At 43.4% G+C, this 130,742-nt stretch overlaps 1 protein-coding gene across 20 annotated transcripts; it reads right to left on the bottom strand.

The window, feature by feature from the left end:
• Positions 1-947: 947 nt before the first annotated feature.
• WIZ (WIZ zinc finger) lies at positions 948-92,766 on the bottom strand. Of its 20 annotated transcripts, none has more exons than XM_077327417.1 (13): positions 92,572-92,764; positions 85,410-85,443; positions 32,800-32,860; positions 28,307-30,852; positions 27,695-28,060; positions 13,360-13,527; positions 11,806-12,306; positions 8,747-9,229; positions 6,715-7,245; positions 4,547-5,056; positions 3,438-3,872; positions 2,835-3,027; positions 948-2,410 (listed from the first exon to the last, which is right to left on the bottom strand). In XM_077327417.1, the coding sequence occupies exons 1-13, from the start codon at positions 92,572-92,574 to the stop codon at positions 2,254-2,256; spliced, it is 5,988 nt and encodes a 1,995-aa protein (XP_077183532.1). In that variant the 5' UTR covers positions 92,575-92,764; the 3' UTR covers positions 948-2,253. The 20 variants fall into 20 exon arrangements, with proteins under 20 accessions (XP_077183532.1, XP_077183529.1, XP_077183527.1 ...); XM_077327414.1 differs by having other exon boundaries at positions 28,310-30,852; positions 85,410-85,869; XM_077327412.1 differs by having other exon boundaries at positions 85,410-85,869.
• Between the last annotated feature and the right edge of the window lie 37,976 nt (positions 92,767-130,742).

Genomic DNA, 130,742 nt, shown 5'->3' on the forward strand with positions numbered 1-130,742 from the left:
AAGGACATCTTTTACACAAAATTCTGCTTGATGTTCCAGCACCACAATTTGGTTATAAGGGTGTGGCAGGCTGAGTAATATTCCTGGGATCTGTGCTCTTGCCAAAATAAAGTTCCCTTTGGAAAAAAGAACATAACAAATATGAACTAATGATCAGGCAGTAATGGCCAAGTGAGGTTAACTCAAATTTTTAAGTAAATGTAAATATTGCCTATTTAAAAACAGAGTTAATATCTCTTTAGTAAGGATTTGGGCTTGATATGGTATTGAAGAGTCCTATGAGCTATTTTTAACAATTCTGATTTGTGCAATGGAAAGCTATAGCAGGTTTTAACAGCATGGACATTTATTACATGTCATTCTGTGATGGGAGATTTGCACATACCTTTATAATTAGATATATATGTTGAAACCAAGATTCAAAACCCTGCTGCACTCTGAATCCAGTGCAATATATACTGATGTAGTAGCTCTGTTTTGTGCCTCAGCTTCCTTCTGCACTGTAGCTGCTTGTTGAGAAAAAAAATGTATGTTGGTTTTGATTATATATTTTGTGGCTCAGCCTTTGTGCAATGTTGCAGTATATATAGAAACGAGAACTTGAAACTCAGAAGCTGAAATGGTGCCCACTTATCATGATCCTTCTGTGACTTTGCACTTTCATCCAAGGCCTTCAGTGGTTTAGAATGTATTGCCACTGTAAAAGTTGAAATGTGAGAAAGTCCTCAAAGCTGGAAACCAAAGATAAAATGTCTACAAGTGCAACCTTCGCAATCATAAATGATTAAGATATGCTTAAAAAGGAAGCAACACAAACCTCAGGGTATGCTGGGTGATAGTTTCCACATCACAGGTAGGGCTCTAGTCTTCCTTTCTATGGAAGCCTGAACACAATTTTTATTTCTCCCACATTTATAAGGAATCAAAAAGCAAGCACACACTCAGGATTCTCCATTTTGTTTCCAGAACAAGTTTAATCTAATATACATATTCCTAGGTACAATAATAACCAGAATATGCCAATTGAAAAAAGTTAAAAGATAATTTTCTTCCAGGCTCTGCTCAGCCTGGGTTCCAAATAAAAATGAATGTTATTTCTACACAAAACTAGATTTTAAAAAGTTGAGGTTCTATGAAGAGAGAGAGGACAGCAACAGTGAGCAAGGACAGGGAAGCAGAAATTCCAGCAGGACTTACTGTTGCTGGTTTAGGAGCTGTACCAAGTGCCTACCATGAAGGAGAAAAACAGAGCTTCTCCACTGAGGAGTCCACAAAGACCATGCTGCTTTAAGCCCTTAAGGTACTTTTGGACAGGACTTGCTTATCCAAAGATGGCCAGAAGGACAAGCCATCCCTGATTTCAATCAGAGGTCACATACAGCCTATCATTACTCAATCTGCAGCCCAAAGCTAAACAACAGGAAAGAACAAGACCTTCTGCCAATATTTGATTACCAAGACAGAGCCCAGTTCTTTCCAGAGTCCCACATGAAATGGATAGGGATGACCAAATGACATCAGGAAGTGAGGGAAAGGGAAAGGGGAAATTATATGGGTCAAGGAATTAATGATTTCCCCTTTAATGTAGGTGGGACTGAAACCCCCAATACACAGCTAGGAGAAGTGAACATGCACAACAGGATCCAATGGCTACAGAAACTAAAGACTTGTCACCTAAGGATCCAAACATACATTAACTCTAGGATCACATACAGAATCAACAGCTTTCCCCACAGAGCAATATGGCTCTGTTTCCACCCTCCCAACTTGCTTATGCTTGACCTCAAACAGAGCCGCATGTTCACAACTTTCACTAGAACCTCATATCCACAACTCTCACCATGACATCTCCCACAGCCTGGTCTGCAACAGAGCAAGTACATGCTTCCTCCCTGCAAGAGAGACAGTCTTTGGCGAAATTTGCATTCACTGGAAGGACTAGGATGTTCCATTTTACCTTGTTCCACAACTTCCCTCTGTGCAGACAGAATGCACAAAAGCAAACTCCAGCCTGGATTACCACTGCTGTCAGTAAGGAACATCTCCACAAAAACAGCATGGTTTATTTAGTGCTTGAATTCTGGGATCCTTCCCCCTGCCCCAAGTCCAAGTAGGTCTACAGAAACCTCACCTACAGGAAAGCAAGAGAGCCCAGAAGTTAAATACTGCTTTCACTTCCTTTGTTAACCATTAATTTTGTTCAGAAGAGTAAGGGAGAAACCCTTGGAATGCTGCTCCTTCCAAAGAGCTCTACTACTGAGCCTCAGCTACAGGTGGTGCTGCAGGCACGTCGGTCCCACTTCGCAAGGCATCTACCTTGGAGAAGTTAGTCTCCAAGATGTGGCGCTGAAGATGCCGCACCCATTCTTCTTGGATGGAGAGAGGCCCGTGGAACTCCACTTCACAGAATCTGCACAAAAAGAACACAATGCTTACTAGGGTCCATTTGAAGAATTATTCATCTCAAAGCACACACAGAAATGAAGCTCCCTAAAAGTACTTGGGAGTACAGTTTTGTCTCTTGGCCTACCCTTGAGAGTCTTGGAGTCTAATAGGTCTGACATTATATCAACATACTATCCTCTATACCGGTTTCACGACAGACAAGGGAATAAGCAGGAAGAATAGGTTTTTATACCCCACTTTTCTCTACCTTAAAGAGTCTCAAAGTGGCTTTCAATTGACTTTCCCTTAATCTCCCTTCAACAGTCACCTGGCCCAAGGTCACCCAGCAGGCCCTCATGTGGAAGAACAGATAATCAAACTGAGTTTTCCAGATTAGAGAACATTGCTCTTAACCACTACACCACACAAGACAGCAGAATAGTACATACCTGCACTTCAGTGTGTAGATATTCCCCACAAATTTCACCAAGGAAGTCTGTGGTGGCCTAGGAACCAAAGATGGTACTGGTCTCACCCTAGGGGGTGGCTGGCGGACCTCTTCTGATTTCTGCTGCATGTCGCTAGCTTCCTCTTCTCGAGGTGCAGGAGTCTCAAGAGGTTTGGCCTGCCTCCGTTCAAATTCTAAGGAATAGAAGACAAATCTCTTTCAGAACAGGATGGTGGGATACAGCCAATACACCGCAATGGAAGATTTGCCATGAAAAGCCAATTTTTGGAAATTATTTTTTATTACAACAGCGGCTGGGCAAAGGGGGGGGGGACAAGACACAACTTCAAGGAGATCTTAAAACCATGTACCGTGTTTTGAACAACTTTGTCCAACCCAAAGCTGTGAATTATCACCTTGACTGAGAATGTTCCTCTGTGGCTAAGATCTTACATTAATCTATTGAATAATTTTCCTGAGGCCCACTTCCTGGAATTAGCCAAATTATTTGGACCAGCATGTAGACAGGGTTTCTCTGGCAGCCCAAAATGTTTTGGGCTCCTCTATATGTACTTGTGCTGGCAAACTGGGAGCAGTGACTCACTGTTGATGTTATGTTGGTGATGCTCCTCCATCTTTACCAGCGACAGAGGCGAGGTGACTGCAGGTCTTTCGCTGCTTCCATCTACAGCTTTGCTGGGCTCACTGGTCATCATCTCTCCACCTATGCTCCTGCTCAGCGGTGGAGGGCTGCCTGCCTGCAGGCTCAGGGGAGCTTTCTTCCCAGGGGCATCATGGTCACGCGTGTGAGAGGCATTGCGAAACTTCTTGGTAAAGGGCCGCCCACCTTGGATGTAGCTGCGATACGCTCCAGCTTTCTGGGGTCGATGCTTGATCCACTCACTCAGAGTTTCAATTGGGGAGCCGTTAACACACCACTCAGTCACTCCAAACTGTCTGAGGTGGGCACGAGCATGGCTGGCCAGCGCCTTACGGTTCTCAAAGTACAGGCCACAGAGTTCACAGCAGGCTTCACTGGCTGGGAGCAGAAATGGCAGGGAACTATACTGAGCAAAGCTCTCAGCAAAGGACTTCAACAACAATTGTTCAAGGATAGAGCAGCAGATAGTAATCTCTCCAAGTCACTATATCTATTCCCCCTAAACCAAGGTAAATAGTTTGAAAAATTCACCGAACCTCCCGAAGCATTGCTTTTTAGTACCCTTCAATATACCCTTTAATACTCTTACTATCCAAGTAAACAAAACCCCTTCACACACACACATAGGCAAGATTCAGCTCTTCTATCATTCTGGAGTATACCATATTGGTCTGGCAACCATGATATTCAAATTCATAACAATACTGAAATAAATGGTCAGCCAGAGGCTATAGGGAACTTACCCTCAATAGAACAAGTGGAGGAAAATCAACATGTTAACCCACTGCTGGCTACCCACACCCTCAGATGAGTACTGTTAAAGGACTTGCATTGATCAAGGTCTTCTCTGAATACTGCAAGATGCTACTGACTGTTTGAAGTCTGTTTGCATTCTGATGGATCTCATCCCACTTCACACCCACCTCTAGAACACTAGAAAAGCTCCCCAAGTTCACAGGGCAAGGACTCACAACAGAATACTAAGAAGGCTTTCGAGATCACAGCCTTTTCCCTCCCCATTCGGGGTGAGGGGGTGGGGGAGCGGCACTTACATGTATGAGCAGGCTTTTCATGAACATGCTTGGCTTTGAATGGCAACTCAGTCTGGATGTAGGTTTTCTGCTTCATTTCACCAGGGCCACTCAGCCTCTCATCTGACAATGGCCGCTTAGTGGAAAGTGATGCCAAGAAACCTTCCTGTGACTTGAGTGGAGATAAGGAAAGCTCCCGACCAAGGTTTGGTTTTCCTGTCCTCCCGCCCAGCGGGGACAAAGCCATGGACTGCAGCAGTTTTCCAGGGGACTTTGGGACACCTCCATCCTCCCCCATGGGCTTTGGAAGCTCAATGCTCATTGTGGTCGGCTCCTTCTTTATCAAGCATGGCTTGTTCTTCTTCTTTATGATCTCTCGGAGTGTGTCTATGGGGGAACCATTGACTGACCATTCAGTCACTCCCATCTGGCGCAAATGAGATCTGGCATGGCTAGAAAGTCCCTTTCGGTTCTCAAAAAACTCGCCACAGAACTCACAACGAATATCCCGCACAGGATCAGCACGAGAAGCTGCAAGGGACAGATTAAAGAGCACAGAGACTAACTTAAAATCAAGAATTAAAATCCAGATCCTCTTCAAAATACCCCTATTCACTTCTGCAACATGGGCCCCTCCATACGCTATGGCGGGGGCAGGGGGTTACCCCCACAGGGCCGTGCAGTGTCCCTGTAAAGACATTGTAGGTTGGGGCTGGGCGGGCCAAAAGACCCGACATTGTCCATTATGCACAGCATCAGCCCGCCTCAGCCCCTGCTGCCACCCAGCGTATCCAGGAAGCTGCGGAAGTTCCCATGTTTGCATAACATGGGCCTTCCGTAGCCCTGGGTTGAGATACGCCCACGCTGGTGGCGGAGGTGAACATTATTGGGGATTTTCCCCGAAGCCCTTCTGCCACCAGCGCAAGCGTTCTGCCCCGTGCATAATGGACCCAAGCACCCTCTGGCCCAGGTGGTCCAGAGCTTTGGGCTGGGTTGTCACCAATACGTGCATGATACCCAGCTCTATCTCCTAATGGATGGCTACCTGGCCTCCCCCCCACACACAGATAATTTGCCAGATGCTTGGAAACTATAGCTGGATAGTTAGAGCAAAGTCACCTGAAACTCAACCCCTCCAGGAAATGTGGCTGTCCACTCTAGCCAGGGTGCAGCTTAACATCTTGTTCTCAGCCAGGAATTTGGATGTGATCCTGGATGCCTCCCTGTCAGTGGAGGACCAAGTCACTAGAGTAACCCACTTGGGTGTTTTTCCATTTCTGCCAGGCAAGACAATTCACGCCCTATCTGTCCTTGGATCATCTGGCCACAGTGATCCATGCAACAGTCACCTCCAGGGCTTCAGTAACTCACTCTATGCAGGCCTGCCCTTGTCCTTGACCCAGAAATTGCAGCTAGTGCAGAAAGCAGTTGCTCGGGTCCTCACTGGTACATTTTGGAGGGTTCCTATGCAGCCAGTGCTGAGGCAGCTGCACTGGTTACCATTAGCAGCCCTTACCAAGGTTAAAGTTTTAGTATTCATTTTCAAGGCCATCCACAGTCTGGCCCCACATATCTACAAGACCACTTACTTCCCAATGCCTCCCCACAGGGCTCTTTGCTCTGCGGGTGCAAACCTGTTGATGATTCCTAGCTCACGAAAGGTATGTCTCGCCTTGACCAGGACCAACGTCTTCTTGGTCCTGGCCCCGACCTGGTGGAATGAACTCCTAGGACAGCTAAGGGCCCTTTCGGAACTTTCTCAATTCTGCAGGGTCTGCAAGATGGAGCTCTTATGCAGGGTCTTTGGTTGAGGCCAAGTCAAGTAAGATCTAGGGTCCCTCCCCGAAAATGACAGTCATCTGCCACTCCCTCACCATCTGCCTCTCAGGACACATGTTGTTGTTGGGCGTCCATTGAGCAGGGAGGAATTATTAGTTTGCTGCAAGGGTATATATTTTACTCTCTCTCTCTCTCACTCTCTCTCTCTATGTGTGTGTGTGTATATATGTGTGTATATATATGTGTGTGCCCTTTCCACAAGCAGCCCGTTTAGCAAAGAGACAATCCCACTTAAGTGCAGAATGAGTTGCAGAAATACAAAAATATGTTCGAATGGTACTCAACAGACCTGATCACCAGACGTTCATTCTCTAAACCTTATGCACAGAGATTTCACTACTAACACTTACAGAGATTGAGTGGAGACATCTCCTCTCGCGGTGACCAAGGTCTGTCGGACAGATGTGAATCGTTGTGAAGTCCCCCAGACATCATTTCTCGCTTGATTTCCATTCGCAAATGATCTTGCTTCAGTTTCTTGTGCAAAGAGGGAGAGGGAAGCCCCGAGAAAATTTTTCTAGCAGTTGGGGGAGGGGAAGAGGTAGAAGACTGGCCCATGGGACTCCCTGGCTGCTGTGCCTTTTTAGGTATGGCAGGCACATGACTTTCCCCTGGATTGCATGGTTCCAGACAGCCTCCAAGAACAGATGGGGCAATGGGGTTCTGACCCTGTGCTGGAGAGCCAGAGGTACTGGTCCGAGGTTGAGCTCTTCGTTTCAGGATTTCTCGGAGTGTGTCAATGGGGGAGCCATTCACATACCATTCAGTTACCCCCATTTGGCGCAGATGTGACCTGGCATGACTGGACAGCCCCTTCCGGTTCTCAAAATATTCACCACAGAACTCACACCTGATGTCTCGCACAGGTTCTGCTCCAGAGGCTGAGAAGAAAAAGAAGACATGTGGTTACAGTGGATTACAAAACGATTGGATACAGAACAGAATTCAACCTGGACACCAGCTAGATTACTCCCCTGCAAGGCTGTGTGAAGTAGGCACATAGCATAAGGATTTTGCACAAAACAAAGCTGATCCCTCAACAAGCTTGGCCAAAGGAAATAAATCAAACCACCAACAATTCCTGTAAGGCATGAAAGCTTGGATGGATGTGGTCAAAGCAGGGGACACTGGAGACATGGACAAGACACAGTGAAAGCAAGCATTGCCAAATGGAAGTGCTGATCCCAAATCATGAGATTTTATCTTTGGTAATAAGGCAGAAGAGAAGCTTTGCTATTGCCAATGCTCCCACCCAATCCTGTTTATGAAGAAAGCAGTTCCGGTGTGTGCAAAGTAATCTGGCATGAAACTAATCTCCTACACAAAAAAATCCTCATAGCACTTTTCAAAACACAGCACACATGCTGTTTAGTATACACCTAAACACTCAATTCTACAACAAGGAACGTTGAATGCCTTTCCTGAAGAAGAATTCAATGCATGATTATTCTCCCTGTCAGGGTGGTCACAAGGAACCTCACAATCCAGTGCATGGCTGGGGAAGAACCAAAGATCAAGTGCTCTGTTTTTGCCATCCTAAGTCTGAGCCACACGCCCTTCTTGAGGTAATGCAGAACAGTCAGTGCACAAAGATAAAATACACTTGATACAGGGTGCCAGTTTAAGGAACTTGAGACCACCAATACATAAACAACCCTTCTCTCCTGCATATGCTCCTTTCACTGAGGGAAATGGCTGGAATAGCACCATTGTGCTCAACTGTTTCTTTCATCCCTTGAATGGGATGTAGCCCTGCTGAACCTGTATATGGTGGGACGAAAGGGGATCTTCTTCCTTGCTCAGTAACTTCAGAGACATTTAATTGCCAAGGAGAAAAACACTACTGAGCATTCTGCTAATGCTGAGTGAAGTCACTGAGTGCTCTAAAAAGCACTGCAGTCCAAGTTCAATGAACCCCAAAGGGCTATGTATCAACTTGCATACTTTCAAATAGTAAAGTCACAATAGTAAAGTCACAATCAGCAGGCAAAGCAGTTTGAAGTTTGTGTTGTGACAGTCCTAACTGTAAAGCATGTAAGCATACAGCGTTGCTCTATCTTGGAACAGAAAGATGTTTTCCTTTTGGAGCAAGGCAAAAAAAATGAGGTGGATGCCCAAAATGGGAAGAGGTAATTTCAGCACACACAAGAGGCCTGCTGGGAAAACTGCACTAGCATTTTCAGAAGAAAAAAAAAGCTTCTAGGGAAAGGGCAATGGTGAGCCTGTTGCTCAAAGAGTTTGTTTGCCCACCGCTTCACTGCTTATTGTAGATTGTGGCAGAAAACGGCAAGTGGCCTGGATGTTAGGTGCACAACTTCATGTTACATAAACAAGACTGGGGAGGGGGGGAGGGGGGCAGGAGCCAGCGCTGATAGAACCTACAGAGATTGAGTGGAGCCATCTCAGCATCTGATGCCCAGTACGCGCTGGAAGAAAGACCCTGTTTCCTTTGCAGAGTGGCCACAGCTGACAGTCTGTGGCCATGTGGCTTCAGTTTCTTGGATGGTGGAGGGGAGTGAGGTGAGAGTACAGATGGCTGTTTGCCCAAAGACTTTGGTGAATGTGCTTGTTTCATGCCTGTGGCAGGCGTTGCTGTAGCGGTGCTCTTTGGGCTGGGTCCATCAGAGCTCCCAATCTCCCCTAATGATTCTCTCTCACTAGGGAGGAGAGAGGAAAGACGGCCTTTGAAGTCTTCATTTTTGATGAGATCATTTAAAACATCAATAGGAGATCCTTTAGCATCTGGATCGCTCACTCCCAGGTGTCTCAGGTGGGCTCTAGCGTGACTTGACAGCCCTTTTCTGGTTTCAAACCAGGCACCACATAACTGGCAGTCAATTTCTCTGCCCGAGTCACTATCTACAGCTGCGGAAAGAAAACACATTGATCACAATCATCTCAAACACCTATTACAATCTGAAAAGGACTTTGTCGGATCCATTATTCCAAAAATGGTATGATACAATGGTTTCCCAAGAAAATTTAACAAGGAGGCTCAAGGATTTGTTATTCCATACACATCACTGCTTAACCTTACCAGATGAGCAAAAAATTCCCATGGAAGACCTGAAATTAAATCAGATTTACTATGCACTAGGCCAGGTCAAGTTTTCAAACATTCTCACTCCTGAAAACATGACAATGAAGCCTTTTTATCACTTCAACTTAAGCCACCAGGTATTTTTAAAAACAGCAACATCAAAAGGTAGCTGTCTAGTACTCAATGGAAATTCCAACTACTAACTAATGAGTTCTTGACAGAAAAACAAGACTCCAAACAGAACAGTAATTAAAAAAATACAAACTGCTACTTTGAGGCACAATGCATATGAGGGTTGGTTGGTTTGTTGCCAAGCTTTCCGCACCTTCGGACTGCAAAATCTCAGTTAAACAGTCATCCATAGCAGTGACACAGAACAAAAACAATACATTTTCCCAAAATGTTACAATTGTTCATACCTGCAAGCTCCTAGAAATGTCTTTGATCCAACATTTATAAAATACAGTTTTGAAATAAAGACAGATTACAGAGGGTTCTGCAGTTTTTTTGCCGATATGCAACCTACAATCGACCTATCTATTGTATGATCTACTAACAAGAACTGGGAGATGTTGTTACTGAATATGTATAGAATGGCAACTTAGAGGCCTTAAAGACCACACAGCTATATGCCTGTTTCTGTATCATGCAAGTTCAAGGTGTCCATGTATTTTTAAAGAAGCAATGTAAGATACTTAGAAGGGACTTAAGTATTTTCTATAAATCTCCACTTTGACACAGGACTGGTCAAATGAAGCACAGCTTGGCTTAGACTCAGCCAACTAGCATGCAATAGCAAAAGTAGACAATCTCACAGCTGGTTTCTAGAATGTGACACATAAAAGCAAATATTCATGGCTGAAGCAAAGAGGTACACTTAGGGATAGATTATAGCTCAAAATGGGAGTCAGAATATCTGTACAATTGCTCTTGTTTTTCCTCAGTAACTGTTTTTTTGGTTGCATAATCAAGGAAAAATAACAGATCAGAGGATTCTAGTGTTCCATGCTAATTAGTCTACTGCACTAAAATAAAATAACAGAAGGGTTCTAACAGCAGCAAACAGCAGTATGAGATTCAATGTCAAAGATAGATATCTCAGGATGTAGACCAATACCTTCTATATCAATAGTCCTGTAGACTTTGGTGCTTCAAGGGTAATAAAACTGCAGGCAAGGTGGCCTTGAGACCATCAGATAAGCCTACCCTAACCGGCTTACCAGAAGATTCCCTTCTGCTCCTGCTTGAACTCCAGTAGACATATATGCTCCTGACTAGTCACAGCAAGAGTGAAAACTCAAGTGCTCCCTTACCAGCTCCCTTACAAGTAGCTCTTAATCAGTATTAAAGGCATGGTTTTCCTGCAGTGCAAAAAGAAAAACTCAATAAAACTGACACAGGTGGCATTGCATAACTTATACTGTTTCTCACAGCTTTTCGAATAGAAGATTTCTACTACTAACACTGCTGAAGACATCTGTCTCTGAATCCTAGAATCCACAAGCACTATTGGCTGTGCTAATTTTCAAGCATCATCTTTTCAAGCAACTTAGGAATTGACAGCATTAGCATCAAGTCTTACATAAAGAGGGTGCATGAACAACACACAGGTCTGCTGTGTGAAAAGTTTAAAGAAATTGCTTAAAAGCAGTAGAAATTGCTTCCTGGTGGAAAATCTGAGGTACTTGCGGCACTGGACTCCTCACTCTTTGTTCTGCAATGGACATTTGTTTTAACTGAATATCTGTCCTCAGGATCATCAGAGAGTACCTTGGCCTTTTCTTGAGGTGAATAGCTTTGCTCAGGGTTTTGGCAGAAAGTAGATGTTTACAGATAATGTAAACATTCCTATTTTCCAACAATTAATAATAAAGACTCTAAACACAAACTGAAAGGACATGTGGGAAAGCTTTGTGGCATGTATATGGAGTAATACAAATAGGACTGACCCTCCCAGAGGTAGATTGAGAAAGGAACTTATTAAATTAGAGGGAAATTGTTTGGAAAGAAAACTCTAATAGGCAGATATACAGCAGTATAAACTAAAGAAAAGAAGCTCTCATATAAATTTGAGAAAGGAGAAGTGCTCTCTGCCTAACAGCAAATAACCAATCTTCATCTAAACCCAGCAACTTTCCTCGAAATAAGAATGGAACATTTTGCATGAGATTAACATATCCAATTTACTCCCCATGCCCTTCCTTTATTGTGGTGTACACAAGAGACAATATGTGTGATTGCAGCAGCCTTTGCAGCCAATGGGTGGCAAATGTATTTGGTAGGGGGAAGGGAGGAGAACCCTTAACTGGTTCACACCACAGGGCAATGCCACACACAAAAGCTCTCTGCCAACTCTCCAGTGTTACGCACAGCAAGAAGCATCAGCATCAAACAGACTCACTTAGATTTAAGGGGCCTTCTTCCTCCAGTTGTGGCCACTGTGCTTTAGGAGAGCTCTGCAGGGGGCTCAGCGGTAGCTTAGGGCTCTTGTCTTCAGGGTTCTTTGGTGAAGGAGAACCAGGCAGAGCAGGTGTCACTTTCTTGAGTGTGGGAGATCCTGGCTGGGCAACATTCTTGGAGCTGAAACCTGGAGGGGATTTGATTGCTTTGTTTACAGGTGGCTCTTGAGGCCGTTCTGTAGTGGGGGGCAACAGTGTTGGCCGTGAGGACCCTGCAGTCCCTTCTCTGGGAGAAGCAGATTTTTTGCTAAGACTTGGAGAGATGGGGCCGCTGTCCTGCTTGCCCTTCTGTTTCATCAGTTCATACAGTAAGTCGATGGGGGCTCCGCTGCTCTCGGACTCAGCCACACCGAGCTGACGCAAGTGAGAACGAGCATGGCTGGACAGGCCCTTGCGGGTTTCAAAGCAGGCGCCACAGACCTCGCACGTCGTGAGGTTTGGTGCTGGAAAGAGGAGAGTGACTTATTGAGACAAGGTTAAATTTAACCTCACACTCTGCTACTTGTCAGCAGACCACCTGTGCACACTGCAGTCTTGAGTCTGAGTCTCTCTTTAAAAGTCAGTCTCTCAGATATCACCTAGCCTTGGTTTGGCATAACAGATTGGCACCAGCAATCCGTTACGCAAAGAATGAATTTAGTAAGTTCTAACCAAATGACATTTGTTTGGGGACCAAGCTGAAAAACTTAACCACTGTCCGCATGCAATCACTGCTTTTGCGGACTTAGCTGATACATGAAATTGGTCCCAGATGCCTCATGTGCCATATCAAGTACCCTTTAGTCCCCCCCACTGACACAACACTGTAATTCTTATTTTGAACAATCATCACAGATTATCTAAAATTGTTACCCAAGTACAGTCAAGAATTGTGATGTCTACTGGTAATGACTAGCTATTGGTGATTATCCTAAAGCTGAACTTAAGTGTGCAAATGTTTCTTCACGTCAAGAACAAATACAATCAGCTCAGAAAGTTAGAAATTTCTTTGGCATAAAGATTAACTGCATCAATCATGCTTCACTGTGCATTTTACAAGATGGAAAACTCCTCCATCAATGGACCATTAATTAGACAGGCTGTGATTCAGTTCATAGATGTACTTTGCATAAAGTTACTGAAAGATTTTTTAAATGAAAAATCCTATGGAAAAAAATGTACAATTGCACTGCTATTTCTTCAACAACACACACAAGATATTAAGAAGGCAATGTATTTTTATTTGACCACCCTTCATTTTCATAGCAAAAATGCAAGTTCTTGGTATGCACAGAGCTTCTTCCAGTCTTTTAAATATCAGGTTAATTATGAAAACTTGCACATTTTTACACCAACAGAAAGAAGCAAACTAAAAGTCATTACAGTATCTTTCCTTTCTAGGTGAGTTTATAAGAAAAGGGTTCCGATCTGAGCTATAAGCCAGATGAGGAGACTCACACTACAGCAGGTATCATACACAATGTTCCACAGATGCCTCAACAACAAAAGAGACTCACTTTTAGAATCTTGGGAGTCTGCCTTATTGCTGGAAGGTTCTGGAGACAGTGAGTTCCCTATTCTGCTTGGAATTTGATCTAATGATCCAGCCACAGAATTCTTCTTCTGGAGTGGTAGTGATTCCATTTCTGTTGCAACCATATCATCTTCCTCCTCAGTAGCCATGACTATCAAATAAAGAAGGGAATATGGGGCTTGAGCTTGCAACTGGAAAACTAACAATGTTAGAGAGTTAAACCACACTATACATAATTCAAATACCTTACAAATTATTCAGCTCTTCCATAATTTCTACTTAACATAACAAAAATTACTGTCCCATTTACTACAAAAAATATGAAGTAAATATGTTGTTGTTGTTAGTTGCGAAGTTGTGTCCGACCCATTGCAACCCCATGGACAATGATCCTCCAGGCCTTCCTGTCCTCATTCCCCGAAGTCCATTTAAGCTCGCAAATATGTTACTGAAGATATATTTGCAGCAACTGAGCCCTATCTATTACTTAAGCATAAAAATACATGGGACCATTGAGCAATAAATAAAATTTGTACTGCAAGTTTTAAAAAAATCTGAAACTGAACGTTGAATTATGAAATGAAAATAATAAAGTCTATGATATATCTTACAGATGGGAATGCACAACTATAATGAGTAGTAAATGTAAAAGTGAAAGAAGGTACACAATGCTGACAATTAAGATAAAATTACCATATTTTTTGTTTCTTGTATTATTTATACATTTTATGTAAACCGCCCTGAGCCTCCGGGGAGGGCGGTATATAAATTTAATCAGTCAATCAATCATTGGTTATGAGACCACTTTTTAGTGCCAAAAGACATAATAAGGTATCTGTGTTCTTGGATAAGGGGACATAAAAATTGCTATAGGTCTATTAAATGAACTAAAGACATTCCTTAAAGGACAGGGAGGTCAACGAGGTAATGATAAGCACTTCCACCAACTAATTTATTTAAAATGTATTCAACTAGTGTTCATCAGGTTCTCTCTTTTAACTCTGAACTTTTACTCACAGCCAAAAAAAATGTCATGCTCAGTGGCATTTGTAGTATGTATGTTCAGAAAAGCAAAACAAAGATACTGCTCAGGATAATAGCAAAAAAAAAAAATCATGTGTGTGTTTTTACTTTTAGAGCAACAAGAACAACCTGACCACTGCAAAAAGTGATAAAACATTGTGAGAACTGTGTCTTCTAAGAAACTATGCACTGGGTTGTCAGCTACAATCAACTCTTACCTGCAAGTAATTCCCACTGAACATAGTGGAATTTACTTTATCAGAAATATATGCAAAATCAATCTGTGAATATGACAAAGATGAGAGTAACAGCCTAGAAAGAGATCTTCATTTAAATATGAAGAAAGGCAATTATTTTTTAATTTTAAAAATCACCAATATACATGCTGAAGGAAAATGTGTACTACTCTTGAGAATACCACCACTATATTTAACTATTGTGTGCATGAAAAGTGCCATCAAGTCACAGCCAACTTATGTTGACCTCTGAGAAGAACTTTAAGGACAAATGAGATGCAGTGGTAGTTTGCCATTGCCATCCTCGGCAGAGCCTTCCTTGGTGGTCTCCAATCCAAATATTAACCCTGCATAGATTCTGGGATGAGACTGAACTCTACAATGCTACCTTCTCACCCATGTCATGATTATAAAGGCCATAAAATGTAGAAGAAGGCTAGGCAATACGACCTACACAAAATGACAAACTAGCAGTCCACACACTGCCTACTATACTGGAGAATTTCAAAGCCATAATTCAACCATCTCCTCTGGGTTAACCAAGCAAACACTGCAATAATGCAAACTTTTTGTAGTCCACGTCAACATTCTAGCACTGACAAAGGTTATTATATTTTTCTCACAGTGTAATCAGTTTCAGGCTCAAAGTAGGTCAGAACCAACAACTACGAAGTTCTAACCCATACCAGAAAATGACTTTTACGACTGGTTCTGGTGTTTAGAACAGTGATTAATGAAATGGCAGAGCCCAGAACCGTTTCGTTATCAATAAGGATTATCCCGCTTTCGCAACTAACAAATCAACTGCTTGCGCGACTACAGACGGCGGACGAGGCGCTGGCCAGGCGCCCGGTGCTGCACGAGCACGGCATCAAAGGGGGCTTAAATGATGCTGACCAGCACAGGGGCTACTGGGGAAAACTAAGCGGCTACGGTGGTGAGCTCGATCGGGCCTTGACAGGAAAGGTGCTCCGAACTCTGCGCAAGGGAGCAAACAGAAAGACGCCGCCGCTTCCTGTCCCTCAGCCCAGTCCCAACCCCACATCCAGAAAATCAAAGGCGCCGCGCGCTCTTAAAAAAGCAGCCCGGCTTGCCCCAGGGGGCAGGGGTGAAGCGGCACTCCACCATGCTCGATGGGGCTGGTCTTTCCTTGCTCCCCTGCCAGGCGCTTACCAGCCTCAGGCGGCGCCCCTGCACCCGCCTCGTCGTCTCGAGGCCGCGGCACCGCCACCGCTTTTGTCGCTTTGGGCTGCGAGGGGGTGGAGGCCGCCATCTTGGGTCCGGCACATGCGGGGCAGCAGTCAGGAGGGACGGCGGAGTGTCGAAACTCCAGCTGAGTTTGATCAGGCGAAGCAGTCGAGCGCCGAGCGAACCCAGAGACGGCAGCCCGACCGACCAAGTGGAAACCCTCAGGCCCAGAGCGAGCAGGGAGAGCCCGAAACCAGCGAGGCATATATCCAGACAGAACAACTCCAACCCCGAACTACCGCTCACCCGCGCGCCTGCTTCGTAGAGCTACTGAGCTCAATACTCCAGCAGACCAGAGCAGATGAGCGCCTAACTTTCTAAAAGATAACCTGAGGCCTGCAGTACGGAGGAATCAGGGCGAACGAAAGGAAGAGACCATGAAACCTGCTACTTCGACTAAAAGGAAAATGGAAACAAACAGCCCAAGATTTTTAGGTATCCGAAGTACGCGAAGATTCAGTTGTCGGAAATCAGTCTTATGACAGGAGGAACTGTCCAAAACTAATAGTCTCACACCATTCGTGATAGTAACCTACCTTATATAAAATTCTAGATTTTTTTTTTTTGCTTAAGAATGTAGCATTTATTTTCTATTTAAGGATCTATGCATTTTAAATATTTATTTTTGCATCTATGAAATCAGAGTTTTCTAGCTCCAAATTGCAAAGTCACTTAAGTGCATTGGAATGGGTGACATGTATTACAAAATTGCCATGACACAAATCTTAATTTCCCTTCTCTGCAGATGTTAGTCAAACTAGTAGATTAGCTAAACTGGCAATATATTTTAGGGCAGTGATAGATACGCTCAAGTTCCATCTTACTAAAAAGTCATTTTCCATTATAGGATATAGAAAATAAACCAGTCACAGGGATACTTCTGTATAAAGCCCCACTCAATTGACTTTTAGCATACAATAAGCCCCCCTTCAAGGATCGCTGCCTTGTTGTGGCAAGGGGGCTTGCGTAGTTCAGTGAAGCTATGAGCTATGCCGTGCAGGGCCACCCAAGACGGACAGGTCATAGCTGAGAGCTCTGACAAAAGGTGATCCACTGGAGAAGGCAATGGCAAACCACTCCAGTATCTTTGCCATGAAAACTCTATGGACAGTTCCAATAGGCATAACGATATGACGCTGGAAGATGAGCCCCTCAGGTCGGAAGGTGTCCAATATGCTACTGGGGATGAGCAGACGGCTAGTACGAGTAGCGCCAGAATGAATGAAGCGGCTGGGCCAAAGCCGAAAGGACGCTCAGTTGTGGAAGTAACTGGTGGCGAAAAGACAGTCCGATGCTGTAAAGATTTTTATTCTATAGGAACCTGGAACGTCAGATCCATGAATCAAGGCAAGCTGGACGTGGTTAAACAAGAAATGAGAAGACTGAACATCGACATTTTAGGAATCAGTGAACTAAAATGGACAGGAATGGGTGAATTTAATTCAGATGACCATCAGGTATACTACTGTGGACAAGAATCTCGCAGAAGAAATGGAGTAGCATTCATAATCAATAAGAGAGTAGGAAAAGCAGTCTTGGGATACAATCCCCAAAATGACAGAATGATCTCAGTTCGAATCCAAGACAAACCATTCAACATCACAGTGATCCAGGTCTACGCCCCAACCACTGCTGCTGAAGAGGATGAAGTTGATCAGTTCTATGAAGCCCTACAACACCTTCTAGAAGCAACGCCCAAAAATGATGTGCTTATCATCATGGGGGATTGGAATGCTAAAGTAGGAAGCCAAAAGATAACCGGGATAACAGGCAAGTTTGGCCTTGGAGTACAAAATGAAGCAGGGCACAGGCTGGTAGAATTTTGTCAAGAGAATACAATGGTCATAGCAAACACTCTTTTCCAGCAACCCAAGAGACGACTCTACACATGGACATCACCAGACGGTCAACACAGAAATCAGATTGACTATGTGCTCTGCAGCCAAAGATGGAAAAGTTCTATCCAGTCAATAAAAACAAGACCAGGAGCTGATTGTGGTTCAGATCATGAGCTTCTTGTTGCAAAATTTAGGCTTAAATTGAAGAAAGTAGGGAAAAGCACTAGGCCACTCAGGTATGAACTAAATCATATCCCTGACGAATACACAGTGGAGGTGACAAATAGATTTAAGGAATTAGATCTGATAGACAGAGTGCCTGAAGAACTATGGACGGAGGTTCGCAACATTGTACAAGAGGTAGCAACTAAAACCATCCCAAAGAAAAAGAAATGCAAGAAATCAAAATGGCTGTCTGAGGAAGCTTTACAAATAGCTAAGGAGAGAAGGGAAGTGAAAGGCAAGGGAGAAAGAGAAAGATACACCCAATTGAATGCAGAATTCCAGAGAAAAGCTAGAAGAGATAAGAATGCCTTCTTAAATGAACACTGCAAACAAATAGAAGAAAACAATAGAATGGGGAGGACCAGAGATCTTTTCAAGAAAATTGGAGATATGAAGAGAACGTTTCATGCAAAGATGGGTATGATAAGGGACCAAAATGGTAGGGACCTCACAGAAGCAGAAGAGATCAAACAAAGGTGGCAAAATTATACAGAAGAACTATACAAGAGCGAGCTTAACATCCCTGATGACCACAATGGGGTAGTTACTGACCTGGAGCCAGACATCCTGGAATGTGAAGTCAAATGGGCCTTAGGAAGTCTGAGCAACAATAAAGCTAGTGGTAGTGACAGCATTCCAGTTGAACTATTCAAAATCTTAAAGGACGATGCAGTAAAAGTGCTACACTCAATATGCCAGCAAATTTGGAAAACTCAACAATGGCCACAGGATTGGAAAAGGTCAGTTTACATTCCAATCCCAAAGAAGGGCAATGCCAAAGAATGTTCAAACTACCGCACCATCGCACTAATTTCTCATGCTAGCAAAGTTATGCTCAAAATCCTACAAGCTAGGCTCCAGCAATATGTGGACCGAGAACTTCCAGAAGTACAGGCAGGATTTCGAAGAGGCAGAGGAACTAGAGATCAAATTGCCAACATACGCTGGATCATGGAGAAAGCTAGGGAGTACCAGAAGAACGTCTACTTCTGCTTCATTGACTATGCTAAAGCCTTTGATTGTGTGGAGCACAACAAATTGTGGCAAGTTCTTAAAGAGATGGGAATACCAGAGCATCTTATTTGTCTCTTGAGAAATTTATATGCAGGTCAAGAAGCAACAGTGAGAACTGAACATGGAATCACTGACTGGTTCAAAATTGAGAAAGGAGTTCGGCAAGGCTGTATACTGTCGCCTTGCCTATTTAACTTGTATGCAGAGCACATCATGAGAAATGCGGGATTAGAGGAGTCACAAATTGGGATCAAGATTGCAGGGAGAAATATCAACAACCTCAGATATGCAGATGATACCACTCTAATGGCAGAAAGTGAAGAGGAACTAAAGAGCCTGTTGATGCGGGTGAAGGAGGAGAGTGCTAAAGTTGGCTTGAAACTCAACATCAAGAAAACAAAGATCATGGCATCCGGCCCTCTCAATTCCTGGCAAATAGAAGGGGAAGAAATGGAGATAGTGACAGATTTTATTTTCCTGGGCTCCAAGATCACTGCAGATGGGGACTGCAGCAAAGAAATTAAAAGACGCTTGCTCCTGGGGAGGAAAGCTATGGCAAATCTAGACAGCATCCTAAAAAGCAGAGACATCACCCTGCCAACAAAAGTGCGTTTAGTCAAGGCTATGGTCTTCCCAGTTGCAATGTATGGCTGCGAAAGTTGGACCATAAGGAAGGCCGAGCGTCAAAGAATTGAGGCTTTTGAACTCTGGTGCTGGAGAAGACTCTTGCGAGTCCCTTGGACTGCAAGGCGAACAAACCAGTCAGTCCTAGAGGAGATCAGCCCTGACTGCTCCTTAGAAGGCCAGATCCTGAAGATGAAACTCAAATATTTTGGCCACCTCATGAGAAGGAAGGACTCCCTGGAGAAGAGCCTAATGCTGGGAGAGATCGAGGGCAAAAGAAGAAGGGGACGACAGAGAATGAGGTGGATGGATTGAGTCACTGAAGCAGTAGGTGCAAACCTAAATGGACTCCAGGGAATGGTAGAGGACAGGAAGGCCTGGAGGATCATTGTCCATGGGGTCGCGATGGGTCGGACACGACTTCGCACATAACAACAACAAATACAATAAGCAGGTTAAAACGCCTAAGAAGAGTCGCAACTCAACCCTGATTTGGGATTTCCAGTATCAGTCATACCTAATGAATGCAGAAGTTTTGTCTTTTGAGATTAAAGTTAAGAAAGATTTTAATGTCCAGAAATGCCTAAAATATATTTACCTCTCCATGACCTTGAAGTCATAAAAGTGATTCTGTGCTATTCTACACTTTCATGTTTACTATGCCTCCTACCTCAATTCCCTATTCCCATGTTTGCCTTTCCTTTACCTGTAAAACTACATATTCTTAGTTTATTACATTATCTGGTAAGCAGACGCTTTTGAAATGCACTTATATATGATAAATAAAAGAGAGTAGTTGAACCTGAGAGCAGTACCTTTCTCTCACACTAGTATTGGTTGCATAAATGAGCAACTGAGCTGAGAAACTCTGAGAAGAGAACTGTTCTAACTTTCAACATCCAGATTCTGGCATTGTTATTGCCTTCTTACCAAGAAAATTAGCCATTTTTACTTGAAGTGATTCACTGCAGAGGTTGCCAGAAGCAAGAGGTTAATAACATTTACTTTTTTCAACTTATTTTCCTTTTATTGCATGATTGTTCTAAAAAGTAAAGACAATAATACTAAATATACTTCTTTGTCAATAAGCAAAAGTTTTCCTCTTTTAAATTCTTGATTCAATCCTTCCTTAAAGATCTAAAATTGCACTATTGTTAACATTTAATAATAAATTCAATAATCACAAATTTTCATAGTTGATTAGGCAGGTCGCAGGCAAATCATGCTTATTTAAGAACGATATTCTTTAATTAAGTAGTTCTGGTTTTTCCAGATATTTTATTCAAGTTATTCAGTGATTAAAGATCAGTTAGCTAAATCTACTTTGTTTGTTTAGTGTAGTTCACTAACTATTGAAACAGAAATCACCATTTGCTTGTGTTGTTGTTTAAACACTGAAAAGTCTATATTTAAACCACAGGTAAATGAATGATAGAACAAACAACAATGAAATTTTGAAGATTTTCCATATTGCTTTTGCTACTTTTACCCAGCCACTGGTTTCAGAGAAATTAGATCTGAATTTCTAGTTGTTCATTTGCTAACAAAACATACAATTTTCTTGTATTTTGAATGTGACTGAGAAATACCTCAAAAGAAAAGCCAAATAAGTTATAAACATTATATATCTCTCAACAGGCAAAAATTAAAACATACTTTTCCCCCTTAGAAGCAGTAGGTTCCCATTTTATTTGTTTATTATGTAGAATTTACTTTTTTGAAATTCTATCACTATAATTTTGATCTGATCTATGCTATGAGGAAGATTGTGGGCTGTTTGCATATAGGGCTGCACAGCCAAAGTGCCTGATTCATATTGCCTCATTTATGCTCTTAGAGGGTCAAATTTTATACTGCTTCTAATTAGGAAACTTGAATAAGCAATGCAGGAAGATACTGTAAATGTGAAACCTGAACAATTTTTAATTCTGATTGCACTTACAAATTGGCTCAGAGCAGAACTACATGTTATGAGAGACATGAAGCTGCTGTCTTTTCATCTCTGTTTCTTATATTTATTTATTTATTTGGATTTTTATACCGCCCATTCTTTACAGCTCTGGGCAGTTTATATGGAACATTATGAAATATGGAACATTATAATTTAATCTAGAACATACAGTTTCAATACAACCTCATAACAACCAAGTAACAATTTATATCACAACATAAATAACAATAACACTGGGGAGATCAAATTTTTTCAGTCATGGAAGGGCGTCTGAGGGGCGCCCAGCAGATGTTCTCAGTCGGTCGGCCTCAAGCGAATGCCTGGAAGAGCACCTTTTTGCAGACCCTGCAGAACTGTGGAAGTTCGGGCAAGGCTCTCGTTCCACCAGGTGGGGGCCAAGACCAAAAAGGTCTGGCCCTTGTTGAGGTCCGCCGTGCTTCTTTGAGGCCAGGGATCCACAGCCTGTTGGAGGTGGCGGAGCGCAAGGCTCTTTTGGGGGTATAGGCAGGGAGGCGGTCTCTCAAGTACACCGGGCCCAAACTGTGTATGGCCTTAAAGGTGGTTACCAAAACCTTAAGCTTAATCTGGAATTCAATTGGGAGCCAGCCAAGTTGTTGGAGTATCGGACGGATGTGGGATCTCCATGATGCTTTGGTGAGGATCCTGGCCGCAGCATGCTGCACCAGTTATAGTTTCCGGATCAAGGATAAGGGTAGGCCTGTGTAGAGCGAGTTGCAGAAGTCTAGTGTAGAAATGACCGTTGCATGTATCACTGTGGCTAGGTGCTCTAGGGCGCTAGTAGCTTGGCTTGGCGGAAATGGTAAAATTCCAGCTGTGCTACCTTTGTGACCTGGGCTTCCATTGTAAGAGAAGCATCCAGGATCACACCCAGGTTCCTGGCGGAGTGCGTTGCTGAAAGCTGCACACTGTCCAGAGTGGGCAGACGCTCTTCCTCCCATGGTCCCTTCCTACCCAACCACAGGACCTCCATCTTTGCAGGGTTGAGCTTCAGACAACTCTGCTTGATCCATTTTGTCACTGCTTCCAGACATCTGGCTAAGGGTTCTGGAGGAGAGTCAGGGCGGTCATCCATCAGGAGGAAGAGCTGGGTGTCATCCGCATATTGGTGGCAACCCAGCCCAAACCTCCGCACCATTTGAGCCAGAGGGCGCATAAAGATGTTGAATAAGATAGGAGAGAGGACAGCTTCTTGAGGGACTCCACATGTGAGCTGGTGCCGGTTAGATACTCTCTCCTATTGCTATCCTCTGTCCACGACCCCAGAGGAAGGAAATCAGCCATTTAAGGGCTGTTCCCCGAATTCCGGTGTCGGCTAGGCAGTAAGCTAGGAGCTCATGATCTACTGTGTCAAAAGCTGCTGACAGGTCTAATAGTATGAGCAGCGCTGACCCGCCTTGGTCTAGGTGGCGTCGGAGATCATCCGTCAGGGCAACTAGTGCTGTCTTAGCCCCATGTCCAGGCTGGAAGCCTGACTGAAATGGGTCAAGGGCTGAAGTTTCTTCCAGGAATGTTGATACACTATCCAAAAATCACATAACTGGCTGTTGGGCGCAAAGTTGTGCATAATGCAATCATGTGATGTGTTTAACAAGTTGAGACAGAGAGCGCACAAACATATATGCAATTACAATGTTTACTTTCATCTTGAAGCTAACATACTTCCTCTTGATGAGTTAGTGGTTGTACTTGCTAATTAAATATTAAAGCTGAATGTCACATGTTTGGATACCTAATGGGAAATTTGGAGAACAAAGTTTTTTGCAAAAACTAATTAAAATGGTTATGAGGAATATCAGCTGGACACGCACAACCCTCTTTTCCTACATCCCCAGGGTTCAAGGCTAAATTGGTTGAGTGAATGGAAATTCACATCTGCAGAAGTATATTTCCATAACATCTACCAAGTTCTAAAAATCACCAAGACTGTGAACAGAGTGAGGAGATCAAGTGTGTGTGTGTGTGTGTGTGTGTGTGTGTGTGTGTGTGTGTGTATGCTATCACGCCACAACTGACTTATGGCATAACCAGGATGGGGCTTTCAAGACAAGTGAGAAGCAGACGTGGTATACCCTTGCTTTTCTAGTGTCTTTCCTGGTGGTTCCCTTTCTACCTAATGACCCTGTTTAGCTCCCTAAATGTGATGAAATTAGATTATATACCTTCCCTCTTGCTTAAATGCAGCATCCAGGTCTTTTTTGATGGGCCAACACCTTGAGCCTTGACTTTTAAGATTAATTGTTTCAGAAGATGGATATTGCCAAGCATTCTCAGATGTAAATTTTGATTTATTTCTCAGCTTTCACAGTCTGCAGATCATTACACTAACATCTATATCAACACCCACACATTACTGAAATGGATATCTATATCTATATAGATATAGATATAGATATAGATATAGATATTTAACTAAAATATGAATACACTAGCTGATGGAAAAACAGAGCTGATGGAAAAACTGGTTTTAACATTGAAAAGGTGAAATATTTGGGTATAATGTTGGCAAATATTAATTTTATGTCCTTTCAAAATAATTATGTTAAAATATGAAAAAGTTTTGTCAAAATTGGATAAGCCGAAACTGGCTCTATTGTGGACAAGTGCGTTGATCAAAATGAATGTCTTACCTAGAATTTTATTTCTTTTTGAGACCTGCACTGACTTAATATGTACCTTTTAAGCAATGGCAAATTGATATATCAATGTTTATTTGGCAACGGAGAAAGCCTTGTATTAAATATAAGATTTTGCAAGATGTTAAAGAAAGAGGAGGTTTGAGGAGGTAGCAGACTTGAAAACATTTTGCCACATGTTGTCTTGTATAGTTGAAATAATAGTTATTATTGCAAAATAAAAGATTATTAGAATTGGAAGGTCATGACTTAAGATTTGGTTGGCATGGGTATTCATGGTATAATAAAGCCAAAGTTAATGCTGATTTTAAAAATCATTATATTAGACATGCGATATCGAGATTTTGGAATAAATATAAACCCAGATTGTACTAAAAAACACCACTGTGGATTTCAACACAAGAAACTTTTTACAGACATGAAATGTCAATGAAAGATAAGTGGCTAACTTACTGAGATAGATTTATCTTAAGGGAAGTGTCAAATGAAATTAAAGGAAAACTAATGAGAAGGATTTAACTGTCAATGATTTTTTCTATAAACAATTACCAGAAAGATTTTAACTAGATAAGAAAATACATGTTTTTGAAGACCCTAAAACTATTTGAGATGGAATTATGTACAAATGACAAACGTGTTAGTGTTAAAGGTATAAACTTATATTAAAATATAATACAGAAGATGAACAGGTGAAGGAATGTATACTAAAATGGAGTATACAAATACAGCACTAAGAAAAATGTTGTTGAAGGGAATTAAATACACATTAATTTCTAACATTAAATAACATATTCAGCCAGTGCTACGCCATCTGCACTGGTTGCCAGTCTGTTTCCGGATTAAGTTTAAGGTTTTGGTTTTAACCTTCAAGGCTTTACGCAGCCTGGGTCCTGCCTATCTGTGGGACTACTTATCTGCTTATGCCCCCCGCAGGGCTCTTTACTCTGCAGATATGAATTTACTGGTGTTCCCGGCCCCCCGGGACATAAGCCTGGCCTCGACCACAGCCAGGGCTTTTTGGCCCTGGCCCCAACCTGGTGGAATGAGCTCCTGAAACAGCTGCGGGCCCTGTGGGATTTGTCAGCTTTCCGCAGGACCTGCAAGGTGGAGCTCTTCCGTCAGGCATATGGTTGAGGCCAGAGCGGTTTCCGGTGTTGTCAGCTGTGGATCTCTAGCTGAGCCATATGGAAGGGCGGTATAGAAATCAAATAAATAAATAAATAAATAAATAAATAAATAAATAAATAAATAAATAAATAAATAAATAAATAAATAAAACTAAGTCCCTCGCTCCCAGATAGAGAGTAATAGACTCTCGCTGAATGGGAGGAGAGAAGTGTGTTATATATTATCTGCCATCTTGATATTAACTATGTTTTAATGGGTTTTACAGGTTTTTATTGCATTCATGGATTTTTGTAAACCGCCGCAAGACATTTGAGAGTGGTGGTATATATAAATAAATAAACAAACAAACAAACAAATAGATAAATGATATATAGTGCTAGATAAGTAGAATTTACAAAAGGTATAAAATGTGCTAAAATTATAAAATTTATATAGGTATAAATATGCATCGATGTGTCATGCCCCCGCTGCTACCTCCCATCTTCGAGGAGTTGCCACAGCAATTCGAGCCTGTTCCACATCCATCATCTGGGCAGCCAGCATCAGATGCAGATTCCTTCACAGACACTGCAGAGCAGTGCCCAGCCAGAGTCAGACAACAGTCTGCAGGAGGCGTTGGCGGGGCATTTAAGGAAGAAGGAAAGATCACTTGCCATGGAACAGCATAGGAGTGCAAGGTTGCTGGCTCGATGCCAGTGCAGACCCAACACACCCAACACAGCTGATGCAGCTTCGGAGGAGAGTGAGTGATGGGCCAGCTGGAATCACTCAGCTCATTAGCTGAGCTGCTTTTAGGCAGGGCTGCAGCAGTGTGTTGGCGTGTGTGCCATTTATGCAGCAACCCTCCGGTCCGGTTTGGATTCCTTGATCTGCAAACTTCTGACTCCCACTGGCTCCCCTGACTCCTGGCAAACGGCTTCTGACTATGCATCCAGTAATTGGACTGGCTTTGTTGATGATATGCTTATTTGGACTCTGACCTTGGCTTTCCCTCAACCACTCTTTGCCTCGCCCTTCACTCTGCTTGCTTTGATTCCTGACAACTCGGACTGAACTTTGACTTTGCTCCATCTAGGCTCTGCAGCCCAGGCACCTTCTGCACAGCTGGCACTGGGATCGACCAGCTAGGGCAGCATATAATGCTGAAAATGGAATGGACAGGAACTTTTTACTATATGAGGCGGGCTTTTAGTAAAGCAAAGAAATTTTGGATACAAATACATGCATACATGCAAATGATCTTGAAGATTAACTTACAAAAGAGGCTAGAAGCATTTCTTCTAGGAATGATCAATTAAAAACTTGGAAAATAGCCACGGGACACTATTTTTATATATGATAACAACTGCAAGAATTTAATATGATCAGACTTGGAAAACTACAATCATACCTACAATAGGTGATTTGCTGTTGAAGTTAACAGAATTTGCAGAGATGGCTAAATCTACAAGAGTAATTAGAGAAAAGGCAACAACTTCCTTTATGACTAATTGGAAACCCCTTATAGATGTCTTGCAGGAAATGGAAAAAAATGATCTGATGACTTGGAGTTTCAGAAGCTAAAAGAAAATAATTTTTGAAATATTTTAATCATAATTTAAGATAGTAATCTTGCCCTAAATTGTTAAATTTGAAATATTGGGTAATTTTTTATGGCCTAGTCAACTGGAAATTCAAAAACATACTGTAATGAAGTTGGCATGTCCATTTTTTATTCTTTTTCTTCCCTGCCCAGTTTTCTTTGTTTTTTATATATTCTTTTTAGAATTTTTATCTAACTGTATTAAAAATTTTACTAAAACTTTATTTTAAAAAACACCCACACATTATTGTGATTTGGTACAATTCTTCTGCCCACCATGCTCACGTTTACCTCCCACTACGATGGATTTGCAAGTCAATGCCATTTATTCTCAACTCCAGCTTGGTGTAGTGGTTAAGAGTGGCAGTTTCTAATCTGACAAGCTAGGCATGAGCAACCACATGCAACCAACTGACCTGAGGCTCGTCACAGCCCTGTTAGAGCTGTTCTGATCGAACAGTAATATAAGGATTCTCTCAGCCTCACCTACCTCACAGGGTGTCTATTTTTGTATATCAAAAATTAATCAAAATATAGAAACAAAAGGGTTTGAACAGTTTTCACAATAGAGATAAGTACTAATACATATATCCATGCATACATATATCCATCTCCCTTTACCAGTGGGCTCCTAGAAAATCTGGCTGGATCTTAACTCGGGCAAAAGCACCTCAGTTTGCAATGAACATCATTTTCTGCATACACTTAAGGTTATTACTGGGAAGAATAAATAAGGCTCAGTGCATACTTAAATTAATAAATATTCCAGGATGTAAGAAAAGTTTAACTGCTTACCATCTCTGAAGGACGGTACAGGTTCTTCTCCCCAGGATGAAGGGAATGGGGAGAAAGGTGATCGTGAAATACTGCATTCCGATATGGGAGTTGTGCTTTTGCAAGACCCAAACCCAAGCATTTCTCTCTCTTGGTTTGGGGATGAAGGATCTGCTCCCAGTGCAGTCTGAAGCATAGGATGTTCTGATGAATTTGCTAGCAACTCTTTCAAGATGTTTATTGGTGAGATGGTGAGCTCCCAGTTGGTGATCCCAAAATCCCTCAGATGAGCTCTGGCATGGCTGGACAGCCCTGCACGTGTGTCAAAACCAGCTCCACAAAATTCACATCTCATCAAACTGAAAGTACTCGGATCAAAGTTTGCAACTGTGGAAAAAGAAAGACATCAGTTTTACTGATCAGTATCTGTTTACAACAAGAAAAATTTAAGACAACTCCCCTTAGAACACATTATTTAAAAACAAGAGTACCACCACCACCACAATTAGACATTGTAAGCATGTCATAACATATCTCCTGTGGAGAGAGAAGATATAATAGAACATACATACCCATCTTCGAGGAAATAAAAAATATTAGAAAAATTGGGAAAATTATAAATTGAATACATACTACCTTTTTTCTTCTTCTTTTGGAAGGAAAATTTTTGCTCAATAGCTTTTACTTCTTCTGCAGAGATGAAGTGACGGACATTGTAGCTCACACCCACCCTGTTCAGGTGGCCCCGCACGTGATTGGCTAGGCCAATCCCATTGTGGAACCTGTCAGGACAGTATGGGCATTTCCTCTCCTCATTCTTCAGCACTGATGAATCTGCATCCAGAAGATCATCCAGTTCTAGAGAGCCTTCAAGAGGGGAGTCTAAGAAGAAGACACCTAAGGGAAGAGACTCATCCATTCCAAACTCTTGGGAAGGAGGTAATGCCTTTTTCTTTAAAATCTTCATTGTAGGTTGCTTCATCTTTCTGGGATAAAGGTTAAGCTGCTCAAGAAGAACAACAGGAACCATTAACCGCAACTGATGCTGCTGCCCTGCTGATGCTATGGAATAGTCTGTTGCTTTCAAAATACCCCTAAAAGTCCTTTTGAGTTCCAAGGCAGATTGAGGAATAGCAACAGGCCTGAAGTATCTGTTTTCTGCTAATTCTATTTCTGTAGCTTTAGGGAATTCTTCTTCCATGCTGCTATAATGTACGGGTAACCATTTGTGTTGGAGTTCTTCCAAACCACCTGTATGGCTTTTCACCTTGCCTCGCTCAGTCTCAGTGGACCATGCTGTGCTTTTCTTCCTCATTTGTTTCCGGGCATACGGAGGTTTTGCTGAGGTAAGAGTGGACATTCCCAAGATCTTGTGCGAAGAACTATAGGGAGCTCGTTTCCTAGCCCGAAATCCAGGCATTGGGATGTCTTTTTTATTAGTGCCATTGCTTTTATCAAGTTTCTGGTGGCCCACTATAAAGCCATGGAGTGATTCATAGTGGGTCATGGTTTCAGAGTGGGGTTGGGGAAAGAGCCTTTCTGGTTTGCCCACATAATCAGTTTCTGAAATCTGACCTGACCTGGCAGGGCTGTAGGCATCCCTACTAGTTCCAGGTTGATTCATATCTGCATCAGAAATCTCCGTGTTCCAAGTCACATGGGAATGAGCATATTTCATATGTTCTTTTAAAACATTTTCATTTGGGGCAGGGAAGCTGCAAAGCATGCAGGTACTAAGACCTTTGCTGCTACTGTGTGCATGTACTGTTAGAGGTACTTGCTCATTTGGCCTGAAGGGTCTATATATGTTGTGCACAGAGCTGTCCCGTGGATCACCACCACCACCAGAACTTGCAAACAAGTTTACCTTCTTCAAACCTTGATCTTTCCTTTCCCTGACATGCATCTTTGCATGCTGGACAAAAACTTTAGAGAAGTTGGTTCCAAACACACATTTTGGGCACTGTAGCCTGGCATCACGACCTTCATCTGGGAATTCATTAAGCTTCTGAATTTCCTCAATTATTTTCTCCCTCGACTCCTGATGGAGTCTCCTGTGCTGCTCTAGAGAAGCAGTGTCCCCAAAAGCCCATCCACACTCATTACAGGTGAACTGACACTGACCTCCAATGCCCTCTCTCCCTTGATCCATTCCTAATCCCCTGTTGTGCTGAATCATGTGATCCGTCAAATGCTCCTTCTTTTTAAAATAAATGCTGCACTCAATGCAAGTGTATACAGTAGAATCATCTTCCTGGACTTGGTCATCTTTTCCATGTTCATCCAGCAAAGCATTGCACATGTAGGACTTTGTCTCATCATAGGTGCTATAGGAAGGAGGTTCCACGGTCCTCAGAGGAACATGGTCCATAGAGTCTCTCACATTAACAGTCCAAGCATGTTTGCGGACAGCAAGGTCCATGGGTGTTTGAAGCCCTGATTTCTGTAATGTCCATTCAGCAGCATTAAGAGAAGTTACTTCACCTAAATCAGAGTCTACTGCCTGCCCCTTCATGGGGGAAAGTGCACGTTCAGCAGTCTTTGTTTTGCTCAAGTGAGGATTTAACATTTTTCTAAATACTGGCAAAGCCAACAAAGAAGCTTCTCGTGCAGACTGTCCCCTAACAGAAAAGTCTGAAGCTACATCTACTGGCTTATTTATGTTTCTATAGAGAGGCCTAAACCTCTCATTGTGCTCAGGAAGCCTGTCAAACCTTTGAAAGCCTTTCTTTTCCAATTCTTGCCTTTTGTTTAAGTGTTCTTTGCTGAAGGCTTCCAACTGCTTTGGTTGATTGCTGTGGTATCTTTCTTCCCCAGTAACAGTCTGTGATCCAGCATGTGGCGGAGAAGCTTCCACAGCTGCCTTGCTAGGGTCTAAGTGCTCAAGATCCCCTTCCAGCTTATCAGTATTCATTTGCACAGTTTTTGAAATGTTAGATTCTACTGCTGAATCAGGTTCCTTTGGATAAGAAGAATTTTTCCATCGGGCTTCCTTAGAGCTTGTGGAATCTTTCAAACCAGGGAGTCTTTCTAAAGTGCTTTCTTCTTTGGAGACGCTACCCATTGTCTCCCGAGTAGAGCAGTCCCACAAGACAGTCATGTTTCTTTGATCTGCCGACTTTCCAGAGTCTGCTTTGAAACACCCTTTCTGATATTTTAAACGATCTTCTGTCTTGATACTGAAAAGAACAACCAACACACATTAGCTAAAGGATATACATGGATTTTCTGCTGTAAAAGAAAAAAAATATTTATAATCATGGTCTATGAAGATACCCTATGGCTCACAGATGAGATCATGCATCACATTCAACACTCATTTTGTTGCCTTTTTTATTTTGGGATGTTAGCTGTCACTCTCAGAGAACTGGCTCGCAGCTGTTTACATATAGTAAAAAGTACAACATTCTAAAATAACAAGACCCCAGTTTAAAACCCCCAGCCCATAATAATAATAAAAAGGCAGTGACAATTTACTTAAACAATTTTCTCCCTTGGCAGGTCTCAAAGACCCTGTGCTATGATTAAATAAAGGAGGATTAAATAAGATGGGACATCCTTTAAAAATGAAAGGGGAAGAGACTTATGGGAAATGTATATGACTGCCATTTCAAACAGACCATACTTGTTCATGCCATTCTGTGTACTACCATCAATACAATTGTCAGCTTTCCTAGATAGTCCACTATGCCTAGAGCAACTTTCTAGCTAAGCAAAGTTTTGTCAAGCTGTACTTCCATTGTCCTTTCATAGATTTCAAAACCAACTCATTTCTGCTTTTCTCTACTAGTCCAATAGTCATCTTCCTTTTTACATATGTAGAACTGGCTGTGCACTCTCCCCCCTAGTCTTTGATTACAGTCTCATTCACTAAAGAGTTTCCTGGATAGATAGTCAAATTGGGTCAATACTGATTCCATCTAATTCCTTCTTCTCTTTTATGACATAATGTGTATGAAGCTTTCTCAATACTCAACAGACACTATTTACTTGCTAAATGCTATACTGCTTTTAAAGTCTTTATTGTTACATGTTAGTACAACGCAAAATGCATACCAAATCAAGTTGGTGCTGAAAGTAATGTGCCACTAAAATGCTTAATAATAATAATAATAATAATAATAATAATAGTAATAGTAATAGTAATAATAGTAGTAGTAATAATAGTAGTAGTAATAATAATATAACAACTGTATGCTACCAAGATTCAGACAACTCATGGCAGTTTCAGGACTAAGGGGTTATCAAGGAAAGAGATGAATAGACATGATTTGCTGTTTCCTTCTGCTTAGCAACCTCAGTGTTCACTGTTGGTTTTCCAGCCAAGTACTTAACCATGGCCAGCCATACTTAGCTTCCAAGCTCTGATGACACCGGTCTATCAGGATACACAAAATACTTTAGAGCTAGCCCTAACAGCCAACATGGGCTATGATGTCATTCTACTGAGATTACCAGAAAGAATTACTCACTGGAAGAAATTAGCAAGCAGTAAGTTTTCTTTTACCTCACTTTGTCTTAATACTGACTTTTTGTTCTCTAAAAGGTGCATGTCTGCTGAATTTTATGTGCCACTGTGGTTACTCAACCACTGTTTGCTTTCCAGGATGAGAGAGGAAAAGATCTGCCTAAAGCGAACAATAAACTTTTTTTTTTGAAACAAAAATATATTGTACCTGCTTATTGGCCTATACAAGCGCACACAGATGAATACATGCAGAACAGAGGTCTACAGATCATCTGCCCAGCCCATATAATGACATAGATAGCAGAAATGTAACAACAAATCGTTGAACCACCATATTGCTTACAGACTAAATTTATATTCCTTCCCTGAATATTTTTACACAGGAGTAATGGATGGATCAGATGGATGCATGTTGTCAATTGATCCAATGACCTGAAGAATTAATATTATGATCCACTTCAAAGGCAGTCAACTGAAGTATTCCAGGAAGGATTACGTGAATAAGGGTGAACATGCTAGCCTGAACATTATTATACTAAGCACAATGTTCCAGTACAAATGAAACACCTTGGGAACTGGCCTGGAGAGATTAAATATCAGCAACAGCAACAACAAAAAAGACCTTGTAATTTTTTTTCTCTAGAAATGTCAACTTTACCGGGCCTCCTTCCTGTAAGTAGTGATGTCATCAACACCACAAGGGGAGGGACTGGGTTCATCTAAAAAGAGAGAGAGAGAAAGAGAGAAGTAACAAACATACTTCACTATGTTTCCAGTGTAATTTAAATCATGTGATTTTATTGCTATAAAACCTTCCAAGCAGATAAACCAACCCAGTTTGTGTGCCTCTGGGGGAGTGGTTTTGGATTATCATGGGATTTCTAAACACACGCTCTTTAATCCTGAACAGCAACAATTTGATGTATAATCATTCCTGCAGTTAAGCCATTATAATAAAAAAGTGAAATACTCTTGAAATGCAACAAAAATCCCAAAACTTTACTTTTGAGGGGACTACCAGAGTTAGGATCCTTAGTTTAATATACTGTTCAATCGATTTTTATCAAACTTGAATGGGGGTTGAGGATAGCAAATATTTATGACATTAACATTTTGATTTTAACTCAAATCTTTAAACCGTCCCGTGGCATGGGGCGCCGCAGACTAAATAATTGAGTAAGGGCTATTGGGGAGGAGTTAGGGCAGGACCTGTCCGGGATAAAAACTCCAGGGCCAAGTGTCCAATTGGGAGGTGCGCTTTGCGCGCCTCCCTGTTGGACACTTGGCCCGTCTCCCAGACGCCACACCACAGACTCCAGTCCTCCCGAGCCGCCATCCTACATGGATGGCTGCCAGGGAGGAGGCTCGCCCCAAGCCGCTGGCCTTGGGGAAAATCATTTCCCCTCCACCCAGCGACTGCCCTTTCCCGCCTTCTACGCCTCCCCGACCGCGCAGTGCCACGCCAAGGGGGAGCCCCAGCCATGGCGGCCGCTGGAGAGCACCAAAGGTTAGCCAGCGGCAGAGTGGCAGGGCAGCCCCCAAGGAAGCACCTGGGAAGGAGGACGAGGAGGAGCCGTGGCCAGGTACGATCTACGGACCGGTCCTGGTCCCCGGATGGGGGGTTGGGGACCACTGCTCTAACTAACGCTTTGAGTGATTGTCATTTTCAAAACCTACATGAAACACAGACTTGATGCATTACAATAGTGATCTCCAACCTGTGGGCCGCGGACCACATGTGGTCCTTCGACTAATTGGAGGTGGGCCCCGAAGGATACCTTCTCCCCCCCCCAGCCCTTTACTTCATCCCCCCCCCCAGCCCTTTACAACACACTTCATTGTTGTGGCGTGTCTGTATATTATTTTGAAGGGATGTTTAAACATTACCATAGCGATCAGAGAGCGTTAGGGCAGTGGTTGAGAGTAGAGAAGTAAACTACCCCCCCCCCACACCGGGCCTCAGTAAAAGGCATTGAGTGGTCCCTGATGAGTGGTCCCCGGCGTTGAGTGGTCCCCGGTGATAAAAAGGTTGGGGACCACTGCATTACAGGGTTTTTTTTTCCCTTTTGGCACAAATGGCAGCCACCCATAATTGGTCAATGTTCCCATTAAACTCTTTATTTTATTCATTAGCAGCTCAAAGACCAAATTCTGTGCCAAAGCATTTTGTCATCTGGCTGCCTTGTGAGATCTAGAAACAAATTCTATGCAATACCCTGTATTAAGATGTAAAAAAACAGCATGAAAACTTTTGGGAACTCTAGAACCCTTCATCAGACCAGGTTTTTTTTAGTGAGGGAGGAGACTATTTCAGGCCATGATCTGGAGACCCTTAGTCTATCCCTGTTTGGAGAGTAGAGATGTCAGTCCACAGAGGGGACCAGGGGATCCCTCAGTTTTACAGCTAATCTCCAAGCAACAGGAATCCATTCCCCTGGAGAAAATGGCTGCTTGAGAGGGTGGTCCCTCCCTGTCCCAAATCCTATCTACTCCCAGTTCTACCCCCCAAAGTCTCCAAGTATTTCCCAACCCACAGCTGGCAACCCTATTGGAGAGTTAGGGCTGTTTCCATACCAGGTATTTGCCCCAAGTTTAATGCTAATTGGAGGAGGGCTTTTCTTGCTTCCCTACAGCACTGTAGACCTTGAGCTTGTTTGGAGGTTCTAGTTGGAGAGCATAGTTATCATATACCCTTGACTGAAGAATGGTACACTCCTATCTGGGATATGTGTCCTCTTCCACCAAGTGCATAGCTTCAGGAGGGATGCACATAGAGTTCTGAGGGAAGTAGTGGAAATGTGCCCAGGCAACCAGATCAACTGAATCAAGACTTGTGATCAATGGAGTGGGAGAAGTTGCAGCCAGATCACCATTACATCCTCCGCACAGCATTGTGGTGCATTTGTATTCCTGCCAGGGTTTCCCTGATTTTCTCTGACCAAATTTGCTGCCAAGTTTTGGAAAAGACTGCAGCAAAGCTTACCTAGTGGCTGCCATGCTGACAGTAGGAATGTTCAGACATGCTTCTTGCCTTGGCCATTTCTACCCATGTCTCCACCTCCAGTTGGAAACTGCTTTTTAAATTTTGTTTTAATCAGCAATAGAATATCATTAGTTTGTAGCCACTTCAAGAGTTATAAATGGTTATAACTCCAGAACAAAAGGGTACAGACAATTTTTGTGGTTTTTAAATATAAAATGATACACAGATTGGTATAATGATATACAACTGCATGGAGGCACTGGCTAGAGAGGCTAGCACAAGCATCCTGGCCTTATGTCCACTTTCTTCTCTCCAAAATTTTTCATCAGCTTGGATGTTAAGAGAGTTCTGTGGCACCTGAAAGCTTTTACAATGTTTTATGTCATTTTGGTTAATCAATATAAACAATATGGAGGTATTAATCAACATAAACAATATGGAGGTCTGCAATTTTCTGTGGGCCACCAATACTCCAAGAAATACAGCAAACCATGCTCCTTAAAAAGGGATATTATTTTGCCAGAACCTAAGGAGAGGCATTTCTCATGAAAAAGAAAAGCACATCATGAGAAATGCGGGATTAGAGGAGTCACAAATTGGGATCAAGATTGCAGGGAGAAATATCAACAACCTCAGATATGCAGATGATACCACTCTAATGGCAGAAAGTGAAGAGGAACTAAAGAGCCTGTTGATGCGGGTGAAGGAGGAGAGTGCCAAAGTTGGCTTGAAACTCAACATCAAGAAAACAAAGATCATGGCATCCGGCCCTCTCAATTCCTGGCAAATAGAAGGGGAAGAAATGGAGATAGTGACAGATTTTATTTTCCTGGGCTCCAAGATCACTGCAGATGGGGACTGCAGCAAAGAAATTAAAAGACGCTTGCTCCTGGGGAGGAAAGCTATGGCAAATCTAGACAGCATCCTAAAAAGCAGAGACATCACCCTGCCAACAAAAGTGCGTTTAGTCAAGGCTATGGTCTTCCCAGTTGCAATGTATGGCTGCGAAAGTTGGACCATAAGGAAGGCCGAGCGTCAAAGAATTGAGGCTTTTGAACTCTGGTGCTGGAGAAGACTCTTGCGAGTCCCTTGGACTGCAAGGCGAACAAACCAGTCAGTCCTAGAGGAGATCAGCCCTGACTGCTCCTTAGAAGGCCAGATCCTGAAGATGAAACTGAAATATTTTGGCCACCTCATGAGAAGGAAGGACTCCCTGGAGAAGAGCCTAATGCTGGGAGAGATCGAGGGCAAAAGAAGAAGGGGACGACAGAGAATGAGGTGGATGGATGGAGTCACTGAAGCAGTAGGTGCAAACTTAAATGGACTCCGGGGAATGGTAGAGGACAGGAAGGCCTGGAGGATCATTGTCCATGGGGTCGCGATGGGTCGGACACGACTTCGCACATAACAACAATAACAACAAGGAGAGGCATTATCTTAATAGTCTACCAAGTGTATTAAAGCCACTTTGAAAATGGAAAAGAATAATGTAAATTGATTTGGGTCCCCATCCAGAGTCCTACATGATGTATTTCAATGCTTAAAGAACTGCTGAATCAACATACAACCATGCCCTGATCAGAGTAAACAAACACACAACAATCACATACAGATATTCATAAAAAGCCAATCCTGGCACCCCAATGCTGGTCATATCAATATTCTGAATGTAATCAGTTGTTCCTGATCAGAATTGAACAATGTCTTGGCATTATTCAAATGAAACTGCAAATAATACAAAGTCTGTATTAACTACCCCATGAGTTGCATGGATAACCAAAGAGGAGATAGCATAGAATAAGAGAGTATAAGTAAACTAATTCAGCAGAGGGTTTGCTGAGCATCATCTGTAATTCTGACAAAGCAGGCAAAAAGGTGTGGCGGCAACTTGCTTGACATACTTTGTTACAGATGAAAGCTCTTATAAAATACAGCTATAAAAGGAGCTACAGTGAAGGAGGGGACAAAATATCAGGGTTGACATAGGCTACCTGGTGATACTGGACAGTACAGAAGAGATTCCATGCAGTGCAGTGACTAAAGTGACCCCTAGGTTCAAATCCTCACTATGCCATGAAGGTTGATGGGTAATACTGAGCCTGTCATTCTATATCTGTCTAACCTGTCTCACAGGGTTGTTGTAAGGTTAAAAGTGAGGAGCATAAAGATGTACAGCAACTATAAATCTTTGAAGGATGAGTGGGATAAAAAGGACTGAATAAGTACAATCAGGGCTTTTAAGGATCTTTAACTTTGAAGAGTACGAATGTGCACAGTTTGTAGCTGTCTTCTGTATGTGCCTATGCCCGAATGCGGGAATGTGAATGCTCTATATCCCTGATATTGCCAGGGTCAGCCACTGAAGGTGAAGTGTAGGAGATTCAGGACAGACAAAAGTAAGTATTCCACACAGTGTACAGTTAATTGTCAAACCATAAATAAATAAATAAACAAACAAACAAATAAATAAATAAAACAGTTTTTATAACCCACTCTTCCCATGAGGCTCAGCCTCAGTCAGTAAATATTAAGTAAAATAACACAAAAAAAGTTGAAACAGTTAATTTGTGAAACACGCTGCCACAGGATACTGTCTTGGCTGCTAACTTGGAAGCTTTTAAAAGGGGAGTGGCTGGATTATTATTGGCTACTAATCATGACAGATTCTTACTCCCTCCAGTACCAGAGATAATATGCCTTTTTTAATCAGTTGCTGGGGAGCACAAGGCAGGATAATGCTGTTGCTGTGTTAATGCTTGTTGGCCTCTTAGAGATACTGGCTGGCCACCTTGAACAGAATGCTGGACTTCACAGGCCTTTAGTCTGATGTAGCATGGCTCTTCTTAGGTTCTTAGGTTTCGGTAGACTAGTCTAGACTGGATTGTTTCATGCACTCAAGATTCCCCCCACACTAGCCTGTCCTTTCCCAAAAGTCAGACTAAATGGTACAAGGGCTGCTCATAATCAAAGACAGGCCTAACAACTGGGGACTCTATTCTCTCCCAGAATAGAATTAAACCACCCTGCCATGCTACCAGGCAGAGTTACCCTTCCAACTCTCTGCTCTTTTACTGAAGCAGATATAAAACAATCACTGTACTCTCTCTGAGGCAGACCCAAACTAATTCCTACTGTGCTTCCCTCCAACATTACCTCCCCTCTCTGAAAGGTGATTGGATGATGCAGCGGCACTCCAATAGGCTCAGCTGAGTGACTGATTTCCCCTCTGGGGTAAGACATCCTCTTGTCTATCACAACATCCCAGATGCAAGTTTCCCTTTTCCAAAAAGTCTGTGCCTTAGTGTGACAGTGAATAGCGATTCTCTATTTGTGTCAAACAGAATGAAAAAAAAATCCTTATTATGGAACAATTTGGTATCAAGACATTGAAATATTCAAAATTTCTGTTGCAAGGATGATGAAAATCCAGGTCAATGAGTTAATGATTCTGGCGTTTTAAAGAACAACACATCTCAAGTATTGTTTGCCATTTTAAAAAGTGTTTTGCAAGGTAGCAACAACAAAAAATGAAATGAATCTCATGGTGACAGAGAAGCAGATATTGAGGATACCAGTCTCAAGTGCAAGGAGGGAAGAAATGAATTATAACCTTTATGAAGAATAGACCAGAACAGTAAATCTTAGGGCATTTAAATTACAGAGCTACTGAGGGAAGACATGTGTAATCAAGGAGTAAAGAAGCAAAAATACAGATATGGAGAAAAAGACAATGGCAGAGGTGGATCTTAGGAATTCTTTTGTTCACAAGAGCTTCAGTGTGCTCTATTTTTAGAAACCATCTCCTTTAGAGGAAAAACAGAGCAATTTATCTTCCTTCTGATGAGCATGAAACTATACTCTGTGCAGCAAGACCTCATTTCTTAAAAAATAGAAAAAATGAGGGAATTTAATATCTCGATGTTAGCAAGCCAAATTTTACTCGCCACAGTAATCCAACTTAAAGAGAGGGAGAAGCAGATTTTTTGAAAAGACAGTGACTCCAGGTTCTCCTTTCACCCAAAGCTGTGGATTCAAAATACTACTATAATTGGCAGCACAACTTCACAATTTAAATAGAATTTGAGGCCTTGTCCAAAGAAGCAAAGGTTAAAACAATCTGTCTCAAGAATAATGCCAAAGCACAATGTATACATCAGCTACAGTGTAAATTTCATTAAGAATCATTAAGAGACTAAGCAAGTCATCTTCTACAGCAGTGGTCCCCAACCTGCGGGCCGCGGCCTGGTGCTGGGCCGTGGCTCCCTCTCCCCGCCCCCCCCGCAGTAAAAAACTTCCCCGGCCGCAAGCTTGCGGCCCGGGAAGCTTCTTACTGCGGCAGGGCGGGGAGAGGGAATCGGGGCCGGGCCGCACCCGTGCGGGCGCGGCCGATGTGCGGGCGCGGCTCGCGGGCGCAGCCCGATGCGTGGGCGTGGCCCGCGCGGGCCGCGGGCCGCGCCCCAATGCCCTGCCGGTCCCCAACCTCAGAAAGGTTGGGGACCACTGTTCTACAGCACTCCTACATGATGTGTTCCAGTGCTTTAAAAACTGCTGACTTAACATACAACCAAGCCCTTATCAAGCTCACAGTCTCAAGCTGCTCATGATAATGATCCGATATACAGCTATGAGTATTAAGGGAAAAAAACTATTATAACCAAAAGACTTTCAGTAACCAAAAGACTTTCAGGAACAACAAGGTATCTCAATGCTGAGTATGCCACCTTCTTCTAACCAAGAAGAAACTTTACTAGACATCCATCTCATACTATATCAGCACCAAACTAAAGTGACGGTGACCTCATGGACACCACTGGGCCGCTAGAATTTTTAAGTGCAGCAGGCTGAGGTACTCTTGATCTCCTCTCCTGTGCCTTATGAAATGCCAAAATGGCCACCCTCCATGGCTATCGCACTTGATAAGGTGTGTAGCTGAAAAACAAGAGCATCACTCTGTGGGCCTGATCAGCACTGGGCCTTCACAACATTTTAAAAACACATCCTTGTGTCAGCCTGGGGAAGGTGGCATTAGGAGAGCAAAGGGAGCTCAGCAAGGTTTTGATGCCATAGTCCACCATCTAAAGCTGCCATTTTCTCCAGGGGAACTAGAAAATTTGCCTAGGAGCATGTACTGCATGTTGTGAGAGGTGGGAAAAAGTGGAGCAGTAGGGATTGGGACTGATATCTGAGAGACTGAGGATTCTCAGTTGTATGAAGCACTTGGCATGTGGCTTTTAGGAAATATGGCTGTTTTTACCTCACAGCTAAGCTAAACATTACCCTGTGTTGCCTTATAAGCATTAACACTTTTTAGGAAGAGAGGTACACCTGAATTTTTTTTTCTTGCATCTATTCAAATATCTTTGAATTTGAAGTCTTAGCAGAACAGAAACCTAATTTCTTTGCAGAGAGTGAGAAGAGTTCACAGCAACGTGAAATGCTCCATTTCTCTCCTTTCAGAAGTTACAGCTTAGTCTATACAGCTACATATGATCTATAAATAAAAGATGCAATTTGGTCCCACTTTTTAAAAGTGAGGGTAGCTTTTGATTGGATTGACTACTATGAGTGAGAGATGTACCATATTTTAACCTCTTATGAATCACTGCTAGTCCCATAAATGTTTTCCCAAGTTGGCTTTTTCTATAATAGGTTCATATAATCAATTATCACGGATAATTTTCACATGGGATAACAAGTGTTTGAGAATTAAAGGCATTACAAAAACAAGTTATATCAGGTGTTAATAAGAGGGAACAACTAACATAAGCATGGATAATTAATTGCAATATACTTCTCTTTATTATTCACATGTAACACATACTATGATTTCATAAGGTCCTAAGTACAATCTGTCTGATGAGATAAATTGGAACGCAACTATCAATAGAGGGAACGCAACTATCAATAGAGGGTAGAGGGAACAATGGTCTAACTCAGTCTGCTATAGTAAAGAGTCTTTTTCAACATTAGTATTGTATCTGTTGTGGCATGTGCAAGCCATGATAATCCTCTATAGACAATAACCTTAGAGGTGAACACACCCACAGAATAAGAATCTGTCTCCACTGTGGAGCCATTCCTATAGCAGCATAAAGAATATCGTTAGAATGCTTCTCCAAAATCTCATATACATAAGGGATTTAATGGGGGGAGTATTTTTGAACACCCAATATTGCCAACCTCCAGGTGGTAATTGGAGATCTCCTGTTTTTACAACTGATCTCTAAGCAATTGAGATCAAGCCATCTGGAGAAAATGGCTAATTTGGAAAGTCGACTCTATGTCATTATATCCCATTAAAGACTCTCCTCTCCCCAAACTCTGCCTCCCTCTGGTATTTTAACTGACAATAAGAGGAAAACCTAAAAAAAATGCCAGACATTTAAATGTTGCCATTTTGTCAGAGTTTTCCCCAAATTGCCTCAGTCACCTGGCAACCTTACCAAGTCCAAGACTGAAACACACTTTTTGGGTCTAGAGGAGGCAGCACTGAGGCAGACCGTGCTTCACACAGAGTGTTCCTGCCAGGGCAAGCAGCATGCTTTGCACCTGTTCGCTGGGGGAAGGGGGTCTTGTGCCACTGCTGCTGCTTCATGATGCAGTAGGATACTTCTGTTTGCTTTGGGAGGATGGGAAGAAGTTTGGTTTGGTTTTATTTTTAAAATATATCAGGCAACCCTAGATAGAAGATACCATTTATGCCAAATCAGCATATTTCAAAGAGCCAAAAAGCACCTACTTCTAGAAGAAAGCACTGCACTGCAGAGGATTACCTCCGCAATGGATTAAGAGAAGATCAACAGTCATGTCAGTGACACACTATAGCACACTATAGCACAGTTGGACTATGAATGAAGAAGAAGAGTTGGTTCTTATATGCCGCTTTTCTCTACCTGAAGGAGTCTCAAAGCGGCTTACGTTCACCTTCCCTTTCCTGATATTACTGCCCAGTCAGAACAGCTATATCAGTGCTGTGGCGAGCCCCAAATCACCCAGCATGTGGAGGAGCATGGAATCGAACCTGGCTCACCAGATTAGAAGTCCGCACTCCTAACCGCTACACTAAACTGGCTCTCAGACACTTGAATATAGAATTTCAGTCTCCAGAAGGGCATTGGAATAGGACCAGAGAAACTGAAGAGCCTTTCCATACGATCAAACAGAATAGCAGTTTCGTATTAGATTTAAGGGTACGCAAAGAACCTCCCTTCAGTGACATAACAAGAGGAAGACATAACAAGAGGAAAAATATTACACACAATGACTAATAGTGGCCCACAATGTTCACACAATGACACTGCAACCACACTCATAACAAAGGGTTTATCTGGGAAATGGAACCATAAAGTATTATGTTTTTGCATGGGGGGGGGACAGGGGAGAAGGTATCTGACAACATAAATTCAACCTTGAATGAAAATATGTGGACTGTGTACAGTGAATGAGGGAAAACATACGTATGCTTCATGAGAACTAAGTGAATCCTGAGGAGCCTCAACATTTGTATTAGGCCAAGACCATAAAGATTTAATTCTTATTGACACTGAACGTGGTATAGCAGTTAAGAGTCTGACTCCCAGATCCTAATCTGAGAGACCCAGGTTCAAATTTCTACTTTGCCACAGAAGCTTGCTGGGCAACCTTGGACTAGTCACACAATCTCAGGCTAACCTACCTCACAGGGTATGTTTTGAGTATAAAATAAAGGAAAGGAAAACAATGTAAACCACTTTAAGCCCCCCTTGAGCAAAAAGGTGTTGTATGATAGATAGATAAATAGATAGATAGACAGACAGACAGACAGACAGACAGACAGACGAAATGTACTTGATGCTGTGCCATACTGCTGTGGCCCTATTAGAAGGGAATAAGATGATGGAACTGAAGAAAATAATTCCACAAACCAGATTAATTTAGGGACTATATATTATTTTAAAAAACTGGATCAAGTTCAAGGTTCTGGTTTTGACCTTTAAGGTCCTTGATCTGGGTCCTATATATCTGAGGGACCACCTATTGCCTGATGCTCCCCACAGGGCCTTGTTGACTGTGGGTACAAACCTATAGGTGATTCCTGGTCCTTGAGAAGTTCACCTGGCCTTGACCAGGGCCTTCAGTCCTGGTCCCGATCTGGTGGAATGAGCTCCCGGAAGAGCTAAGAGCCCTGCAGGAGCTTTCACGGTTCCGCAGGGCCTGTAAAACGGAGTTCTTCCACCAGGTCTTTGGTTGAAGCCAGGGTGTGGGAGATCGCAGGGCCCCTCCATAACTATTGGCATCCCTGAGAATTGGGGCCCTGAGGGGCTGGTGGAGGGGGAGATATGGGAAGTTAAGAAGAGGGCTTATTTTTTTTGCCGTCAGAGCAAGTTATTGTTTGGCTCTTACGGGTTTGTATGTTTTTATGTATTGGGGTTTTATTCTATTGTAACCCGCCACTAATCATTTCTGAAAACAGCGCATAAGAAATCTTAATAATAATAGTAATAGTAATAGTAATAGTAATAGTAATAGTAATAGTAATAGTAATAGTAATAGTAATAGTAATAGTAATAGTAATAGTAATAGTAATAGTAATAGTAATAAATGAATGCAAAGTTCAAGCAACACTAAGATTGTATTTCTATGGGCTCTTAGGGGGAGGAACAGTGCTTTTTATGAAATATTATATCCCTTGGAAGGTATTTTCCAAGATTACAAGAACCTCTGAGAATGATTTGGTTCTTAGCATCCTTACCCTGGAGAAACCTACTCTGTGGGCTGTTGTCACGCATCTAGAGATGGCCATAGCCAAAGGTCAGTGTCTGGGTGGCAGGTTAACATGGATAGAGAGGTTGTCGAGAGGCATTTAGCTGCACTGGATGAGTTCAAATCCCCTGGTCCGGATGAAATGTACCCGAGAGTACTCAAAGAACTTTCCAGAGAACTTGCACAGCCCTTGTCCATCATCTTCGGAACCTCTTTAAGGACTGGAGATGTCCCGGAGGACTGGAAGAGAGCAAATGTTATTCCGATCTTCAAAAAAGGGAGAAAGGATGACCCGGGAAACTACAGACCAGTGAGTCTGACCTCTGTTGTGGGGAAGATAATGGAGCAGATATTAAAGGGAGCGATCTGCAAACATCTGGAGGACAATTTGGTGATCCAAGGAAGTCAGCATGGATTTGTCTCCAACAGGTCCTGCCAGACCAACCTGGTTTCCTTTTTTGACCAAGTAACAGGTTTGCTGGATCGGGGAAATTCGGTTGATGTCATTTACTTGGATTTTAGTAAAGCTTTTGACAAGGTTCCCCATGATGTTCTGATGGATAAATTGAAGGACTGCAATCTGGATTTTCAGATAGTCAGGTGGATAGGGAATTGGTTAGAGAACTGCACTCAAAGAGTTGTTGTCAATGGTGTTTCATCAGACTGGAGAGAGGTGAGTAGCGGGGTACCTCAGGGCTCGGTGCTTGGCCCGGTACTTTTTAACATATTTATTAATGATCTAGATGAGGGGGTGGAGGGACTACTCATCAAGTTTGCAGATGACACCAAATTGGGAGGACTGGCAAATACTCCGGAAGATAGAGACAGAGTTCAACGAGATCTGAACACAATGGAAAAATGGGCAAATGAGAACAAGATGCAATTTAATAAAGATAAGTGTAAAGTTCTGCATCTGGGTCAGAAAAATGAAAAGCATGCCTACTGGATGGGGGATACGCTTCTAGGTAACACTGTGTGTGAACGAGACCTTGGGGTACTTGTGGATTGTAAACTAAACATGAGCAGGCAGTGTGATGCAGTGGTAAAAAAGGCAAATGCCATTTTGGGCTGTATCAACAGAGGCATCACATCAAAATCACAAGATGTCATAGTCCCATTGTATACGGCACTGGTCAGACCACACTTGGAGTACTGTGTGCAGTTCTGGAGGCCTCACTTCAAGAAGGACGTAGATAAAATTGAAAGGGTACAGAGGAGAGCGACGAAGATGATCTGGGGCCAAGGGACCAAGCCCTATGAAGATAGGTTGAGGGACTTGGGAATGTTCAGCTTGGAGAAAAGGAGGTTGAGAGGGGACATGATAGCCCTCTTTAAGTATTTGAAAGGTTGTCACTTGGAGGAGGGCAGGATGCTGTTTCTGTTGGCTGCAGAGGAGAGGACACGCAGTAATGGGTTTAAACTTCAAGTACAACGATATAGGCCAGATATCAGGAAAAAGTTTTTCACAGTCAGAGTAGTTCAGCAGTGGAATAGGCTGCCTAAGGAGGTGGTGAGCTCCCCCTCACTGGAAGTCTTCAAGCAAAGGTTGGATACACACTTTTCTTGGATGCTTTAGGATGCTTAGGGCTAATCCTGCGTTGAGCAGGGGGTTGGACTAGATGGCCTGTATGGCCCCTTCCAACTCTATGATTCTATGATTCTATAACCACCTGAAAAGAGACATTAAAACAAGCAAAACAGCCCTCAGGGTTACTGTTGTTTTCAGAAGCTCGTGGGATATTGAGAAAGGTAATATGTATACTACTGGCTCCCATAATGACTAGTTATAAAGAATGGTCCTAGTGATGATAGTATTGCAGAAGGCTGACTTCTGTCTCAGAAGAACAGAGGAGTTCTCTACACTCATGTAGGAAGAAGTCATAGCATGTGCCTTTTTCATATTCCTCGTCCCAGGGTTGTGTTGGCATTTGCAGTCTCTTACATCAGCTTCCACAGCACGGTGGGTAAGGACAAATTAGCATAAAGTCTGACATAGTGCAGAGCAGAGGCAAAATACGAAGGAAAGTTCTTGCTCACAAAACCTGTTGCGGCCATTATGGAAAGCAGGAACAATTAAGCGGTGGGAACTGTATCGATGAACCATAAGCTCACAGCAGTCGGAGCAGGAACCTATAATGCAAATTCACACACACAAAAAAGCTGCCAGCTGGCCAGGAAAAACTGACCTCTCCTTTCCAGTTTGTGCTTAATGTGCAAGTGAACCTTTTTATGCATAGAGATAAGTAACACCACCTAGTAAATAACATTTCAGACATTATTAAAAGGAACAGTAGTGAAAGTACTTATTATTATTCCAGGCTGTTAGCAACCCTACACGCCATATGGGGATTAGCTTTTGTCCAAAGGAAAAGGTAAATTTGCTGCTAAGTATTCTGACAGCAATTTATGTAAATCCTGGCTATCTGCACATCTTCCCTGATTGAGAGTGTACAAAAAGAACAGAGCACACAACCACCATGTTGACACAACCTGGAAGCATGTTGTCTTGGGAGCTCCTAGGAGACTGCAGATCCCTGTGAAAATCCAATCCTGTTGGTTTTCATCTGGTGGCATCAGTATCTATAGAGAAGTTCTCATTTTCAGCCCCAGAAGAATTACTAATTTGCACTTTTACTTAGTATTTGTATGATGCATTTCTTCAGAACACAGATAAACACATCCAGAATCCATTTGACAAAGGAAATGAAGCTGCTTACTGAAGTGATCAGTCAAAATATGCTCTATCTAGTCTTTCATAAAACCACCTGCTAAGATAACAGTGGCAAGAAAGTTTTACATTTGTTGCCTGAGGTATTGATTCTTTTAATGGATTCAGGTGGTCAAGGAAGCTCAATGAAGGAAGGTACCTTGTCCACAAATATACTTTTATCACAAAAAATAAAAATAAAATAAGTCACAATACACATAAAGACAATTTTTTTTGGTCACTGGGAGGCTTTCTACAGCAACAAATGTTCCCAGCAGCTTATGGATCTCCTTGCTACTGCTTCCTCTTTTCAGCCTGCTTATGCTCATCCTCCCAGTACCAGTACCACCTAGCATTCAGGCTGAGGGATGCCATCTTTGTTCTTGTACTTGCACCTGGTATTCCCTTATTAGGAAAGCTGTAGGGCTGATTCTGCACTTACTTTGTTTATTCCATTGCAGATTGATTTGAACTCATGTCTTCTTCTATTCACCCCTTACCCTTTGAAACAGAAAAGTATTCTGCAGTAATTAGGGAAGCTCAGAAGAGGGATGAGCCAAGCGCAGCAAGAGCCTCTTTCTTTCTTTTCTTGGGGGGGGGGGGGAGAGGATTGGAGACAGCAGAGGTGGGGAAATATATCCAAGAGGAAAATATCTGCCAAGAGAAATTAAGGTTTCTGGAGCCTCTGCTGAGAGAAGTTAAGGCTTCCCCTTTAAGGGAAGCCTTGCAACCTGGGAATGAGGAAGATTTGAACTGATACCCTGGCCAGTCAGGGCTTTTCTATAGCGTTGGAGGCTCGAGGCAACAAGTTAGTTCAGGAAAAGCAGACAGCTGCATGCTTACTCATGCAGATTTTTGAAATATTGAGGGTTATATCCACTCCAGGATATTGCGGGGGAAAGGTAGGGTCACTCCAGATCAGTCCTGCTTGTTGCAGAGGGAAAATTTTCCAAAAATCAAAATGGAAATCACATTCAGTGTAGACGGCAGGGACTGAATCAACCTGGGATTGGAATAAAAGCTCCGTGCAGATTCAGCCCAGGAGACAGTAATCCTGTGGCCACTTTGGTGATGGAACCTTGTTGCCAATATGCTCAAAGCCAGAATAAGACCACTTGACAATACCATCCCCTAATCTTTGGTGTGATTGTTTGGTGTTGGTTCTACAGTGTGCAGTGAACATAGCAGCAATTTCAGGTCACTGAACCTGTGCTTTGAGTTGGTTGAGAGGCAAAAGGAAACTCCCAAGTCCCAACATTTTACAAAGTTCAGGACTTTATGTAGCATGTAGTACAGAGTGAAAAAAGAACTTAAAACCCAATGTTTCCTGCACTAGCATACCTGCTGACCCTCCTCCTTCCTTGACAGCTTAACCCTATGAGTATAATAAGAAATACATCTCTTTAACTTTAAAGGGGTTGAGTAAGATTGCAGGTTTGGCTGCAATCATTCTGTGTGCACTTACTTGGATGTAAGACCCACTGAACTTAGTGTGTCTTGTGTTGTGCTCTCAAAGTGCCATCAAATGACAACTGATTTGTGGCGATCCTTGCAGGGATCAATGTACTGCCCCCCCTTGCTGGCTCTCCCCCTTCATCAGCAAACTGCTCCTCGTCACACATGCTCTCACCAACCCCCTCACCATTTGGAATGGCCATGGCAGTGCTGATGGCAGTACTAGCTACCCCGCTCTGCCCCTCCATGTAGTGGCTTCACCAATCCTTACTAAGCTGCAGTTAGAGGAAGGGGGGGAACCATCTCTCCTGTCTCTATGCCTTTGCTGCCATTCCCTGAACCCACTATTTTATCTCAGCCTCATAGCCCTGCCCCATAGCCTGGGCTTACATTAAGGCAGTGGTTCTCAACCTTCCTAATGCCATGCCCCCCCCCCTCTTTCAGGAAGCCTCCTACCCACAACAGGGCACTAACCCCACCCCCACCCATGAATATGCCCACCAGTCCATCTTTGCAGGAACTTAGAGGCTGGTGTAGGGAGGAAGCACTCAACTTTTGCGCACCCAAAGGCGAGGAGGGTGGGGGTTGCTAGGGCGCACTGACGACGGCCCTGACGGCTGCGACCACTCTCTCCACCCTCCTCGCCCAGGAGTCCCCAAGCCTCCTTCTTTTCCGCTCTCCCCCGGCGGGACAGGCACAGGGTGGCCTCCTGCGAGGCTTACCTTGATATGAGGCTGGCCAGGATCCTCCAACATCTCTTTGCAGGGAAGGCAGCAGTGCCAGCCGGTGAGCAGGAAGTCCTGGGCCGCCACCTTCTCCTCCCCGGCACTCCCTTCTTTCCTCCATTCCTCATTGAAGTCCTTTCCCCTTCCCCCCCGGGCAGCTTCAGGGCCGTGTCGCCACGAGTGCAAGGCTGGTCAGGTGTACCGCCCACAGAGGGACACTTGGCATGGCTGGGCACAGGGCAGGAAGAGAGAGGAGACAGAGGACAACCCCTGTGAAAGCTTCGTTTGACCCCCAAACGGGTCACAACCCATAGGTTGAGAACTGCTGAATTAGGTTAAACATGCATAGGAATATACAGCAAACCTTTAAGTACAAACGTTTTGTAGCAAGGGATAATTTGTCTCTTGGGGTAAGGGTCATGTTTGTTTATATTGAACACTAGTAGTGCTATAGCCAATTGTTGTTGTTGTTGTTGTTGTTAGGTGCGAAGTCGTGTCCGACCCATCGCGACCCCATGGACAATGATCCTTCAGGCCTTCCTGTCCTCTACCATTCCCCGGAGTCTATTTAACTTCATACCGACTGCTTCAGTGACTCCATCCAGCCACCTCATTTTCTGTCGTCCCCTTCTTCTTTTGCCCTCAATCGCTCCCAGCATTAGGCTCTTCTCCAGGGAGTCCTTCCTTCTCATGAGGTGGCCAAAGTATTTGAGTTTCATGTTATAGCCAATAGGTGTCTCAAAACCAGTTCTACTCAATACCTGATGGACCTGATGACAAAACTAATTTTATTGTGTGACTTATCTCCTATGGTCTCCAAATTATCACAGTGCTTCATCTTCAAGCATAAACAGTACAAAATCTTGTTACTCCTTATGTTATCAGATGAGTTCTTTTTAAAACTGTATAGTTACTGATTCCCTATTAAAAATATTTCAAACCATATGGATGGGGAATTTCAGGGATATTGATTCTAGGCAGCCATTTTGGTCCAAATAAAATTCCTAAACCAAAATCCATGTGAACCTGATTTAAGCCCTTTCACACATGCTGAACATTTCACTTTCAATCCACTTTGCAATTGGATTTTACTGCATGAAACAGCAAAATCCACTAAAAAACCTTTCCTAAAGTTGACTGAAGGTAGTCAACACTGTCAAGCATGTTTTACTTCATAGGAAAACACATCATAGAAAAACACTAATGGTTTGTGTACATGATACAACATGTCATTGTTGACTGCTAAGACTGGAAAGCCGCATATAATTGATGAAGAATTAATCTTACCAGCAGTTAGTGAGATTTTGACTACTATTCACATAAGCTACCACACTGTATAATTAAGATGATCCTTCTCAGCAACAATTCAGTACAAAGAAGCATAGATTAAATTAATGAAAATGTACACTGTGCGGTACATTGTGCAGCATCCTAAGGGCAACATAATTTGCATTACAGCTGGATTAGTCAACCTTGCCAGGCAATTAATCTTTGCTTCTCGTTTATATGTGATTTATAAAAGACAAAGGTTAGTTCAAGAGTTACTTGCAAGGCAACTAAAAACAGAATACTAAAGGGGAGTCAAGGTTTTACACTGCTGAGCAGTTCTTCAAAGACATACAAATTCTGTTTTGTAATATATTTGTTTCTACAACTGAAGAAGCATCATTGAAAAAAGCAGGTCCAAATGTTTTTACCAACCTCTGATTGCAAAATAATTGAGTGATAGGCTGTGCAAGTTATTGCATAAAATTCACTGTGGTGCATTGTCCTGCTAAGTGTCTTTAAATCAGACACCAGAAAACTGGTATAACTTCATCACACCCATCAATGGCATTAAGAATTAAGAACAGTGAAGGGATAAAAAGTGACTATTAGTCTTTGAAAAGTTGGCATCATGGGGCAAATTAAGCAATTTTGTTAAATAAACTAAAAGGTTTTAATTGGATTCTGAATAAATGTACACTTAATTGTTACTATTTTGAATTTTATTGTTATTATCCTTCTTAGTGGATCATAAGAACTGCTCTTCTGATAATGCCTTCTATAGGGTAGGGTGCATTGGAGATGAGTTTATGGAACCAAGGGTGGTGGTCCCAAAAAATTGCTGGGGATTGAATCTGGTCATTCTGCATTCAAAGCAAATGTTCTACAACCAGGTATGCCCAGGTGTTGCGCAGCCTTTCCCAGAAGTCTGGTTGGTTGGTCACTGGAGCCCATTTTCCCTGTTGCTCAATAGGCGTAGTCTCTTTCTACACAATGGAAACAGTAATTGACTAGCAAGAAAGCCCATTGCAACCAGGAATGCAATGGGCGCTAGGACCCAGGGGACACCAGGAGGTGCTTTTTTTTCCTGCTGCGTGGAGCTGTGAAAGGCTCCTACAGGGTTTTTTTTTTTCTGCTGCTTGGAGCTGGGAAAGGCTCCTACAGGGTTTTGTTTTCTGCTGCTTGGATCTGCGAAAGGCTCCTACAGGGTTTTTTTTTCTGCTGCTTGGAGCTGTGAAAGGCTCCTGCAGGGTTTTTTTTTTCTGCTAGCTCTCGTGGGCGTGCCGGCTTGGAGCTCCTACAGGGGTTTTTTTTCCTGCTGCTTGGAGCTGGGAAAGGCTCCTTCAGGGTTTTGTTTTCTGCTGCTTGGATCTGCGAAAGGCTCCTACAGGGTTTTTTTTTCTGCTGCTTGGAGCTGTGAAAGGCTCCTGCAGGGTTTTTTTTTTCTGCTAGCTCTCGTGGGCGTGCCGGCTTGGAGCTCCTACAGGGGTTTTTTTTCCTGCTGCTTGGAGCTGGGAAAGGCTCCTTCAGGGTTTTGTTTTCTGCTGCTTGGATCTGCGAAAGGCTCCTACAGGGTTTTTTTTTTCTGCTGCTTGGATCTGCGAAAGGCTCCTACAGGGTTTTTTTTTCTGCTGCTTGGAGCTGTGAAAGGCTCCTGCAGGGTTTTTTTTTTCTGCTAGCTCTCGTGGGCGTGCCGGCTTGGAGCTCCTACAGGGGTTTTTTTTTTCTGCTGCTTGGAGCTGGGAAAGGCTCCTTCAGGGTTTTGTTTTCTGCTGCTTGGAGCTGCGAAAGGCTCCTACAGGGTTTTTTTTTTCTGCTGCTTGGAGCTGCGAAAGGCTCCTACAGGGTTAATTTTTTTCTGCTGCCTCTCGTCGGCGCGGCGGCTTGGAGCTCCTACAGGGGTTTTTTTTTCTGCTGCCTCTCGTCGCGCTAGCGGCGAAAGGCTCCTCCGGGGGTGTTTCTTTTTTTTCTGCAGCTTCTCGGCGGCTGGAGTCTTGTGTTGTGTTTGCGGCGGGGGCTTCCTTGGGGCCGGCCTGACGCGGTGAGAGACGCTTCGCGCCTCTCACCACGTCAGGCCGGGAGCAACTGCGAGCCGCGCTGAGCGCGGCTCGCAGTTGCTGGGGCTGGGAATCGGAGGGACCAATCGGCAGGCGCTTCGCGCCTGCCGTTTGGTCCCTCCGGTTGTCTGTCATGAGGAAGGGTCCAATCCGGACCCTTCCTCATCCCGGACACATCCCACCCCAGAACCCCTTACTGTTTTATTTAGTCCGTGGCGCCCGCGGCGCCACGGGCGGTGTACAGATCAGTTGATTGAATAGATGGCTCCAGCATCTTACTTCTGCAACCACTTCTCAGAAGTGGCATGTCACCACTTCTGGGTTTCCTTGAAGCCTGGAAAATATTTCAGGAGTTCCTCCATAGACAAAAGGTTGAAAAAGTGTGCTTTACAATAATTCAATATTTATGAACAAAATCCATGTAATACCTTTTGTTGACACATACAAATAACAAAACAATGTATGAGCTTTTGAGTTAATCAGAACCCTTGACTGGGTAAAACTAAAAAAAGAAAGAAAAAAGAATGGTGTACTAATCGGATGAGTTACACGCTCTCACTGTACCCTAGCCTACATCGCAGAATGGTACTGAAGGTATATTAGAAAAGAGAACAGTGACATAAACGGTTAAATCCATGGGTTTGAAGGAAGCCGAACACACTGGGAGTTCAATAAGTTCTTTATTGTGATCTCAACATGGTGATAAAAGTCAGAATTGAACCGACAAACCCCTCAAAAACCCCAACTTATATACAATTGCAAACAATAGATCTTCCTGCTGATGGACTTCTGCATGAGCTGCTGCCACCAAATTCCTTGGGTTAGCCAGGAGAGGGAGTCCTCTGTAGCATGGACCATCTGCTCCATTTGTCCTTTGGTGGAATGGCGCCAAAGTGATATGCCAGATCAGGTGCTCATCCAGAAAGTCCTTGAATTCTTTCTAGGTGAATTGAGCCCCATTGTCGGAGACTATGCTGTCCGGCAACCTGTGTGTTGTGAAGAGACATTGGAATGCTCAGGTGACCATGGCAGAGGTCATGGCAGCGATGGAACCACCTTCAGCCACTTCAAGAAAGAGTTCACTACAACCAGGAACATGAGTCCCTGGAAATAAGGAATTCTTAGCTTACTCCCAGGTCTGCAAAGGAGCATGTGGCATCTCTTGACAGGTTGAACACCAGTGCACCCCCGCTTCGACCTCCTTGTTGATGCTAGGCCATGACACATAGCTACAGGTAAGTGCCTTTATGTCCATGATGCTGGGATGGCCATTGTCCAGCTCCTCCAGGATCTTTTGGTGCAGGTTAAGAGGGACCATGACCCAGTGGCCCCATAACAGACAGACTTTATGTGCCAACAGTTCAGTTTGTCAGGCCACAAAGGGTGCAAAGTCTGGGTCCTGCTAGCCACTAGGCCATCCCCTACACACTCAGTTGAGGACATGGGAAAGGAGCTTGTCATGAGACGAGTGCATGGCAATGTCTGTGGAGTGCAGCGGCAGGTGAGGCAAAAAGTCCAGAAGCAAGATACTGGAAGCCAGAGCAGGATCACCACTGACTTGAGGCAGCGGCAGACAGCTGAAGGCATCTGCGTGGCTGATGGACTTGTGTGGGCGATGTTCAAAGTGAAAATCATAGCTGTGCAGAAATATGGACCAGCGCAGCATGTAGGGGGAAGGGTCAGGATCTGTGGAGTCTGCCAATCTTTCATGAAGAGTCCCAGCAGAGGTTTGTGGTCCAGGACAATAGTGAAGTGATGACCATAGTTGTGGAACTTCTTTATTCCTGCAACTATAGCGAGCTCTTCCTTGTCACCAGGGCTTCCTTACAGTCAAGGAGGTGGTGGCTCAGGACAGCTCCAATGCTGTGCTAAAAGGTGTCGTTTAACTCCTATTTCTCCTCAGTCTTCTCTTGTGAGGGGAATAGTGCTCAATGTGGAAAAAACATAACACAACAGGGGAGATGCGAATGGTGCCCTAGGATCAGTGTTGGGGCAGTTCACAAAGACCTAGTTTCTTTAAATGTAACAAAGTCTTCTGGGCCAGATGAATTGCATCCAAGAGTACTAAAAGAACTTGCAGATGTAATCTCTGAACCTCTGTCAATTATAATTGACACTTCATAGAGAACAGGTGCCAGATGATTGGAGGCGGGCAAATGTTGTCCCCATCTTCAAGAAAGGGAGAAAAGAGGATCCGGATAATTATCAACCTGTCAGCTTGACATCTGTAGCTGGCAAAGTTTTTGAACAAATCATTAAAAAATCAGTCCTTGAGGAGCTGGAACAGAGAGCTGTGATTTCTAAGACTCAGTATGGGTTTCGCAAGAACAAATCATGTCAGACCAAACATCTCTTTTTTTGAGAAAGTGACTACTTTGCTGGATCAGGGGAATGCTGTGGACATTGTTTTTCTGGATTTCAGTAAAGCGTTTGATAAGGTTCCACATGATATTCTTGTTGACAACTTGGTAAAATGCAGTATGGATCCTAATTCTGTCAGGTGGATCGATAACTGGTTGACAGATTGTACCCAAAGGGTACTTGTTAATTGTTCAGCATCCTCTTGGAGAAGAGTGATAAGTGGAGTTCCCCAGGGATCTGTCCTGGGGCCTGGGTTGTTCAACATATTTATAAATGATTTGGATAGCGGTTTAGAGGGAATACTTATTAAATTTGCAGACTGGAAGGGGTAGCAAACACAACCAAAGAGAGAATCAGAACACAGGATGATCTTGATAGGCTTGAGAAGTGGCTAAACTGAATAAAATGAAGTTCAATAGGGACAAATGTAAAGTTCTGTATTTAGGTCCAGAGAGTCCAGCCAGTCGAGACCAAGGAAACTGACGATGCCCCCCTTGGTCACAACCAAAAGCAGAGTCCTGGAAAAGTCCTAGTAGCAGACCTGGAAGTCTCCCATGCCCCTGGTGAGGACATGGGCACCTTGGAGCCTGTCATGATTAGGCATAGAGGCCAAAGAGGGGGACCCCCCATTGAGGCAAAGCCTCTGAAGGGTCGTACTCAAGATAATGGAGAGTGAGAGTGTCCAATTCCATTTTGCATGGGGCCTCTTGGATGCTGTCAGCTGAATGTTTGGACTTGGCTTGATTTGGGTGGTGTTGACCTTGAGAGCGTTGGCACTGGTCAAGCGGTGGATCTAGATGAGCAGCAGATAGAAGCAATGTGTCCCTGCTTTCCACAGGCCTGGCACAGACCACTGCAGAACTGGCACATACTCCATATGTGATGGGCCCTGCAGCAGGCACAAACTGACGACAACAGTTCTTGCAGACAGTGCTATTGAGCAGCAGCAAAGCCAGAGTGGCCAATTTAGAAATCCTCTTAATCACTGGATGATGAGACAACTATGTCCTCATGGTGGACGGTCTGTCAGTGTGGACAGCTACAGGGGGAGGCGTGCTGGCCCTGTACCTCCTTTGTGTTTCAGGCAGCAGTCTCTGCAGACAGAGCTTTGGCCAACATCATCAAGAACTCTGGGTTCTCCATAGAGAATACACGGCACTAGTTGTGCTCATCTCTGAGATTGTAGATGAGGCAGTTCCTCATCATTTCTTTTCAGTCTGAGACACTAACACTTTCCTTCTGGGTATGCTGATAGACAGTGTAACGGCTGGCGATGATCCCAGGCTTAGGACTCAGGTAATCACCAAGCTTGGTCAGTATGTCCTCGAATGTGGTGGTTTCCACACTGGTTGGTGTGATAAGATCACAGGCCATCTTGAACATGGACATGCCGCAGACATTGAGGAAGGTATATTGTTGGAATGCTGGATCCATGATACAGTTGGCACAGAAGAGGCAACACAGCTGTTGCATGTATGCTTCCCGTTTGGCAAATCTGCTGAGATCAAACAGATTGAGGTTGTGGCTTGTGGGCGCCATGGCTTCCGCTCTCCAATCAGCACATTAGTCACTTCGGTTAGTCCCTTCCCAGGGGTTGGGCAGCAACAGAAGGGTAATTCAGCTGGAGGATAGTCCTTTCAGGAACCAGGCAGAAGTCACTAGTAAGTCCCATGGTAAAATGACTCCTAAGATCACAGGCAGAATGTAGATCCAAAAGAAAGTCTTTATTACACAAAGCAATACCGAAGTTTCTACTTACAAAGTTCATAGAGCAAACATTTTGGCAGAGACAAAGGATCGATAATGCTCAGGGATACTTATACAGGGGTTCACTAAATGAGGGGGGAATGAGGGATTGCTAAGGTGGGAAAATAAGGTTTCATTTTCACAGGGGAGCCATCTGGACCATCCTTTCATCAGAGTTGTTGCGAATGTTGAGTCTTCACACAGACCCGCAAGGTTGAGGGAAAGCAGGCAGAGATAAGGAGTCCCTGCAGCGACCAGCCTTGGTATGCAAAGGAGGACAGGAACAGGAGGGCGATTCATGACAATGATAACCGGGTGGGAGAGACCGGGAGACTGAGGTCAAAGAATCGGGATTCATGACAAGACCCTCCTTGGTGGCAGGGCTCCGCACTGACTGTCTCTTTGTGGCAATCACTTACCATGGTTCTGTACCTAGCATTGCTATCCCTCATTGCCAGTGTTAAATTCATGGGTTAGAAGGAAGCCAGGCACATTGGGAGTTCAATAAGCTCTGTATATTGTGATCTCAGCATGGTGGTAAAAGAGTCGGAACTGAACCAACAAACCCCTCAAAAAACCCAACTTATATACAATTGCAAACAAGAGATCTTCCCGCCAGTGTGTGCCATTAGCTAACCCTTAATAGAGTGATTTCTAACCCATGAATTTTTTGCAAACTTAAATGGACTCCGGGGAATGGTAGAGGACAGGAAGGCCTGGAGGATCATCGTCCATGGGGTCGCGATGGGTCGGACACGACTTCGCACATAACAACAAGAACAACAATAGAGTGATTTACCAACTGATCCATGGACCGGTACCAGTCCTTGACCTGGGGGTTGGGGACCGCTGTTGTAGAAGGTTAATTAAGAATGGAAAGGCTCCCCAGTGGGTTATGAACCCGCTGATACCCCAGAGCACAACTTGCATTTATTCCAGCAGCAAAAGAGTCCCCTGTATCACTTCTTGCAGCAAAAAAGGAACTATGTTTGAAGTGTTCATTATTGACACTGGTATGCAACTGATATTGCTTAATCTTCCCTGTATCAATCCAATTTAGTATACATGCTGAGGCCAGCTCCAAAGCACATTGAGATGCTCCATCATGTAGATGACAGAGACATGAACAATATCTCATATTGTATAGAAGCGGTGCACTGTAACATAACCTCAAGTAACCTGTTTCCACCATGGACAATCATATAGATTTATGCCATGGAGAGAGCTGACAAATTGGTGAGTTGCGTGTCAACACAGATGGTGTCTCTTGGCATTTAGCATCACATGCAGTTATGACTTACGTGATAAAAGATTCTCAGTCCTGGGCAGCCCTTGGGCATCGACTGAGAGAATCAGCCAACAGCAGCAGATCTCAACATCAAGAAGATGGTGCTTGCTGGCATCAAGGAGACAAATCGCCTCTAAATGCCTCCAAATGCAAATGATAAACAAGCCGATGACCAACTTCTTCTGTCTCCTTCACCAATTAGGCACCACTGGGACTAGCACTGAGCACACCTGAGGTAGCTGCTGGCCATAAATCAGCCACTCGGGCTCTCTCTCCTTCACCAGTAGGGTAGCTGCAGCCCTAGATAGGGCAGACCCCGCCTTTGATTAGGCACCACTAGGACTGGCACTGAGAACACCTGAGGTGGCTGTTGGCCATAAATCAGCTGCTTGGGTTCTCTCTCCTCGTCTGAAGCCATTTCCCAGAAAGCTTCCAGACAAACTGCTCTTCTTCCCCTCAATTTCTGGGGTGGATTGGCAACAAGGCTGGCATCGTCTTCTGTCAGAACAGAGGTGATGGAATCAGCTTTCCATCTGGGACTATTTTTGCCCCCCTTTATTTTTTCTCTCTTAAAAAAAATATTTTATTTACTTATTTAAAAATAAAATTGGCCTAAAACAGTGGCCAATAATATCAGAATTCTGAGTCATTTGCCTCTCCTGAATCTGAGGTAAAATTTCTCTTCAGTTTGCTGAACAAGCCTCTCTCCCCAGCTGCAGAAAATAACTGAGGAGAGAGTGTTAACCCCTCCCATATTATGTGACTTTGGGTGGGAAAGTCAACCTCTCTAGGAGAGGGGTGAGCACTCTTGGGAGCTTCTAAAATTGTATGTATGTATGTATATGTAACTTCTCCTGCGGAGCAGTATAAATAAAAGGCTAAGGGGTAAAGGGGAGGAGAAAGGGGCAGGCTGAGTCCATGATAAAAACTCAGAGCATTGCTGGCTGCACCAATTAGCCCTGCCCATATGGCTCCCGCCCTCCCACCCTGGATGCTAGCCACATTTTTCTCAGACATGCCAGAGACAGAAAGAGACACACAGAGCCCTGCCTGACCAAACATGAGTCCTCATTCCCTCCTATCGCTCCTGCTGTGAGGGAGGCAGAGAGAGCTGCCCCAAGCTGCAGACAAAGACACAGAGAGAGCTGACCCTGCTGCGACAAAGGGAGAAAGAAAGACAGACAGAGAGAACTGCCGCAAACTGTACACCAGCCCTCCTACCCTCCGAAAAACCAGCCCTGTTTACCTGTTATGCCTCCAGCTGTGAGGCACACCGAGAGACATGCAGCGAGAGGGAAAGGGAGAGAAAGAGACAAACAGAGAGATCTGCACCTCCCTGGGTCCTAGCGCCCATTGCATTCCTGCTTGCAATGGGCTTTCTTGCTAGTATATATATATATACTAGAAAGTAAGCCCACTGTATAAAAAATACAGCTGGTGCTAGTGGGCAGTGGGTGGGTGCGGGAGGCCCCTCCCCCCAAGGCCCCACGCTGAAGGCTGCCCCACCCTTCCCTCATATTCTCCTAGCTTCAGTGCAGGGCTCGGAGCAGGGCTGTGGGCAGGCACAGCGCCTCCCGACTAGTCAGTCTGGGGCCAATCAGGAAGCGCGCGCACCCCAGACTGACAAGTGGAGGAGCCAATTGGAAGGCGCTTCACACTTTCCGACTGGCCCCTCCACTTGTCAGTCCATGGCGGGGGGGCCAATCGTTGCCCCCCCATCCCGGACTGCGCCCATCCCCACACCACTTAGCCTTTTATTTATACCACGGAACCCAGTTTACAAATATATATCGTGAGTTCTTCTCTGTGGCAGAGAGTTCTGCAGAACCCATGTGGGACTGCACAGAAGCCACGAAGATGAACGGTTCTTTGTCGACAAGTGAAACTGTGAAGCCGGTGCCGGTGCTGGAGAATCAGGGACAACAAGCTGTGAGGCCAGTTCATGAGGCACACTTAGGTCAATCATTCAGACTGATGATGATGATTATTATTATTATTATTATTTCGATTTATTTCCCGCCACTCCCAAATGGCTTGTGGCAGGTTACAGTGTCTTAAAACCCCATTAAAACTCCCATTAAAAGACTTTAAAATGTCACAACATGGCGGCACAATAATAAGATCCCCTTCCTACCCCCCTTCCTAAAAAGGAATGATGAATAATTGTGGAGACCTCAAAAAGTAGCACACTGTTTTTTGTCATTTTCATTAGTCTCAGTAAAAGGTACCATGGGCATTTTTTTGTTCAGAAATATTGAACTTTTTTTTTACCCCCCCCCCCCTTCTGCTTTGTATGTCAAGTGAATTTATCTTATTTGTTCCAGAAAGGGCATGGATGTTCCTAAATTGAAATGTTATACTTTTACTGCAGTAGAAATTCCCATTATTATTTTAAAAGGTTATATTGCCTTTCCTCTAAGGAAGGGGTCCCCAAGCTTTTTATCACTGGGGACCAGTCAACGCTTGACAATTTTACTGAGGCCCAGGGCGGGGTAGTCTTTTGCCAAGGGACGTCGCCGCCTGAGCCCCTGCTTCACTTGCCTGAGCCCCTGCTCAACCTGCTTTCCTGCCTGTGCCCTTGACTTCCCGCCACCCGTTGGGTGGCACTGTTAGCAGCAGCTGTGCAGTGCCCGGAGCCCTAGCCATGGCAGCCACCGGAGAACACCAAAGTGGCAGGGCAGAGTGGCAGGGCAGCCCCCAAGGCAGCAGCCGGGGAGGAGGACGAGGAGGAGCCACGGCCTGGTACCGATTGATCCACGAACCGGTCCCGGTCCCGGGGCCGGGGGTTGGAGACCACTGCTCTCAGGAACTCAGAACAATGCATATCATCCTTCCTTTGTTTCATTCCCACATCAGCTTTAGCTAGTAGGTGAGACTGACAAGGGATACTTGTAAGTGTACATATTAATGATCCCAAGCTCCTGATAGGTCTCAAAAAAGAAAAGCTGAGTGTACAAAATAGTTTTCCTTTTTTAATACATCCAGTATAAGGCCTGATGAGTTTAGGAGTATTATTGTTACAGATCATGTTGTAGTGGGACTAGATTTTACAGCTAGCTAGTATAAATAATAGCTGGTGATTAAGCCCAGCCGCAGTGTGATCCACTGGCTCCAAATATAGTTTGGTTTGTGTGAGATGGTTCCATGAGAAGTAATGCCAGGTTTAACTGTGGTGGCTTTTTAATTTTTATTTTTAAATTATTTTTTAAAACACAAGCAATTACATTTTAACAGGAATACTTTATTGCCTTTTTGCCTTAACAGCAATACTTTATTCCCTTTACTGCCTTTATTGCCTGGGGTACTGCCCCAGTTCCCCTCTTAAAATGTTCTTGAAATGAGAGCATATAGATCCTACACAATAACTAGGACAGCACTTTGTATTAATCTCGCCAATAACAGGAGAAGGGTAGAGAGTTTAAGATCAAATGTGTCATGACATCTGAGGAAACTGCTTGCCTGGTCTCATATAGTTCTTTATAAAAGTGAACATAATGTGATGCTTTTGGGGCTTTTGGTGTTATTACACAGTGTTCCTCCTTCATTGCTATTTATTACAGAAATCTACATGCCAGATATCCCAAAGAGTCAGAAACATCCTAAGCACACCTGTCTAAATCCATTGAAGTCAATAGACTAGCACAGGCGTAACTTTGGTTAGATGTCACTGTGTGGGGTAATGGGGCTGACTACAGACCACCCTCTTTCCTTAGTGCCTCACAGCACCAAACCCAAAGTCTACCTAGATCAGAGTGACAACAGATATAATCTTTAAAAGACATAACCACACCTCAGCTAGCAAATCTGTGACAGCTGGCTCTTTAACAGCCATCCATCTGATAATCAGTTGTTAGGAAGTTTCGCCCTCAGGGGAAAGGAGAGCAGCAGGTAAACAAGGTTGCCATTGGCCCCCTCATAGGCTTAGCCACATCCCATAAGGCTTTTGGGAAGAAGGAAGTAATTGAACATGTCCAAACTTGGCTACATTCTTTAAAAGGCCTAAGGGAGGAGATCAAGGAAGATGTACCTACTCTAGCTTCCAGTTCAGAAAGGGGCAGAGCTAGGAGAGAAGAGGTGGCATGAGGCACCAAGGAAACCAGCTTCATCTGGGTAAGACCATAGCATATGATGGATGTGGTCACCTGACAGCAGGATTAGCCTCTTTTTAGAACCTGGGCCTTCAAAAAGAACCACTATGAACAAACTGTCATTTCTAGAATTATATCTGATTCATAATTTCTTTTAGTATGGCACCATGGATTAAGGCAAAATTCTACTTATGGCATTTTGTTCTGACTTTCACAGAGGACAAACAAACAAACACACAAACACAGAGAAGAATACTATGCATCCAGCAGTACAGTTTTCACTACACTATATGCTGTTAAAAGCTTGCTGTTAAAACATTACTAAATACAATTACACGTTAGTACATGCATAATTATCACAACATACCACATTATTTCTAGTTCAATAGCTCCCCTGTTCCATGGCTGTTCACTATTAAATCTCATTTCCTGATACAGACAGAAATCCCATTATATCCTTGACTACTGCACTACTGAATGGCTTGCTTATTGTCAGAGTGCTATCTTTTGGCTGGGCTTCAGTTTAGCATCCCAGCAATTCATTTTATTTATTTATTTATTTATTTATTATATTCATGATCTAGGTTTAGTAAAACCACATATCCATTTCCAAGAACTTGTGCAATGCAGTTATAGGTCACTGCTACAACCCCAGGGAAAACAGTAATACCATTTGTAATTGTGTGAACAAAACAAAAAACTATATATTAACTTCTGTTTAAATATAGTATCACATTTTCTTACTGTCCCTGCATACAGATTTGTTGATTGAATAAAGCTTGTCGGTTTTCAGAAATGGATATCAAAGGAAACAGGCTACATAGACAATTCTAATGTGAATTCATAAGAATTCTTCCTACAATGTTCGCTGCTCATTGACACTGGGTTAAAAATTGGCAATTTTAGCCAGATGAAAAATGGGAACATCTTACTCCTACCGCTTCCTGGTCAAATACCACATCAGACTGAAAAGTTGAATAACATGAACTCAGAATATAATTCCAAGTCCCTCACAGAAGGAAGCTACAGAGGCAGCTGCTAAGAAGAAAGAGTGTAAGTTCATGAAAGAGATCCTTATACGCTGACAGTTGGAACCTTTAAGATGCTGGCTGATCAGAAGCAGGCTCAGTGTGACATCAGGATAAAAGCAAGCAAATTCTTTCAGTCAGTGGAACACATGTTAGGAAACCCTTCTTCAGAAAACTAACCTGAACACCTCCCCCTCCATCAGACTGCAAGAAGAACTCTTCTCTACTTACCCATGATCTCTTAAACATGGTTTAGAAAAGAAGATTTATCACTTGACTTACAGAATATGGCAGTTTCCTTCATTTAAGAATGGATTACAATCCAGCCAAGTTAGGTACTGCAAGACAGGACTCCCACAGCTCTTATAAAAATAGGTTGAGTTCCATCTCAATTCACCTTATATTGCTGAAGAATCCTAGGCATGACAGCCTCCAGATGGGGCCTGGGGATCTCCTGGAATTACAGCTCATCTCCAGACCACAGAGCCGAGTTTCCCGGCAGAAAATGGATAGTTTGGCTTCTTTGAACGGTGGATTCTTTTTGTTTTATTCATTTATTTATAACTAGAACTAAAGCCCATTTTATGTCGAAATAAAATGGGCGCTAGCGATCAGTGGCCAGGGAAGGCTTCGGAGGGCGGGGGCAGGGGTGCGGGACGTGGGGCATGGACCGAGGGGCGGGGAGAGCTGAGGTGCGTGGCAGACGCACCGAGGCTGTCTTGGGGACGCGGAGATGGGCGCTGGGTAGGTGGGAAGCCTCGCGGGAAGGGTGTTCTTGGGGCGGGAGAAGGGTGCGCGGTCCCCCAGCGATGTTACCTGAGGCTCGGGGCTGGACTGGACGCGGAGGGCGGGCGGTTCGGGCAGCGGCAGGCATCGGGATGCTGGTGGGCGGTTGGGGGGAGTAAGAGGAGAACCATGCATGCTCCGGTGGCGGCGCATGCGTGGTGTGTGGTGGTTCTGTCAGCGGGGGGAGGGAGGGGGAAGTTGGGGGGAGGGAGCCACGCATGTGCTGGACTCAGCGCATGTGTGGTTTAGTGTGTTGGAGGTGGGCCAGCCGCGCGGGTTGCGCGGTCTGGCGGAGGCGGAGGCGGCAGCGTGGACCGGAGTTCAGCGGGGGAGAACGGCGCGGTCTTCGAGGGGGTGAGTGAGGTTTCGTGTCTGTGTGTGTGGGTGTATGGGGGGCGAAGGGTGGTGTAGGGGGGTAGGGTTTCGCGGGGAAGCGCGGCGGAGTGGGAGGGTGCTTGTAGGGGGGTTGTTGGGGTGGGTCGCGAGCGCGGAGAACTGGATGTTGGGGAGTATCGGTCGTGGCGACATGTTTACGGGTGCGGGAAATGAGTTCTGAAGGGGGAGATGTTGGAGGAGTAGTTCGGGGAGGGGGGGTAGAACCGGCGGGCAGCGGTTAGCGGCGGGTGGTGGCTGACCTGTTTCTGGCGGCGGCGGCAGCAGGGTCCTGAAGGCCGGTGGGAAGTGTGTAGGGTGTGCGGCTGGAAAGGAGCAGGGCCGCCGCGTCGAAGGGCCGCTCCTTTCCCCGCATAGACGCGTACTGTATGGCAACCAAGGAGGCAATGGGGAGGCGCGCTTCGCGCGCCTCCCCATTGCCTCCTTGGTCCAGGATTGACACTCGGAGGGGCGAATCAGGAGCCGCTTTGCGGCTTGCCCCTCCGAGTTTTTATCCCGGACAGAGCCCACCCTAACTCCTCCCAACTTGCCCTTACTCTTTTATTTAATAACCGCGGAGCGGTTTACAGATTACATTTGTTTTCTGCCCTATCTCGGGAGTCTCAGGGTAGATTACATCAAACTAAATTTACATATAAAAAGAGAACATACAAGTAAAAAATAATAAATTTAAAATTATTCAAAAAAAATTGTATCAGCTGATTGCCCAGTTCTTCTATTGACTGGAAAAAAGGAGAAAAGGGGAAGGTCATGCATACTCTAGATGTCATATAGATTGGGGGGTTCTGACAGGGAGGCCAACATTGTTCAGATGTTTTTTGGGGCCTCAACCGTAGGCCTGGCATTATACTGGGGAGGCAAGGAAGCTTGTAGCCAGACGTGGATGTTGGATTTTCGTAGGGCAAACTTTAATAAACTCAGAGACATGATGAGTGTCATACCATGGACGAGAATGCTGGAAGGGAAGGGAGCATGTGAAGGGTGGGCACTACTCAAACAAGAGCTATTGCATGCTCAATCAATGACTATCCCAGAAAGACAAAACACTGCAGGAGCTCTAAGAAGCCTATTTGGATGAACAGAGAACTTCAAGAGGAACTAAGAAAGAAAAGGGAAATGTTCAGGAAATGGAGGGAAGGACAGAACTCTAAAGAGTACCTACAGGTTACTAAGCACTGTAGATCAATCATCAGAAAGGCCAAAGCTGAGAGTGAGCTAAAATTGGCCAGGGAAGCCCACTGTAACAAGAAAAGATTTCTCAGTTATGTGAGGAGCAAACGTGAAGTAAAGGAGGCAATAGGCCCACTGTTGGGTGCGGAGGGACAAACTCTAACGGAGGATGCAGAGAAAGCAGAAAGGCTCAGCGCCTATTTTACATCTGTTTTTTCCCACAGGTCAAAGGGTTTAGGCACATCTAGAGATGGCAGTAGCCAAGAGATAGTGTCTGGGTGGCAGGTTGACATGGACAGAGAGGTTGTTGAGAGGCATTTAGCTGCACTGGATGAGTTCAAATCCCCTAGGCAGGATGAAATGCACCCGAGAGTGCTCAAAGAACTTTCCAGAGAACTTGCACAACCCTTGTTGATCATCTTTGGGACCTCTTTAAGGACTGGAGATGTCCCGGAGGACTGGAAAAGAGCAAACGTTATTCTGATCTTCCAAAAAGTGAGGAAGGAGGACCCGGGAAACTACAGACCAGTGAGTCTGACCTCTGTTGTGGGTAAGATAATGGAGCAGATATTAAAGGGAACAATCTGCAAACATCTGGAGGACAATTTGGTTATCCAAGGAAGTGAGCATGGATTTGTCTCCAACAGGTCCTGTCAGACCAACCTGGTTTCCTTTTTTGACCAAGTGACAGGTTTGCTGGATTGTGGAAATTCGGTTGATGTCGTTTATTTGGATTTTAGTGAAGCTTTTGATAAGGTTCCCCATGATGTTCTGATCAATAAATTGAAGGACTGCAATCTGGATTTTCAGATAGTTAGGTGGATAGGTTAGAGAACCGCACTCAAAGAGTTGTTGTCAATGGTGTTTCATCAGACTGGAGGGAGGTTCATCAGACTGGAAGGAGGGTACCTCAGGGCTCGGGGCTCGGTCCGGTACTTTTTAACATATTTATTAATGATCTAGATGAGGGGGTGGAAGGACTACTCATCAAGTTTGCAGATGACACCAAATTGGGAGGACTGGCAAATACTCCAGAAGATAGAGACAGAGTTCAACGAGATCTGAACACAATGGAAAAAAGGGCAAATGAGAACAAGATGCAATTTAATAAAGATAAGTGTAAAGTTCTGCATCTGGGTCAGAAAAATGAAAAGCATGCCTACTGGATGGGGGATACGCTTCTATGTAACACTGTGTGTGAATGAGACCTTGGGGTACTTGTGGATTGTAAACTAAACATGAGCAGGCAGTGTGATGCAGCGGTAAAAAAGGCAAATGCCATTTTGGGCTGTATCAACAGGGGCATCACATCAAAATCACAAGATGTCATAGTCCCATTGTATACGGCACTGGTCAGACCACACCTGGAGTACTGTGTGCAGTTCTGGAGGCCTCACTTCAAGAAGGACGTAGATAAAATTGAAAGGGTACAGAGGAGAGCGATGAAGATGATCTGGGGCCAAGGGACCAAGCCCTATGAAGATAGGTTGAGGGACTTGGGAATGTTCAGCCTGTAGAAAAGGAGGTTGAGAGGGGCCATGAGAGCCCTCTTTAAGTATTTGGAGGAGGGCAGGATGCTGTTCCCATTGGCTGCAGAGGAAAGGACACGCAGTAATAGGTTTAAACTACAAGTACAACGATATAGGCTAGATATCAGGAAAAAAAATTTCACAGTCAAGAGTAGTTCAGCAGTGAAATAGGCTGCCTAAGGAGGTGATGAGCTCCCCCTCACTGGCAGTCTTCAAGCAAAGGCTGTATACACACTTTTCTTGGATGCTTTAGGATGCTTTGGGCTGATCCTGTGTTGAGCAGGGGGTTGGACTAGATGGCCTGTATGGCCCCTTCCAACTCTATGATTCTATACTCTGATAAGGTCCCTGCCCCAGACTCCAGGTTTTGTTCTGTTTAAAACATGACAGTTCTGAAGAAACCAACTATGCCCACCAATTCTGAACCTGAACATATCCTTGCCTTGAATCATGAAACAGAAATTTCCAGCCTACCTGAACTCACATTTTGAAACATTCTACAGAAAATGTCCAGTAGCATAGAATGATGAAACTGATCACCTTATTTTAGTTCTGGCACTAACTTCTATTGGTGAATTCTCTTTGTCCACATCCATTAAAGGGCATGCAAAAATGAAGTGTTCATTAATACAAAAACAGCAATATCATGACTGGAAAAAGCATTATGCAATTTTCAATATTAATATTAGAATTCAGGGACAAGCAATTAATTTGATAGACAAAAAGAAATGGGACAGACAAAAGGAAACACTTCTCTACTTGGTGAGTAAATTGTGGAATTCATTGCCAGTGGTGATGATAACCATGCATTGAGATGGATTTAAAAGGGGGGTAAAGAAATTTATGGAGGGTAGGTTCATCAAAGGCTAATAGCCATAATAAATAAAAGCAAGTAATATCTAAAACCCAATGCTCAAGGCAACATCAGAGGAAGGCCATGACCTCTGTGCCCTGTTCACTGGCCTTCTAGTGTTGTGTGAAACAGGATGCTGGCCTACATAGATTACTGATCTGATCCATCAGGGCTCTTCCAAAACTGCATTCTTCACTAAAAGCTCTTTGATGGATTGTGAATCTAGATAGATCATTTTATTTGAAGACTACTGTAGGCTGAAATATATTGGCAGGCATCTCATTCATGGCCAAGTGAATGGTAATAATGCTAAAGAAAACCTCAAATGACTCAGACCTCACCTGGAAAGAGAGAATCATTGATACACTTGAAGCTGCGTTCTGAAGTTTGCAACAGTGTCTGAAAAACAAACATTATCTTTATCCTCTAGAACAGTGGTCCCCAACCTTTTTATCACCAGGGACCACTCACTGGGGACCACTCAACGCCTTTTACTGAAGCCCGGTGGGGGGGGGGGTAATTTACTCCTCTACTCTCAACCACTGCCCTAGCACTCTCTGATCGCTATGGTAATGTTTAAACATCCCTTCAAAATAAGATACAGATGCACCACAACAATGAAGTGTGTTGTAAAGGGCTGGGGGGGGGGATGAAGTAAAGGGCTGGGGGGGGAGAAGGCGTCCTTCGGGGCCCACCTCCAATTAGTCGAAAGACCACATGTGGTCCGCGGCCCACAAGTTGGGGATCGCTACTCTAGAATACCTTTGGAACTGTTCTACATGGCACAACCAAATCATGGTACCAAAATTGGGAAGGTCTCTCTCCAGGGATTTTCATTTGTTCCCTTCAGTCTGCCATGAACAGGTGAGTATTTGTTTTTGTTTTATTTCTGGTGCTTCCCACGCAATCTCACCTTCCTGCCCTTCCCTGCAGTCCCTCTTTCCCTGGCAACACCTGTAGCCCAATCTCTTTTCCTACTTCATTATACTGTAAGTGAGTGGGCAGAAGGAATTGTGTCGGTGATTGTGTTAGTGCTTGGCTCTCTTGTCCCTTTCTTGCATGCCCAGGGAAATGCCGATTGACACATTGGGGTGGGGAGGCTAATTATCCCCAGGCCAGACTGGACAAGAATTCGTGTGTGTGTGTGTGTGTGTTTAGGGGGAGCATCATCTGGGCTTGGAATTGGGGTCACTGTGGGTGGGCAGGTAATTGTGAATTTCCTACATTCTACAGGGGGTTTGACTTGATGACCCTGGAGGTTCCCCTCCAGTTCTATGATTCTCACCTACTAGCCAACCTACCTTTCTGTTCTCCCCTTGGGTTCAGTTTTCCACCTGGTCCCTTCCATCCCTCCAGCAGCTTCTCCCTAGGTAAAGTCTGGCCAGTATATGCCGGTGGCTGCCCATCTAGGCCTAACTAGTTGTATGGGAGTGAATCTCTGGTTTTTGACACTGACCCTGTCCCCTGATGGAGGAACTGCATGACAGGAGAAGGGAATGGGAACTCTTACAGTATTGCTTTGGCCTCCAACAGCTCTCCCCTCCACAGCTGTGCATTACTGACCTTCACAGCTTTGCTTTACAGAAGCTATGGTTTAGAAGGCTCAGTAACATTGTTGTGGTTGCCTAGCAGCCTCCAAGATGGCCAGTCAGTGGACATTCTTTTCTTAAAATTACAGGCATTTTTCTATTGCTTTGGAAGGTAATGAACTTTATGAGGACCTTGAGGCACAATCCTCCATGGGTGCATTGTGTGCATTCCCTGCCCATTCTCCCAGACACTCAGTGTTCTGGTTCGCTATGGCGAACCTCTGCCTGCCTGACTCCTGGTTCCTAACTTCAGTGAGATCTCTGACTTGGTTCCTGGATCCTGACTTCAGCTTTCACTTCTGACTTGGTTTCTGACTTCAGCTTGGGCTTCTGACTTCATCCCTGGCTCCTGACCTCCCCTTGTCTTGACTTGATTTCCTGACCTCAACTTGTTCCTGGAATATGTTTCTGGCTCTTGACTCCAGCCCGGCTTTTGAACCTGCTCCCGGCTACATGACATAGTTTGGCTTTGGCACTCCCTCTGGCAAATGACCCCAGCCCGACTCTGACTATGCTCCCTGCCCTACCCTCTTTGGTGAACTGTCTCCTTCGGCTTCAACCTTTTGGACGGGACTCTGACTTGGAACCTGCCTTCTGATTTGGTCTCAGCTTCTCAGCCAAAGGTGTTATTAACTGGTACTCAATGTGCTACCCAGCAGGAGAGCACATTAGCTTTAACATGTTTTAAATAAATTCAGATTTAAAAAATAGGCACGTGACAGGCAGAAATGTAGCTTCCATCATGATATTAGTGCACAACTGAAGAACGCTGTCAGTCTATGGGTGATTTCTTGTTATATACTGGAACAAGAGCTAGGATTTCAACAGCAATATCACAGCAAAACTGTATCATGTCAAGGTACTGGACAGTCTGACATGAACTGACAGTTCTACAGTATTAATATCAGCCCAGTGTTCTTACTGCCAGGTTTACACACCAGGGAATTCTGTGTTCAATCAGAATGAAAAGACATAGGAGAGTTGACATATGGTTACATAATGGCTGAACTCCTTGTAATATTTGCCCCCAACATAGTTTCAATTTCTCAGCAGTGTCCCCTCAAATACGAAGAGATTTACTGAAGCCCAGATCAGAGGATCCCATGAGATCTTCTTAGAGTAGACAGATGCTTTAGCAGCATAGGGATAAATGCATTGCCATATGTCCACGGCTAGGCACATATTTAAGAAAAATAATACGAGAGACCTGAAAGAAGCATCCAGAAATTTTTTTTGTTTGTTTGTTTGTTTGTTTTGGGGGGGAGGAAGCAGATCTGTCACACACAGAAAACTATCTTCTAATAACAGTACAATGAAATAAAACACGATTTGCCAGCTTAATCAAAGAATTTTTTCCTCAACAGGTAAAGGTAAAGGTATCCCCTGTGCAAGCACCAAGTCAGTTTGGTGTAGTGGTTAGGAGTGCGGACTTTTAATCTGGCATGCCAGGTTCGATTCTGCGCTCCCCCACATGCAACCAGCTGGGTGACCTTGGGCTCGCCACAGCACTGATAAAGCTGTTCTGACCGGGCAGTGATATCAGGGCTCTCTCAGCCTCACCCACCCCACAGGGTGTCTGTTGTGGGGAGAGGAATGGGAAGGCGACTGTAAGCCACTTTGAGCCTCCTTTGGGTAGGGAAAAGTGGCATATAAGAACCAACTCTTCTTCTTCTTCTTCTTCATGTCTGACCCTTGGGGTGACGTCCTCTAGCATTTTCATGGCAGACTCAATACGGGGTGGTTTGCCAGTGCCTTTCCCAGTGATTACCGTTTACCCCCCAGCAAACTGGGTACTCATTTTACCAACCTCGGAAGGATGGAAGGCTGAGTCAACCTTGAGCCGGCTGCTGGGATCGAACTCCCAGCCTCATGGGCAGAGCTTTCAGACTGCATATCTGCTGCCTTACCACTCTGCGCCACAAGAGGCTCTACAAGAGGTTCATCAACAGAGGCCTTCATAAAAGAAAGTAGAAAGGGGTAGGATGGAGTAGCTTTTATAACACTCAGGACTCAAGGGGCAATGAAACTATCAGCTAAATTAGCAGATAAATTATCATTTTACAAGCACTATACACAACTTGTATCGAATGCAGTCTGCCACTTAATAGCCACACTGACACATGTAATACCACATCCCATACCCGAACAAGAACTCAGTAATATATCCAGAGCTGTACAGCCATTCAGTGTTACTATGGGGGGGGGGGATCATCTCTCGCTAAATTACTCTCAAGACTGGATAGACACATACACAGGAATCAAAATGGACAACAATGCTTTTGCTGCAGTGCAAACCTGACTTATTGCCTGTCTTTGTTCCTGTACCAATACATACCTGGCTCATTAAAAGATGCACAGAAGAGGGATGACAGGCAGTCCATTTTTTCTAGTACCACCACCCACCCACCCACCCACACCTGGCATGAGTCTCCTTAAAAGTTTATTCAGTGTCGTTAAAAGTGTTTTTTCTGTTTGGTTTTGCCTATGGGAAGGGAGATAACTTTCTGGCTGACATAAGGGAGGGCCAGTCAGCATTGTACACTGCCCTGTTTTGAGAAAGGGGGGTTTCTGTATGAGCCACACAACTGATGGCCTATCAACACTACCCATGTAAATCCAATTTCTCCTCAAAGAGGGGAAAAGCTCATTCATACAAAGTAATTTGTTATAGCCCATCTTTGCTTTTTCTCACTTTCATGTTTTATCCCAATATTGATAGTTATTTTCTCACATAGCCCCCTAGCATCCTTAACAACAATAATCTATCCCCAGACAGAACTTTTTGTAGCTTTATAGGTTACTTCCACTATCAGTTTCCATGACTTTGATAAATGCAAACAAAAATAAACTTGGATTTGTATCTTATACTATTAAATAAGCAAGAAACAAAAGATCACTCATAATGCAACCAAAAATACAACCAAGGAACTTAATAAGAATGCCTGTAGGTTCCTAGGAGACTCATTATACTGACACATCTTCCATCAGGGCATCTGGAGTTTGTCAGATACCTCAAAGTCCATCACCTCTTGGCTCCCATGGCCCAGCAGCAGGCCTTACTCAGTTCCCTGCTGCTGCAGTCAGTTATCCTCTGTCCTCCTCTATGAGCTTTTTCAACATTACACTCTATGTACATTAAGTTCTTCAAGAATAGCATGGCTCCTAGTTTACTGCAAAGGATCTGGGGGGTGGGGATAAGGGTATGACCTAGAGCAGCCTTTTTCAACTTTTTTACCCTTGAGAAACCCCTGAAACATTCTTCAGGCTCCAAGAAACCCCAGAAATTGTGTGATCGTGCAGAATATGGTTGAAAAGTATAGCTTTGTACTAACCCATCTGAGGCCCCTCCCATTCCCCCTCCTCCAGGCCCATCATTGGCCATTGGGGGGAGGGGTCAGAGTTCTAGACGTTGGCAAGAAAACTTCTATTTTGGAGAGTTTCTTTAATCCCAAGCAAAGACATCCAGCAGGAACATAGGCAGAACTGAGAGTACAAGCAAGGGTTCACATATATAAAACACAGGATCATTCCCTTCCCTCCCTCCCATGGCAAAGTGATGACTCAACTTTCAAAGGAAAACCAAACATTTTCTGTAATCTAGGTACTAAGCCCAGGGAGGCAAAGGAAGGATGGTATCTCAGCCTAGCTATGTTGTGGGAAGCTCAAGCTATAAAACACAAGTTAGAGAATTTGGCCTTGAGGTGTGAACTGGGACAGGTAATGGAAAACATCACAGGTAAGGCAGATCAGACAGCTTCAGACATCAATCACAAAAATCAATTACAAACCATATGGCAGATTCAAATGGGTAGCTGTGTTGGTCTGAAGTAGCACAATAAAATCAGAGTCCAGTAGCACCTTTAAGACCGTAAATAAATAAAAGGTTCACCCTTCAGTGCTTGGGAAAGAGAACTGTCATTATCCAGTAGAGGTTGTAAGTCACTGATGATACGTTGTACTGTCTTGAGCTTAGAGCTATATGTAACCACTAGTGGTGATGTGTTGTTTTCTCTTTTAGCTCTGTCTTCTAACAGGTTTTCTCTTGGTATTCTTCTGGCTTTGTTAATCTGTCCCTTTGGGTAGTTCCAAAGAGACAGATTCAAATGAGTAGCCGTGTTGGTCTGAAGTAGCACAATAAAATCAGAGTCCAGTAGCACCTTTATAAATCTTTGTTGGTCTTAAAGGTGCTACTGGACTCTGATTTTATAGTTCCAAAAAAGTTTGTTGTAGATCATTTAAGTGGGAATCTCTATCCGTGGGACTGGAGCAGATGCGATTGTAACGTAGGGCCTGGCTGTATACAATTGATTGTTTGGTATGTTTAGGATGGTAGCTAGAGGCATGCAAGTACATTTGTCAGTCAGTAGGCTTTCGGTATAAGGTGGTCTCTAGGCATCCATTGTTTATTTTCACAGTAGTTTCCAGAAAATGTATTTCTTGCGTAGATTGGCTCATTGTCAGGTTGATAGTGGGGTGAAAGTCATTGTATGCCTGGTGGAAAGTATCCAGGCTTCTTTACCATGTGTCCAGATGATTAAAATGTCATCAATGAATTACAGGTATACAAGAGGTGTGAGTGGGTAAGCATTCAGGAAGTATTGCTCCAGGTCTGCCATGAAGGTGTTAGTTTTGGAACTAAAGTACCCAGGTAGTGAGGTCAAGGAGCTCTTGCATTAACTTTCCCTGTAATTGTCTCCTTGCCTTGCCAGTTTACAGAGAAAGTTTTGTCCCAGTACTTTACAAGCCACTGTATGTATGCCAATAAAGGTTTGCTGAGTCTGAACCACTAACCAAACAGACTCATACCGGGTATGCCTCCCTAAAGGTGCCTTTAAAGTAATCACTTCTGAGGGTTTTGCAACTTTCCCACCTCACCCTTCAAGGATGCTACCTTTGTTAAAATCAGACCAAGAGAGGATTCTGGGAACCCAAACCTCATTCTCCTTGTATCTACCCTGTTTGGCTGCTGGCTTTTGAATTCTACCAATCAGCTTTGATTTGCCTTGGTTTTACTCCAATGCAGCCCTTTCCCAAGCCTGATGTCCATATCACTAGAATGGATAGGCTTTCAGGTCCAATCAAAGAACTGAATTCCATGTCAGCCTGAATTGGAGCCTGCACCCCCTTAGGATTTCTAGCTTCAATGGTGCCCCTCCTCCAAAGCATTGGGCAGCATCTTGTGCAACATCCAGCCATGTCTCTTCAGTAGCAGCCACAACCACTTATGGGACTAGTCATTGTCAAGTGCTCTGAAATTCACCCCTCATTTGTGTACACATTTGACCCTGGACAATACTGACTTCCATCCCCACTGAAAGTGCCACTTAACCTCTAACTTCTCACTACTCATTTTCTATTTGCAAGAAAAATGTTCGATTTTTTAAAGAAAACAAACAGCTCATATTCTCATGATCCAGACAGCTGTGTCCAATGCTAATTGTAAAGGTTTTTCCTATATTTGCCCAAGAATCAGTATATATGTACAGCTCCAACCAGCAGATATTCCTTAAGAAAGATGTCTAAGAAAACTAACAGCTAATGGAAGACATGAGAGAGATTGATAAAATTATGCCTGTGCTGGAAAAGGTCCTTCTTCTTCCATAATATTAAAACTCAGTGACACATCTGTAACTGCTCCGCAGGAGCAGTATAAATAAAACGCTAAGGGCCCTTGGGGTGGGCCTTGTCCGGGATGGGGAAGGGCGCCAATTGGCCTCTTGGGGGTGGAATGAAAAGCGGAGGGCCCTCCGCTTGTCATTCCGCCCCCAAGGGGCCAATTGGCCCCTTGGCCCCGAGCTGGCAAGTTGGGAAGCGCACAGCGCCTCCCGACCCACCCACCCCCCAACATCCGCCGCCTTCCCCCCACAACGCTATTCCCATGATCCCCACCGCTATGAAAGCCAGCCGCCCGGCATGGGCAGCCTGGTGGAGGTGGAAGGGGGTGGGGGTGGAGGCGGTGGGGGGGAGAGGTTCTCACCCTTGCCGTGGCGCGCCAGCCACCTGCAGCCTGCCCGGGGCCGGGAGCCTTCGCCCCCGCAAAGGGACAGCCCCGCTGCATCACTGACACGCTGACCCTGTCCCTTTGCCGCTCCCGCAGCCCACAAGCCACCTGGAAGTTGCCCGCCTGAGCTGGCCCAGCCACGAACCAATGGAGCCCCGCCCACCATACTCACTGCACGCCAGGTAAGCAGCCACATGTTCTACCTAGCCACCACTTCCCCACCCCCACATACACAGCCATCCACCCGCCGCACTCTTCCACCGCCCACCCCCCCAAGTCGCCCCCGTGCTCCGCCACCGCTCCGCTGATGATTACCCACCCCAACACGCCCAGCCAGCCACCTAGCCACCCACCGCGCTCTTCCGTCGACCCCCCCCCACAAGTCAGCCCCGCGATTCGCCGCTGCTCCCCAACGGTTCCCTGACCCCACCCACCCACTGTGCTCTTCCATTGCCCACACCCTCACAAGTCGCTCCCGCACTCTGCTCCCCTCCACCGACGATTCCACGACCCCACCCACCCAGCCACCCACCCAGCCACCCAAACAATGCGCTCTCCTGCCGCCCACCCCACCACAAGTCCATATAGCCACATACCCCCATGGTGCTAGTGTTTATGCCTGAGACAACTGGGTGCCCTGGGTTGCCAGGTTTATGGATTTGGGTCAGAAAATAAAAGGGACCTGGATGTGGTTCCTTTGGTGTATCTGAAAGGATTTGTTCCTGAATGAGGAGCTGTTTTCATCATGAATAGATCAGACTACATCCAGGAGGCTCATAGACAGCTCTCCAATACCACCTTTTACAAACAACTGGAGGCAGACCCCACACAGGAAGACAAAAAAAGAACTACACAAGATTATCAAGGAATTACCCCCATGCATTCAGGAAGAATGCACTCTGTTCTAAGGCCCTATGCCATCAAGTTATGTTCAAGATACCACAGACTTCCTGAGGAAAATACAATCTTTGAACAACCTTCCAGATAACACCATTTTAGCCACCATGGATGTGGAGTCCCTATATACCAACATGCCACACAAAGATAGATTGCAAGCCATTAGGAATACAATTTCTAACAACACCATAGCTGATGCAGCCACCAAACTGTGCCAATTTGTTCTCACCCATAACCACTTCAGATTTGGTGATGACTTGTTCCTTCAGATCAATGGTACAGCCATGGGCACCTACATGGTGCCTCAATATGCGAACATCTTCATGGCAGACCTGGAGCAACGCTTCCTAAATGCTCACCCACTCACACCTCTTGTATACCTGCAATTCTTTGATGACATTTTAATCATCTGGACACATGGTAAAGAAGCCCTGGATACTTTCCACCAGGCATACAATGACTTTCACCCCACTATCAACCTGACAATGAACCAATCTATGCAAGAAATACATTTTCTGGACATTACTGTAAGAATAAAAAATGGATGCCTAGAGACTACCTTATACTGGAAGCCTACTGACCCTACAGGCCCCCAATCTCAAACAACTCCTCACCCACAACAATGCAGCATCGAATGGGAACATGGACACTGGTACTAGAGCTTGCAACAAACCCAGATGCCAACTTTGCTGCCATATACACTCCAATGCCACAATTACTGGATCTAACAACATCACCTATACCATCAAAGGCTTATACACCTGCTTATCTTCAAACTTGGTATATGCCATCAAGTGCCAAAAATGTCCCTCTGTTCTCTACATAGGGCAAACAGGTCAAACCCTCCGCCAAAAAATTAATGGATACAAGTCTGACATCAAAAGCCACAAGACTGAAAAACTGTAGGGGAACACTTCAACCTTCCAGGACATTCTATAAGGGACCTAAAAGTAGCTGTTGTATTACAAAGAAACTTCAAGAACAGGCTAGAAAGGGAGATTGCAGAAATGCAAGTTATTACAACACTCAATACTTTGATATACCCTGGACTTAACAAGGACAAAGTTGTTTTCTTTATCTCACTATGCATGCTAACCTTATGTAACTTGTGTATCCACATTCCTCATAATTTATTTTCATTGGGATTATGTTATTACAAAACTCAATACTATGACATACCCAGGACTCAATAGGGACAAAGCCTTTTTATCTCACTATTCATGCTAACCTTATTCAACTTGTGTATCCATATTCCTCACTATGTATTTTATTTGTGATAATATGACTGTAAGATATGGCATTCTAATGGAATTTTGAGTTTGATTCCCTGGCCTTGGGAAGTGACCAGCAATTCCCTGGGAGGAATGTCTCACAGTTGTATGGAGTAAGCAACATATGGAGAGGTGATTAGATATCTCTAATAGCAGCATTTTGTTTTCTCTTTGTAAAGTACACTGAATTCTAGGGGATTGTTAGGCTCTTTTGACGTTGGCTGTATTTGGTTGTGACACAGTCTACTGATGTAACAGAATGGATTTTTGCTATATATTCCCTGTCATGTAAGAAGATCACAGTCTGACGAAGAGTGCTTGCACTCGAAAGCTCACGCCTTGAATAAATCTTTGTTGGTCTTAAAGGTTCTAATGGACTCCGATTTTATATCACTTACAAAAGAAAACAAATGTAGAGGTTAAAATGCCATTAAAAATGCTATGAGGATCCCATTTTGTTTTTTCTGCTTTGAATACACTAGTTAGGCATAGTCTCTCTACCTGTCATGGAGAACATCTCCCAGTGAGTAAACAGAGCTGCAAGGTAAAGAAAGAAATTTGTGCAGCTATTCTTTTCACACTGTGATGCAGGAGAGCAGAAGAAGGCAGCTACAGAAGGCAACCACTTTCTGCTCCTTCTCCCTGTTCCTTTCCCCTTATCTCAAGGAAATTAAAGCCTTTTCAGGGTTTTGCTGCCATTACCTCACACCACATCCTGGGTTGCCTTGCCTCCCATGGCTAATAGTTTCATGCCACAATGGGCTGGGTTCAGCAGGTAACAAATGCCTCACTGAGGAAGGTATATTTCCAACTGCTTTGAAACAGGCTGTTGTATGAGGCCTCCTGAAGAAGGCATCCCTGAACACAAATGATTTTAACAATAACTGCCTAGTGCCTAAAATTCCCTTCTTTGGCAAGATGCTCCAGCAGGTGGTGGCTTTGGGTGATCCTGGAGTAGATGGCTTATCTTGATCCATTTTAATCTAGATTCTAACTTGGTTATGGGATGGAAATGGCTTTGGCAGCGTTGACTGATGACCATCACCAGGAAAGTACAGAGGAGCATGTCCCTGTTGATTCTCCAGTACTTCTCAGTGGTTGTTGATACCATCAATCATGATATCCATGATATCCCTCTGGAAATGCTGGCTGGGTTGGGAATAGTGGGGACCATGCTTCAGTGGCTTCGCTCTTATTTTGCCAGTCGTTTCCAGAAGGCGGTGCTGGGGGATTGCTGCTTGGTCATGTGGCATTCATACTGTTGGTTCCTGCAGAGTTCTATCTTATTCCCCATCCTATTTTATATCTACATTAGACTGCTAGGAGCGTCATCTGGGGATTAGGAGTGAGGTGCCACCAATAGGTGGATGGCACTCAGCTCTATTTGTCTTTAACAGCTAAGCCAGGCGTGCTATAGATAGAAGTCCTGAATAGGTACCTGGAGAAAGTAACAGGATGGATTTGGCCTAAAAAAGGGAAGCCTAATCCAGTTGGTCATTGGAGAAGCTGCTTGTTGGTCATTGGAGTGCAGTTAGTCATTGGAGAAGCTGCTTGGGTACTGCAGTCTACCTGTCCTGGAGAGGTATGTACTCCCCCGAAGGAAATTGTTTTTAGCTTTTCATTTATTTGTTTGTTTGATTCTTAGCCCATCACTCTTTTTTTAAAAAATAATTTTATAATTTATTATTATATGAAGCATTTACAGAAAAATTAAGAAAAAAGCGACCAGCTGATATGGTTTGCCATCCTCTTTTAACATACATATTCAGTTCCCATCACATATTATTCCTAATCTAGAAGTTTTTACCATTTTTCTTAGCAAAGTGATTGTTAATACATATGAGAATATGATCTATTATAAGAATATATTCTGTTATTATCTTAAATGATATAAGGTCAGTCCCCTTCATAAATTGGCTCTGACCTAAGAGTTACTGCTGCCGTCTTGTTAATACCTATGAAGTATAGTTTGTCATCCTCTTTTAGCATACATATTGGCATACATATTCAGTTCCCATCACATATTGATCCTGGTCTAGAAGTTATTACCATCTTTCTTGGCAGAGTAGTTGTTGATACATATGAGAGTATAATCTATTATAAGGATATATTCTATTATTGCCTTAGATGATATAAAGTCAGTTCCCTTCATATATTGGTCCTGTCCTAAAAGTTACTGCTGCTGTCTTCCCCACAGGAAACCAGGAGAATACTCCACTGTTGTACTCATCCTTCAGGTGGTTGCAGAAAATGAAATTGTGTTTTTTTCCATAGTAGAGTGTTTCTGATTGTCCTTCTGTCAGGGCCAAAGAAGTCTCTTACTTGATTCTTGCTTGCAGTTGCCTTTGGGTAGGCTCTGTATACTTTATCTATCCGGATCTCTTCCTCTGGTCGCTCAGAAATATCTCCTGATAGCTTCCTGGGTGCTGTCGCTTTTGAATAGACTCTTTTTATTTTGCTGATCCAAATCACTTCCTGCTCTAAATAGACTTCCAGGTTTTCGGTGCTTTCCTTCCTTAAATCTGTTTTCCCAAGTTCTTCAAAGGTACTTTGAGTTTTTACATCCCTAGCTCTCTCCCCCTCCTGTTGATTAACTTCCAAACATTGAATTTTCGTTTGATTTATTGTTGGCTGAGCTGTGTCATCAGCTGCTCTCTCCAGACCATCGGCTCCGTCCAAAAGCTCCCCCTTAATCCCACGGATTTCCTTTTCCAGCTTATTGACTGCTTTCAGTATCTTTGAGTTTCCTTCGCATAACAAATGGAAAAGCTGTGCCTTAGTTAATTCTTCCATAGTTCTAGGCAGTCACAAACTATAAACAGAAAGTCTCGTGAGGTCTCGCGGGAGCACGAGCGATCCCAAATTATCAGTTTGTCGATCTCCGTATCAAGTCAGCTTCCCCCACTGAACTTTCACCAACAAAACTTCAAAGCTCTCTCTTTGTTTGGTTAGTGGGTATAATTAGCTGGGAGTCTCTCACTCGACGAAAGAGGGAATTCACTTGTAAATTGGTTGAGGAGGGGGGGGGGGGAAGAGCTTGTGGGAAAAGAAAAGGAAAAGCCAGAAAGCTTTCAATCCTTACTGTTGTAAACTTCAGCTCCTGTCAGCCTGGTAAAAGATGGTCTGGGAAGAATGTAGGGTCAGCTGGTCGTTTCAAGCTTAGAAAGTTGTTTGCGACAAGGGCGCCATCGTGACCTTGAGCACACACCGTTGTTGATCCGGAGAGCTCAGTCTCCCTACCTCCCCACGGATCTGTAGGACCCTCAGGATGCCGTTCCCGGTTCCTGGGGCGACCGGCGAGCAGATTTGCGTATCTGCTCAGGTCTGCCAGGTGCAGATGCTCCTGACCCTCGGCATGGCTTAAGAGCTGGATAGAAGTCCAGCAATTACGGCGCCATCTTCAGTCGACTCTTAGCCCACCGCTCTTGAATGACAAGGATTAGGGGTATTTGGTAGTTTGGGAAACCCAGCCTAGAGTTGGAGGTTCAGACCACTGTTGTGACATACAACACCTTTTATCAGCTACAACTGGTTCACCAGTCAAGGTTGCTGTTTAAAAAAAAAAATGATCTGGCCACAGTCATCCATGCTCTGATCACATCCAAATTAGATTACTGTAATGAATCTGCCCTCAACACAAGAAGACTCCTCAGGAGACAAAGAATCTGGCTGTGTGCAGACATACCTCATTAAGTTTGGATCCAAATGTAACCAGCAAGCAGCCTGAAGCATAGTCTCTGGTGAGAGGTTCTGCAGAAGGTTCCTCTCCTGACAATGAACCTCCCACACCTGAACCATCAGTGATAACAGGACAAGTAATCAGCTCACCTGAAGCACTCACACTATTGAAACAAAGGAGACAGTAACAGACAAGAGTTCAAAAAGCAAAGGTGTCCTGCTTGTCTGCAGGCCTACTATCGCAGGGCCCTGGAAAAAGAAGGGAGTTCTTTGTAGGAGGAGGGTTGAATGCAGAAACTCAGCTACTAGAAGTAATTCCAGAATTAATTCTAGACTTGGTGATTGCCATGCTCTATATGAATGGTTCAGAACATCAGGTCAACATGAAAGCACAGGATCTTAGCACAGGATCTGCCCAGCCTATTCTGAGACCTAGATCTCATCTGCTTTGACCTCTGGACTGTTCTTGGACCACACTTTGATCCTCTGCCTGCCTTGACATTTGGCTCAGTCTCTGACTAGGCTCCTAACATCTGCCTGCCCTGACCTTGGATTGTGTTCTGAACACTTTTCTGCCATCTGCCTGGCCTTTCTTTGGACTGCATTTCTGACCTTGGACTGGGACTAACTGGTGCCATGCCTAACCTGCTACTCAGGTTTGAAAACAGTTCAGAAATATCTGCCCGTTCAAAGTGTGGCAGCCAGGCTATTGTTAAAGGTTGGCCACAGGGATCATATCACCCCTGACCAATGGCATGAAGATCCATTGTTCATGATGGTATAAAAATTGTTTTTCCCCCCGGGGTTTCTCACCATGCCGGTCTTGCTCTTTTCTGCTGCTCCAGACAGATGAACGCTGTATCTTGATCTCCCCTGCAAGGCTGTTGTGTGGATGGCGCCCCCCCTGCCAAGCTGTTTGCCCTGCCATGACCCCTGTGAAAGGATCATTCGACCCCCAAAGGGGTCCTGACCCCCAGGTTGAGAACCATTGATCTAGGACCTACTTTACTTTCTTTTAGGCACCAGGCTAAAAGTCATCTTTTCATCCAGGTTTTAATGAGAGGCGTTCTCAATAGCTTTTGAATGGTCTGCTTCTGTTTTATGCTTCTGATTTCCAATGACTTGTGGCTTAATAATGTAGTTTTTACTGGTAAGCCATCATCCCCTTCGAAAATAGACTATGCACCTGTGAATCAAGTTCTCCTGACACCATCCAACATCTCATACTGGATTGTCCCTTGTTCACTCAACAGAGAAGGCATATCATACCTCTTATACCAAAATGGAGAAACCATTCAAGAGACTTGGTTTGCCAATTTTTACTGAGTGATAAGGATGCCGACATCACTTTTATTATGGCTAAATTTCTGTCCTCAGTTTTTAAACTTAAACTGTCCGATGTATCTTGACTATCTTTGTATATCCTCCTAATCTGCTTTATGCCAATAAAGGTATTGTATTGTGTATGTAGTTTTTAATGGTAAGCCATCTCAAGCAGGACTCTGAAGAGTATGCATAGAAATATTTTTAAATAAATAAATGGAAGTCCTGATGTCAGATGGAGCCATGCAGAGAAGGGAAGGGGAGTTCAAATTTTACACACCCGCATACAAACAACTCTGTATATCTCAACTAGGGTCCCTGTTATAAACTTTTAAATACCAGCTTTTCATATAAAGGACTAAAAGAAAACAGAGCGGATTTGATGAAGAAGAAGAGCTGGGTTTTTTGAGCCCTGCATTTTAAAGCGACTTGCAATCCTCTCCATTTCTCTCCCAACAACATACACCCTGTGAGTTTGGTGAAAACTGTGACTGGCTCATGGTCATCAAACTGGTTACATATAAAGGAGTGGGGAATCGAACATTGAAATCTCCTATTCAGTACTAGAAGACTGAAAAGTCATAAAAGGAATACTGACTTTTACAATCCTTGCAACAACCTCATGTGAACATCCAAGGATTTACAAGCCATCTCAGTCAAGAAAGGAAGTATTCAGGTATTTGAGTAAGTCAAAAATAAACAGTTTACTTGGAACCTGTGTATTGTTCACACTCTAGAGGAAAGCAACCCAAGAGCCGTGTTCATTTCAAGCATGCTACAAATGCACAAACCATTGCACTGAATTCTTGAAAGAGACATGGCTACCACAATATCCCATCTACATAGCTTTGGTGTTACTAGCCTCTTTTAAAATTTTATAAAATCTGACTAGATTTGTGCAGGAGCTGCATGGTAGGGAACACACAATAGTAGTAATCACAAGACTGGCTTCCAGGTGCACTATTAAGCAGCCTGGTAATCTAATATATTTCTAGTCCTATTGGCTGTGAGGACTAGTTTTAAAAAGTATGAGTGATTGTGGATCATATCTCTGAAGCTGTAATACAACTCAACAGGCTATCTAGCTGCGGAGAATGTTATCTCAGGGCTCTGCAAATTTCTTTGCCTTTCTTCATGACAAGCAGGGGATAAACTTGGAAACAAATAAGTAAATATAGGCATTTAAAAATATTATATGCAAGTAATAGGGTTTTTCTTTGTTGTGTAATGTGTTATATTTACAGTTTTTACTGTTATTTTAATATCAAGTATATATAGCCAGTATAGAAATTTCAGTTAATTAAACATTTTGCTAAGTGGCAGGCACACCCAGCAGACAGTGAGCTGTGTTGCACATCACTAAAGAAGTTACATTTAACACAACGCAATAAGACACATTCCATACATTCCATATGGTACTTTGTGTGGGAAACTGCACTATCCTTAAGGACAAATTATTTCATAACAATGCTGATAAAACACAATATACCAAGGAAATTACTCAGCAGAGAGAGAATTTGAGCCTCAGTGAGAAAAGTTTTCGTCTAGTGGTATGTTTAAGACAAACCTTATCCTGGGTATAAGGTTTCATGTACATGCAGACTTCATATACATGTATCTGAATTAATGTGCATGTACAAGATAGCTTATATCCAGAATAAAACTGTATTGGTCTTTAAGCTGCTACTTGACTCAAACTTTGCTCTGCTGCTTCAAACCAGCACAGCACCACTTGAATATATAAATAACCAAATATAAATAATAATATGAAACAATGTGCTTTTATTGCACATTATAACAATTATACAGAAAGTAGAGAGAAACAAGCAAGCCCCCCCCCAAACAAGGTAATTCTTTATTAAAATTTTCCAGGAAATAGAAAGCATAATTTAAAAGTTCTGACTACCAGAAATTTACACTTTTGTCCAACTCAGATTGGATACTAAAGTATCCCTTAGACTTGCTATCAATTTGCTCTGCATATAGTGTGCATACATGCAGTGGTCCCCAACCTTTTTATCTCCGGGGGCCGGTCAATGCTTGACAATTTTACTGAGGCCCAGGGGGGATAGTCTTTGCTGAACGATGTTGCCGCTGCCTGAGCCCCTGCTTCATTTGCTTTCCCGCCGGCGCCCCTGACTTCCCGTCGCCCGCTGGGGGGCGCTGCCAGCAGCAGCTGTGCAGTGCCATGCTGAGGGTGAGCCCCAGCCATGGCAGCCGCTGGAGAGCACCAATGGTGAGCCAGCAGCAGAGTGGCAGGGCAGCCCCCGAGGCAGCAGCCGGGGAGGAGGATGAGGAGGGGCCGCGGCCCGGTACCAACTGATCCATGGACCGGTCCCGGTCCCCGAACCAGGGGTTGGGAACTGCTGCAGCATAAATGCACATAAAACTAAATTGTTTTTTTAAAAAAACATTTCCCTATATAAATGTTATTAAACAGAAAATAAGGTAGATGTATTTTGTTTAATGCCATCTCTGAATTCTGCTTCTGCTTTAGATACACGTTGCTCAGTATATGATATCTCACGTTCCATTTCAACCAGAAACAAAGACCCAGAAGAAAGTTGTAAAAGAGGAAAATGAGAAAGCACAAGAGTAGCAGAATTTAGCCACATCAGACAGCATTGATGCTGTTGCAATCTTCTCCCATGATCTAGATTATGTTTCTGTGTGCCTGGTGGTTTAGGAATGTTTCCTATTATGTATATCAAGAACTTCTTTTAAAGCTTTCACAGCTTTCTTCTGTGAAATGCTTCACTGAACTGGTGAACAGTCTATACTTGACACTTAAAAATAATCCGGAACAGCTATGTCAGATGAAACATACCTGTTTGAATACTAAACAGCAACTTTTTCTTACATAGTTGAAATGCTGACAATTCATAAGCTGAAAAGCTTTTAATATTATAGGCACCCCAAATGTGACAACTTTAAATATTGTCTTCTCTGTGCAACACATTCAGCAATAATCCTTTGTCAAACGATATACCATGTACAGCTTGAATTCCAATCCCTGTCTGTGGTGCTGAAACTACGGTGTGACTGAACTTAGAGATATATTTTGATCTTGCTCCTGAATACTAAGCCTTACACCACATGTTACACAGAAGAAAATGCTTGTTTCTCCGATCCAATTAACTTCAGCACCAGAACTGCATTATATGCCTTCAGATCATTCTCTGGAATGGCTTTGAATTTATTAAACCAAATCTTCATTTTCATCTCTCAAGACTGCCTGGGCTCTGCCTTATTTACCTGAAACCAACGCCAAGAAGTTCTGTTTTTCTTTTGTTTGTTTTTAAAACCCTGTCATTACAAGGCATGTGACTTACCTGTTACTTTACAAGCTTCTACAGCATCATCTGGCTGTTGGTGAGAGAATGGAGACAAAAAGATGGGATCCTCGTTATGGCTGCACATCTCATCATTCACTTTCCCCTCTCTATCCATTGCTGCTAACTTCTCTGAAGAACTGGGGTTAGCCTCCTTGAGACCAATCCCCTCTTCCTTCGATGCCCCCAACAGAGCCACACTCTCCAGAGATGTTTTTGCATCTTTTAAAAAAGCAGCTATTCTCTCTTCACCTTGGGGACACTCAAGGGCAGCAAAATCCTCTTTGTTTGGCACCAGGGTCATTAGCACAGTGTTCCTTTCATCATCCTCACACTCTTTCTGCTGTTCAGATAAAGTAGTGGGAATGGCTTTCTCCATTCCTTGTGGATTCTGCTATGTCAATTTCACAACCCAAACATCAAAGCTTTGGTGGATTTGCAACAATTACTGCCAGACAACCTGTAAAAGAAATGGATGTCAAAATATCTAATATTTAGAAGGATTCAGGAGACTCATTCACACAGCCTTCTTCAGACATATTTGTTAAGGTTTAGTATGCTTCTAAAAATCCATTATACAAATTGAGAACTCATGCTAATATCATCTACCTTGGAACAGTGCCCATCTTCTCAGTCCACCCAGCTTCTGTCCAAATAAATTAACACTGTGTGACATAGTATTTTTCCCATCCTGAAGTCCCTCTTCGGTTAAGACTGAATGTGTATTCAGGGAGAATACATATGACAAATCCATAACTTTTGCTATAGAAAAAGAAATCAGATTTCCATACTGTTTTTCTGCATTTCAGGTTGTCTACCAATACTTTCCTGAAAATAACATACCCATGAAAGAGAGAAGTATGACTCACTAAATTAATTAGAAATACAGCACTTAAGTAAATGCAGATAAGATTACCATATAAAAATTACACCTTTTTGTACCAAGTTTCACAATATCTAGGGTGCCTGCAAATTACACCGGTTAAATGTGAGAATTTCAAAGTTGAAACTCAGGCCTGTAAGATAACACTGGAGAGCCTGAACTTAGACTTTAAAAGCTAAAACAAAACAGAAATAACTAAAGACAAAACCAAGTTTATCAGTTGCAGATCTATGATTTGCAGGTCTACATCACAACTTTCAGCACACTTGGTTGACCAAACCTTGCTATAAAAATATATTATGCAAATGCAGTCAGCCAAGCATAACCATAGCAAGTGCTACAGACAGATTTTGCCTAGTCTAAAAGAGCCATGCTGATTTCTTCTTAGCTTGTTATAGTAGATCCAGATTGTTCTCTCAAGAGCCAGGAACAGAGGGCCTATTTGAAACCTCAAGGAATAGCTGGTAGAGCATGAGATCACAGAGCCAGCTGCAAAGCAAGAAATACAGTTACCACTAGGAGGAGGTAAGTCCCCAAAAGTGACACCAAGTGAGGCTGTAGGTGCTGAGTATGGCTGGTGGATGATGGATGCGAGACAAAAATACATAAGACAACAGCTTGACAAACTTTTTCCCCTCAAGACAACACTAGTGGTACCTTTCCTCCATGCAAGCTGTTTCTGGATGACACATCCATCAGACAAACAATAATGATCTCTCCAAAATAATTTATCCCAATCTGTTAACACTCAGACAGGACTGACTTTGTTAATCCAATTTTACAGGTTTGGATTCAAACATTAAAAGAAAAAGATGTTCCTTTTCAAATACTTTCCCTGTAATGAAGAGGAGACATGGTTCAGTTTCTCAGCTACTCAAACCAGTCAGAGTTAGGTTCTGGATCAAAGGACCAAAAGAGCATGTCATGAACAGACTGACAAACATCACTCCACACAGTGGCCACGGTAGACTGATGCATTGCCCGAACAATTTCTGCTGTTTGCCTCTGCCAGAGTAAAGCTCTTCAAAAGTGCTTGGTAAAGAAATTATTTTTGCATCCACTGAATAACTAATTCATCTTGAGCATCAGTTATTAAAGGAATAGTACAGGCACCAAAAACTTCAAGCCCAGAAAGATGAGACAGAAGTCTTATCACCTTGCATAGTTGCTGTAAATAAACACAGAAATTAAGGTAAACAGTGGAGTTTAGGTGTCTGCAGATACCTTAGCCAAAGCATAGTTGGGTCAGAAATGCTATAGTCCAGGGATAGCCAAACCATGGTTCTCCGAATGTCCATGGACTATAATTCTCATGAGCCCCTGCCATGCTGGGCATCTGAAGAGCCACAGTTTGGCCACCCCTGCAATATAGTCCTTCCTTGGACAGTCCTCAGTTGTTCCACCAACCAAGCAGCATGACATTTCCTCAGGTAAAAAAGGTAAAGGTATCCCCTGTGCAAGAACCGAGTCATGTCTGACCCTTGGGGTGACGCCCTCTAGCGTTTTCATGGCAGACTCAATACGGGGTGGTTTGCCAGTGCCTTCCCCAGTCATTACCGTTTACCCCCCAGCAAGCTGGGTACTCATTTTACCGACCTCGGAAGGATGGAAGGCTGAGACAACCTTGAGCCGGCTGCTGGGATTGAACTCCCAGCCTCATGGGCAAAGCTTTCAGATGGCTGCCTTACCACTCTGCGCCACAAGAGGCTCTTAACATTTCCTCACAGCCACCTAAATTAGATTCTAAAAGGAATCCCTCCTTCCAGTACCTAGACCAAAGGGGATACTCATATGTTTCATGAATTAGCAAACTGCAGTGCCAAGTATTTACAAGGGATATGTTGTTACATCAAAGGGCTTGACTTATAAGATGAATCTGATGAATACATAGAAAGAATGAGGAGTTAGCTATAGAGGAATATCAATATACACAGTGCTTTACAGAACAAAATATTAGAAAAGGTCCTGGCCCCAAGGACCTTACAATCTACAATTTCAACAATAAGGTGGAGAGGGAAAGGCAAAGGAACAGAACAGCCAAATAATACTTTCAGTAGATCTTTTCCTTCTTATGACTGCAAGAAATACAGATAGACCATTAGCAAGCCTAAGGTTAGCTTCTAAAGAATTTCTTAAGAATCTGGCTTCTGTCTTCCTGAGAGGCAAAGGCTTCCATAAAGAAACACTTTTCCATAACCATTCCCTTTTCTGTGTTCCTTTTCATGGAAACCACAATGCTTCACAACACATTTGCATGCTATGTTTTCTGAAGATGCTAAATAGCCTAACTACACCATTGTGCAATTAATGCAGTGCTGATATGTGCTTAGCCACCTATCTTTTCCATAAGCTCACTGTTGCCCATCCCATATAGCTGTTAGAAAGATTAATACAGAATATATTAATTCTAATGAAAAAGCATGCACTCATTCTTCTTGCTGCAACCACAAGTCTTCAAATATGCACTGCATGTTTAATCAATGTCTGCCTGAACACACAAGCAGTGTGAAGCAATTGTTCTGAGTTAAAACAGACCCCTTCTTCCAATGAAAGTTATTTCCTGAAGTCTGACATCAAATCTATTCATACTAGTTAGTTCTTTTACAAACCTCTGAACTGCATTCATTTCTTCAGTGACATATGATGGAGTAATCCTGCAGACTATGATGTGACCAAAGGATGTTAGCTGGAATCCAGGAATTCAGCCTTCCATATAGCTATGCAAACTGTACTTCTGCCATCTGCAAAATGTACTTTTGTCTGTTCCTACGGCTGACTCCTCTGAAAACTTCTATTACCCCTGCCTTTCTCTCCATTGTCACACATACCTTTCCCCTTCCCATCCCAGATTAATCTCAGTTTCTAAACAAAATATAGCATTGCAGCAGCTGTGATTTAGCTCTCTCTGTCCTACTCAGACTTTAAAGGTTTACTGGCTTTTTAAACTGGAAAACATAGTGATGTGAAGAGGGGGGAAACACAACAGCTGCTGTTGAATTATGCTTCATTTCTATACTAGAAATAGCAGCTGAAGCAATATAGAGAAACAAGCAGGTACCATATTACTTAGAGGGGAGGAAGGTAGCAACATGAGGTGACAACTGAGGAGAAAGTGTGGTGGTAAATAGGATGGGAAGGTGGGATGAGTGAATGCCACCTAAGTTGTTTTCATAGCTGCGTTTCACAAATGTGGGGCAACACAGAACTGCTATCTAAATGTAACTGTGTAGAAGACACTGATTCTCATTCTAATATTTCTCTTTCCTAGAGATATAACCCCTAAAAAGCTCTTTCCCTTACATGCGAAGTATGCAGAATGTGGCAATATAATAAATCTAATAATATACCAGCAAAGCTTTTGTAAAAGAAGCATAATCCTAGCACAATAAGAGGAGGCTCACATATGCACAGTTTAGATGTAACATACCTTAGAACATCATCACCCAATTTCCAAATTCAGTACAATTCAATGTTGCTGTTTTTCACACAACACACACACTCACCCCTTGAACACTCTCCATGTCAACATATTTGCCGGAAGTAAAGAAGTTAAAAGAATTCTGGTAGTTTGGTCAACTTTAGAGACTATAGCTAGCTAGAGGTTTGAACTATTAATATATATTCTGAAAGTATACCAAGTTAGAATATTAGTCCATCTAATTTTATATTGCCTTAACACTAGAGCCACTGTTCACCATAAGTCCGCTGGAACTATGTATGCACTATTTCATATAAGTAATGGTCCTAAACAAACAAAATAATAGATTAGAGCAGTGATCCCCAACCTTTTTTATCACCGGGGACCGGTCAACGCTTGACAATTTTACTGAGGCCTGGGGGGGGGGGAGTCTTTCGCCGAGAGATGTCACCACTGCCTGAGACCCTGCTCCACTTGCTTTCCCGCCGGTGCCCCTGACTTCGTTGCCTGCTGGGTGGCGCTGCCAGCAGCAGCTGCGCAGTGCCACGCTGAGGGGGAGCCCCAGCCATGGCGGCTGCTGGAGAGCACCAAAGGTGAGCCGGCGGCAGAGTGGCAAGGCAGCTCCCAAGGCAGCAGCCGGGGAGGAGGACGAGTAGGTGCTGCGGCCCGGTACCGACTGATCCATGGACCGGTACCGGTCCCCGGACCGGGAGTTGGGGACCACTGGATTAGAGCATCCTATATGTGGTATGTTTTAATTGACTACTTGAACAAATGGGTGAATTAGCTAGGGGCTAGATGGCTGGTAGCTGTATAATTCCACAGAAGTCTCACAGAACTGCTATCTAAAATTAATCTCATTGAGCACTTCAAATAGATATTAGTCTAAAACTAGACTGACAAATGTAATTTATTCTAGAGTGCAATCCTAAACAGGTCTATTGAATGAGGCCTACTGCCAGGAAAGTGTTCTTAGAGTTGGACGACTAATCTAGTGAACTATATATTTCTAGTTGCCTATGATTTATCTCTTTCATCTGCTTGTTTTAACCATCCCTGAATCATCATCATCATCACTATCACTATCTAATAGCCCACCTTTCACTAATTGGCATAGGTTGGATAACATAAATTTTTTAAAAAAACATTCAGTTCTAATAAATTAATAAACAAACTTTAAGCAAATCTGATTTAGGTTTTAAATATCATCTCTTAATCATAATTGCAATGAATTCACAGAGACAAATAGCTAATTTCAGCCCATATTTAGTAAAAATAATTTTCTAATTTATTTATTTAAAATATTTTGTATCATTTTTCCAGAGCTCCAAGTAGTTAATCCTATGCTGCATGAACTAAAAAAGTCTCATTTTACTCTACTGGCTCTGTAGCTAGATGAAGAGACCAAAGGAGGAGCTAGGAGAGCACAAATTCTTTCTCCATATCACAACAGTTTGTCATGCTCGCAGTGTTCATCTTGCATTTTCATTATTCCCATCAACTAGAATATCTTTAACCTTCAGTACACACAGCAAGCCCTTCAGCATGTTTGGCACCTTCAACAGCCTACTAGATAATTTCCAATGGAAAGTATCATTAGCTCAGCTTCGGTCAACTTGCCATTGTCTAGATATGCACAGCTGTGATGTATGTTCAATGTCTCACTTAATATTCATTTGCTTACTGTTAAAATTAGTTCAATACAAGGAACTTGAATAGAAAACACTTTCCACATTTTATGGTTAACTCTGACATATCAAAGGATAAACTTTTGGTAAACTTGCACCAGTTCCAAAGTTGCTCTAAGGTTACTACAGTAATGGCAGCTAGTTTTCAGGAATCCAAACCTTGTTTAAACACGCTTAATCAGAAAAGTCCGATTACTTGCTGTTGGCTTTTCTTTCAAGAAGGTAAGTTTAGGATTAAGCGCTATCCTAGCATAGCCTGATTAGTTATGCCAGCAAACCACTGGTAAATTGCTTGAGGGAAACTACTCATCAATTGAATTGTCACTATAAATTATATTTGCCTAGAGAGGAAGATGTACAAAGGAGACCTGAAGACATCATATCCATAGCCATTAGCCTCACTATTGCAGCAGTTCCTGTGGCTAAGGTCAGTTCAGGTTCACGTGTTTGCTTGTTTCTTTTACTACAATAACTATATGTACTGAGACAAATTTTAGCTGTACTGAGGATAATGTCTGGTTGGCACAATCCAGTTAAACTCCCAGATTCTCAAAGTGTTGATCAAGCATGTGTGTCTATCGTACACACTTTTTCTCTGTCCAGCAGGATTCACCTACTCATTCCCTGTCGCTGAGCATCTGTACCCCAAGCTTAGGCTCTTCCAGCTTCCTCAAATGCAACCTCCCTCCCTCTGGTTATTACCATACATGTCATGTTCATGCACCCCACACTTTCAGTCGCACCTTTGACCTGCCTGTCACTGGCAAGTTCTTTTCTGGCCATGTCCCGTCTACCCCAACCCCTGTCCTGTTTCACGGGCGCTCCTCACCTCCTTGACACCTGCAACACCTTTATGCGCCCCGGTCCAAGACTCCCTAAGACCTGCCTCCGTCCCGGCCACTTGCTCCGTCCGCCCCAGATAAACCGCCAAGCCGTCCCCCCGTCTCTTCCTCTACCCCGTCTCACGAGGCACGGGGCAGGACCCTCCACCGGGACTGTGGCCTACCTGTCACTTACCTCCCTGTCAGCCGTGCTCATTTCACAGGCGCCCTCCCTTCTCCCGCCTCCCTGTCACTTGTCCCCCTTCTAGGCACCGCCTCCTCGTCCCCTCCTGGCTCCATCCCCTCCGGTCAGGTCCCGCTTTCCCGCTCTGCCTCTTTGGGGCGCACTCACCATCGTGGGATCACTGTCGCCGCCGACGCCACCCGCCTTGGGTGGCCAGGGCTGGGTCGGCTGGCTTGCTCCCCGGGCTCCGGGTCGGCAAGCCCTGCTGCGCCTTCCGCTTCTCTCCCCCGCCCGGCTCTGGCCTCTTCAGCAGCAGCAGCCGAGGCCGCCGTGCCGGGTACATGGCTCCTTTAAATCCCCCCTCCCGCCCCACAAACCTCCCACCTCCTTCTCCTTGCCCAGCTGCCTGCGCCGAACCGAAAGCTCCCCCCGCCTCACACACACCCCTATATAGCGTCGCAATCGCAGAGCGTCTCTAGCAACGCGACAGCCAGCGCCATGTTGGGAGAGGCAAAGCGGGACCCCTTTCTCGCTCGCCTGCGGCTGACGTCATAGGCCACCGTAAAGGCCTCAGGCTCCATGTTGAGGGAGGCCTGCGGCTGGGGCTCGACTCGCGTTCCAGCGCAGAAACAGCGAAGCTGCTGGCTGCGCAAGTCTTGCTCTGCAAGAGCGGGCAGTTTGCCCTCTCCCCACAGCCAGCTAAGAAAGGAAGCCGCGGGCAGGACAATGTTAGGCGTAAAAGCAGATAGCTATCAGGAGGGAGGGAGCTGGACAGGTGTGTGGGCGCTGCTTCCTAGAAGTTAAGCCTAAAGATACTGGATGATACGTCTAAAGATACCAGAGCAACGGGAAATTGCAGCCGGCGGGGACTTAATTCCTGGCTTTCACCAAGCACTCGTTCTTATTAGGGTTGTTAGCTCTGGGTTGGGAAATACCTGGACACTTTTGGGGGTGGAGCCGGGAGTGGGCGGGATTTGAGGCAGGGAGGTACCTCAGAGGGATATAATGCTATGGAGTCTACCCTCCCAGGCAGCTATTTTCTCCAGGGGAACTGATCTCCATCTCCTGAAAATAAGCTATAATTCCAGGGCATCCCCAGGTCCCACCTGGGGACTGGCACCCCCATTATAGAAAAGGTGTCCTTAAGATGTCCTTCATGCTCCAGTGTGGATCCACCATCTGTGCCGGGTCGTCATTGTTCTGGCGGTCCCACATGGAACTGCATGGGCCAGCCAGCAAAAGAAATATTTTGGCTAACCTAGTAACAAAGCAGGAGGGACCCATCCCCTTCAGAATCATTCAAGCTGTTTCCCTGCCTAATGGTCATGGTCTCCTGGGAAGCACCCTTCTACCTCCCTCAGTTCTCTCTTTGCTGCTGCTTTGAAAACAATGTTCATAGTTGTCTTGGATTTTTTTCAGAACATCTGTTCAAAAATGTACTACTTACTTAGCAAAGATGAATCATATGAATGAGCACTCCATCTGTATTCTCTGACTTTGGGAAAACCACAGCATGTAAGATCTGCCAGCAATTTAACCCAAAGGCCCTGTGGACTGTGCTTCCTGACTCAAGGCACCCTAATTAGAAAAGCCTCTGTTAACCTGGCAGTCAAAACATCTGCTCCAGTTGAACTGTCGGCTTTTTCAGCCCCCACACTAGTTACCGGCTGGTCATTTCAGTTTAATTGGTTCTGAAATTGGATCCCAACCATAGATAGTTTGGGAAGCCAGAGCAACTCTTAGCCAGGTCCTTATCAGAGCCACCACTGAATAAACACAAGTCATAATCAAAACATGTAAACCAGCAATCAGTACTGACAGGCCTCAGTTAATCAAAATCAAAGAGGGCAACTTTGGAGGAACCAAACCATCGGTTCTGAAATCAGCAATCAAGGTTGGTGGACATACTACCCCATGTACTCCTCCAGTTGCCATTCTGCTGCTAACTAAGAGCGACACCATTTGAGAATGCATTATTATGACTTTGGTCTCACCAGTTCCATGGGTGCCTTCAGATCCAGAACATCAATATCCTGACAGCCATGCAACACAAGAGTGGTCAGCCTCTCCGAATTCTTAAACGTTAAAAAGACAAAAATTATGATCACTGTAAAAACCAGAGATGTCACAATAATAATTGATGGTGAAGAGATGGAATGCATTCAAGAATTCATTTTTCTTGGATCACAAATTGATGAGACTGGTGATTGCAGTATGGAAATAAAACGTTGGATTGCTCTGGGTTGCTCAGCAATGATAGCTTAAACTGAACATAGGAAAGCAAGGACATAAGCCTGACTACCAAATGTAGATTAGTTAGATCTGTTATATTTTCAATAGTCACTTATGGCTTCAAAAGCTGAATGATGAAAAAATTCAGACAAGAAAAGAATCTATTCATTTGAACTCATGTTGGAGAAGGCTTCTGTGGGTTCCATAGACAGGAAACGTCACAGACAAGGAAATATTACAGATCATAAAGCCTGATATATCACTGGTAAGAAAAATCATGAAATTCTGGCTCACTTACTTTGGACTTATGCGATTCAACTCATTGGGGAAAGCAATTATGCTACAATTGGTCAGTGGGAAAAGGGAACCAGTCCGACAAAGAACGCAGTGATTAGATAAGATCAAAATGGACACTGGTCAGAACATTGCACAACTAAAAGAAGCGGTGCAAGACTGGAAATCGTGGCAGTAGTTGTGCCATAAAATTGCCAAGTGTCAGACTTGACTGAATGGCTGATATCATCATCATCATGGCTGATAGTGACAGCAAGGAGAACTGAGGGAGGTAAAGATGCATTGTTGTTTAGGAACTTCTGCATTCCACATCCCCTTGTAACATTCACTCATTTGAATAGGACTCACTATTAGCTAAAGCACATGAGTACCAAACATTTAGAATTGGGTATATATCACATACTTGGTGAGAAAGTCAGGCTATAAATGTAGTTAATAAAGAAAACATGTTATATGTATGTGAATATCTCAAGCGCGAACAAATCTTTCCATTGTTCTGTGTCACAAATCTTTCTGTACAATTTTCCCAGAAAAATGGAGTATAAATAAAATTACCTCTTGCCTGGATGTACTGCACAGACCCTGTCAGTAATCATCAGGTGAGTATGGTTCCCTATACCTCATTAAACATCAGTCTGGTGGCCAAGTGAATCAAACAAGCCTCTTGCAGGACAGCTCTTGCTTGAACTAATCACATCCTTTCAACATGCATAGTTCAAGTAGTGTGGCCCATGGTTGTAATGATACTACAATACAGTTCTGCAAGCAAGGATTGAATAAGATTTCCTCTTTCCTGATCACACAAAGTTTAAAGGCTTGTGAAAGCTGGTTGCTGGAAACTCTTTCAGGAGAAACGAATACTGCTGGTAGTAATTCTGGAAATCACTAGTATTACCATGAGAGTACTACTGAGAAGGCATTAACCATTTTTCTTTACGGTTACCAATCTCCAGATGGAGCCTGGAGATCTCCAAGAATTACAGTGGATCTCCAGACAACATATATCAATTCCCTTGGAGAATATGGCTGATTTGAAGGGTAGACTCTGCTAATGTCCTTTTCCAGGCAAATCTCCAGGAATTTCCAAACCCTGTCTATTAAGCCCCATTTTCTACCAACTTAATAATGGACTTTTTGTTTAGAGAACAAGAGGGTTATATGTTTTCTGATCTCTAACTTCTAACATTTATTTTAGATTCTATTGAGACAGTACACTTTAATTAGCACTAAAGATAAATCAAACTGAGCCACAGGGGAGAGCAGTATACAAATGTGATTAAATAAATACATTAATTAAATAATAAATAAACTGGCAGTTGGCTTTATTTTTTTAAGTCCATCCCCATTTCCCTGGCAATGGATAGTTCCAGGTACTGGGTCTGTTTCTGTTCAGTTGATACTTTTGTAATACTTTCTTGATTTACAGAAAAATCCCACAAAAATACAGTGGACTACAGGTAAAGGCAAACTTCTACAGGAGATGCACTGAAGTTTCATTACAACCATAGGCCTGTTTCAGGGGGAGCAGCACCAATTTAGCAAAGGTTGCAAGAACCTTCTAGGGTCTGGCTGGTGATTATCCCTTAGGTAGCAAGGGTAGGTCCTATTAGCTATACAAGACAATCTTTTTTTATGAAGCATATGGCTGGGAAAGAAGATGATTTGGGGTTCCTTGGTGGGGGGAATTAAGGTGAAACAGACCTCAAGGGACAAGGCCAGCAAGATGGCAGAGAAAGGTAAAGATATTAACTGAGCCTGAACAATAAATCTGGACACTATAAGATTATTCTGCCTGCTTCTTAATTTACCATCATAAGGAGTAGATTTCAGACCTGGGATGACTGGATGTATGTATTACTACTTTATTAATCTCTTTGCTCAGATGTTTAGTTACTGACAACTAAACATTAATTAATTAATCAATCAATTCATTCATTCTGCTTACAGACCGCCTTTCCCAGCCTGTCAACTTACAGCAGCTGACAACAATAAAATATGATGCAACAGATAAAAAATAGTAATACAATAAAATACATAAAAGCCTATGATACCCAATCCTGCCTTTCCTAATATTCTACTTTTCTGTCCAATCAGTGCCACAAAGTCAGCCAACAATTAAAACAGAATCTTAATTTTAAAAATACATCACTTTGTTAGGTAGTTATTTTTTTTCTTTTTGTAACCAATGACTATTTATACAAGTACAGTTGAATGTCACTTTTATTAAAACTGATGTTATGGTGGCATTTGAACCCACAAAACAAGTCTAACTGGGCTCATAGTCACCAAGTTACAAAGAGAAGGTAGGGGAGACCTGCCTGAATCTAAACTGCTGTAATATTGGGGTGTATGATATATGGCCCGCAGGCCATATACATTCTATAGTGGGTGTGCCATGTGACCCATGGCCCTCATACTCCACCTCTCTCCAATGAGACAAGAGCCCTGTTCACAAGTTGCAGTGATCAAACATAACATCAATGTACAGTGTAGATTTGCTTGTTCTTGGTTGATGTGTTGAATTATTCTCATGTTACAGTCACTGCATATACAGCTGAACATGTGATACAAAATCCATATTTACCCATGTACTGGTCCCTGGTTTAAATTATAATGTGAATGCGCATTGGCTGTTTCTTACAAACAGATGTATGCATGTACAGGCAGGAGGTTTGTGTGTTCACTGTAATATGAACAGGGCTAGTCTGTGGCATTGGGACAATGCAATTGCTATTGTAGCTGTAGCACCCCAACTAGCTGCAGTGAGAGATCAGATGTAGATGTCTCACAGGGAAAGCTTTTCTCATGAGACTTTTGGACATCCCCACTGTAGTCAGTTGGACTCTAGTTGCTATGGTGACTGCAGCACTTTGGCTCTGTGGAGAGGTACAGATTTCAAGAAGAAATCAGTACATTTCAGTAGATCCAATTGCTGTTCTGAGGTGTTTGGGAGTAGTGGGGATCATACCAGCGCCCTGATGCGAAATGCAAGCCCTTTGGATGTAATAGATGAATTTTGATGGGGAGGTTGGGGATCAGAACCATCTCTCAGCACAGAGAACGATGGCATTCTGACCCCCACCCAAAAACAATTAAGTGAACAGCTGGCACTCTGACCACTTCATCAAAATGGGTCATAACGAAGCCAGAAACAATAACAAGTTGGAATTATGCCCCGTCACAGGGCATTCCACGTAGTTTAGGTCAAGGTGCATTTAGCTGAATGTGTAGCCACACCTGGCAGACACCCCACTGCATTCAAGGTGAAGACAGTCCAGCAAGCCCCCCTGCCTCAGTCAATGCATAACCTGCAATCCTTCCTGGGCCTGCTACATTTCTACCATCAGTTCCTTCTAAACAAAGCAGCTATTGTCAAGCTGCTGCATCATCTCCAACAAGAAAGCCCCATGAGTCTTGGGCCGAGCTCAATAAACAGCATTTGACATAGTCAAGAGCCTGCTGTCCTCAGACAGCGTTCTTATCCACTTTGATGAGTCCCAGCCTGTTGTCCTCACTTGCAATGCCTCTCCAGATGGAATTGGCACGGTCCTTAGCCTGACAGGCGTGAGGGGTCCATGGTCTACTACCACTTTGTTCTTGACTGAGTGGAACTACACTCAGTAGCAATAACATACACACACTGGGAACATGGATAGAACTTGGTGGTGATCAATGTATGAGTACAATGTCAATTTGAATAATTCAATAATATAGTATTGAGCTGAAAACAACGTGGACAAAGTTGTATACACAGTGAACGCATTAAGCACTTAATAATATTTCTTCTTAATTCTAACACAATAACCAGTATCTTTTTTAAAAATTGCGACGGTTGTGGACGCTGTAGACAGGGTAAGAGAACAACCATGGTGACATATGACAAACTGGCAGGCGGCAACAAAAACTGTAAATCTTGATTTCTTCACTGAAAAACTTGGTGTTGAGGTACGCAGCAAATTTAAAACAAAGACGTCATTGGTTCCAGAAGCTGTGGGTTAAGGGCAAATGTAACTTGAGTTTACACTCGTTCAGGGAGATTTTATTGTGGACATCTTAGGCTCATTCAGATATTTAAAGACACAAACACATGGATAAACAGTACTGTAGAAATGGTTACAGCCAGCTAAGTAAATCCAGCATATCAGGTGCTGAAAACACGAGTCAGGAACTGGTGAGCAAACAGGCAAAGGTTCATTAAGCTAGGTCAAGGCAGGAACTGAAGTCAAGGTTTTGGTAGGCTCAACACACAGTTGCGCCCACAAGCAAATACAGTCCCTGCTTTGCTTAAGTGCAATTTCCATTAGCCAGCTAAGTGGCTGCCTCTGGAACCTCATCTGCTGAAATGCCCTCACCTGGCCCCCATCTACTTTGACAGTGGGCTATGAGCCAGGTGCTCTGGTGGTGCTCAGTGAAGTCAACCCACCATCTCCACTTTCTACGCTCTGGTGAGCTTTCTGGGCTGGAGGGAGGTACAGACGATGTTGAGGGTCCAACTGGTAGAAAAGGCAGTGTGGCAGCTTGGCGGGTCCCTTGCTGCACCGCCCGATCGGGGCTCACTGATCTTACCATGGCTCCTCAGCGCCCAGCCCCTCCTCCTCCACTGCATGGATTGACAGCAGTGGTGGGGATGATAGTGCAGGCACCAAGTCCTCCAGTAGCAGAGCTGTCAAACCTACTGATTACAGTTCCCAATGGACCTATGTTGTGTATGTTAGTTTGTGTGTTCAAAAAGACACATCTTCACTAGACATTTGTGTGGCTTTTGTGAATGTGGGCTGTTTCCAGCCTGATGCAAATTCACTCTGGGGAAAGGAAGTCTAAGACCATTTATGCACTGGGGACTTCACTGCCCCAGCTCTCGTGCAGGAGCACAAATGGGGGGCGGATGAGGTGCACCAGGCCAAGTGCTCCCCCGCATGGGTACAGGAAGAGGTGGGGCAACCTGCCACAACTAAAAGTCCAGCCTGCAGCCTGGCATGAAACCTCCAGTGCATAAACGGTCTAAGTGAGAAACCTCTTTTCTGCTGCTTCTCTGTTCTGTCCTAAAGGAATGGCTTGTGTAGAAGAGTAAGGCATGATTAAGAGATCTTTAAAACAAAGGGATAAACCTTGGAAGTAAGTGTGGGAAGGCAAAAAATGCTTGAATTTAGCAGAATAATGAGAGAAAGTTTATTGAAGGAACAAAGAAGAGTAAAGAACTGTGGAATCAGCTGCCAAGGAGGTGGTAAGCTCCCCCTCAGTGCTGGCCTTTAAGCAGAGGCTGGACAGATATTTACCAGGGATTCTTTAGGCAGATCCTGCATTGAGCATGGGGTTGGACTACATGGCCTTTATGATCCCTTCAAACTCTATGATTCTATAGTAGTAGTGCAAAATATTATAGCACAAAATACTAAAATGCTTGTAATACCTGTACACAGTGCCTGTGGCTGGTTTTCAACTTGAACCTTAAGAGGAGGAATGAAGAGAACAGGAGAAAGGAGAGAAATATTATCTATCTTTTCCTGTATGCTGTTGATGTATGGGACAACTTATCAGCATTCAGTATCCAATGATTCAAGCAAAGTTTTGGAGTTCTAGGAGGGATCATTTAGTGTAGGAGCCAAGCAGGAACCTAGGCAGAAATTCAAGTCATTCTAAAAAGGAAAGAATGCAGAACAAGACTATGGGTAGCAGGTAGATGCCAGCCTCCAGGTGAGACCTGGAGATCGTCCAGAATTACAGCGCATCTTCAGACAACAGAGACCAGTTGAAGTATTGAAGTAGACAGGATGCTATCTGTAGTAAGGCCAACCATATGCCCACTAGACCAGTGGTCCCCAACCTGCGGGCCGTGGCCCGCTGCCGGGCTGCAAAGGCCATGGCGCCGGGCCGCGGCTCCCTCTCCCCGCCCCCCCCCGCAGTAAAAAAACTTCCCAGGCCGCAAGTTTGCGGCCCGGGAAGCTTCTTACTGCGGGAGGGCGGGGAGAGGGAAGCAGGGCCGGCCGCGCCCGTGTGGGCGCGGCCCGATGAGCGGGCGTGGCCCGCGGGCGTGGCCCGCGGGTGCGGCCCAATGCACGGGCGCGGCCGGTGCGTGGGCGTGGCCCCCGCGGGCTGCGCCCCGATGCCGTGCCGGTCCCCAACCTCAGAAAGGTTGGGGACCACTGCACTAGACCCATACCCATAATGGCTTCTAAAAACAACTATTCTTATAGCCCCCCCCCCGGAAATAATCAACCTCTCCCTCTCAACGGGAGAGTTCTCAGAAGGGCTAAAAGAGGCAGTGGTATGCCTGTTGCTGAAAAAACCATCTCTAGACCTGTGAGAGCCTGACAACTAATGGCCCGTCTCACATTTTCTGGGGAAGTTGGTTGAAAGGGCTGTCGCAGACTAGATATCAACATTCCTGGAGGAAACTTCAGTCCTTGACCCATCCCAGTCAGGTTTCTGGCCTGGCCATGGGGTAGAAGCAGTGCTAGTTGTCCTAATCTCTGCCGTCACTTGGACTGAGGCTGGTCAGCACTGCTCAACCATGAGCTTTTAGCTCACTGTCTTGCCGATACCGGGATAAGGGGAACATCCCTCAAATGGTTGATCTCGTTCCTCTGGGGTTGCGGACAGAGGGTAGCAACAAGCCACCACCTGCTCACAGGGAGCTGTCCTCTCTCCAATCCTACTTAACATCTTCATGTGCCTTCTTGCTTAACTGGTGTGGAAGTTTGGGCTGGGATGTCATCAATACGCACCCTGATGAATAGCCACCCTGATTCTCTCTGAGGCCTTAGCCAGATGTCTGGAAGTGGTGATGAGGTAGCTCAAGCAAAGTCGTCTGAAGCTCAATCCTTCAAAGATGGAGGTCCTGTGGAAGGGTCCAAATGAGGAAGTATGTATACCCGACCTGGATGGGATGCAGCTATCAGTAACTCACTCTGCCAAAAACCTGGGCGTGATCCTCAATGCCTCCCCCTCCATGGAGGCACAGGTCACGAAAGAAGTGCGGCAGGATTTCTACCATCTAAAGGTATCCCCTGTGCAAGCACCGAGTCATGTCTGACCCTTGGGGTGACACCCTCTAGCGTTTTCATGGCAGACTCAATACGGGGTGGTTTGCCAGTGCCTTCCCCAGTCATGACCGTTTACCCCCCAGCAAGCTGGGTACTCATTTTACCGACCTCGGAAGGATGGAAGGCTGAGTCAACCTTGAGCCGGCTGCTGGGATTGATCTCCCAGCCTCATGGGCAAAGCTTTCAGACGGCTGCCTTACCACTCTGCGCCACAAGAGGCTCTTTCCACCATCTACATCAAGCCAAACGACTAGCGCCCTACTTGGCCACGGAACACCTAACCAGTGATCCATGTGATGGTCACCTCTAGACTTCTGCAACTCGCTCTACACAGGCCTACCCTTAACCTTGATCTGGAAACTGAAACTGATCCAGAATGCTGCAGCCAGGATCCCCACAGGTACACTGTGGAAGTCCCACATCCAATCTGCTATCTAACAACTGCACTGGCTCCCAATTGAATTCCAGATCAGACTTAAGGTTTTGGTAATAATCTTTAAGGTTATATGTGGGCTGATCCCAGTATAATTGAGAGACCCCCTCTCTGCCTATACCCCCCCAAAGAGCTCTATGCTCCAACACATCCAACTGGCTGGTGATCCCTGGCCCCAAAGCAGCACATCAGGCCTCAACCTTCTCTGTCTTGGCCCCACCTGGTGGAAATAGCTCCCTGAAGAGAACTAGGCCCTACCTGAACTCCCACAATTCTGCAGGGCCTGTCAAAGGGAGCTCTTCCACCAGGCATTTGGTTGAGGCTGACCAATCCATCAACATCCTCAGTGTTCCCAGACACCCCTCCCCATGATCTGAACCCAAACTGACCTTCTTATGGGATCATGGTTAGAAAGTTATTGTTGTCACATGAAATATTATAATACTTGTTGTCTTCATTTCTGGAACCCACTATTACTGTTGTTGTTGTAGTTATGAACTGCGCTGTATTATCCCTATGTTTTGTGTAAACCGCCCTGAGCCTCAAGGGAGGGCAGCACAGAAAATAAACAGACAGACAAACAAGTAAATGTGGAGAACAAACTCTTATTACAGGTGACAGACAGTGATCTTTTCCTCACCTCAGTGTTGCCACTGTTTCCTGGCAAGTTTAATCTCCAGCACATTCTCTCATTTTGCAGCATCCCTTTATTTCTGGGATTTTCCCCTTGAATTTGGATTTGACTGTCCCCATGTGTTCTGCACTTCCTTTGAAAGGTGTTGTGCGGCCGTGTTGTTATGTACTTTGTCAGCAATGGAACCTCCTCATTTTTTGTGCCTGTTCAGTGATGTTATAACAGCAGAATATTGTAAGAAAAGGCCAGATGTATTGTGGGGAACAGTAAAGGTTCCCCACTCTTCCTTAGTTGCCAACTAAGAAAATAGCTGGCAAAATGTCCACAAAATCCTAATGAAATCATATTTTATAATTTTAAAAAATTGAGTCATATTTTCAGTGAGGAATTCCTGCTTTCAAATGTTGTTTTATAGTGTCTTTTTGAGTCATCAGTGTCATGTGTTTACCCCAATTCCTGTGTCCCCCTTTCCCCCTTAGATTCTCTCCTGAGCAATTAGCTATTTTTTAAGCATAATGTTCAATGTGTTATGACAAAATTGTTTTCATTATAAAATAGCAACATTATAAGCTTGGGACAAAACAAACAGCGAGGTTTAATGTAGCCTATTCTGCAAATACCTGCCCCTTAAATTCCTTTCCATTCTTTTTTTTGAGGGTGGGTTGTTAGGCTTTGTTGCCTTGCATTTGTATTGGGCTGTATGAGTCTTTCTCAAGTAGCCAACATGCAGGAGAGGCAAGGCAGAAAGAATGGCAAGTAGGAAACTCAACCAGCACAAGGTCTACAGGAAAAAAAGGTTGACCATCACAAGTCTGTTATTTAAAATAAGAGAATAACCTGATCTTCCACCACATGCAGGATTTAAACTATATGATGCTGTTGGATATTGTAACTGCATGCAGAGGATCTGGGAGGGAAAGGGTTAAGAGAATGATCTCACTGAGGTACAACTGGCAGTTAGCCCCAACCTCTCATTGGTTAGATTCTGAGCTGCTTTGGTTGTTGCTTTTGCCTATTTCCCCATCCTATAGGACCTCACTTCTTACCTGGGCCTGGAGCTGTGGCAAGCTAACTTTTTTGAATTTAATCTGTTCACAATAAGTTAAGTCATTGGAGTCAGATCATCTTTGTAAATTGTTTAAATAGCATTTTCCCCTTAGGTGGGAAACATGCAGGATCAGGGATACTGCATAAAGCTTTTATGTTTTGAATGCAAATGGTTTATTTTTTTAATATTTAACCCAATAGATGCAATCTTATACTGACTCTGATCATTGATCTATCTAGCTCAGTACCTTTATCTTATGGAAGAGTGAGGTCTTTCTCAATACCACCAGCTATCTGAGTTCCTTATCTGGTGATGCCAAGGATCAAATGTTTCCTTTTTATACAGTGCTATATTTACTTGAAGAGCCTCTTGTGGCGCAGAGTGGTAAGGCAGCCGTCTGAAAGCTTTGTCCATAAGGCTGGGAGTTCAATCCCAGCAGCCGGCTCAAGGTTGACTCAGCCTTCCATCCTTCTGAGGTCGGTAAAATGAGTACCCAGCTTGCTGGGGGGTAAACGGTCATGACTGGGGAAGGCACTGGCAAACCACCCCGTATTGAGTCTGCCATGAAAACGCTAGAGGGCGTCACCCCAAGGGTCAGACATGACTCGGTGCTTGCACAGGGGATACCTTTACCTTTTTATATTTACTTGAAAGGAAAGTGACTCATTAATAAGACTACCCCATTAAAAACTTGTTATACAGTTAAAATATTTGTTTTTACTAAACATAACTGTAAATTGTATGTGAATGTAAGATGACCCTTCCTATATTTATATTTATATTTATATTTATATTTATATTTATATTTATATTTATATTTATATTTATATTTATATTTATATTTATATTTATATTTATATTTATATTTATATTTATATTTATATTTATATTTATATTTATATTTATATTTATATTTATATTTATATTTATATTTATATTTATATTTATATACCACTGCTCTCAAATGTCTCGATGGTATATCTGGAAAAAATATCTTGCCTTGCATTGGAGTAGGAGTGTGTAGCATGCCTGAGCCACAGCCACTGCCAAGACCAGATAAACAACCCACATAGCCACTTAGAAGTTGGTGATGGGCATATGTTATTTTCAGTGCCCAGGAATAAATTGCAAGTGAGAAAAGTGCAAGTGCCAGTACAGAAGCCGCAGCCCTTTGCAGAAGCCTGCAGGTGATTGGTAAACATAGTAATGCTGCCACCAAATGGCTATTCAAAGGCATCGCTCTATTAACCATGGTGCTAAAATGAACATATATCCGTTTTGTTTTTGTTTTTGTACCCCAGTCCTACATATCCAGGAGCCTCTTGTGGCGCAGAGTGGTAAGGCAGCTGTCTGAAAGCTTTGCCCATGAGGCTGGGAGTTCGATCCCAGCAGCCGGCTCAAGGTTGACTCAGCCTTCCATCCATCCGAGGTCGGTAAAATGAGTACCCAGCTTGCTGGGGGGTAAGTGGTAATGACTGGGGAAGGCACTGGCAAACCACCCCGTATTGAGTCTGCCATGAAAACGCTGGAGGGCGTCACCCCAAGGGTCAGACATGACTTGGTGCTTGCACAGGGGATAACTTTACCTTTTACCTACATATCCGTTTTGATGTCACCTGAGAATGAAGTTTAGGATTTGGCTCTCCTATCATAGCCACATCTTGATTTATAGCTACAACATAGAATCATAGAATCATAGAGTTGGAAGGGGCCATACAGGCCATCTAGTCCAACCCCCTGCTCAACGCAGGATCAGCCCTAAGCATCCCAAAGCATCCAAGAAAAGTGTGTATCCAACCTTTGCTTGAAGACTGCCAGTGAGGGGGAGCTCACCACCTCCTTAGGCAGCCTATTCCACTGCTGAACTACTCTGACTGTGAAAATTTTTTTCCTGATATCTAGCCTATATCGTTGTACTTGAAGTTTAAACCCATTACTGCATGTCCTCTCCTCTGCAGCCAACAGAAACAGCATCCTGCCCTCCTCCAAGTGACAACCTTTCAAACATATTAGTTCAAGGTTGCTTAAGGAGAAAACCCATAGTAAAAAATGAGTGAAGTACCATAGTCAGGAACTCTTTCCTCAACTTCATTATCAATATTGGGTTACTAACTATATTAACATAGTTTATATGTAATGGCAGGATAACAGGAAAGTGGCATGGCCCTCCCTCCCACAAGTCACACATGCTTGCATCAGCTTATACATCACAGTGGCAGAGTGCTTTATAAATATGCTGTAACAACTAGTCTCTGACTCAGCTGTGATCTGAGTGTTCATGGTATGGGGAGCTAGGGTTAGGATGGCTCTGCTGGTATCACTGTGGTGCCCTATAAAATGTTGCATTTGCTGTGATAGTCTTCAATATGATATTAGGATCATCATGATATACTGGATGTTTCATAACAGGCTGCTTCACTATACAGCACACTGTAACAGCTCACATTTGTGATTACAAGGGCTTGTTTGACAGTTTATAGAATTTGACAGACTACCAATAATCTCACTAAATGCCGTATCAAAAGGCATCCCTGACCTTACTGCAAGATGAAGTTATGCATGATGGATTTTTTTTCTTGAATACCTTTTCATAGTAAAGTTATCTTATGTTCCATGGTGTAATGCGGTTAAGCATGGTGGCAGTTTCTAATCTAGCAAGCTGAGTTTGATTCCCTGCTCCTTCACATGCAGCCAGTTGGGTGATCTTGGGCTTGTCACAGCCCTGATAGTGCTGTTTCTCACATAGCAGTCCTCTCAGAAGCTTTCTCAGTCCCACCTACCTCACAGGGTGTTTGTTGTGAGGAGAGGAGGGAAAGGCGATTGTAAGGTGCTTTGAGACTCCTTCAGGCAGTGAAAAGCAGGGTATAAAAACCAACTCTTCTTCTTCTTGTAATTTAGGAGAGATATTTTCAATGGTGTACACAATTCCTTTTCTCTTGTCACTTATAGCCAACTAAGTTTTGCAAGTTTTGAAGCAATACAAAAACATGCATGACCTGTTTAACAAATAACAGAGTCCAGTGGCACCTTCAAGACGAACAAATTTTGATTCAAGGTATAAGCTTTCATCTGAGGAAGTGTGCGTGCGTGAACTTAAAGGTGCCACTGGACTCTAAATTTCTTCTGCTGCTTCAGACCAACACAGCTACCCACTTGAATCTGTTTAGCACAGGTACAAGTGGATGAGCTGTATAACATTTGCCTTCAAATTTGGACAAAACTGATCACGTTGTAAATAATCCCCACTATTTACAGTGAGATGCAGCAGCACATCAAATTAACCTCTGGTAGGAATAAATTATTGGTGGTCATGCAGAGTTTGTAGCAGAAACAAGATTTGAATAGCAGGGTTTTTTAAAGCCATTTTGCTATATCAGCTCCCATATGACAAGATTTGCTCTTAAGGTTTTGATTACAAAACTGTTCTCTGTGGCATCCTCTCAAAGAAGTCTCATCAAAATCTGTAAATATCTCGAACTATGCCACAGCAAGAGGTTTGTATTCTTTATATGAGGGGCACAGCATCTGCTTTGCATACAGAAGGGCCAGCTTCAACTCCAGGATCTAGTGGTAGGTTGCAGGGTCTTTGCTTGAGACCCCGAAACCTATTGCTTGTCAGAATAAACAATACTGTCCTTGATAAACCAATTATCTGATTCCGTATAAGGCAGCTTCATATGTTCAGCCTAATGAATACAATGACAATCTATCAATCTAAGTGTAAATGTGTGTTAAGTGCCATCAAGTCATTTCTAACATGGTGACCTCATACATGATCTCCAAAATGTTCTATCATTAACAGCCATGGCTGATGTTTTGAAAACTGAAGGCCATGGCTTCCTTGTTGGAGTCAGTCCATCTCATGTTGGGTCTTCCTATTTTCCTGCTTCCTTCAACCTTTCCTACCATTATTGTCCTGTCCATGATTCTTCTCATAAGGTGACCTAAGTATGAATAGTCTCAGTTTGGTCATTTTAGCTTCTAGGAGGTATTCAGGCTAGATTTGATCTATAACCTACCTATTTGTCTTTTGGTGATCCACAGAATCTCCTCCAACACCACATTTGAAACCAATCAACATCCTGTCAGCTTTCTATAACTGAACTGATATGAATTATTTTGCTTTGTATTATAGTATGTATTTTAAAAGATTAAGAAATATCTTTGAAAAAATGTTTTTGCACTGAAGTACATTTAGATTGGTTATGTTTGTTATGAATAGAACTTGTTCTGATCATGTATGTTGTGTTCTTTAGTAATATAAATTAATACAGGAGAACATGTTCATGTCAATTTTTCCATTTCCTATTACATGCCAGTCAACTCTGACACAGCAAATGGGGTACCTATTCTTGCTTACCTGGACTAAACTACAGTTTCCATCATCTAGCAAAAACAAACCAATATTAAATCCTATACTGACTCTGAACCTATGTTTACAATATTTAGAAGAAAATCTTGTAATAATAACATATTTATTTCCAGCACTGCCTTCCTCTTTGGACTTAAGGTAGCGTTACATGTAAAAAAAATCCCTATAAAAACCTCATCCTAAAAACAGCACAAATCCAAAATTTAGTAAGATGGCAAAATCCTTCCTACCTCCTGCAGTCATCTAACAGGGGCGCAAGATATTATAATGGGACTTGAGGGGGGGGGTCCACTGATCTTGCTAACCCAGCCTCAACCAAAGACCTGGCAGAAGAGCTCCATTTTACAGGCCCTGCAGAACTTTGTCAGCTCCATCAGGGCCCTCAGTTCTCCTGGGAGTGCATTCCACTAGGTCGGGGCCAGGACTGAAAAGGCCCTGGCCCAGGTCAAGGCTAGGAGTATCTCTCTGGGGCCAGGGATCACTAAATGATTAGTACCTGCAGAGTGAAGTGCCCTGCAGGGGGCATAAGCAGACAAGCGGTCCCTCAGATAGACTGATTAAATCACAGGACATAACAGCATCAGGTTCACCTACTCATTCATTCTCCTGTGTAATATAGGCCATATGTCAACAATGCCTTCTTTTCCATATATTAGACAAACAGGTCAGACACTATGCAAGGGGAGAAACAAAAACAAGTCTGACATTAAAAAATCACAATATTCAAAAACTGGGAGGGGGATGTTTAATCTTTGAGGACAGACTGTTCTTGAGCTAAAAGTCACTGTTCTCCTCCAAAAAAGAAAAAGAGATTGCAGTGTGACAGTCCTGGATTAGAATAATTTAATAAATTCAGTACCCCCCCCCCCCAAGGTCTTACAAGGCCTTTAGTTTTCGCACTCATTATAGGTGCTAATATCTTGCATATCCTACCTCTCACAAATAGTTCAGCTACTTTTGTCAGTTTCTAATTGGAACTACTTATCAGTTTTCATCTTGAACTTTCCTGGATTCGATTTTGTGTTTATCCTGCTTTGCCATCTATCAACAGTTGTCTGTACTCACTCTGTGTGGATCAATTGCTCTCTTGATCAGACCTTGTTTTTTAAATTTTCCTTCCTTTCTGTTGTTGGTTTAAATCCACTGGCCAAATGGGATGTAAATTTCATGAGTCTGGTGAAATAAGCACTGATTCATGATAGCTAATGCTGGAATAAAAGCTGCTGGTTTCCAAGGTGACACTGGACTCCTGTTTTTGTTTGCCAGCTTGGTGTACTGGTTAAGAGCAGTGGCTACTAACCTGATGAGCTGGGTTTGATTCCTGCTTCCCCACGACCCATTATGCACGGGGGGGAATAACGCACATTCGGGGTGGAATGGCGGCGACTAAAATCACGGATAATGCACGGAGCCGGCTGCAACCAGCCGCAGCTTCGGTGCATGCCGCCGAAAAAGCCGTGTCAGCGAAACGCGGAAGAAAGTGGAGCTTCTGGGTGACCGGGACGCAACCAGAAGCGGCGCCGGGATCGCCGCGTGCATAATCGGTTACTCTGGGTTTTGCCGCCATCGTGCCCCCTCCCGTGCATAACCGGTGTGCTTTGCGTCTTCCCCCTCTGCGTTTTCCATGTGACCCAAAATCGCCGTTTCGGCGGCCGTGCATAATGGGCCCACATGCAGCCAGCTGGGTGACCTTGGGCTCACCACAGCACTGATAAAGCTCTTCTGACTGAGCAGTAATATCAGAGTTCCCTCAGCGTCACCTACCTCACAGGGTGTCTGTTGTGGGGAGAGGAAAGGGAAGGGGATTGTAAGCCGCTTTGAGACTCCTTTGGGTAGAGAAAAGCAGCATGTAAAACCCAACTCCTCCTCCTCCTCCTCTTCGTCTTCCTACCTTCCTGTAATTATCATAGAAGGAATTGTTTTCAGTTCCCTGCTGTGTTATATGCAGGTTAGCACTTTCCCAGGTTTATTGTGAACATTTAAGCCTTTACTTGTCTCTGTGTTTTTAAAATCTTATGAGCATTTGTGGTCATTAGAAAGCTTCAGTTTAGTGTTATGTTTTATTAGATTATTGATTCAACTTTTAGCAGTGTCTCAGCAGCTACAGGGATGTGGGCACTGCATGTGCATATATCCCACTCTCGTCACCCATAATCACTCTCTGAAAAGAGACAGCATCACATTTTGTGCTCTTCTCCCTTTTCTTTAGCAAGGAAGGATGCTCTCCACCAGGAGATACTATGGCAGGAGGGTAAAGCAAATGACAATTGCAGGACAGCTATTTGCGTGAGTTTTCTATTTTTCATTCCTGTGTTTGTTCTTGTTTTGTTGTTTGCCAACATGGCAACACCAATGGCTGCAGATGCAAAGGGTAGGGTTGGCAACCTCCGGGAAATGGCTGGAGATCTCCTGAGATTGTATGTGATCTCCAGGTGACAGGGATCAGTTCACCAGGAAAAAATGACCACTTTGGAATGTGGACTCTATTGCATCATACCCTATCTCCTCCCCAAAACCCTGCCTTCCTCAGACTCTATCCTCAAAAACTTCAGGTCATTCCCCATTCAGACCTCGCAGAGTTCTATGGAGAAACTCCTTCCAGCTTTAGTCTTTGTGATCTACATATAAAGGCATTATACAGAACAGTGAGGGCAAAACATCATTTAATTCAGAGGTAATAAGATATGGCAGTAGAGCAGTAGTATTTTTTTTGTAATAGGGTCCAGTAAAAGTAGCAGTACAAATATCTTTTACAACTAACAAAATATTAAAAACTGATCCAAACCTGACTTGTTTAATTTTATCTACAGAGAAAATTGAAATCTTGGCACACTAACCTTTAATAAAATTTCTTTCCTTAGCAATGCAATCTATTCTGTGTCAATCCTGGAAATCTATAACAAAAATTATGATTAGCATGTGAAAATTGCTCTGTTAGAAAAATTAACTCACCAATTTAGATTCACAAAAACCAAGTGCTGAGGGCCTATGGAAAGATATCATGGCATCATATAAAGTGATCATACATTCATTAAAACTGTACTATATTCCTCACCCTTTTTGTCTTTCTTCTCCTTTCTGGCATGTTTAATTCTTCTTTTATTACTTTTAATATGTGATTTGAATAAGTATAGATTTTATAAATATTTTAACTAGTAGTCATATGGAATATGTTGTGGGTTTTGTGTGTTTCTGGACCCAGCAGCTACAACATTTAAAAGGAAGACATATTAATTTGCGGCATTAATTTCTGTAGCTACCATTTTTCACAAGGGCAGACATTAATATGGATATTAATATGGATAAGTGCATGTAAAAGCTCATGCTGATGGCCAAATACATAATTTTAGTTAAAGAAGTTTTTTTTTGTTACCATTTTATATTAATTGGAAATAATGGAAGTCAGAAGAAACAATGAAGTAAGAAAAATGGCTGACAGATAAACACAAATATTAACAAATTATTATTTGACCCATTGTGATATGGCTTTTTGTAGTGGCATAAAGGGAAGCAAGTAATTATGAACCCAGGAAAGTATATGGATGGCTGTAAAATGCATTTCCTCTTGAGCAGGGGTAGTCAACCTGTGGTCCTCTAGATGTCCATGGACTACAATTCCCATGAGAATTGTAGTCCATGAACATCTGGAGGACCACAGGTTGACTACCCCTGCTCTAGAGTACTTCCCAGTTATCAAAATAGTACAGACAGAGCCCAGGAGAATGAATGATTTTCTGCTAGCAAGGAACACTCTGGATCAGGGGTAGTCAAAGCCCTCCAAATGTCCATGGACTACAATTCCCATGAGCCCCTGCCCACTGGTATCTCATGATGGAACTGGACATAGGGGGCAGATGAGCAAGAGATATTTCCAAGTTTATGCATGATGCAGCACACCAAGCGTTTTCCTTTTGTGCATATTGTTGATATTAAATCATGAAGCTGCCTTATACTGAATCAGTTCATTGTCCTGTCAAGGTCTGCATTGTCTATTCAGACCGGGACACTTTTGATATATTATTGTATGAACAGGGATCTGGAACTGTCATGGAGTGCTGGAAAAGCATTTTGAAATGGATAGGTGTGTTTGTGGGAAATTAACTAGATGTTATTTAAAACATAAGAAGTCATTGCTGGGGGCTGCATGGCTACTCATAGAATCATAGAGTTGGAAGGGGTCATCCAGGTCATCAAGTCCAGTTCTCTGCTCAGTGCAGGATCAGACTAAAGCATCCATGGTAAGTATCTATCCAGCCACTGCTTAAAGACCACCAGTGAGGGGAAATTCATCACCTCCTTAGGCAGCCTATCCACTGCTGAACTACTTTGATTGTGAAAAGAATCCCGATATCTAGCTGATAGTCCTACGCATAGTTTAAACCCATTACTGCAGGTCTTATCCTCTGCTGTCAACAAAAACTGCTTTCTACTTTCATCCAGGTGACAGCCTTTCAAATACTTAAAGGGAGAAATCATGTCCCCAACTATCTATCTGTCTGTCTGTCTGTCATGTTTATATTCCGCCCTCCCGAGGCTCATGGCAGTTTACACGGAACTGGAGAAAAACAGTACAAATAACAGCTCTTCTGCAGGCTAAACATTCCCAAGCCCCTTTATCTTTCCACATAGGGCTTCATTCCAAGTCTCTGGATCATTATCATCACTCTCCTCTGAACCCTCTCAATTTTGTCCATGTCCTTTTTGAAGTAAGACCTCCAGAACTGCACACAGTACTCCAGGTGCTGGACTGCTCTGCTGGGCTGCAGCTACTCAGCTGGGTTGTTGTGCAGAGGTAGGGGTGCAGAAGTTCATTGTGTGAACTGTCTCCCTGGCTTCCAACCTCCTGGACTGGACACTGGTTGGGAGCCAATTCACATAGTAGGCAGAGCAGAGAGTGGAGAAAGCCAGAGAAACAGAAGCCAGGGACGAACCCAAGCAGTATGTCTGGAGCTGGGGATGTAGTCGGAAGCTGAAGCCAAGGGTCTGGAGCCAGGAGCAATGTCAGGAGTCAGGCAGGAAGAGCTTCATCATGGTGAACCAGAGCAAGAAGTCATTTGGAGAGATGGGCAAACACACCTATTGCACTCATGGTGGACCTTGCCTAAAGGCCATCCTGAAATTTTGCTGAGCGAGGTGGGGCAGGCCTCAGCCAGAGGGCTTGCACCTAGGCCTAGTCCTCATCAGAGGAAGGTGGTGCAGCTAGGCCCCATCTATCTTGACAGCAAGCTAACAGATGTGCTGATCTTCTGACAGCTGTCTAGATAGATTGGTGCCATCTTCATTGCTGTTCAGGGCTTGCTGGGATCTTGTGCCGTCAGTGTTGCTCCACTCACAAGGTCTCCAGGTTCGTGGATGTCTTGTCCCAGGGTTTCATGCAATAGGGCTGGGTCTCAGCCCTACTAGTACCAGGCTGCTCATTCTCTGGGGAATCAGGCAGCCCTGGATTGTCCAGAGCCAGGCCTCTCAGTGCCTCTGGGAGATCCCCAGCCTCTGGAGCGCCCCCTGGTGCCAGACCCAAGGAAGTGGGCATGACAGGTGCAGTTTGAACAATGGGATATACAGAGGGAATATAACATCTTGCTATTTTAATGTGATGCCTCTGTTGATACAGTCCAAGACTGCATTTGCCTTTTTTAGTACTGCATCATACCGTCCACTAGTATTTAGTTCACAGTGCACAAGTACCCCAACATATTGTTCACACACACTGCTACCTAGAAGTGTATCTCCACTACACTAGCTTGGGAGTCACTTGTGGCTCTTCTGAGTTCCTCAGTTTAGCACCTGGCCTATGTTTCAGGAAAGTGAGCAAGGCCCATGCTGAATGGAACAGGTAGCTGGCAAATGGTTCTTAGCTTGAACCAGCTGCCATTGGAATGTTAACTGACAGTAACTGTGAACAGAGGCCTCTATGAGCTTCAGTGTGAGTATCAATGAGTGAAAAACCAGCACCTTGGAGACAAGATTTCAAGTTCATGCTCTGTTATAATGTTCAACAGATAACTTTAGTACCACTGGGATCTCCTTGCAGAAAGAATGGGATAAAAATATATAAGTATTTTCCTTCCCAAACCTTTTCCCAGCTATATCCTGCCTAAGTTGTCTTCTAGAGCAGCTGTTCCCAACCCCCGGGCCAAGGACCAGTACCGGTCCATGCATCAGTCGGAAACCGGCCACGGCTCCTCCTTGTCCTCCTCCCTGGCTGCTGCCTCGAGGGCTGCCCTGCCACTCTGCTGCCGGCACACCTTTGGTGCTCCCCCTCGGCATGGCACTGCGCAGCTGCTGCTAGCAGCACCCCCCAGTGGGCGGCAGGAAGTCAGGGGTGCCAGCAGGAAAGCAAGTGGAACAGGGGCTCAGGCGGCGGCAACATCCCTTGGCAAAAGACTACCCCTCCCCCCCCGGGCCTCAGTAAAATTGTCAAACGTTGACCAGTCCCCGGTGATAAAAAGGTTGGGGACCACTGTTCTAGAGTCTAGACTGTGACTTTCAATCATTACTTCTCCTTGTGCAAGCATTTACTGCTCAGACTACTTGCAACATGAGACCAAGTGCCTGCCAGTGATTCAAACAGAGTTACTGCAGTATTGCATTAGCATATAATGATTATTATTGACTCTGTGAATGGGCAAAAGATCAGCTGCTTGTGGCTATTAGGTTCCTAATATGTGTTCCAGGTTCAAAGAAACCCCAAATAAATGATACATGAGATCTAAATTTGCTAACTAGGAGATTTAATTAATTAATCATCACACTTACAGAAAATGCAGATTAAGCTTCCATCAGCTGAGACTCGTGTGTGCAGACACACATAGTGAAGCTTGCCAGAATCTAAGACCTCATACATAACTAATTAGGCATCTTATAGCCTAAATGCTGGCTACCAGTCAAATAATAATTAATTAGGCTATACCAAACACTTGGACGAGCCAGGTTATCTTGTACCTAGTGTCCAGTAGATTGATGACATAACCCAGGCCTTTGATAATAAGGGCTTCTAACAAGCATGAGAGAGAGAGAGAGAGAGAGAGAGAGGAAGAAGAAGAAGAAGAAGTTCCCTTGGGAGTGGCTGATCATCATCCTCCCACAAGATTCAGGGCAACTAAGAACCAGCATGTAACAAAGATGGAGTCATGCAGACCGTACTACATGACAGAATCCACTCACAGACATTGTGTACTGAAACAGTTTGATGTTCTATATTGTCTGTTTTGCTATCAATAATCCTGTTATAGAATGTCTATGCCGTGAAAGGAGGCTAGGCTTGATGACAATCCTACATAGGCTATTAGTTTCAATGATAATGAGAATATGAAATAATTTTAGATTTTTCCCTCTGTTTATACACCGCCAAATAAAAATTGCCCACCTATAGCCTGACCTAAAAGAAGGCAATGTCGAATGTCATTCTAAATTGAATCAATGTGGAATCTTTTTGTTGTAATCTTTTCTCCCTCCTAGAGAAAAGAAACAGAAAATGCTAGAGAGTTCAACTTCCCTCACCCTGTTTTGAAAACTATAGCCATTTGTTGTTAGCAGTGTGCAATCACTCCACAGTGTATCCTGCAAATCAAAAGGCTATATCAAAAAGAAGTATATTTTTGATAGTCAGTTGATTGAATGCTACAACCCTTCCTTTTCAGCTCTTTAAATGAAAATAGAAGGGGAAGGGGGGTATATGAATTAATTCATTTATTGTAGGACACATTCTTGTCTACTGAAGCCTTTATGGCTAGTGTTACAATTATTTTCAGGAGAAGCCCCTCTCCACTTGGTAGCAATTGTATCCTGTTTTTGATCAGATTATTTGTATGTTGCTTTTTTCCTAATCCTCCTTCAAGGATCACTGCCTTGTTGTGGTGAAGGGGCTTGCGTAGCTCAGTGAAGCCACGAGCTATGGCGTGCAGGGCCACCCAAGATGGACAGGTCATAGCTGAGAGCTCTGACAAAAGGTGATCCACTGGAGAAGGAACTGGCAAGCCATTCCAATATCTTTCCCATGAAAACTTATGGACAGTACCAAAAGGCAAAATGATATGATGCCGGAAGATGACCCCTCAGGTCGGAAGGTGTCCAATATGCTACTGGGGATGAGCAGACGGCTAGTACGAGTAGCACCAGAATGAATGAAGCGACTGGGCCAAAGCTGAAAGGATGCTCAGTTGTGGATGGAACTTGAGGTGAAAAGACAGTCTGATGCTATAAAGACTTTTATTCCATAGGAACCTAGAAAGTCAGATCCATGAATCCAGGCAAGCTGGACGTGGTCAAACAAGAGATGACAAGACTGAACATCGACATTTTATGAATCAGTGAACTAAAATTAACAGGAATGGGTGAATTTAATTCAGATGACCATCAGGTATACTACTTTGGGCAAGAATCTCTCAGAAGAAATGGAGTAGCCTTCATAATCAATGAAAGAGTAGGAAAAACAGTCTTGGGATACAATCCCCAAAATGACAGAATGATCTCAGTTCGAATCCAAGACAAACCCTTCAACATCACAGTAATCCAGGTCCATGCCCCAACCACTGCTGCTGAAGAGGATGAAGTTGACCAGTTCTATGAAGCCCTACAACACCTTCTAGAAGCAACGCCAAAAAATGATATGCTTATCATCATAGGGGATTGAAATGCTAAAGCAGGAAGCCAAAAAATAACCAGGATGACAGGCAAGTTTGGCCTTGGAGTACAAAATGAATCAAGGCAAGCTGGACGTGGTTAAACAAGAAATGACAAGACTGAATATCGACATTTTAGGAATCAGTGAACTAAAATGGACAGGAATGGGTGAATTTAATTCAGATGACCAAAATGAAGCAGGGCACAGGCTGGTAGAATTTTGTCAAGAGAATACAATGGTCATAGCAAACACTCTTTTCCAACAACCCAAGAGACGACTCTACACATGGACATCACCAGACGGTCAACACAGAAATCAGATTGACTATGTGCTCTGCAGCCAAAGATGGAAAAGTTCTATCCAGTCAATAAAAACAAGACCAGGAGCTGATTGTGGTTCAGATCATGAGCTTCTTGTTGCAAAATTTAGGCTTAAATTGAAGAAAGTAGGGAAAACCACTAGGCCACTCAGGTATGAACTAAATCATATCCCCAACGAATACACAGTAGAGGTGACAAATAGATTTAAGGAATTAGATCTGATAGACAGAGTGCCTGAAGAACTATGGACGGAGGTTCGCGACATTGTACAAGAGGTAGCAACTAAAACCATCCCAAAGAAAAAGAAATGCAAGAAATCAAAATGGCTGTCTGAGGAAGCTTTACAAATTGCTAAGGAGAGAAGGGAAGTGAAAGGCAAGGGAGAAAGAGAAAGATATACCCAATTGAATGCAGAATTCCAGAGAAAAGCTAGAAGAAATAAGAATGCCTTCTTAAATGAACAGTGCAAACAAATAGAAGAAAACAATAGAATGGGGAGGACCAGAGATCTTTTCAAGAAAATTGGAGATATGAAGAGAACGTTTCATGCAAAGATGGGTATGATAAGGGACCAAAATGGTAGGGACTTCACAGAAGCAGAAGAGATTAAACAAAGGTGGCAAAATTATACAGAAGAACTATACAAGAGCGAGCTTAACATCCCTGATGACCACAATGGGGTAGTTACTGACCTGGAGCCAGACATCCTGGAATGTGAAGTCAAATGGGCCTTAGGAAGTCTGAGCAACAATAAAGTAGTGGTGGTGACAGCATTCCAGTTGAACTATTCAAAATCTTAAAGGACGATGCAGTAAAAGTGCTACACTCAGTATGCCAGCAAATTTGGAAAACTCAGCAATGGCCACAGGATTGGAAAAGGTCACTTTACATTCCAATCCCAAAGAAGGGCAATGCCAAAGAATGTTCAAACTACCGCACCATTGCACTAATTTCTCATGCTAGCAAAGTTATGCTCAAAATCCTACAAGCTAGGCTCCAGCAATATGTGGACCGAAAACTTCCAGAAGTACAGGCAGGATTTCGAAGAGGCAGAGGAACTTGAGATCAAATTGCCAACATACGCTGGATAATGGAGAAAGCTAGGGAGTACCAGAAGAACGTCTACTTCTGCTTCATTGACTATGCTAAAGCCTTTGATTGTGTGGAGCACAACAAATTGTGGCAAGTTCTTAAAGAGATGGGAATACCAGAGCATCTTATTTGTCTCTTGAGAGATTTATATGCAGGTCAAGAAGCAACAGTGAGAACCGAACATGGAATCACTAACTGGTTCAAAATTGAGAAAGGAGTTCGGCAAGGCTGTATACTGTCGCCTTGCCTATTTAACTTGTATGCAGAGCACATCATGAGAAATGCGGGATTAGAGGAGTCACAAATTGGGGTCAAGATTGCAGGGAGAAATATCAACAACCTCAGATATGCAGATGATACCACTCTAATGGCAGAAAGTGAAGAGGAACTAAAGAGCCTGTTGATGTGGGTGAAGGAGAGTGCAAAAGTTGGCTGGAAACTCAACATCAAGAAAACAAAGATCATGGCATCCGGCCCTCTCAATTCCTGGCAAATAGATGGGGAAGAAATTGAGATAGTGACAGATTTTATTTTCCTGGGCTCCAAGATCACTGCAGATGGGGACTGCAGCAAAGAAATTAAAAGACGCTTGCTCCTGTGGAGGAAAGCTACGGCAAATCTAGACAGCATCCTAAAAAGTAGAGACATCACCCTGCCAATAAAAGTGCGTTTAGTCAAGGCTATGGTCTTCCCAGTTGCAATGTATGGCTGCGAAAGTTGGACCATAAGGAAGGCCGAGCGTCAAAGAATTGAGGCTTTTGAACTCTGGTGCTGGAGAAGACTCTTGCGAGTCCCTTGGACTGCAAGGCGAACAAACAGGTCAGTCCTAGAGGAGATCAGCCCTGACTGCTCTTTAGAAGGCCAGATCCTGAATATGAAACTCAAATACTTTGGCCACCTCATGAGAAGGAAGGACTCCCTGGAGAAGAGCCTAATGCTGGGAGCGATCGAGGGCAAAAGAAGAAGGGGACAACAGAGAATGAAGTGGCTGGATGGAGTCACTGAAGCAGTAGGTGCAAACTTAAATGGACTCCAGGGAATGGTAGAGGACAGGAAGGCCTGGAGGATCATTGTCCATGGGGTCACAATGGGTCGGACATGACTTCGCACATAACAACAACAAAATGAAGCACAGCACAGGCTGGTAGCATTCTGTCAAGAGAATACAACAGTCAACACAGAAATCAGATTGACTATGTGCTCTGCAGCCAAAGATGAAGTTCTATACAGTCAGTAAAAACAAGACCAGGAGCTGATTGTGGTTCAGATCATCATCTTCTTGTTGCAAAATTTAGGCTTAAATTGAAGAAAGAAGGGGAAAGCACTAGGCCACTCAGGTATGAATTAAATCATATCCCTGAAAAATATACAATAGAGGTAACAAATAGATTTAAAGAATTAGATCTGATAGTCAGAGTGCCTGAAGAACTATGGACAGAGGTTCGCAACATTGTACAACAGGTAGCAACTAAAACCATCCCAAAGAAAAAGAAATGCAAGAAAGCAAAATGGCTGTCTGAGGAAGCTTTACAAATAGCTGAGGAGAGAAGGGAAGTGAAAGGCAAGGGAGAAAGAGAAAGATACACCCAATTGAATGCAGAATTCCAGAGAAAAGCTAGAAGAGATAAGAATACCTTCTTAAATGAACAGTGCAAACAAATAGAAGAAACAATAGAATAGGGAGGATGAGAAATCTCTTAAAGAAAATAGGAGATATGAAGAGAACATTTCATGCAAAGATGGGTATGATAAAGGACCAAAATGGTAGGGACCTAACAGAAGCAGAAGAGATTTTAAAAAGGTGGCAAAATTATACAGAATAACTATACAAGAGTGAGCTTAACATCCCTGATAACCACAACGGGGTAGTCACTGACCTGGAGCCAGACATCTTGGAAAGTGAAGTCAAATGGGCCTTAGGAAGTCTGAGCAACAATAAAGTTAGTGGAGGTGACAGCATTCCAGCTGAACTATTCAAAATCTTAGGATACGATGAAGTGAAAGTGCTACACTCAATGTGCAAGCAAATTTGGAAAACTCAACAGTGGCCACAGGATTGGTAAAGGTCACTTTACATTCCAATCCCAAAGAAGAGCAATGCCAAAAAATGTTCAAACTAACGCACCATTGCACTCATTTCTCATGCTAGCAAACTTGTGCTCAAAATCCTACAAGCTAGGCTCCAGCAATATGTAGACTGAAAACTTCCAGAAGTACAGGCAGGATTTCGAAGAGGCAGAGGAACTAGAGATCAAATTGCCAACATACGCTGGATCATGGAGAAAGTTAGGGAGTTCCAGAAAAACATCTACTTCTGCTTCATTGACTATGCTAAAGCCTTTGATTGTGTGGAGCACAACAAATTGTGGCAAGTTCTTAAAGAGTTGGGAATACCACAGCATCTTATCTGTCTCTTGAGAAATTTATATGCAGGTCAAGAAGCAACAGTGAGAACTGGGCATGGAATCACTGATTGGTTCAAAATTGAGAAAGGAGTTTGGCAAGGCTGTATACTGTCGCCCTGCCTATTTAACTTGCATGCGGAGCACATCATGAGAAAGGCAGGGTGAGATGAATCACAAATTGGGATTAAAATTGCAGGGAGAAATATCAACAGCCTCAGATATGCAGATGCTACCACTCTAATGGCAGAAAGTGAAGAGGAGCTAAAGAGCTTCTTGATGCGGGTGAAGGAGGAGAGTGCAAAAGCTGGTTTGAAACTCAACATTAAGAAAACTAAGATCATGGCATCCGGCTTCTCAATTCCTGGCAAATAGATGGGGGTAAAATGGAGGTAGTGACAGATTTTATTTTCCTGGGCTCCAAGATCACTGCAGATGGGGACTGCAGCAAAGAAATTAAAAGACGCTTGCTCCTGAGGAGGAAAGCTATGGCAAGTCTAGACGGCATCCTAAAAAGCAGAGACATCACCCCACCAATAAAAGTGCGTTTAGTCAAGGCTATGGTCTTCCCAGTTGCAATGTATGGCTGTGAAATATGGACCATAAGGAAGGCCAAGTGTCAAAGAATTGAGGCTTTTGAACTCTGGTGCTGGAGAAGACTCTTGCGAGTCCCTTGGACTGCAAGGCGAACAAACCAGCCAGTCCTAGAGATCAGCCCTGACTGCTCCTTAGAAGGCCAGATCCTGAAGATGAAACTCAAATACTTTGGCCACCTCATGAGAAGGAAGGACTCCCTGGAGAAGAGCCTAATGCTGGGAGCGATCGAGGGCAAAAGAAGAAGGGGACGACAGAGAATGAGGTGGCTGGATGGAGTCACTGAAGCAGTTGATGTGAGCTTAAATGGACTCCGGGGAATGGTAGAGGACAGGAAGGTCTGGAGCATCATTGTCCATGGGGTCGCGATGGGTCGGATACGACTTCGCAACTAACAACAACATTCCTAATCAAGCAACCAATATCAGGCTGTAGAAGGCCTGATGTCTGAACTACAGGCTATCATGTTATATTTTTGAAGAAATAATTCAAATAGTTCTTAGTGTCCTTCTACTACATTTGCAAAAGAATCAGATAACAAGCACCATACCATACCTGCCTCCTGCACACTTACCATTCAGCAAGAAGGGTCAGGTGGGTGTACAAAGGCCTGTGCCTCCTTCCCTGCCCCTTTCACTAGGCAGCTCTACATTTATCAGCATTCTCATCTTGCACAGCAGATTAGCAGTGTAGGAATTTCCTTCCATGATGATGCATATTGGCTTATGAAGTAAATGGGGGTTTTCCTGCTTGCTAGGTGATGTGAGCTTTAGAGGAAGTTGAGCTTCCAAGGACAGCCCAGTATTCAAATAACATATTTACACAGAATGACTGGCTGGAACAATAATTAGGGTTAATGGGTGTCCAGTAAATAAATTGAGAAAATACCAGATATATAACTGAATGATGTTTTGAAATTAAGTAAGCAGAGCTCCATGAATATGCTTTCTTTACTCCACAACTTGATAAAGAATACGCCCACTGAACCATACAAAATTAATTTAAAAAAATGAACCCACCACTCAGGGCACCCAGGCACGACACTCCAGGGTAAATCTTATTTGCTTGACTGAAAAAAAGGGCAAAAAGACACTTTTGTAGCTGATCAATTGATATCCCTTGTTGATGGTGGGGGCAGATGGTGGAAGGATTAAAAAGTATAAAAGAAAACTGCGGAGTGAGTCACCATACCAGAGAAAAACGCTGGAGAGTTCAGAGGCAACATCTCTCTTGGTTAGGGAATGGAAAATGCTTTCCATTTTTATCTTTTTTGCAGCCCTGGTGATAGCTATTAAGTTCTTTAAGGCTGCAGAACTATACATGTTTACCTGTAGGTAAGCACCATTGAGCTCACTGAGGCTTATCTGTTCCACTATATATTTCTGGTAAGGCCTTGGAGGAGGAGTGTGTCTCATGGCTTAAGTGCCACTCAGTGCTTAACATCCAATCTTGGTGTCTTTCCCACCCATGGGTGCCTCCTCCTCCAAACGGCTTGCCTGTCTGTCCAGTGGCCAGCCAATTGCCTTCCATCCTCCACCCCTGACCACCCCCTCCTCTTTCCATTTCCCTCTGAGATTTGGAGGCTCCAGATCCCTGCCACGTGAGAACTGCCCCTGCCCATAAGTTCCCTAACAACTGCCTGCTACCTTTCCAGGTTCCGAGGGGATGAGGAGGCTTTCCGCAGAGTTCTTCCACCCCCCAAACCCCCAGTCTAGCGCCTGTTGTATTCCAACGGGCTTGGCTCCTAGTTCCTTAGTAAACATGGTTAGGATTTCTAGTAGTTTCAGTGAGAGAATTAAGCACATGTTGTTTGCCTTTCAAGACAACTTAGGGATTCACAAATACTTACCTTTGGATGGATTGTCTCTCTTATTAGATTCCTTTTTTAGTGAATAACACAATTTTCTAGACCAGGGGTAGTCAAACTGCGGCCCTCCAGATGTCCATGAACTACAATTCCCAGAAGAATGCTGGCAGGGGCTTCTGGGAATTGTAGTCCATGGACATCTGGAGGGCCGCAGTTTGACTACCCCTGTTCTAGACTGTATAGTCCTGTGCAGATTTCCTAATTATTTCATTCATTTCAATGGGCTTCAATGCAGAAACTGTACAGGATTGCACTGTATATTGTGTTAGAAATATTTGATTTTTTAAGATTTAAAAATGTTAACTACAAAGGTACAATAGATTGGTTAGGCTTTAGGTTGCCACAGGACTCTGGCTTAGTTCTCATAGATATATTAAACCTCGGTCTGGACGGTACCACTTTCAGAGTAACAATGGAACATAATTTCAGATTCAAAAAGAAACAACAAATAGTGTAGTGGATAGAATGTATGACTAGGATCTGAGAGATCCGGGTTCAAATGTCCATTCTGTTATGGAAGCTTACTGAGTAACCTTGGGCCAGTCACACACTTTTGACCTACAATACCTCAAAAGGTTGTTGTGAGGATAAAATGGAACAGAGAATGATGTTACCCACTTTATATCCCCACTGGAGATAAAAATGGGATATAAATAAAATAACACAACCCCTTCTGCATTTAGAAAATTAGATGTCTAGACCTGCAGCATTGTATTTTTGTGGGCAGGCTAGTTTTCATTGCATACTGTGTACAAGGATCTCTGCACAAATGTTGCTGCTTTGATATACCCTCAAGAGATGAATAATGCTAGGGATGGGGGGAAGACGCTGAAAGAATTTGAGAGAAACGTATCTGAACCAGCAGCTGTGGCAAAACATAAGTAACACTGTCAATATACATTTTATTATTTGTCCCCTGGAGACCATAATATGATCAGGAAGAAGTAGTTGGTTTTTATACCCTAATTTTTACTACCCAAAGAAGACTCAAAGTGGCTTACAATCATCTTCCCACAACAGACACCCAGTGAGATACATAGGACTGAGAGCACTCCGAGATAACTCCTCCGAGATAACTGCTCTGCACAAACAGCTCTAACAGGACTGTGATGAGCCCAAGGCCACCCAGCTGGCTGCATGTGGAGGCGTGGAGAATCAAACTGGCTCTCTAGATTAGAGTCCCACACTTTTAACCACTATATGCTGCTGGCTCCTCAGTGGTTTTGCTTTACAGAAGTTATACAATTGCAGTACAAAGAAAACTTAACCTATTGTTAGCTTCCTGAAGTTTCTACCTGATGTACAACCATTTTAAACCCAGAAATCCCAGTATGTATATTAAAGTGTATTAAATGGGGGACTGGGTAGATCCTAGTTAGGGTTCGCAACTGTCTGGAGAAAAATGTATTGTCCCATTAATAGAGGCATAATAGGATTTTATTTACCTCCAACCCATTCAAAACTTCAGTAACTCATTTCTACATATGAGCATCAATTAAAGGGTTAGGATACTTTTTAAATGATATGTATATTTTGGTCAATAATTTTTTATCAAGTTTGTCCAGTATTTTTGTTGAAACCGTCTGCCAACAATAGATAGTGTGGATAGAGAGTTTAAGCAGTAGTGATCTTGATGAGTATCTAGGGTATTAGGGAGTAAAACAAGACTATTTTCCAATCACCTTCTCAGGCCTTAATGGATCTGGGAGCAGCTGTGGTCCTCACTGCCTTGGAGCCTGCCTTACTCAAAGATGTGGGCCAGGCGTGTACCAGACAGTGAGGGCTCTGTCACAGATTTGATGTGAGGCTCTGAGAAGCAGTGATGAGGTTTTCCTGGGAAAACACGAATCAGACAATTCCCAATTTAAATAAAGAGTTAAGTGAAAGCACACAGACTACCTCTAAGCCTGAATCATGTATCAGAAATGAAGTCTGTCAGTTTACCAACCTATATTTAGCCTGGCATTTCTTTGCAGCACAATAGCCCCTACAACTATAGACTATATTTACACATGTGGAACAGAGAATTTGTACAGAAAAATATAGTATCACAACATTTTCTGTCCAACAAAACTGCTGAGGAGACAAGAGCAGTTAGACTAACTGCTTCTGGGCTTGGAGCAAGGTGAGCTTGCCCATGCAAGGGACATAGGGAGCTCTCCTACTTGGAAATAAGTCCCATTCTATTCAATAGGGCTTATTCTTAGGACTGTAGCCTCAGTTGTATTTTCACCATTAGAGCATATCCACACTATAAGTGGAAGGATCTCAGTTTAGTAGAGTTTTCCTCTTTGTAGATTCTTTGTTTTTATAATTTGGCATGTTATTTAGCCCACTGATATTATGTCTTGCCTCATTTAATGCTTATATGTGAAATAAGTTATCTTTATAACTAAGTTTCAATTTAAACCTTTTTTTTAACTGCATAGTCCTCAGTTACTATCACAGCATGGAACATCAAAAAATAGTCATTATTTGCATGTCATCCACTTCAATGGGGTCAAGGTTGATAGCAATAGTTTATCATATTTAATTTGATTCCATCATTTGTTCAACCTTGAATAACAATTTTAATAGTATTCTTTAAATACACATGCTGCATATGTTATCATCTGGGCGTTTGGGTGGAGTCAATGGACTGCTTTTCTAAAATAATTATTGAACAACTGTTATTCTTTAACCATTTTATGTGCAGCATAACAGAGCAGAGTTGAACCCTTCTAAGCCCACTGATTTAAATTAATGTAGAAAGATGTAACTCTGCTTAGGATGGCACTGTAAGACAAGACTCAGGTGGCTTTTAACTTTTTTTAACTGTCATGAATCTTATTTTGTGTCTGTCACTGTGAATGTACTTTACCTATGTCAGAGCACAGCAAAAAGCTAACTTGAAATCCTTGTCAGTTAGGTCCTTTTATTAGTTGTTTTAGACTTTGTTTGAATCACTCAATCGGTATATCTTCCTGATCAGGTTCTGTTTTCAGAGCTCTAAACCAGTACCATAAAAAGGGTATTGGTGCCCTTTCACTGGCAGTTTTGTGTGAGAGACAGAGAATACTTTTGTGGCTGGTCTCTCATATGACTAGGATTGCCCCTCTTTAGGATCAGGAATGATCAACCTGAAGCCTGATACTCAGGCTGCCTTATGTGCATCTTTGGCTTATTGGGATGCAGATAAGAAAAAATGAAAAAGCTGTTTAAAATGGGTTTGCACCAGGTTTTAAGTCAATTGAAAACTATGCAGGAAAACTGATTGACAATTTATTTCATATTTCCTGCATTTTACAAGCAAATCAGGCCGCTGTGCTAAGAACATGAAGATCCTTCACCACAGTATTTTTAAAGGAAATTTAAACAAACATGTACATTTCATTATAATAATATAGAAGTTTGAGCTATTGTTCAAGGCAAAGTAAATGAAGAAAAAATATACCTGTTATGAAATATGGAGTTATGGAAATGAGGTAATAAAAACTGAGGCAATAAAATGAGGTAATAAAAACTGTTGCCACCATCCACTGTATAGTTTTTGTTGGCAAGAAGGTATGATTTTGCCGATTGTATGGGGATACTGTATTTTATTGTTTGATGTTTTATTGTAAACCACTACGAGCTGGCTGGTCCGAGAGTGGTGGTATACAAGTCTAATAAATAAATAAAAAACAGGAAGATTGGGGAGGAAATATCTTCTATTTATTAAGCCACCCTACATTTAAAATTGCTTTCTTTTTAATTCCTAGTTGTACTTTCGAACATTTGTAACATTTCAACATTAATCCTAGGGGGGGTGGGGTTGGTGCGTGAGGTTCCTTCGAACAATTCTTTGCAATTGCCTAGGTTCAACCTGCCCTTGGCTGCCGCATCACGTGACATCTTGCCTTTAAAACAGTCCCCGGTTCGAAAGCCGCCTCGCCTCGCCTCTGAAACGGCCTCCGCGGGGACTTTCGGCAGCGACTCCGTCGATTGCGCTGCGTGCTGCTCCAGTCCCAATTGTTCCGCCCGCCCCACCCCCAAGGGCCTCTGCTGTATTTACAAACACACTCTGCCTAGGTCGCTGCCCAGACGCCGAGGAGGATGATGTCATCGAGCAAGCACATGTCTTGCTGCAGCGCGGAGGTCTGGCCGTCCTTCTCGCGAAGGGGGGCTTGCAGAGGCAAGGATTTAACCGGACTCCACAGAGGGGGCGCTCCAAGAACTGAGGCGGCTCCCTCTAATATTATCCCAAGCGCCCCAGACGACATACTTTAAGTTAATCGGAGATTATTACTCCTCATGTTGCAACCTCCATAATCAGCTTGATGCCCAGAGCATTATGGGTAGCGTGGTTTGTAAACCAAATGCAGACATTTGTGTTGGAAGCAATTCCAGGAAAGGAGTTTTCTTAAGATGAGCGGACTGGAATTCGTACAGTAGTGGGAAAACGGAAGACTCTTGCCGTTTCTCTTTCGACACAACACAGAACACGATCTGCGATCCATTTCACTTCCTATATAAGTAAACAATTAATACATTTTGAATGCTAGACTAAGATTTCCCAATTGATTTTAACATAAATGCATACAAAGTTGACACAAATACACTCCACCATATTTCGAACTCCATTATAAAAATGAAGACTTTGTTAATAACGATTCCTGTTTCATGTTGTCACTCAGACCTTTGTGCTTTCAAGAAGTAATTCCATGCAAGGAATCCATATCGCATAAACATTGCCATTTCAAATATTTTAAGTGACTTTGTAGTAAAAAAATGATATATCCAATAGAATTTTCAATATCTTCTGCCTAATGAATAGCAAATTGGCAGCCTATACAAATGCAGAATGGGGACAGGCTAAAAAACTACAACAGATCTAGTTTAACATGAGTGCGCATTTCTATAAGTGGCTGTGAACTGACCCATTAATATCAAGACTTATTCTTTTCATTTGTCATGTTTGTTACTCATGTTCCAGCAGTTATTTCAGAAGGTTTGTGAACAGATGCAGAACAATTTAATTTCTTAATAGTGCCAATGATTTATTGTAGTTTGTGATTGATAAGCATAATCATTTTGTGCACTTGTCACCTCTGAACAGTTCAATGTAAACAGTGGACTATTGTTAATCAGGAATATTGTCAACAATAATAGTGTCTATTCCAGTTTATTTTAAAAGTATACTTTTTCAAGCACTACACTTCTACTACTCCTGCTTCAGCATCAGGAGCACAGTATCAGTTTCAAATACAAGTGGTCCTACCACAAGGAATTACGCTTAGCTTTCTTCCTTTTTAAACAGAAAGTGTGCCAATGCTAGGGTTGCCAGCTCTGAGTGGGGAAGTAACTATAAATTTTGGGAGTGCTTTGAAAAAGGGAAGGTCTTCATTAGGGTACAATACAATAGAGTCCACCCTTCCAAAGCAGCCACTTTCTCCAGGGACACAGACCTCTGTCATCTGGGAAACAATTTGAATGATGGGAGATCTTGAGGCCCCACCCAAATATTTATTTATTCATTTATTTACATTTTATACCACCCTTGCCTAAGGCTCAGATTGGCAACCCTGCCTTCAGCCATACACAGGGGCCTGCATATGTCAAGGGTCATTTCTCTAAATACGAGCCCACGTGGTATGCTTGTTGATTGTCCCCGCCCTCACCCCAAGGGTACATTTTCTTACAGCCTGTTTATGTGATCACCTTAGTACTCTGAAATTGTCTTCTGGAAAACACTGAAGGGTCTTGATGCCATCTTATAAGAGCTACACAACTGCAGTTTTGAAGAAGGCTGTTGGAACTCCTTGACACTGGAGATGTTTTACATATCTGTTTATCATATGGATTTCATATGGATATTAAGTGGTGATTAAAAGTTGTAGTTTTGTCTGGTTCTTTATAATATTTTTTAGATTTTTGTTACTTGCCTTTGGTCCCAGTTGCCTGGGAGAAAGGCAAGAACATATGTATTTTAAATATAGATAAGGTAAAGGTATCCCCCTGTGCAAGCACTGGGTCATGTCTGACCCTTGGGGTGATGCCCTCTAGCGTTTTCATGGCAGACTCAATACAGGGTGGTTTGCCAGTGCCTTCCTCAGTCATTACTGTTTACCCCCCCCCCCCCGCAAGCTGGGTACTCATTTTACCGACCATGGAAGGATGGAAGGCTGAGTCAACCTTGAGCCGGCTTCTGGAGTCGAACTCCCAGCCTCATGGGCAGAGCTTTCAGATTGCATGTCTGCTGCCTTACCACTCTGCGCCACAAGAGGCTACCTTTAAATAAAGATATAAATACATTAACAGGATTTTAGCTAAAAGTTTGATAGAAAAGGTGTACAGTGAAATTGAATCAAGAGAGTTGGAAATGATGCAAGAAACCACAACTGGTACATGGTATATGATGCAAGAAACCACAATTGGTGTAAGTTATATTTGATGGTACAGATCCAAACTAACATATTTGTGGTGTGAGATCTGTAGCTGAAATTGGAATACTTGTAACTGAATGTTTATTTTGTAATTTTGTTATTGAACTATATAAAATGTGTATAAGCAGTTGACTATAGTGCAATATAAAGTTACTAAATAGTATCACATATTATTTACCTAGCTTAAATGGACTCCGGGGAATGGTAGAGGACAAGAAGGCCTGGAGGATCATTGTCCATGGAGTCGCGATGGGTCGGACATGACTTGCAACTAACAACAACAAAAAATTATTTACCCCCTTTTCAGCAAGGAAGTTCGGTGCACATGAGCAGACCTATGTGTGTTTTTGTATCTTGCTGACATGCATCCCCATCTAAATTCTATTGAATGGATTAGAAACATCCTTTGGTGGAAATCTGGGTGTGAAAGCACACCTGAAAATTCCAAAGGTAATTTTGACTATAATATAGTTTATATAGTTACCACTGGATTGGGCCATTGTTGCATATTATTAGATGATAAATGAAATCCTGGATTACTGAAATTTATAGTAGAATGTGAGATTTTGCAAACAGGATAAAATGAACAGATGACTTACTGAAATATGAAATGAAGCATGTAAATATTTATTGACAAATAAATGTTCTTTGTTCAGTTTTGGAATTAAACATTTAATGATACCATAGACTTGCATGTGTCATCTGTATATATTTTTCCTGGTTACTATTCCTTTTTAAATTGCCTAAACTTTTAAAAGGCCATATTTAGAACTAAAAGCCAGATTTGAAGTATTTTATCTTAAACAAGATCGTTGCACAGACATCACTGTGTGTAATGATGCAGAACTACTAGAAACTTGGTTAATTGCCTTGTCCACAGAGGATCGGGTTTGTAGGATGAGACACAAATTATAATTAGTTCTGCTGGTTTCCACAGTATTCTAGAATGAAGGTGACTCTTGACAGTGGCCTCTTTGCACA

The sequence above is a fragment of the Paroedura picta genome, chromosome 3 (assembly GCF_049243985.1).
Source record: "Paroedura picta isolate Pp20150507F chromosome 3, Ppicta_v3.0, whole genome shotgun sequence".
Lineage (NCBI taxonomy): Eukaryota > Metazoa > Chordata > Lepidosauria > Squamata > Gekkonidae > Paroedura > Paroedura picta.

Bases quoted from the DNA above. Each gene is read 5' to 3' on its own strand.
- WIZ (XM_077327412.1), bottom strand. From the start codon at position 85,788: ATGGAGAAAGCCATTCCCACTACTTTATCTGAACAGCAGAAAGAGTGT. The intron at 30,853-32,799 runs GTAAAGTTGACA...TGTTCTTTTCAG, and splicing joins ACTTACAGGAAGGAGGCCCG to TATCAAGACAGAAGATCGTT. The intron at 28,061-28,306 runs GTATGTATTCAA...CTTTTTCCACAG, and splicing joins AAAGAAGAAGAAAAAAGGTA to TTGCAAACTTTGATCCGAGT.